Raw genomic sequence first — 121,966 nt, forward strand, 5'->3', positions numbered from 1 at the left:
CACGTAGCACATGTTCTAGGTTATAAAGAATAAGTATACAATGTCAAGTTCAATTCCCGATGCTGTTATATTTTAGGGCTCCATGATGAGGCTGCAAAACAAGATAGGATAGGTTTGCATACTTATCCCAGGGGAGAGGAAAGCCGATAAGACGGCTTAATCCTATGGCGAACCACAGACTCTCGTCCGGTTACCAATCCATGTCGGGTATGGTATTAGTTAGCCAGCTATCTGTTTTCGTAAGCATGGACTTGATCATACCATCTACGAAGACGGGTCAGGCTTTTTGATGGTGTTGGAGCATAATTTAGGAGTTTATGTTTTTTTGAAATGAGGGGTGAATTGTGGTCATTTCGCAGAGATGAATTTTCCTTTTCAGCTGTTAATCGTTGCAATTGTTTTTGAAGCTAGTCAATGAATTTTATAATCTTGAAGTAGGAATGGAATCGGGGTCGTTTTTGTTAACAGTTTCGTCGCGGCTCTATTTTAAGCTAACAATCGTTGTGGTATTTTGTTGTGTATTGTAAAACAAGGATGTCAGACAATGTTAATTACATAGCAGACCTCCGCATTTTTTAGTTGTTCAAAATATCACAGAACCGGGGCCGACGGCGTCGATTTGTAAAGAGTGCCACGGCTGATCAGCAATGACCATCTCGTTTAAGTGATAACTTAGGTTTAATCGTGCTTCGGTCACGGTGAGCCTATAAACTTCTCGGAAGGTCAGTGCGCTGGACCAACGCCACCTATCTCCACCTAGAGCATAATAAACTTCGCCAGACTATAAAATCATCAAGATTCCATTTTTGCTTATACATATCAGCGCTTCAAGCCCAAATGACGGAATTTTCAAAGACTTTGTTAGAGAGACACTTGCAAAAAGGGAGTAAAAATTCTCGTTTCTTCGCTTTTGAATAAACTTCAGGTATATTTTTAGAAAACACCAAATTTAGTTACGCTTATAGACAAAGTTTAATTATGAGGCCAATAAATAATGTAAAACACGGGTCGCCTGTCTCTCGATGATTATGAAAGTGTAATTCAAACGAAACGTGATAAGATGAATGTTTGCGAAGGTATTCCTGACTCTTTAAACTGCTGAACATATTTACATAAATAAATCTTTGTAATGACCTGTCCTATAGAATGTGAACCAAGATGGCGGACACCGGAACGTAGTATGTGTACCAGGTTAATGTTTGACCATAATTTTATGCAAATTTTCCTTATTTCAGTTCTATTACGAGTTCGGGGACTAGCCAAGGGACTCCCGTAATATTAGTACCTAAAATTATGGCCTAACCCTAACCTGGTACACTTACTACGTTCCGTTGTCCGCCATCTTGGTTCACACACGCCAGGAATACCCCTGTGACTTTAAAGTTTAACTACTGAACATATTCGCAATGCGTAACTCTTTGCAATGACCTATGGTACTTTAACAAACGAGAATAAATTTAACCATAAACGTCAAACGATTATTTATTGCTTCATCCCTACTTCAAGTTGTGGCAGAACATTGTAACTGGAGCCAAGTGACATCATCGCAAATAATAAGCGCTTGTTCTGCTCATCTACTGTCGTTATTCTAAATATTCCCCGTTCTTCCGTTTTATTGACCTTTACCAAACGAAAATAAATTCAATCATAGGCCAAAGTTTTATTTATTGCTTCAGCCCTACTTCAAGTTGTGCCAGAGCATTGTAATTGGCGCCCGGTGACATCATCGCAAATAATAAGCGCTTCTTATTTACTTTCTTCATTCTAATTATTTCCCGTTCTTCCGTTCTATTGACCTATAGCCTATAGTACTTTACTAAGCAGGTTTGAAATTAATCATGAACGCAAAATTATTACTTATTACCCCAGGTACAAGAAGTTGTATCAGAACATTGTAATTGGTGCCAGGAGATATCATCGCCAATGACAAGCACTTGTTCTTTTCGTTCCGTTCATGTACTTTCGTTGTTATAATTATTGTTCTGTTTAGGGTACCTGTAATATCAAAGGCTTATTGAGTGCTATGTGGAATCGTTTTCGAATATATCCCGTAAAATTAACATGTTGCTATTATGTAGCAATATAGTTAAAACATTGAGGAAAGGGAAGAGTATTATAGCAAATGAATGGCATCCTCCGAAGGGGGGCTGTTGGTCTGACAGCACGTTTAGTTTTGAGAGCAGCTACAAGAACTGCCAATCAGTGTAAATGCGAAGTGAACTGAGTAAATTTTGTTAATTTAGAGAAAAAATCTGAAAAATAAAATTTAGTTATTGCGTTAGTGGCAAAATAAATCGATGGACACTAGACATAAGAATAAGTAAAGTAAAAATAACAATCAGCGTAATGACAGTTTGTGGCCACCTCGGGGCTCTTTGAAATGAGGAACCCTCGGCAGCCTTCCCCAAACCAATCTTCCTAATTAATTACCACGAGACTGAAAAATGTACCATTTTAATCACTCGCAGAATCAAGCGCAAGCATGCGGGCGTATATTATTCACGCAGAGATCAATGGAGCGATAAAACATAATAAAAGTAGCCGACATATAGGCTACGTCTACTACGATAGTCATCAGACCAGAAAATAATGCGCAATTTAAAGTCTATGCGAAAGTTTCAAAACAAAAATGCGAATTTGTATATATTATAAAGGTATAAGTTCTTGTTAAGCTCGTAACTAACCATCGGATTCTTGAACCAAAAGTACAAAAGCATGCAGGCAGGTTTATTTAAATACCATGGGTACAAATACTTAAAGATATTTTGAGCGTCCACCACTTGATTTTGTAAAGGCTGTAAGGAGATGTTATAGGCATAATAAATGTTGACTTTAATTGTTTGTAAAAAAGACTTTAATTGGTAAAAAAGCCGATACGCCCGAAGTATGTGAACCAAGATGGCGGACACCGGAACGTAGTATGTGTACCAGGATAGGCCATAATTCCAGGTACAAAACCTACAGGAGTCACATGGCTTGCCCCCGAACTCGTAATATAAATAAAATAAGAAAAATTGAAATAAAATTATGGCCTAACCCTAACCTGGTACACGTACTACGTTCCGGTGTCCGCCACATTGGCTCACATACTTCGGGAGTACCAAAGAGCCATATACTTTTATACTAAACACACACACACACACACACACATATACACGAGTAGCGATAGGGTCGGTATGAAAGCAAAGTTTGCGTAAACATTTTTACGTGTGCATAAACTGCTATGACGCTCTACTCTAATATATTTGATTTATGAGGAAGCAGTCAAATGTTTGCAAACGCTGTGTCTATATATATTTTGCGGTCGAGTATAGCCATTGCGTAACGTGGGCTAAAACCAACGAGCTCGACTGGTTTAGTCAGAGAGAGATCAGGACTGCAATGACTTTTAAATTGAAAGGAATAATATTCGGAATCCGTGGTTTTTAAACCTTTTCGATGAAGTGGAATCCCAATGAAAATGTCAGTACAGTATATTTAAACAATATGGTTTCGGGGAGCTTTATGGCTTTATTCTGTGAACAGAAACATTAGACGATAGGGGTTAGATGTAAGTTTCAATTTGACGCTGTTCAGTTGATCCATATACTTAACTAGAAGTTGAAAGGGTGGCAGTTGCAGGGCACACTAAGCCCTGTATCCAGCTATATTTTTGCAACAGAAATAGCAGTAAATAGCATATGTAGTAGGTAGCTCTAGGCTTCAATATAATCCCATTTGACACCGTTCAATTGGTATAAGTTTATGTAAATGGTAGATTTTACTGATTAGCTACATCTCAGATTTCTGAGTTATTGAAAGGAACAATAACTTCATATTATGTAATATGTATTTCATTCGAAAGTTTATTGAGATATTTTCAGTAGTAGCAGTATGAATATTTTTATCATCGAACAACAAACCACGGTAAACATTACTCACCGAGCGCTGCAAATGTGTCATTATTTTGGATCATTAATACCCGGTAAATATATTTTTGTCTGCGCTTTGAAAATACTATTCAAAACATGGTAAGTTTAACTGGCATTTCTCGGTAACATCCACGATGGCCTAGTGCCCAAATGCTGGACAAATTACAGCACGTGAGCCGGAGTGTTTCATCCGGCCCACTTATCTCTGCTGAAATTACGAGTATAGTTTTTATGGATATATAATTCCGTTGCAAATATCGATGAAAATAACGTCATAATGACCCCGATTGTTACATTGTGGTTCATATTATTTTATAAATGTTAGCTTAGTTGTTGGACTAACTTTTGTAAATAAACTGTTTTTTATTCATAGTTTTTCATAATAAATTTTAAGCCTCTGGTCAGTAACCAAGTCTATTATTTGTAACTGGCCTAGTACAACTTTTCCTAGTCGGGGATAAATTATTCATCAGAGAGAACTTTCGTTAAATATTTCAATTTAGTTTTGATAACATTGTTTAGTTATTTAGCATTAATATTAAGCTTTGGCAAATAACGAAAACTTGGTTAATATGTGAGGTGTGTAATAGATTGGTTGGACAATGCATAATCGAAAAGATCACGATAGTTAGAATCAAAAATTTAGGGGTGTCAAACTCGTGGGTTTTCGAGGGCCGCATTGCATTTTGGGAATTGTGCAAAGGGCCGCAAACAGTTTCTGATATATTTTGATAATGTATACTTGAAGCATATTTTCAGATAGGTGTAGTTTGTGACATATATTGTGATGCAATTAAACAGCCGAATAACGATTTTTTATTTTCTTAAATTACCAAATGCCAATTACATATTAATTTTAGCTTTTCACTATTATTGCAATTTACTGTATTTATTACAAAAAATCATAAATTTTCATGTAGAGCCTTCCCAAAATTTTTTTCGAGAGTTTGAGGGCCATTCGAGGGCCGCATTGGAAGTTCTCTGGGGCCGCAAGTTTGACACCCCTGAATTAAATAACAATAAATGGTATAATAATATATCATTGTTTGAACTAACTTGGCGGTCGCTGCGAACGGATTTTAAATCGTCTTGAATTTTATTTTTCGGTTCTTTCTGTTTTATGAAATATAGCAGAATATACTTTTATAAAGTGTTTGTAACTAAGAACAAATCTCTACACAACCAGCTGCTTTATGGATAACCAACTGTGTTTTGTTGATGTTGATTTGAAAGGCTTGAACTCTCGTGTCAACTGTCTTGTGCCGTTCTATCGATCATTCGAACGTAATCAGTTGCTACTGGCGGATTTTAAATTCTCTTGAATTTTATATTTTGTTTTTTTCTGTTGTACTAAATGTAACGTTACAAGAAAATACTTTTTTATTGGTTGTTCACATAAGCAGTCGCTTTAATAATAACCAACTGTGTTTTCGCTATGCTGAGTTAAAAGTCTTGCAGTTCGGTGTTAACTGTTATGTCAACTTTTGTACCGTAGGCAAACCAGGGAAAGTACCTGTTCCCTTCGCCGTCAAAATGAGTCATAGCAAATAAATCGTTGTTTCATAATTTATTTTTATCAGATGAATACTCAGCTCGATATTTTGTTGACTAGAACAACTTTCGTTATTATCCAAGTATCAATCTCAAGAATAAGCACTTGTGATAAATTAGCAAATGATTTTTACTATGAAGGTGTTTTCCTATAACCACGAGTAAATGAGTTTGATGAGTGATATGTCCAGGCACGCTCAGTCAAGTATAGCTATCTTTACAGTGGTTAGATTCAGGTGGTTTGCGTGGACCCGTTCTTCGAATGTCGTATTATTACATTTATGAGTCTGAAATGAAGGCACCTGTTGTTAGAGAGTTTGAAAGGCTGTTTATAGAATTTCTGAATACTTTTACTGTAAATATCCTTGTACCAATAAGCAGCGGAGGGGCTTATACTGCAATAGCCCAACGACTGGTATAATGACTTCAAAACAAAAAATTAGAAATATGTCCTAGAAGCAAGGCGAATTCACCATTAGGCAGGGTAGGCTGGGACCTATAGGGGCCTCTAACTTTATGGCCTTGGCATTCAATTTCAAATCTTTCTCATTTTTATTCATTTTTAATTGAAAAGCTTGTTCCAGAATAAATGTGTTATTAATTTGGATCGTTCATATCCGATAAATTCATTTGATCTGCGCTATGAAAATGCTATTTGAAATATGGTTAGGTTTAACTAGCTTTTTCTCGATATCCATCACGGTGTCTTAGTGCAACGTTTCCCTGTCGTGGATAATTCTTATGTAACTTCCCCTGACCTGAATGAATTTTAGAATTTTACTTGATGTGTTTCGAGTAAATGAGCATTTCATGAGCTGTCCGTCCATTTCCTCGCTCGGCCTATTAGCAATCTATTTCCGTACTTGGTCCATCGCGTTAATTGGACAATAGGCTTTTTTATGCCCTACATGTTATACAGAGCGTCCATAAAGCAGGGGTGGGCAACTTCTCTAGTAAGGGGGCCAGATGTGGGTAAATGAAGTCCTCGGCGGGCTGGATTATTACAAAAAAATACTTCGGTATCCAATCTTTGTTAAATGCTCGACACTTTCTGTCAACTTTACGTTTCTTGGGATATTCAATGGGTAATGAAACTTAGTATATATAAAATCTAATTTCTAAAATCTATTTATGATCCAAATATAACTGATAACAGTAGTGGGGAATGCTTACAACGCTCTCTGCTTTGACCTTATATTGTTTGTTTAACAAGTGTTCTAACGCAATTGTTTGTTCACTAAGGCGATTGTTCATTGCACCAGCTCGCACTGACAGTGCGGTAAGAGTAGAGCGATCGGCAACTTACAAGAATGATGCGTCGGACCACATTACAGAGTGTGGTTTGATACACTCAGCGGCCCGGTCAAAATCTCTCGGGCTGTATGTTGCCCACCCCTGCCATAAGGTCTTATAATTTTTTTAATTGCGAAGGGAATTTATCGATACCCTATAAGTTTGGTTCCCACAGATGTATTAAATGAAATAAAAAAAAACTTGAACAATTACTGACTAAACAAGAGCCAACCTGGTTAAGATATATTGAGAACTGACTTCATAACAAAATTGAAATTGTAAATGGACTCTATGGACACCCTGTTTGATGAGTTGTCTCATCGGCATCGCTTGAACCTGTATTGTTACGAAAACTTCCAGCTTCGTCACCGCCGTATTTGTGACAGAGTGAACGCATGTGATTTCTGCGCTTTTTCGGTTGACTGATCGTTTCTGCTTTGGTCACGTCGTTATTATCGTTCGACAAACTTGTCAGTGTCTTGACTTTTATATTCTAATGGCTCTGTGAAATGTAGCATCATTCATTTGGGCAGAAGTGGCGTAGCATTGGAGCAGTTCTTTTCAATAATTTTTGTATGGCGACACAACGATGAGTTCCAGACGAGAGCGTATTTCCTATAAATTTGATTAACCGTCTCACAGGCGTTCCTAAAAACTGCAGGTTCGTTATGAAAATATCTTGCCCTGCTACCGTAACCAAGCGCGGTAACCAGACGCGAGCCGGGTCATTATCACCGGTACTTGACTTTGGCTTACAGCTGGGCCACATCAACATCTTCGGGTAGTCCACAAACCTATAAAATTGTTGAAGATATTGATAAATTTAGTTTCATATGTGCCCTTAGCCCCTTATGGTTCAATTTTGATTGCAGTATATATGAATGATGAGACTGTCTTTGGCTGCTGAGTGGTAATTTTCATTCTAATTATCAAAGCGAAAGTGTCTAATTTTAAGGACACAGTCTTGTACTTTTCTTGTAGTTTTTTTCTTGCATGTAACTCTTAGTGGTCACAGAATTTAATGCAACGAAAATGGGTCACGAAAAAAAAGGTGGTGAGCCGTCTTACAGATATTTCGTGAAACGGGATTCCTACCCCCATCCTCGAGACTTGAATTTCACTTTAAGCTGTCTTCCTTAAATTATGAGTATATGACTTCCACAGACGGTTAGTCAGATAGGTAAATTTTCCTCACATGCAGATCAAGCATGACCAGCGACTCTGAACGTAACCTTATGTAAAGCCCGTAGTTAACAAGGACATGGTTTGAACGAGTTAGTTCTCGTGATTATGAGTGCACCCGGAAACTACGCCGATTATAAAAAAAATTCTTTCGCAAAAATAGGCATTACCATTTAGTAGCAAAAAAAGCACTATCATTCATTTCGAATATAATCAAATGTAACTAATTTTAATTTATTAATATGCCTTGTGGCCCATCTGCAAATATTTTTGTGGTCCAGCAGCAGGCCATGGCTTACTCGTTGAGAACCGGTGGTCTATATATTATAAATTTGTTCTCAATGTTCCTTGGACCAGGACTTCCTTACTCATACTCATAATTTAAATTCCATCTTAAGGTGTTTTCCTTAAATTATGAGTATATGACTTCCACGGACAGTTAGTCAGATAGGTAAATTTTCCTCACATGCAGCTCAAGCATGACCAGCGTCTATGAACGTAAACTTATGTATGGCCATAGTTAAAAAGAACATCGTTTTGAAGGAGTCAGCTCTCGTGATTATGAGTGCGGCCGGAAACTACGTCAATTATAACTGCGATACGACACAATGTGGTAGTTCTACTGTTCATTATAATTAAGTCATAAGACTCCTGAACCTGTCTTATCGAAATTCCCGATTCCGTCGCCGCGATCAACCCGGTAACCAAACGAGAAGCCTGTTTTATAGTCCACATGTTATATGCGATTCGTCGTCTTAGGGCATTGCACCGGGTTTAGTATGAAAGTGTTTATCCGCCACCGTAACCTAGCCCGGGAACCAGGCAAGAGTCGTGTTAGTCTATATATTACAAACCTTGTTACCGATGTCCCTTGGACCAGGACTTCCTTACTCATACTCATAACTTTAATTTCGTTTTAAGGTTTTTCCTTCAATTATGAGTATATGACTTGTCAATTAGTACTTTCATACAACACAATGTGGTGATTCTATTGTTTTTAAATATTGAGTAATATCAAAAGCGTGTCTGGAACATTCGAAGCAGGAATGTTCGCCGCATAGGGTTAGGGTATGATCTTAAAACGGATCTTTTTTAAAATAAAAAGAGACCTCAAAAACCTAACTGATTTTATGATAAATACTTGTTTTACAGCAAAATGCTATCGCGGCAATTTTTCATGCCGCGATTTTTCCTATACGGCGAAATTTCTCGCGACAAGATTTCCTACGGCGAATTTTTCTAGAACCATATTAAAGACTTTCGATTTTATTATTGACAAACAGTCTATCATGGATCGGTACTATTATGGAAATTCCTGATTCCGTTGCCGCGACCAAACTCCGTAATGAGATGGGAGGCCTATTTTATAGTCCACCTACTATGGGATTAGTAGGTCTGGGCATTTCAAATCGAATAGTTAATCCCATCCCAAGTGATTATTTAGCATTGCATCGAGATATAGTTTGCACAAGGATATAGCTTCAATGAATTCGCCGATTTTATTGATTATTTAACATGCTTAACTCGCATACTTTTACACTGATTGTTTAAATATGCATAAAACTCTTTTTATAGTTGAACTACGTATGTCGGAAGAAGTCAGATTCGGTCAGACGAAACTTTATTGAAATATATTTGTGCTTAGTGTGCAGCAAGACTCTTGAATCGCGTAGAATTATAACTCTATCCCGTGATTATGCGTCAATACGGAACCAGGCCAATTATGACTCGACGCAACTTCATAAATCTATTGTTCATATATATTGAGTAATTTTAAAGACGTCAGAGGTGTGATAATTGACAAAAACGAAAAGCGTCTCTCTTGGATTATATTATCATGCTGATGATCTTCGGCGATGGTTTTATATGAGCGTTGCTGTTATGTCAGGTCAGGTATAGTTCCGATTTAAATTTAGGAATTTAGTCTAATTCTTGTGTTATTCGGTATCAACTCTGAAAGATATCAGTCGTTTAGTGTAGTTAGTATAGCCGGGCGAACGAAGAGCGTGACACCAAAAGCATAATAATAAGTACAATTTGCTAAAATGACGAGTGCGTCCGTCCTACCCAAAACATCACTCTTTATGAGGTGCTCAACAGGTGAACTGTAGCCATGTTTCGAACCTAAAAATGTAATATGAAAGTACGGTTTCCCATGTAATTTCAATTCAATATACGATCAATCAACTAAGTAAGACCATTGCAATTATGCATTTTATAGTGCTAAATCAAGCAACTACGATATAATACAATTATGTCACTTTCTCGAGAGGTGCGTAGCTGGTAATCTGTAGCTATGGTGAAGTGTGCTACCTGCTTAATATATGTAAAGAGTTTGTTTTTAATGCAATATGCGATCAATCAACTATCTGTCATTATTCTATTAGTTAGATCATCGCGAGTACGCTTTATCTCGCGCTAATACCAATTTATATAATCTTATTGCGACTCCAAACTGATCATTTTGCACGTTTAAACGGGTTATTGATAGCGCTATTAACGGCGTTAGTGAGATTTTGCACGTTTTTGTTACTTTACCAAATATATTTCTCGCTTAAAAAGAGATGCACGTCTGGGGAACTGTCGCCATGCGTGTAACATTCGATGTGGAATTAAGTTAGTAGTTTCCTAAATACTTTTAATTCAAAAAACGATCAATCAATTATGCATTTTATCGTGCTAATTCCAACATACGGTGAACTCTGACCCGATGAATCACGTGTAGACGTTACATCATTACCGCGTTGTTCATTTTATATAATCAAAATTATAAAACCTTAAAAATAAAAACGACTGAAAGCATTGCTGTCATAAAGATATTAGTAAGTAGAGGTTGGTTTAGTGCTTAGCACAGTTGATGCCAATTTATGTTAAAGATTATCCAGGGTGTCCATAAAGTCCCTTTATAATTTCAATTTGGTTGTGAAGTCAGTTCTCAATATATCTTAACCAGTTTTTATAAGGGAAGCGTTTATGTATTTTTTCCTCATTTAATACATCTGTGACGGCCAAAACAATATCTGTTATCGATAAATTCCCTTTGTAATTTTGAAAAAATTCAAAACTTCATGGACACCCTATAGATCTCAGGTCCAAATTTCATGCCTATCATGAGTACTTGTCTAGAGCCTTGAAAAGAGTGCAGGTTATAAATTATTTTTCAACTAAAAGTTAAACAAGTCGGTAGATGCCCGGGATGTCTACCGATAGTCGAGTAGGCCCGCACTATAGCAATCCGTTACCATCCAGGCAAAATTACACATATGTAACGAAAGCGCACTGAAGTGACCACGATACCAAAAACTGTGAAAAATGGAAATTTTTTCAAGGATCGTTGCGTTTTTTCGTTGTTGCCATAAAAACGAAACAACAATCTGAATTTTGTTGAAATCACAGTACTAGAGTGACGTGGGAAATTTTATTCAGATGGGTCAAACCGTTCAGAGCATTGGTTTTCAGAGTGGGGTCCGACAGACCGACAGACAGACAGAACGACCGAGAATAAGGGCCGCCGAGAGCGTACATCCAATATGTTTTGTTTTTTAAAAGTTGCCTTTTAAGTTCTACTTATCCGAAGCGTTGTTCTGAGTCATGAAAACCAAAATAAAAATATTTACTGTGAATAAGGAGTCAATAACCATATTTTCGTGCATTATTACATTGGTACTTTCATGGTAGTTACGCAATAACGCAACCAGATGCTGTAACAAATTGATATCAGCCAAGCTTGCCCCATATATGACTAGAGTATTTAAGATGCGATTTCCACATAGCCCGTACTTGGCCCAGTGCTAAAAAAGGAACTTTCCAAAGTCTAAGTTTATGACTCATGATTTATTACAAAACCGCAATGTGAATCAAGTTTCCCCCACACCATACATAAGTTTTGAGATAGCATTTTCGATGTTTCTTCAGCTGTTTCTCAAGTAATACAGGCAAGTGCATGTTTTCAAATCAAATCGAGTCGCCGATTTCTTGCTATCGTAAGATTGAATGATAAAGTTGAATATTAGTTGTCTGATCCGTGAAATACAGTTGACATGATAGTTCTGATTTTAATTTGAAAGCAACTCACTGGAACTTGGGTTTGGCCGTGTTGACTAAATAAGTTGACCTCTTAAGATCTTGCTTGTCAATTAGATATTTTGGACCCCCATTCCATTTGAAAATTCTTTGAATATGCTCCTGGAATTTGCTTTACAAGAGCAATAGCGTAATGTCATCCATGCAAATACAAACACAGTAAGGAATCGAATCGATTCACCTCTCTCCTGCTATCGTAAGATTGAATAATCAAGTTAAGTATACGATGCCAGATCTTGACAGAATGGTTGTGATTTTAATTTGAAAGTAACTTATCGTATTACTATCTGTTATTTGTAGCTTATTGTTAGCTAGTTATTTTTGAGGTGGGGTGCGAGACTTGACAAATTCTAAAAAGGGGGCGCGGCTAAAAAAGGTTGATGAACTACTGGATTTGACATTGACTTCGATTCTTATTCCATTGGGCTTTTAACAAAATAGTGTATAGTTATAGTGATGATGGGACCAGATTGTGAATATATTTTCAAATTTGTGCATGTTAGTCGTGTTTGCATTCATGGTAAGCATTGTCTTTCGGTTAGCAATTATTGCATAATAGAAAGTCAATATAAAGCGCTAGCGTAATGTCATTAATGCAAATATAAACGCTTGGATCAATTTCTAACTGTAAATATTAACCGCATAACTGTATCGTATAACACTACTAAAAATATCAGCAATTTTACTGCCATTTCTATGTAAGTATTGCATTTGGTTGAATTTTAAATTTGGTGATATGCTGGTCTTTTATCGAACCCGGGCGATAAATTAAATGAGGAAACGCAATAAACTTTTATTGCTTAATCGTATAATGAACGTCTCGCCTTGCGGCGCGTTCTCATATTCCACCAACGACGGGCGGAAGAGTCGGTTAGCATTTAAATTTATTTAAGGAAGGGTCAATCTGCCAAGTGCCAAGGCAATAGTTTTCAATTTTTTTGGCGAAGCGTAACTCAATGAGACAGTTCAGGGGATCGAGGAATTCCTGTGCAGTAGATGAGCTGTATTTATTGTGCGAATTTGGACTACGTTTTATTGTCCTTATAAACTAAAAAAAAATGTGAAAAAGCAAACCCAAAAAAAAAATTATCTTTAAAGTGTAACAAGTTCAATAATAGTGGCTAACTTGGTATTTGGTGAGATTCAAACAATATACTTATCTTAATATAGACGTTCGGATTTGAATGAAAACTTGCGTAACCCTGGAGTTCCGCGGACTTCGCTAAGGGGTAAACATAAAATGAACATTGAGAACCCATGTTATAAGTGGGCACTGGTAGCAAACCGGGTGCCATATAAACAATCGTTTTTTAGTCAAATTCGGACGTTATTTTTGCAAAGCGGACCAAGGTTATAACTGTAAAATTCTTGACATTTTCTGCAGTTTTTCAACAGGCGCTCCGGAAGTATGTGTACAAAGATGATGCACAACCTGAATCCTAACCTGGTGCACATACTATGTTCAGATTGTGCGCCATCTTGATACATATACTTCGGGAGCACCTTTCAACATACGCCACACATCCATCAGGTTTTAATAATCTTAAATTTTATGTGCGACCGGTAAAAATAAATCTTTATACGCGACGCCCCATTATCAAATAGACTGTCATATTATGACTTCACAAACTACTCAAAGAACTACTCAAATAAACTGTCATATTATGACTTCACAAACTACTCAAAGAACTACTCAAATAAACTGTCATATTATGACTACACAAATGTTAGAATCATTGTCTCATGTGATAGAGTGCAAATAAGAAGTTTATACTAACATTATGAGGCTTATCATGCTGACGTATTTTCAGTTTGTTATGTCTACTTTTCCCTGGCCATGGAGATATCCAGAATTGCGGAGTCTGGCGTTTTTATGAATATAAGTTTCGGAGTTAAGACTGTAGTTTTAACTCTTAATATTTAGAGTGGAAAACGTGAACCTAAGCAGACGGAAATCTTAGACTTATGAATTCGGGAGTCGTATTCTAAAATTTCAAATCATATGGGTGCGTCATCGATTCCAATTTTGTCGGCGTAATATCTCCCAAAATCAGCAAAATTTTGGTTGAAACAAATTGTCGCCAGCGTGTAGTAATGATTTAAAAATAACTCAAAATTGAACGCTTTTTAAGCGATAGATTCGAGACAGATAAAGAAAGCAAGACGGTCCTTTTTGCAAAATCTCAGAAATATCCCACTGAAAAATGAGCACAGGACCTGTGACCTCCCTGTTTAATCTTGAATTTCATATTTTTTTTTCAATTTTACTAAGACTGCGGAAATCATTTGTCCATCGTTCCCATTCTTTAATGCATTGCTCTCTTTTTTTCTATTTGAAAGATAGTAATCTTCATTTTAAGGTTTCATTCATAAAAATGTCAAATATACACTTATTATTCATCTGCTTGGTGTTGACAACTCAACATTTTGTGTTTGGAAAGGAACGAGTATACTACATAGCTATTAAAGAAGAAATCTGGGATTATGCACCAACTGGACTGAATCTGGTCAACGGAGAAAATTTAACAGAAAGCGAGTAAGTCGTTTTTTTTATTTCGTATTTTTAAAATAATTATTGTTCAAATAATGAATTTATAAAGATTTGTCATTTATTGAATTGTTTTCAGGATAGTAATTTATTCTTTAATATTGTTTATGCTGTGCATCGAAGATATGAATATATAGATTCACTTGAAGTATGTGAACCAAGATGGCGGACACCGGAACGTAGTATGTGTACCAGGTTAGGTTTAGGCAATAATTTTAGGTACAAATACTACGGAAGTAACCTGGCTTGTTCCCGAATTCGTAGTAGAACTAAAACAAGTAAAATTGAAATGAAATTATGGCCTAACCCTAACCTGGTACACATACTATGTTCTGGTGTCCGCCATCTTAGTTCACATACTTCGGGAGCACCGATTCTCCATGCCCAGAAGAAATAAAATGAAAATAAGCCTCTTTATCCTCAAACCCATATTATTTTTGTTTAACTCATCTCAGAGACGCAGCAGTTTTCATCGCTGGTGGACCAAATCGTATCGGAAGTAAATATTGGAAAGCAATCTACAGACAATACACTGATGACACATATACGAATGAGATACCAAAGGATCAGACACTAGGATTCCTAGGACCAACTATTATTGGAGAGGTGATTGAGACGACTGTATCAATTTCATTGTTGATAAAATGACAAAATGTTTCATTTAATTATCTCCGTTTGATGTCTTCCACATTGTATCTTGAAGGACTGGATGTCCGAAGTCCCGCGGCAACCGTTATGTACTGACATCTACGCAACAATACTAAACTAAGAACCCCTGTCTGTCGATTCCACAAAGGCCGTTGCAAAACATATTCCTTTTTTTGTCTTGTCATGCAATAACACCGACACTGCCATTGTGCAGGATGTCCGGTTTGCATTTCTCTATTTCATTCTTTTGTTTTATATTTATTTTATTAGTGTAAGTTTATTTCGACCTCAGTGTTCCCACGAATAAAAATAATACAGTGAAGTTTCGAATGAAATATCAGATATCACAGGATTCATTAACAACCTAGGAATGAATAAAAGCGCTGTTTCAGAAGTGAATGGGAATTTCCGATTTTGACCCCCTCCCCCCCCCCCCCCCCCCACCTTGTAGATCCTGGCTGCGTACCTGAAATCTCTCTTCCCTGGGGTCGGAGACCCAATGCGATTCTACACATAATAACATATATCCTCACTACAGCTCATTTTAACGGTTACCCGTAACTTCGCTCAGAGTTCAATCTCGTTATGACATTGCTATGGGCAAATTAACCAATCATAGGTAACTTTCGTGCCCACTAACTTAAATTTCTCCATCATAGGTTGGGGACCAAATAACAATCTATGCCAAAAATTATGCCTCAAGGAATTACAGTATGCATCCACATGGAGTTCAGTACACCAAACCAAACGAAGGTGCGGTCTACAAAGATAATGGTGATCCGAAAGATCAGTACATCACGCCTGGAAACTCAAAGAAAATCTCATGGGAAATGAAACTTTCGTAAGTTACCACTGCTGTAGTTAAGGGGAAGTACGCATTGGGGAATTCCCCATTCTCACCCACGAAATTTTTTTGGGAAATCAAATATTCATTAGTTATGAGATGTTCTACCACTACTGTATTTAAGGAAAAGTACACATAGGGGAATCCCCCTCCCTACCCTTTATTTTAGAGGAAGTACACATGGAGCATCCTTCATCCCTACCCCCAAAAATTAAAAGTTATGAGTTGTTCTACCACTGCTGTATTTAAGGGGGGGGGGGGGGGGGGGGTACGCGTAGGAGCATCCCCTCACCCGACCTCTCTTAAAATTTAAACATAAAGAAGCAATGTCCGGTTTATGATAGTAAATATAGTATATTTTGGGGCAGAGCCGAGTGTTGTCAGAATCTCCGCTATAAGAGACTCTCATTTTTGGCCTGTCTGTGTGCCGAAGCCTTAGCGCAGGGGTCGGCAAATTTTTGTCGTTCGCGGGCCGAAATTAAAGGTTGCAAGTCATTGACGGGCGCACATATTTTTAGAAAGTTAAAAACCGAAGGAATGGCCAATGAATCACATTTTTTTACACAGATTTCAAGCAGTGCGCGAAGACTGCTCATTTTAATATTTTCTGCGTCATTAAACCATTTGAACCAGCATCAACTTTTTTACGTTCTGCTGCCATTTGTCTAATTATATTCAATTTATAGGCTCATTAAACGAGTGATTGTGAATTATATACTTGCTAGGTTATAATATAATTCAGTGTCTCAAAACAAATTCTGTTACGTAAGGAATATAATCGTCAATACAGTTGTTTTGTTAATATAATTTAGTGAAGCTTTGCGGGCCGGATTATATTGTTCCACGGTCCGGATCTGGCCCGCGGATCGTAGTTAGCCGACCCCTGCCTTGGCGCCTCAATGGTTAGACTGATCTGAATGAAATTTCACACGTGAGTTATCCGTAACCCTAGCAATGTGTCGTTTTCTCATTAACCAAGTCGAAAATTGTGATTCCAAGAAATGTCAATTTGATTTTTTTTCCAGATACGGTCCCAGAGAACATGATCCAGGTTGTGTGACATGGATTTACCATTCACATGTTGATTCAGTTCGAGATTCTTACAGCGGTTTGGTTGGTGGATTGCTGGTTTGTAGACCAGGTGAGTCTTGTGTGTTTGGTGATTACGATTATTGCAGGTAAATGTGGGTAAGATAGTATATGATTTGCATATTTATCCCGTTGGGGAGGAAAGTCGATAAGTTGGCTCAATCATATGGCGAACCACAACTTTCTGTCAGGTTACCAGTCCATATCGGGTACGTGAATCACCCTTCGGCGACGAGGAGTCCTGCAATTCTCTCGCACATAACCATCCTCGCATGGAATTCGATCCTGCGAACCCACGCCTTGTAAACTTTGACTCAAATTTCAACAACCAGTAAAATTATAATCGAAATTGTTAATCAACAAATATAAACTTCTCGCACCGATATCGAACTTACTACTTTGGCAACTGCCAATGATAATTAGCTATTAAAGTAAATAAAGAGTTAACGTGAGTGTATCTCGGCATCCAAAGTATGCTCTCCGCCACCGTTTACCAAACTCTATTCCTAACTGACTGAAATACTGCATAACCGAGACATAAAGTTCACACGCGGGTATGGCGGGACAACTAATAATTGGACTGTCGCGGCTAAACCGGGACGTATAATAAAATAAGCCTACTTATAACAAACCCTATTCCGAACTGTTTCAGGGACACTCGATGGAAACGGCAAGAGAACTGATGTTGATCGAGACTATGTTTTATCCTTCTTTGTTATTGATGAAAATACGAGCTGGTATATCGAGAAGAATGTACAAGTGAGAAGATTAAAAAAATCTTTCGGAATTTTCCTTTTGTAAATCAGTAATAATTTATTAATCACCCACTTACTACACCCATGCGAAGCGCATATTCTACATAATAGTAATAAAATAAATATCTTTGGAAGATATAGCTGTCTGTCTGTACAATACTTGCAAAATACTCAAAATTGAGATGGCGCTGAATCATTTTACATTTCTGTATGGGTATGCGAACGTATATTGAAAAAAAAAACTGATGATGTCTGAAGTTGGTTATTTGGTCCACCGACAAAAAATGTTGCACATCTCTGTACAAGACCAATCCATTTCTAATTTAGTTTATACCGAATAAACTGAAGAAGTCGCTGAAAGACAATTACTTTTTCACATTTTCTATGAGAGCCCATCCATTCATATGACATTTCGTACAATTCTTTACCCATGTGCCTGAATTTTGGTAAAGCCATATTAATTAGTCACTTTGCTATCCTAGTTTTCAAAGCCGAGTAGATATTATTCAACATTTTACTTTCAAATTGATTAAAAACGAGCATTGGCCGGTATAAGATCTCAAAGAAAGTTGGCTTCTGCGTAAAAATATTCTAAATTTGACGTTTAAATTTTGATTGAGGATTAGGGGAGCGATGTCCCAATGTGTAATTTCCTTAAACATTCAATTTCATGTCCATATATTTAAACCTTGCTCTCTTGACAGGAATTTTGCACCGATCCATCAAGTGTGGACGTCGAGGACTCAGATTTTCAAGAGAGCAACACCATGCATGGCATCAACGGTCTTATGTATGGTAACCTGGTTGGACTTACTGCTTGTAAAGGAGAAAACGTCGCATGGAACATATTTGGACTAGGAAACGAAGTCGATATACATTCCGTGCATTTCGAAAAACAGACGGTACGAGTTTCACATTTGTATTGTTAGGATGGGATTGTCATATTTACTCCTGTTGAGAGGAAAGTTGATAAGAGGGCTCAATCATATGTCGAAATACGGTCTCTCGTCCGGTTACCAGTCCATGTCAGGAATGGGATTAGTTAGCCAATTAAAAGTTATGTAAGTATTCCACTGTGGGGGCTCCCGAAGTATGCGAACCAAGATGGCGGACATCGGAATGTAATATGTGTACTAGGTTAGGGTTAGGCCATAATTTTAGGTATAAATACTACGGGAGGCTCTTGGCTAGTCTTCGAAATGATAATAGGACTAAAATAAGGAAAATTGGAAAAAAATTATCGCCTAACCCTAACCTGTTACCCATGTTACGTTCCGATGTCCGCCATCTTGGTTCGCATACTTCGGGAGCACCCCACTGTGTTTAACCACATAGATGAGATCATGGAGAGCCTAGCTGATGTTGAAATTTCTCTCGAAATATCCAGAACCAAGCTTAAGAAAATCATGTTTACCGGCAGTTCTTAATCGGGGCCCGTGCCCCACTCTAAAGATGCCACAGAGCAGGTGTAGATAGGCTACAATGCTAGGTGCGAACTGATTTCACTTTTTATTTTGCAAGAAAAATCCTCATTTTTCCCAGTTTCATTGCTTGATAAGTTTATTTCACATTTTTTTTTTCACTTCGTTGAGCATGAATTGTTTGAACATAATGGGATTTGGAATCTACCAATCAAAACAATACCATAAATACCACTGGAATGACAAACAATGGGCCATGAGTGCTAAACTCCTCCGGAAGGGGGACATAAAAAATTAGGAAACACTAATGTAGACAGTACTGAACCGCTCTATTCCTTTTACAGGTAATATTGGAAGGCCATCGTCAAGATACAGTCAGTCTATTCGCCGCAATATTTGCTTCAGTTCAAATGAAACCTGGCAACCCTGGATCGTCTTTAATAGCATGTCGAGTCAACGATCATTACTTAGGTTAATATTTTTATCTTGTCTAAGCGGAAGGGAGGATAACTGGGCAATATAAAATACTGACGTCATAGAAAGGGTTAAAATCAAATACCGAAGTCATATTTGATGACCTCATTTAATTTTAATAAAATCCCTCATCAATCGTTCGATATTGCTTATCAGTAACATGTCATGTCATCATCTTCGAGTAATCATACAAGAGGAAGTTGGAATATGTAAATACACAGGGTACTCCCGGGACCTACATAAACAGACGCCCTAGTTTGAGTTAAATTTAAATTTCCCATCAACCTTCCAATTGCATTTTAACATTTCCCATTCACAGCTGGTATGCTGACGACTTTTTTTGTAAACGACACTTGTGCTGTTGATGACGTCACTCTTTCAACAACGGTAACGAAACGGTTTTACATTGGAATCCACGAGAGAGAGTGGAATTATGGACCAAGTGGAATGAACTTACTAACAGGAGAAAGTCTAACACTGGCTGGGTCGTAAGTCGATTATATTATATTTGTCAGTAAGAACATAATATGTGTGAAGTACAGAGCAACCCCCAACCCCCAATGTGGGAAATTCCTTGGGTCGCAGGACAAAGTCGATTTTTTCCAAATTTGGATTGTTTGAAAACAAGGTTGCAAACCAATGTATTAGAGTGAGATGCGCTGAACCACTTCATCATTCTCTCCGTATTTGTTTCGCGAATCTGACACCAAGGATACCGTTACAAAGAGTATAAACGAGTATACTTATGCATGGAAATATTAATTATTTCTCAGCGATTCAAATACGTTTTTCGAACAAAACGCTGATCGTATCGGAGGAACGTATAAAAAGGCTTTATTTTCCGAGTACGACGACGTCACATTTACGAACGAAAAGACAAAAGAATCAACATTCGGAATACTCGGGCCTTTGATTGCAGTGGAAATTGGTGACGTCATTGAAGTGGTATTGAAGAATTTTGCTACGAACATGGTGAGTCTAATACAGGGTTCTAATGCCGTAACCAGGTTGCTATTATTTTGCGATTTAGACTCAAGGAACGCGTCAATAAAATGAATTGAATGAATCGTTCACACGAAAATTTGTAAAATTCCTTTTTTTTCTGCGTTTTGTTCGTGAATTCATTTAAAAAAAATAATGTTTATAACGTCTGTGCTCTGAACAAATGTAATTCAAGTGTCTCGTTTCACACTGACACAAATCTAATTCTGTAACGTTTCGTCTGACCTCAGTGCATTCGTTTTAGTGCGTTTTAACTCTTGGATCACTTGGAAATCTTCTTCTTCATTATCGCTACAGCATCCTTGTATTATACGCATATGCATCTCTTGGCGTAAAAGCGTAAAGTAAAGATAGGGCTAAGTGCAAAACCCCGATTGGTAGCTCTTAATAAAGTATAAACAAATATTTCCTGATAAGTAGGGTACACAATTTTTACTTTTATATATTTTTAGACGTACAACATTGAGCCTCACGGACTTTATTACACCGACTCATCAGGAGTAGGACCAGGCCAAACACATACGTATACTTGGTAAGAAGTTCTTTGTATAATTACTTAAAATGGATAACTTATCTTTGTCGGTATGCACTTTTAGTATGGATGATGACACATTCAAAAGTACATCTGACCTCCCGCAAGCTGTGTTGAGGAGGTGAGGGGGGACAGTAAATATCACTCAAATAATAAATCCATAATTAGGTTTTAATCTAAATGAGGAGTGCACAACCTTTTTGCTATTGGTGGCCACATTGCATTTATTTGTGTTCAATACGGCCTTCAGGGGGTTGATGAGCGCGAATTTTTTTTTTTTTTTTGCTTTTATGACGTCATAACCGCGTATTTGACGCATGCGAGGTGCAGTCTGCCCAATTATGAGGTATGTAGGACTACTTAGAAGTATAATATTCGCATTTTAAACAAGTTTTTCTTTTCGGTCGACCTATTCTTGAGCCGATATATATTGCAGCAAGTTGCATAATGGTTGCACAATTTTGAAAAAAATTGAAAGTCAGGGAGGGCGGGAGGGGTGGTCGCCCAGATTGTAACGTATCGTGTCGTCTGACTTTTTGCAGTGCTTCTGTTTTGTTTCAATATACGCCAGCATAGCCGCCAAATCCTATAATTTAAAATTTTTTTAAAGGATTTTGTATGTGGCGCATAATTTTTTCACGACGGCCGAAGGTTGTGAACAGTTAATCTATAAAGATGTAGTGAAATTTCAATATGCCAATTAAAAACAAAATAATTCTGAAAGAAATAAAAGAAACAGAACAAAAGGATGTATTTGAGTTGCTCGTTGTTAACTCTATGAAAATCATGAGTACGAAAGTGATTTACAGTTGAAAAATAAAGTGCGAAAGTGCTTCTACCGATTTTAACAAGTGATGTGCTCTAGCTTCTGACAAATATGCCTTTCAAAAATAGCGGTAAATGAGGATCATCGTCGGATTTTTTGCTCTAGCGTCAATTCAATATGTTAACCTGGATTTTTAAAAATTTAACAAAAGAGACAAAGATATAGATACACAGGAAATGGCTTGTTCTGACTCTAACCTTTTTTGTATTCTAACTAAAATTTTGCGCCAGTTCAAATGGTGTATACGTGTATTTCCTAGTTTACCAAATTTTTGAAATAGGTGGAATATTTATATTTCTTTATGAGTATCATCGTCGGGTTTTTCGCCCTAGCGTCAATTCAAATTGTGAACCTGAATTTTTTCAAATGTATCAAGAAAGTTATATGGACAATCAAGAAATACTCTGTTCGATCTCTGAACTTTTTCTATTCTAACTAAAATATTTCAAATTTCACCAAATTTTTGAAAAAGACGGAAAATTTATATTTTTTCTTCTTTAAAATTATCCAGGACAGCGCCAGACAGCGTCTCCCCGACTGATTTGGATCCTGATTGCGTCACTTACTTATATACGTCATCATTTGACCCAGTTAAAGACTCAAACAGTGGATTAGTTGGGCCTTTGCTGGTCTGTAAGAAAGGTAACGAAACGTTTCGTTAATAGGCGACGTCATGTGTAATTTTCAAAGAAAAGTCGCGGAGCATCATTATGAATGCGAGAATTAGTGATAGATGAGTTGTATAGCCGATATCTATAATTAGGGCTTCCATACTGTCCATTTTAAATGTAATTAAAGGAACTCGTTTTTTAAACCACAATTTTTTAGTTTTAGACTAATGGCTTATAGACTTCAGCTTAAAATCGATAAGAAGTCAATAAACCTTTGGCTATGAATGAATTTTGTTGTATGGAGGTCGCACTGAATTATAAATGTTCAACTTAGAAACGGTATTTCTGCTCACTTCAATCATTTTTCTAAAGTTACATGTACGGGTACGAAACAATGATACACTCTGAAAAATCTAGTGCAAGCGTAAGCCGCGAGAACAATTTTTAAAACACTGCTTAGAAAATTAAATATACATCGTTTTAACAGGCACGTTAGCTAATGCTTTGAAACGACCAGCATATTATGTTTTGTTGACTGTGATGGACGAGAATCTAAGTCATTATCTACAAGAGAATATTGCCACCTACACTACCACACCGAATCTTGATGTCGAGAACGACGATTTTAAAGAATCTAATCTTATGCATGGTGAGTTATAAGCAACTCTCTGAAGTTTGTAAGCGCTCATTCATGGATTCCGTGTCTAACAAGTCTTATACAAGCAGCCATTATTTCCGGCCTTTGTAGCTTTGTACAAGTATTCAGATATATCAGTACGGAAATTCAAAGCATCAGCAAATTATACCATTTTGCTAACTCCTTGCTTACATAGGTGCATAACAAGTATAACAAAAGCTAGTCGTCAGCTTCGATGCACGTTACTGTTTTGCTTCGATTTTCGTATATCTCTAACTAAAAACAAAAGCGGGTTCGCTGGTATCACGACTTCACAAGAACTGAACAGCTGACTTGATATCACCCAGGGGTGGGCAAATTACGTCCCGCGAGCCGGATCTAGCCCGCCGAAGTGTTTCACCCGACCCACTTGTGTTTGCTGAAATTTCGGCTATAGTATAAATTTCGGTTGGAAATATCGATGAAAAAATGTCAGAACGAACGACCTTGATTGTTACATCATTATATAAACGTCAGCCTACCTGCTTGACTAGCTGATGTAAATAAACTGTTTTTAATGGTTTTTCATATTTAGTTTTGAGCCTCCGGCCCAGTAAACAAGTCTAATATCTGTAACTGGCCACATTTAGGAAAGTAATTGCCCACTTTTGACCAATTATAAATTACGGTATATGAACAGCTGTGAATACAATTTTACAATTTCGATTTGAAGAAAGATCTTCCATTATGCATTTTTCAGGAATCAACGGTCTTATGTACGGAAACCTACAAAACATAAGTTTATGCAAATACGAACCGACCGACTTCCATGTGATCGGACTCGGAACAGAAGTTGACTTACATTCGCTGTTTTTATCAGGAGTCAATATTAATATAAGGTGGGTTGTAACCTTTAAAAAATGAAGAGCAAGAGAAAAAAATAGGGGAAGTTAATAGGTTCCAGAACTTTATGGAATTTTTGGAACTCCCGAAGTATGTGAACCAAGATGGCGGACACCAGAACGTAGTATGTGTACCAAGTTAGGGTTAGGCCATAATTTTATTCCAATTTACCTCATTTTAGTTCTATTACGAGTTCGGGGACTAGCCAAGTGAATCCCGTATTATTTGTACCTGAAATTTTGGCTTAACCCTGACTTGGTACACACACTACATTCTGGTGTCCGTCATCTTGGTTCACATACTTCAAAAAATATTTTATCGCTTGTTTTAATCGCAAAATGAAAAGCCATTAATTTATGCATCATCTTTCCTCGAAAACTCAACTCACTTTAAAGTAACCCATCTCTTAGATGAGTCATGGGACCTCCAGAAGTATGTGCACCAAGATGGCGCACAACCTGAACATAGCAGTTATACCAGGTTAGGGTTCAGGTTGTGCACCATCTTGGTGCACACAATTCGGTAAATACATTAGACCACCGAAATCATACATACATGGTTGGATAAGAATATTTTGGTACTCTCTTAGTATATGCACCATGACAAACACTGATTAGGGTTAGGCCATAATTTTATTCCGGTTTCCCTAAGCTTTCCGGTTGAACTGAGGATATTTAGTTCTATTACGAGTTCGGGGACTGTCTGTGTTATAGCTTAGTAAATACTTGTCAATACGTTTTAGTCTCTTTATACAACTTGCTGTAACCGACGAACAAAATTAATTACCTACTTGAATCATTAGAACATCATATATAACAGTTTTTGTCAGTGGCGATCCCTTCCGAAGTTATTTTGCAAAATAATTGAAATAATTTCTTCTCGTTTCAGGAAAGAAAACACTGCTGTTTCTAACGTATTTCCTCATGTGACGTCATCAATGACTGTGACGCCATTATACGCAGGGACAGGAGAAATCAAATGTTTTGTGCTTGATCATTTGGTTGGGGGAATGATAACATCCTATAAGGTAAGATAGGGCGCTATTGGGAGAATTCTGTTCAGAAAACTTCGAAAAATTTCTGCTCTCGAAAATGCTTCTATATAATGTTCCGCCAGACAAAATTCAACTTTTCTAGAAGTATGTTAGATACGAAAATACATGAGATCGTCGGCGCCGATACCATTTCGGGCGATCGTACGTATATTTGGAAAGCTCTGTGACGTGATTGTGATGTCGTAGTGACGTAATTTTTGGATGGCGTAGTTAGATGGGAGTTAGGATTGACATATCAAAAAATTGTTATGCTACACTCAATAGAAGTACGTTAGATACAAAACTACAAGAGACCCATGATGTTTCCTATAAGTATCGGTGAAATTATCGTGGATTGGATTTTTCGGATTATTGGCAAAGATTCCAAATCTCATTAAGTTCAAATAATTCATGCTCAACAAAGTGAAAACACCATATGAAATAACCTTATCAAGCAATGAAACTTTGTTTTTCATCTAGCATTGTGCCCCCCCCTTCCCCCCTTCCTGCAACTGCCCTGTGGCCCCTTTGTAGGCTATGGGCCCCCGGTGTATTAGACCATCGTGCCTCGTGTAATGAATTTGGTAGGTCTTCGACGCCAGTATCTACTTATTTAGACCCTCGTTCATGAAGGAGTAAACCTCTCACATTCTTAAAAACAATACAGGTGAAGGCCTGCGGTTTAACTTCACCAGCAACACCGAAACCAGGACGAACGTTGACTTATTACATCGGAGCTGTTGAGGAAAACTGGAATTATTCTTATTGGAATACTGATCATGTGGGTGTTCCACTGAGTGATCCAAATTCTGTTGGCTACACTTTTACTCATCAACAAGACAATGTTACAATCGGTAAGTATATGAAATAAGGCTGCATTAGCTTAAGGCAGGGACGGGAAAACTAGGGGCAGCAGGTTACATGCATCCAATCACAGCATTTTGATAGTCGGTAAATTGTAAAAAAATGTCTTACAACTATATACAAAATTTAGATATAAACCTTATTTAAAATTATCAAACTCTGAAAGCAATGTAAATGATTTTTCACATCCTTGGTTCAACAATGTAAGCCACTAATTATTCGATAATGTAAAAAGTACGTTCTTTTTCTAATGCTACCCTTTGCAGAACGATTTTCAGAATACGGGTCTTGCAAAACCACTTTGTTCTCCCCTGGTAGAAAACAATGGTTCTATTCCAATACCATGAACCCTTTTGATAATTTTCTGGAAAAAAATTTAAAACATGTTATGATGTCCACGTTTAGAAATAATGCTTCAAAATTTTTAGTTTAAAGAATTGCTATGAAATGCGCCTTAGTAATAAAGAAAAATTGTTTACGAGATCGTACTTTTCCTAACATGCCTTTGGGGTTTGCCCAGCAAGAGTGACATTGCAAGGTAGACACTCATTTTTTCGTGGGACTTTCATAAGTAGGAATGATTAATTGGTTCGCAATAGCCAATTGAAAAGCCTCCCCTCAAAAGGCCTTCCTCCCAAAAGAAATATTGGTCTTACATATATACAGCACTTTGGTTTTCAGGGCAGCCCACTCGTTTTCTGTACTATATTCAAAGCCTTAAATCCTTATTAACAGGAAGCATGTATAAAAAAGCAATGTACTTTGAATATACGGATGAAACCTTTTCAACACGAAAAGAGAAAACTGAAGATATGGGACTGCTGGGCCCGGTCATAAGCGCCGAGGAAGGAGATATTATAAATGTGAGTTTGTTATTTATACACATCGAAATGGAATCATTTTTGGTATTTCAATATTTAAAAATGAATATTTTTTCACTTTGGCAAATTTTCAGTTAGATGTTAGAACCTCTAACGTCTGTGCTCAATAACAGACTTTGCTCACTCGAAGCTTCCATTCCCCAGTTATGTAATAATCTTTTTTCTCGAAAATTGTGTATGTTGAATTTGAATGGTTGATTGAACTTAAGTGACACTGATTTTTGTTTATATCGGTGAACTCTGAAAAAGATCTTCAGTAAGCCAGTAGTTCTCTAACTAAAATATTTTCAATTATATATTAGAACCTCGTGTTTTTCTTCTGGATAATCGGTTTTGTTTCCTCGTGGCATTCGTTCCCCAGCTGTGTGATTTAAAAAAAATCAATCAGATCTTAGAACAGTGCTCTTCAACCTTTTTGTTATTGTGGAACCCCAGATATAAATTTTCGTTTTTTCTTGAACCCCAATTAACAAAATTAAAAAAAAAAACGGAATATAACAGAAAGAAGGTAACAAGTGTGAAATTCAATGACTAGGTTGTTCTTGCATTTCCTTTGCAATCTTCTTGAATCGTGGCTTCACGGCGCTCAATGCAATACTCATGCGCATGTCTACACTCTTTGAGCAACTTTGCAACGACGCATCGACATGCTGAAGCAAGAAATGATTCCCCCTATAAATAAAAAAAAACGCGGAACCCCTAAGGAATCCTATAAACTGACGGAACCCCACTGCATGTATTACGTAAACCTAGGGTATCGCGGAAGCGGTTCCTGTTGAAGAGCACTGTATTAGAACTTAGGATGTCTCTGCTGGACAACCGAATTTGATTTCTCGCGGTCTCTTTTCCCAGCTGTGTGATTATCCCTTTTTCGTGAAAAATGTGTACGCTGATTTTTACTTGTTGGAAAAAAATAAACTTGACTTGCTATATACTGTTTGGCACAAGATTCATTTGTCTTAGAAGATCATATAAAAATTAATATTCAAATACTCAAAAATTTTTTAATTTACACAGATCGTGTTCAAGAATATGGCAACAAGAAGTTATTCCATAGCACCATGGGGAGCCAAGGACATTGCTGATGCCTTTAATGCGAAAACAACACAGGTTGCACCTGGAGACACACATACTTATAAATGGAGTGTGAGTTCTGCGATGTTTTTACATATTTGATCAGAACTAGAATTCACATATTTTTGCCGGGTGAGAGGAAAGCCGATAAGGCGATCACGGCTTCTAGTCCAATTACCAGTTCATGTCGGGTATGGGATCCGTTAGCCAGTTATACATGCATTCACTGATGTGCAGAGATATATCATAGTTTTGTACTTGAATGAACTTTTAAATTTCACTTTCAAGCATATACATAGGTTTGGCCAAACCAAAATCTTTCCACAGCGGTGCATAATCCTTAATCAGGGATGTGCAACAAGCAGCCCGCGGACCAAAACCCACCCGCCAAGTCTTTTAGTGTGGCTTTTGTCACGACTCAGAATTTTCCCCATTGAGCATAAAATTCTAATACGACAGTTTATGTTTGAAAAGGCTCTAACATGGATAATAATACATAATACTTTTTTTGCTATTGTCGCTGCGTTAAATCTTCTAGCCGTTGCCCGGTGCATTCATTACTGGAAGGCTAAGCGGGAGCCGCATTCTCTTCTTTTGCCTTTCCTTTGCCTTTCTAAACTACTACTGTTCTACTCCTGAAATAACTTAACAGTAAAGACGAGGAAGAGAAAGTCTTAGTCAGGGTTTTCTAAACTGGGGTCTGTGACGACGCAACGATATGAAGAGTGTGCTCGATTTTTAACGATTGATTTCAATCAAAAAAGTCATTACATTTTTTCGGTTGAGCGTTGCTGACGAATATTCAATGCTGTGAGTGTCACTGTGTCATAAATAAAATTTAATTACCCTTTGCAACGACATACATGTGTGAGGCAGCATTTTCAGCTCTTACCAATATGATGACAAAATACAGATCGAGACCTGCCGTAGAGTCAGACCTTCGAGTTTGCTTGTCAGAAATCGCTCCGTGAATTGAGAAATTGTGCGGTGAAAAGCAACCTGCTCCATCACATTAATGTCGTTTGTGTTGCAAATGGAAACATTATCCACCCTCGTTAGTTAGGCAAGGAAATTGATACGACATAGGATGGGGGCCGTTGAAACTAAGATTCACAAACAGGGGTCCGCGGCCCAAAGGTTCGGGAAACCCTGGTCTACGTAATGCATAAGACTATGATAGGTTGATACATGATCCTTAAAAACAATCTTGCATATAAAGTGTATTTTGTCAGTTTTTACAATTTTTTTCATCAGGTCCCTTCGTCTGCCGTACCGGAAGCAACACAACCAGGATGTAGTTCATGGTTCTATATGTCCAATGTTGATGACGTAAAAGACGTTTACTCGGGGTTAATCGGTCCTTTGTTACTTTGCAGAAGAGGTAAAAGTTGTGAATGCGATAGCATAGTAGGGGCTCCCGAAGTATACGAACCAAGATGGCGGACATCGGAATGTAATATGTGTACTAGGTTAGGGTTAGGCCATAGTTTTAGGTATAAATACTACGGGAGGCTCTTGGCTAGTCTTCGAACTCATAATAGGACTAAAATAAGGAAAATTGGAAAAAAATTATGGCCTAACCCTAACCTGTTACCCATGTTACGTTCCAATGTCCGCCATCTTGGTTCGCATACTTCGGGAGCACCGCATAGTACTATTTTTTTTTATGTGGGGGGAATCCCTCCTTATTCGGGGAAGGGGGGGCTTTTGTTTTCAATGAGGTGATACAAAAAAAATATTCCTTTGTATTTGTCATGATTCAACTAATATTATTTAGTATTATCACAATACATATGGGCGTTTTATGTCGCTCCAGAAGTGTGTGTGCCAATATCGAGGTATCTAATTTTTTCCCTGTCCACGTTGTTTAACCAATCGTACTACTTCAGCCATCAGGATGTAGTCAACTGTGTCAAAACGCGAACAAATGGTTATATTTATAGTCACAGTTAATTTTTTATTATGTTAGTTTACTGAAATGCGTACCAGGTATACAAAAAAAAGACAATAACGTGAAAAAGATTATAACGAAATATCTTTCTATTTAAATCCTCACAAACGGACCTATAGGCTAAATACTTTGCTAAGAAGTTTCAGAACTAGTTGGAAGCGTACGTTTAGTTGAGATACAATGAATAGCCTGAAAATTACGTATAGTACCAGCGCGTAAATTTTTTCAGAATAGGCTGATCACGAGTTGTTGAACGCTGGCGAAAAATAAAAAAAAAAAGCAACGGATGCAAATCATTCACAATTATTTATTATCAAAGGTTCGCTCGGTATCATTGGACATACTAAAGAAATCGACAAAGATTTCTTCTTGTTATTTTCCATTTTTGACGAGAATCAGAGTCATTATTTAGACGAAAATATCCAGACGTTCATGAAAACAACTCCCTCGGCCATCAACAAAGAAGATGAAAATTTTGTTGAAAGCAACCTGATGCATAGTAAGTATCCTTCAACCATGGCCGCATCATGTCTTCTAGACTCTAAAGGCTTTAAGTCAGGGGTTGGCAATTAAATTTCCGAGTGGGCCAGTCGCAGATAATGGACTTGGTTACTGGACCTGAGGTTACTCAATCAGAAAAATAAAATAAACAGAAATATAAACAGTTTATTTGCAACAGCTATGCTAACTTTCATATAATGATAAGAAGAACAATGTAACAATTGGGGTCATTATGACGTTATTTTCATCAATATTTTCATAAAAAATATATCAATAAAAACTATAGTCGTAATTTCACCACACACAAGTGGGCCGAATTAGGCCCGCAATTTGCCCACCTCTGCTCTGAGTCAACGTTTCTCCAACCTGGACAGAAGTCTTTCGCAAAGAGGAATTTTGTTTGCTTTTGGAAGAAATTTTGCGCTGGCTTTGTCTTTTCTGCAGTAGTGCTGATATTTTTTAAGTTATTTATTATTGCTATAATGCTAATTTATATATAATATAAACAATTTTTTTTATATTTTCAGCAATTAATGGACGCGTCTATCATTTACCTGGTCTTCAGATGAATCAGAACGAAAACATCTTGTGGCATTTAATGGGATATGGGAACGAGGTTGACATCCACACAGCACATTTCCACGCACATGCGTTCACCCATGTGTAAGCGAAGTTATTTATAACATAAATGTTCTGAAAATATAAAAATCTTCCATACAGAAATTTTACATAAAACGAACGAATAGTTCACGCATTGAGGAAAATTTGGCTTGAATATTCATTGCCTTTCTAAAATATTTAAAATAAAATAACATTTAATAAAGTGGACCGATCTGACAATCTGAAAAAAACGGCAATGTTGATATTAGCTGCTGGTGTTGCATCGTTTCTACATATATATAGTTTATTGCTTATCTGAATCCGTGTATCTTATTTGGAAACATGTTTCATCAATAAATCACTAGGAAAAGAATAGTGATCTGTCAGTTGGCATTAAATAAAACGACTTAAACAAAATAATGACGGATTCGCCTCGACCTTTGACGGACAAAAAAAAACAAGATGACACCTCAACTTATTCGAATAGTTCTATAATCGATTCAAAATGCTCAGCCCTAGTTTCTGATGTGTCGCCTCGTCTCAATATATATATTGCTCAGCTGGATTTCAGTTCAAAATGCTAAACACGTAATTGAAATATAACTATTCTTATTTACAGCAACGATATTACCATCAACGGAGACGTTTTCGAACTTTTCCCTGGAAGCATAGGAACAGTACAAATGCACACGACAGAACCTGGCAACTGGCTTTTGCATTGTCACGTTGACGATCACATCAATGCTGGTATGATTACAACGTACGATGTGATAGCGCCCAGCTCAACACTAGAAGGTTGGGAAATCGCTTTGATTTGTGTCGTCAGTGTTGTGTTCGTTGTCTTGTTGTCTGTGGGCCTGTGGTTCCTATGTTGTCGTAAATCGGGAACTTTAGCATAATTTATCATTCCCGAATTTGAGCATGTTTGTAACTTCAAAAATAATTTAGTAAAGAAAAACAGTATTCGTTATGTATTTTGTATCGCCCGAATGTGTGCGTTTTCTTTTTCAATATAGATAGAATCCACCTAGTCCATATTTACTCTTCATTTTTTAGACTTTTTCTCCAAATCACAATGTTAGCCATTCCTTGGCATATTTTTTGTTTGATTTCTACCTTTACAATTCATGTCCTTCAAAAAATATTGGGAAAGAAAACAGGGCTTGTTATTTATTTCATTGGCTTGGTCTATACTTAATCAATCTTCTTCGAGTTGACAATCAATAAAAAGTTAAAATACGATGATTCCATACTATTGCTCAGATGATAAAAATTCATTTAGGTGAATATTGACATTGAATATTTTAACTCCAGTCTAGAAAAACAGGGTTTGCTATGTATTTTTTATCGTAGCAAAATGTAGTAAATGCATTTAGGTAAATATAAATACAGAACGTTGTTGAGTTTCATCTCTGTTTCTCCAATATGCTTTGCATATCCATCCGACACCAAGATTTTTGTTTTATTGAAAAGTTTGATTTTTTCGTTTAATTCCAAGCAAAAAACAGCCAATAGAAAAAAGTTAAAAGCCAAAGATTTCTTTTAACACCGCATAAAATTATAATTTGTAGATCCAAATGCAAAGCCAAAGCCACCAATTAGTTTTAGGGAAATTTCCCATCTCTACGTGGTATTATTTCCGTTTATATTTTGCATTTTTTTTAGCTTGATATAAATTTGTTTAAAACGTTTTTAACGTCTTTGTATCACTGTATTCAACTTCTTCAAGTATTTTTTCTGTATCTTTATTCCTATTCAAGTTACGTTCCCGTTTCAGTGATTTTTATTTCTTGGTTTTTCTTGTAATTGGGGAACGGCCATTGAGGACCTTTGCGTTAATCTTTATTTCTTCATTTATTTCGTGTTTTGAGCCCAATTCGGCAACGACCATTCATTGAGCATCTGATAACCAAGCATAAATATAATGACTTCGGGATACCTGACGTCACATTAGATTACGTGGGCAAGGTGACGTCATAGCTTTGTTTAAGACATGAGTTGGCCGTGGCCCATCTTTTTGAAATATGCTCCAGTGTAGTTACTAATATTATTTTGGGTGAGCATATATCAATCTCTATGCCATGAACCCTGTTAAGCCAGCCATCTATGCTGATCACAAAGATAATCCTAAATAAATATATATAGCTTTCAGCACAGTAGCTCGCAAAGCTTATATCAACACTCTTTCCACTTGTAGATGACGGTTTAAGACTTTTCTTTGGGCAACTGGTATAATGTCTAGGCGTGGCGGTTTAAGCGTTGCGCTTAACTGTGTTGTCATCGTAGATTACACATCTTGGCATCAAATCCCATGGTCCTCACCTCACCCAAGGTGTAATAAATTAAGTAGACAATGCTGAACGGAAAAGATTCTGGTCTTTCCAAATAATATTAGTTCTTCACATATCGTTAGATATCAGTGGCTGCTTATATACAGCTTGTTCGAAGCGACGGCGTAAATATTACAACGTTCACCACAAATGAAAATTGTGAGCAGTGAATGAAACATGTTTTTCAACCAATGTAACTTCTTGAATAAATGTTCCGCTGGGGTAGTGCCTTGTTCATAGTGCGCAGTAGAGCATTTCATAATTCCTTCTAAACGCGACTGTAACTTTTTATTGCATAAAATGAATATTATTCGTTCAAGGTTGTTCTGTTGGACAATTACCTGAGACAAGATATAGTTTTTTTGCTTCGCACTTTCTGTGACTTTAATAATATTTGATTATATGTTGCAATTGCCCATATTTTACGTTATGTTGTGTTTGTGTACACCACAGCTAAAAATTGTGAGCTGAAAATAATCCTTGTTTCTCCAGCCAATATAGCTTATTTAATGAAAGCTTTGCTTTGGTAGAGTCTTGCTCAGATCCCCGCAACCTGACATATTGTTTTTAACGTTGCCTGCTGTAACTTTTTTTCTGCATGATAAGAGTTTTTTGGTATTTGTTCTCTTCACAGATTCTGTAACTTTTCTGTATTGATTTTATGTATGTTGCAATTGCTCGTATTGTACTATGGTGTATATGTATTCGTATGTTTGTACTAATTTTATTTTTATTTTAGTAAGGCATAATCTATTGTTCGTAACTTAACAAGTTACGGGAAAGATCAGTTTTTTTCACTCTTAAAAAAGTTCAAAAAAAAGCGCCAAATAAATACGTTGATGTCATACAATTATACAATTATTTATTCATCAAAAAATAAACTTCAACTATACGAGCGAATGTGGGCCATTGGACATATAAATAGATGACGGTAAATTTTCACCAGTTTGGGTTGTTGCCGCGTTGGCCAGAATTTTTTGTTTAACAAAAGTGGGCTACAAAAGAAAAAAAGGATGAGATCCACTGGTCTAAGCGGTACGTCGTGAAAGTACTTCAAAAAAGTTTATTCATGTTTGTGAGAGTAGTGCTTTCGGGACGAAACAATTAATTGGAGAATGATGGCATCCTGTCTGGATCAGGGGTGCACAACCTGCGGCCGTACGTCGAAAGTGAAATGTGCGTCGATGCTGATGTGCGTGTTTTACTGCAAAATAATTTATGTTGGCGCTGTACTGTTGTGGCAAATCATAGCAGTTGTTGTGTCTGTAACGAAAAATGAATTATCAGTTTCATTAAAAGTAACAGTTGTAAACCGTGCTCCATATCTCTAAAGCGAAAAAGAATATCGTCAGAAGAGAAACGGTTCCTTATATTCAGATTTTTATTTTAACGTTTACTTACGGCTTTTGCTCACTAATGATATATGTAAAGAAGTTACTACTGTTCGCAAGAACCGGAAAGTCTGCAAAATTTATCACATTTCCTCATGTTACAAATGCCAGAAGCGCAGCCAGCCAGAATCGGAATCAGAAGTTCCCAGTCAAAAGCTCCTGAAACCAGTTTGCATTACTCCGCATTTCGCAATGACACCATTCGTGGAAAGAGCCGGTTTTCAGTCGATAATGATCTTTTATTTTGCGCAAAATGTAAAATGTCCTGCTATAATGATTTAATTGTGTTCGACGTAACTCGCGATTACGTCGACCTATGACAAAATATAACAGCATCATTTCTACTGTAAAATATCTGCGGACATCAAATACCGGAAGAAATATGTGCACCAAGATGGCGCACATCCTGAACATAGTATGTGTATCAGGTGAGTGTCAGGTTGTGCGCCATCTTGGTACACATACTTCGGGAGCGCCAATATACCTGGTAAACCTGTCCGAGCATCACAATCCGATAGAAAAGCCCAGTGCTACCCCGACGGTTATTCAAGACTCGGCGGATATAAATAATTAATGAATTATAATTAACAGATAAAGATCAGAGACCGCTAACTTATAGGTGCCGCTGCTCGATAACCAGTATTGGTTTCTCGCGTCTCCTTCACCCTGAAATATGGCCAATTTATAATTTAATTTATTGCAATTTGTATGTTTGTGCCTATTTTAAGTATGGTGAGAAATAAACTACTGACTGACTGACTTATCGATCTAGCGGCGTGTATCCCTTGCTCTGACTAGTCGCTCTGACTCTGATTAGTGTCATGATTCATGACTCCATAGTGACACCTTGTGTCCCACCACTAATTAATTAATAACTCGCTAATTATACGACATAATTCATCCAAAACCAATAGGCTTCTGGTCCGAGATATGATGAATGCACGTGCAAGATTTGGAGCAGATTCAGCCTCGCTTTCGTGAGATATCGCGTAACATACAAAAGTGTCTAACAGACAAACGAACAGACAGACAAACAAACAAATACCTATCAACATACTTACCGATCAAGATCGATAAGTAATAACTTCGCTCATTGTGATCTAGTTTCCAATAAAGCGAGTTAGTGTTTAAATTTTGGCAATTCACGATGTTCAAACGTCGCGGAATCCTCAACAAAGGTTACGGTGATAATATTTTATAACACCGTTTTTCAGTTTTATTATTTACTCTCTTATTTTGAGTCGAAAATTTCAGTTCACTCTTTTTAATATATTAAAAGTCTCGTCATCGATGATCGCAAAATAACGAGTTTTTCACACTGGGCGACCACACTCGGTGTTCTGCTTCTCTTCCCACTGTAGATTGAACCCGAATATCTCGTATTCAATAAACTGATCTGGTTTGATAAAAATTCAATTCAGTAGATTTGTTTGCAGTCTACCATTTCAGAAACGTTTCAGACGCAAGTCAATACCACATATGAATAAATACCAATCTTATAATTAATATATATAACTCATTAACGATATCGGTCTCACCGGCGGCCGTAGACATTTTACAAAAACGTAATGTGGCCACCTAAAGAAAAAGGGTTGTGCACCATTGGTCTGGACCGAGCCTGGGTGAATCTAAGTATATATATATATATATACGAGTCCTGCTCTGGGAAAGATCGTGTTGGTAACATCTACAATAAATCTACACCAAAATGAAATACTCAAACTTCCCTGTGGCCCCTTGAAGGCCCACCCCCCTTCTGATTGGAAACCACTGAGCTGCGTATTACTTACTCATTATCATAACGCAGTCGAGTGTGGAACCGATGAAGAAACTGCGTGGTTGTCGAGTGTTGTCCTAGAGTGTTGTGTGTAATGGTGCCGAGCCAAGACAAGCTCAGTAGATAGGATAGAATTTACATATTTATCCCGGGTGAGAGGGAAGCCGATAAGACGGCTTAAGCATATGGCGAACCAGAGCTTCTCGTCCGGTTACCAGTCTATGTCGGGTATGGGATTAGTTAGCCGGGTATCTGTTTTCAGGTGCATGGACTTGACGGTGGAGGAAGCCATAAAGGACCAGCGGTTACGTAAACTACTCTTCGGTAGTTCTTTATTAAACACATTTATCTGTTCAGGTACCAGCAACCAAGGTCACCATCACAACACAACTATAAAAGAAAATTCAACACAATCAACAGCAAAGAAATATGGACTTTTACATAAAATTTTATCAAACCAAGTTCAAGCGGTGGGGAATTCATGGTTATTGGAATTTTGGACCGAATCCTGGAATCGTTTGCTTCCAATTCAATGGCAGTGACTTGATTAACTGCGATGTTTAACCAGCTGTACTTAACCCTTTTTCACTCACGGTTCTTCGTATGATACTTCGGTGGAGGGATCTCCAAATAATCCATATTTTTATAACGAAAGACACGGCACATGTTTCCATTACTTAGTTCATGACATATCATCGGAACGTCGTAACTGTGGGCTAAAAATGAATTCATGCGACACTTATTAGTATGAATCACAAATGATAGCACAAATGATAATTTTAGGTGATGAATTTTGCCGATATTTTATTTTTAAGAATTTGTCGAATTTTTGAAAGTGCACTGTAGCGATGAATTTCAAAATGCTATAAAGATTAAAAAAAACTTGTTATTTTGAGAAACAACAACTGCACGTGCCTGTGGAATGCAATTTGCTCATCTTTATTTTTAAATCGTATTGTAAAAGCTTCTAATGAGCTCGTTCATAATTACTAGTATGTGACTGTTCAACATCAAGAAAGACCTCAATGAAAATAAAATATTCTTGGTTACGTGTGTACTATTTCTCTTTAGTGATTTATGCAATTTTTTTTGTAAATATTATATATTATTTTTTCTCGTGTAGATATTGCTTTATTGACTTATGACGAAATAAATTTATTCACGAATTGAGATATTTTATTTTTATTTTGGGGGTAGAGAAAAGCTGTTAAAATGCAACGCCATGTGACGAATTACTTTGTATTGTACTTTTGCCTGTCCAACTTAGGCATGAGATAGTTTATCAGTAAATCGACCATAATCCTCTTATACGCATATACCTCCTTTGGATCAAAACCCATACAAGGTTACGGGTTGCAATACGAAAACAAGCGAGTTTATTAAATTTAGCATGTAGTGCCAACCGACACGCAAACTAGCGTATATAGTCGATCAACATAACAAAATTGGGAGAAGTAAAGTGAAATCTCAAAACAATTTTAAATGTTACAAGACCAAGAACATGTTATCGTCCAAATTGAAACGTTGAAATTACGTTGTTATAAACTGGTAGTCGTTTTAAAAGTTTTGTAGAGAAACAAAAGTATTTAGGTACCTCGTAGCCACTTCTCTCATTCCCAAATAATAAACGAGAATATCGGTCGGAGACCGAAGACTTATCGATCGAAACTGCGGTTTCAAATCATGACTCTATAGTGACACCGCGTGTCCCATCACTAATTAATTAATAACTCGCTATTTATACGACATAATTCATCCAATCAATAGGCTTTTGGTCTGAGATAGGATGAAGGCACATGCAAAATTTGGAGCTGATTCAAACACGCCTTCGTGAGATGTCGCGTGCATCTAACAGACAGACAAATACCTATCAACATACTTACCGCCCTTAAGATCGAGAAGTAATAACTGAAATCGGTTCACTGAGCAGTTTACGAGAGAAACGCCCAACAACAATTTAGCAAAATGATCGATATGTACCTGGCGCGGCGGTGTGGCTCATCGTTCTAAGCGAGAAAGAGAGAGAGAGAGAGAGAGAGATTTATTATTCGTTAACAAGAAAAACGAGAATATCGGTCAGAGACCGAGGACTTATCGATCAAAAGTTAGGGGATTCCCAAAACAGCGCTCTTACTCCATAGTGACACCTTGTGTCCCATCACTAATTAATTAATAACTCGCTAATTATACGACATAATTCGCCCAAAATCAATGGGCTTCTGGTCCGAGATATGATGAATGCACATGAAAAATCTTTCGTGAGATATCCCGCGCATCTAACAGACAGAGAGACAGACAGACAGACAAATACCTATCAACATACTTACCGATTAAAATCGATAAGTAACGATTAAAATCGATAAGTAACAAGCATTACAACAATAATAAAAATATACAACAATATACGCAAAGTTATTCGGTATAGACTGGGGGAAAACGATACCACCATACGGTCATCAGAGTCAGCCCAAAGGCGTTAGGAATACGCTCGCCACCCACAGAGATATATAGAAGTGTATTGTTCGCCTATTTTACATCAAGGTGTGTGAAGGGACTGAAGAATATTTCACTTGGCTGACACACACAGCATCCGATATCGTAATAGAACTAAAAAAAGAAAATTAGAATAAAGTTATGGCCTAACCCCAACCTGGTACGCAGACTACGGGAGTACCAACTAAACTGCGCGTCGCCCTCTACTGAAGACTTGGGTTGAAGTTTCCCCGTGGAGGTTATTGCATTTTTATGATATCAGGCAAAAACAATTGTTTCCACTTAAAAGGTATTGTGTAATCGCCAGAACAACCAAATTTTTTCAAGAACGAGATCCACATCGGGTTCTAAATTCCCAACTCGAATATGATTGTCTTTAAATACCCACACAGTGTTGCATATACAATCATTTTCGGTGCACTAGTTACTAAAATAGACGAAAACTGGCCAAAACCATATGCGACACGGAGGAACTTTGGAAGCATAAATGCCAAAATGGCGGCGATCAAATGATCCCGCGGCGAGACAACGCAAAACGAGAGAAAAGATCGTTCCATGTATTTCCAGTTCAATGTCGCCACCGCACCTCTGTTTACTCTGCGTGGGTACGCAGGTTCGAATCCCATGCATGAATGGTTATGTGCGAGAGGATTGTTGGACTCCTCGCCGCTATGGCGTGGTTCACGTAACCTCTGGTCGGTTAGGCTTTCTCCACCATCAAGTCCATGCTTCCGAAAACAAATAACTAACTAATCCCATACCCGACATGTAATGATAACCGGACAAGAGACCGTGGTTTGCAATATAGTTGAGCCGTCTTATTGGTTTCCCTCCCCCCCCCCCCCCCCCCCGGATAAATATACTTTTATTGTATAAAAATACATACGCGAGTTGGCGATAAAGAACATATGTCATGCATGAATGCATTTAGAATTATTCGTTGTAGCGAAAATTGAGTGACGTCAAGATTTTATAATACTTACCAGAAATACCCACACATTAGAATTTTATTTTGAGTATTCCAATTATAAATTGTTCAATGCTGGATATTCATACATTATAATTTTCAAATCTTTTTTATATGTTATTAAATGAATATTTCGCAGTTTAAATCACGTATAAATTGAATATTATATTTTTTTGAATATGTTTACATTCAAATTCTGGCATGCAATAATTTAGTTTTGGGAAATATTCCAGTACAGCTTACCTGTATATGCTTGACGTTAAACATCCGTTTACTGCTGATTAGGGCGACTTCAGTTGTTATCGGAAACTCCTAAAAGGGCTACGACTCCTATGAAACGGCCCGTGATGGGAAAACAGCCAGTAGTGCCCCAGTTACCTGAAATTTCGGTGCGGGATTCCATACGATTAAAAAGTTCCAGGCCGTCAAGTTCAATGAGAACTCATGCTTATTCTAGATTTATGCAACGGACTGCAGGGGTTTCGTTGTATGATAAAGCTTTTGGCTTTGCAAATTCACCAAGCAAACGTTTTAGCAGGATCATGAAACAAAGAACATCAAAGCGTCGCAGTCTCGAAGTATTTCGCTGTTCGTCTCTAGATCAACGAGAACAGTATCGAAGATTGATTGAACAATATAGGTCTACGACAACAAAACCAGCTCCTTCATTGTTTAGTAACGATGACAAAATTAGAACACCTATGAAGCAAGCGAAAAGAAACCTCAACGTTAGTATAATTGATTTGACAAATAAAAATGAGACAAAACGTGACGAAAATGTTGATAAAAAAGCTCCGATGTTGCGGGAAAAATTAAAGGAACTCGATAACATTATAATTCAGCATCCGAAGCCTTTAATTCTAACAAATGGTGCCGAAAGTCAAACTGAAACCACTCTCAATGATAGTATAAAGAGAAGCCAGATTTTGAAAGAGTTTTCTTCCCCATATTTGTCACAAAATTTCGTTCCTGACATGTTAAAGACATACAATCGTCGAGTTCGTCAGAGGCAAGCTCAAACACGTGCTGAAGAAACACGAGCCCGACTTTGGCACGAGAAACGTGAAGAGAAAGATGCACTTCTGGCTGAAATTTTACACAACAAATTAAAACTCCAAGAAAAAAAGATTATCGAACAACCCACACTTCCTGAGCTGACTTCCGACATGAGCGAACACATAAACAAAGCACTAGTTCCATATCCTCCAAATCAAGTCCTTTCTGAGTGTTTCAACATTTCAATAACCCGCGAGCACATGTCGACTTTGTTCGGTCTAAATTGGCTTAATGATGAAATTATAAATTTTTATATGGAATTGATTGTCCAGCGCTCTAAAGATGTAAAAGATTACCCCGCAGTACATTCCATGAATACATTCTTTTATCCCCGATTGAGTACGCAATCTTATACATCAGTACGTCGGTGGACAAAAAAAGTTGATATATTTTCCAAAGACATCGTTCTGTATCCAATACATCTTGGCGTGCATTGGTGTCTAGCTGTCGTTGATTTCATATCGAAACAAATAAGATATTATGATTCAATGGGTGGAGCCAATCGGGAATGCCTTGAAATCCTAAAAAATTATCTTCTTTGTGAGCACAAGAATAAAAAAGGATCAGAGATCAATCTTTCTGACTGGCAACTGTTGTCAATGTCTGATATACCGCAACAAATGAATGGATCAGATTGTGGAGTCTTTGCTTGCAAATTTGCAGAGTATATTACTTCTAAATCAGACTTAACATTTTCCCAACGAGATATGCCTTACTTTCGGCGAGCCATGGTATGGGAAATTATCAACAAAAAACTTCTACGGTGATATTGAAGCTTTATGACATTGTACTAATATATTTATATCATTTTTGGATCTTGTTTACTTTGGTAACCTTTGTTAAATATTATTATCTGCTTCCCATCCATTATGACATCATTATTCTGGCTACCATGCTCCATTGATTCCTGCAAGGAGTTTGAATCGAACTTGAATCCCCAATTTTGTGTTATGTAGGCTGCAAAATCAATAATCTATGTTGAGGATTTTAAATTAATATTACTTGGGCCCTAGAAATATAAGTCCAGACTCTAGATCAGGGTGGTACAAGATTGGCAGCTTCGCGGGCCACAAAATTACTTTTGCATTGTTCGCGGGCCACAATAGTGCCAAGAACTTTAACTTCGCTAGTTGCCTCAGCAAGCCATAACACTAGTCAATTCAGTGACATTAGTGATGCAACAATGTCAAAAGAATTTTTGGTTAATTTTATGACGAACAACACGAAATGCGATTTTTTGATTTTTCTCCGAATGCGACGCGGGCCACAGGTAATGAAGTGGCGGGCCACATGTGGCCCCCGGGCCTGGGTTTGAACCACCCTGCTCTAGACACATTTAAATGATTATTGGTTGAATAATACGTTGTTTATTGTTGAAGCTACTTTTATGAATTCCAGATAATCTTTGACGAAATTTGATTAGAATTTGAATAATTAAAAATATTTGCTTAAAGTGCATGTATGTGAAATGTATTCTAAGATTTCAAATAATCAAAATAATTCATTTTACTGTTAAATTTTTAGACTTTTGTTGTATTAAAATCATGGTGATGGTGTTTTCAGAAAAAAAGAATCTTATTCCCATTGTAATTCTGGACTTTGTACACATTTTTTACTGCTCTGCCCCAGTGATGACAAAGTGCATATTGAATTCCTTGAACATGTTTGCTGTATTGATTAATGATTACAACAATTTGCTTAGTAGTTCTCGAACCCTTTATATAAAATAATTTATATCATTTCAAATTACATTTGTTTGTTGACAATTTTTTAGTATTTATATTTGATTTTCTAGCTCTCGTAAGTTCTTATTTTGTATCTGCTTCATGGTTTCATTATTGTACGTCATCAACATTTACAGTAAGTCATCTTGAAAGTCATTACAGCGTATCATTTTTGGATCTCCTGGATGTCTAAAAATAAAATGAATGGGGTATTCTAACTGATGCAGAATTAATTTTATGTTCTATATTTTAAAATATTGAATTTAGGCATAATTTAGAATCATTCATTTGAAAATCATAAAAATAGATAATCAAAACACTTTTCGTAACTCTTCCACGTTTGACCATGTTCCAACTCCTGATTTAGGATGTATACAAGTCCATGTTTTAAAAAATAAGTACCTGGCCTAATAATCCCATACTCCACATGCACTGGTATCCGATGGGAGACTGTGGTTCGCTATATGATTCGCTATGTGTTTGGCCAAATGATTAAGTAGTTTTCCCGTCTTTCTTTCTGGGATGAATATGTAAATCCTATTCTATATTTGACAACAATAATAATGTATTAGAAATGTATGTTACGCAGTTTTAGTCATCCATGTCTTATTGTGAAATGCTCAGTTTGAAATAAGTTTACCGTATTCCTCAGTATTCTCTGCAAGCTTACTTGTGTCTACTGTTGACTCTGCAATCAGCCAATCATAATTATGAAGCTATTATTAACAATTTAGTCCTGCCTGTCTACAACCTTTGAATGAATTCCACACTGCCTAAGTTGACAGAGTCCGTAATTTTTTATGACGTTATACTATTATTACTTTGCAATTTTATTCCAACTTCGTTGATGTCATTTGGTGTGGTGTTGGGAGTCTTTTTTTTGTACTTTCTTTGTATTTATTTCTCATAATGTTCACGAATATTAAGTTATTTCTTAGGATTGGGATATGTGAATCGCTTTTTTTTCATAAAATATTCATTTTTTACTTAAAAGTTAACTCATGATAGAGGAGAAATTTTAATGTGATTTTGGCTACAAAATCGAAACTGTTTACAATATTTGAAAGTTAATTTCAAAGCAAAAATTTTAATTGTAAATCTTTCAAATTAGCATAAAAATATTAAACTTTTAATTGGTATTTAGGTCCCTTTTGTACGATTTGACAATAAAATGCACAGAAGCATAATAAAGCAGCATCCACTCTCCCCATTTAAATGAGATTATTCTGAGTGATCACGTTTCATTGATTTTCCATTGTGAATTCTGTTTAAACTTTAACCTCATGCTTTCTAAGGTGTCCACAAAATCTTGAATTTTTTTTAAAAATGCAAAGGGAATTTATCCATACCAGATATTGTTTTGGACCTCACAGATGTATTAAATGAATTGAAATACTTAAACAAACCTCGTTAAGATATCTTGAGAACCGACTTCATAACAAAAGTGAAATCGTAAAGGGACTTTATGGACACCCTATAAGGCCTATATACTCACACAGAAGCTGTGATCTGCAGCATTTTTTCGTTTTGGGCAGTTTCAATTTCTCAAAAATATAATAATCTTTTATTGACGAATGGATGAGTTGCACCTCTGATTTGATACATTTTTGGTTTAAAAGCGTGACCTATTCACGAGTATATGCGGTATATTTTTCAGAAATATCAAAATTCTACTGATTACGGTAATTCTACCCCGTTACTGAGGTGCTGTACATCAAGTTTTAGCTTCAAAAATTCAAACTCGCTATGCCCACATGAGTCTAGCATCTTAACCAATAAGCCGTTGCACCTACTTATTTTTTCTTTGTGTTTGTCTATTCAAATTTTTTGTAATTTTTTTCCACACTCATTGAAATACCACCTATTTTGTTCAGTATTCTATTCATTAAAGTATTAAATATTAGTTACGTATGAGTCAGCATGAATGAGAATGATGATCTCGGCAGAATTACTGCTGCAGCAAGGGAAAGGTGAGTTACAAAACTATTAATTCTTCTATACAATGCTCATTACCACGCCTTTCACTCTGAATGAGATCCTATATATCAGTGCTCCGCAACCGGTGTGCCGCGGCGCATCGGTGTGCCGCGAGACGATGCCAGGTGTGCCGCACAAGAATTGCAACTTTTCCATTCTATTTACAAATTTCTTTTTATCCTTTGTTAATTTTACGTTAGAGTCTACTACTCTACTAACGTAAAGTTAACCTGCTTTTACGTTAGCTTGAGCGACACCAATTCAAATTCCTGACTTCCCCACTGTGTATTTGTGACGTAACAAGGAATAGGCCTATATATCAAGCAGATATATTGCAAAGCCTACTGTCAAGGATAAAACATAGCATGTGTAGTAATAGAATATAAATAAAACTTGAGCTTAACGAAAGAATTACCCCTGCGTATTCGAGAAAATTTGTTTGAAGTAAGAAATGACAGAACGCTAAAACTGAAATTCGGCGAAATTCCACTTGATGTATTTAGGATTTCAATAAAAGAAAAATATAAGCACATTCAAATGCAGCTATTGAAATATTGCTCCGGTTTTGCACAACTCATGTGTGCGAACAAAGCTTTTCCTCTTTATTACTGATCAAAAATGATAAACGATCCTGTATAAAAGATGTTGACGGCGAACTTCGAGTTGCTCTTTCACGTATTGTGCTCATTGAAACAACCACAAATCTCTCATTGAAATATAAACATAAAACGAAGTTACACTTTGTTTTTCCGTTTGTTGTGGTGTGCCGTCGAATTTGGCAAGATTTATAAGTGTGCCGCAAGTTAAAAAAGGTTGCGGAGCACTGCTATATATAGCAGTATGTAAAGAGCTATTATTTGAAAAACTGTGCAAAAACCATGAGAAACCACCAAACACTGTCAAAAAACACCAAGATTCTTGCAAAACCCACCAAAAATCCACGCCCAATACTGCTAATATTTAGCTACCATTATTCAAAACTTAAAGGATGGGAATATTACGGGGATGGGAATATTGGCGTTTCAACATTACAACTATTACATCGTTGTTGCATTCAACAACCAGCTTTGGTTTCCAGATGCTTTCCATCCCCAGTAAAATCTTGTGTTCTTTTCTCATTGTTGGACACGTAGTGGACATAACGATCGTTTCAATATTCTGTTGTTGTTGTTGTTGTTGTTGTTCTTTGACACGTTTTCAAAAAGTCGCTTTTCTCTTCGAATACTGGACCAATTGCTTTGAAATTTTCAGTGGTTAAAGATTAATTTTTTCGCTAGAAGGCTATTACTTTTATTTTTTTCAAAATTTTGCGTGAATTCTATGAAATTTGATATTTGCTGTATTATTTTTTATCCATGGGAACACGGATTTTAGTCAGTGTCATGACTGGCTGTACGTTTTGATTCTGCAAAATTCTTGCTACTGGAAATTCAGAACTTTTTTGAGGGTACCGATAGCGTCAAAGGTACCGGTAAGAACTGATTCGCTCTGGTCTAACGTGTCCATATATTTGTGCGTAGCTCTCTTGTTTTATATGCCATTGTTTTTATTGTACTGGCTGGGGAAAATAAACTTGCTATGTCTGTAGTTTATGCTTCCTTTTTTACAGTCTTGGAAAGCAATAAAGACACAAAACAAACATATAATTGAATTAGAAAATCGCAAAGACTTCCAATTTTGCAATCTGTGCCATGAAGGTGCGAGAGTTACCTGGCCTATCACAGATATTAGTTTACAAGTAACTATTCCATTGGTGTTGCGCTTGATAACTAACTTTGCTTTCCAGAGGCTCCCCTTCTTCAAAACTGTGTGTCTAAAAATAAACTTGTTGTGCATTTTTTTTTACAGTCTTGGGAAGCATGGACTCCTTTTGATGGTTGTGAAGATGATTCGTTGCATCGGACTTTTTGAATGTTATGATTTATTGAAAGTCGTCCACCTTGTGTATTTTTTATTTTTTGTTAAAGCTTGGTGAGTAATGTTAATACCAACCACATTTTTATAAGGATAGGATTTACATATTTATCCTGTGCTAGTGGAAAGCCGATAAGATGGCTTTTAATCATATGGCGAACAACAACCTTTCATCCGGTTTCCAGGGTATCGCGTGCAAAGATTGTATCAACTGGTGCATAGCCAGTAGGAATGCGACAAGCTTCGGATTCGTGGCCAAATCTCTCTTAATTTGATACTCGATTCGGCCCGAGCCTTTGATGATTTTACCCAAGTCTGTGACATCATACATCACGCGATAGTCAATCGCAGACTGCCCAAATACTCGGGATTCGTAGCATCCCAGGCATTTTGAAGGGAGGGATTAGATTGAATCAGCTAGCAGGTACGACCGAAGGTCAGAAAACATGGGTTTTCAAAAGTCTCGAGGGTCTATTTTTTTCTTATTTGAAAAAGGAGGGGGGAAACCCAATCCCCCCCTGCTACTCCCCTGTGTATCAATATAATACAGAAGTAGGCAGAGGTATTGAGTTTGGTTCGAGTCACCATTTATCACAGACTCGAACTCTACTTGACAGTAAGACTTAGCTCAACGATTCAACAACTCTACCTTGCTCAGTGTTTAGAAATTTGTAACCAACACTGGCTGCTTTTACAATAAAAAGTTTAGTCTTTATACTTTTCTTCCCAATATACACATTCATGCAATGCTCAATGAAACATATTCTGATCTATTAGGCCAGGGGTCACCAAACTTTTTTGACCACGAGCCGGATATGACTCAAACTGTGTTAAAACGGGCCGGACAAATATTTTTGTCAATGCAACGCAATAAATTCACAAAAGTTGGGAAATCGATTCAATTTATTCAACAATATATATGCTATATTTCTGAAGACTCGAATATTAAATTCTATCTATACCTGTATCGCAGAATATGATTCGAGAACATACTAAGAAAACAAGTATACAAGATTTCTATATCTAGACAACTATCCTGAGTTTAGCTGTTATCAAAACGTTGCAGTCGTGAATTAGGGATGTTACAAAATCCGCTTTTTCGCTCCAAAAAATGTACGCATCGCAAAAAAGGAAGTATTGTTTACAACCACGACTGAAAATCTGTCAGGGTGACAAATAAAAGTATCTAAGCGGATGCGAAAAGGCCTATTATTAGTTATTACGTCACTTTTTTGCATCTTGCTGATTGGCCAATGTTACGAAATAAACAAGGAAAGCGATGCTCGGGGAAAATTTCCCTTGGAAAAAAAATTTGCCATTTTTGCGTGTTATTGCGGGTCGAATGAAAAGACGCCGCAGGCCGGATCCGGCCCGCGGGCCGTAGTTTGGTGACCCCTGTCTTAGGCCATAGTCCCTGATATGCAAGATGCTAGTTTTTAGAAGGGCATTTAGCTTGTCATTGTTTACCTAGTTTGTTGCACCTTAGGTTAGATGGGTGAAATACTTTTCCTAATATACACAATTATGCAATGCTCAATGAAAGAAACTATTCTATACTTCATTTCAGGTCTTCTGTTGTCCTAACTCTTCTACACAAACCAATATCTCATGGTAAAAGAGTTGTCAAGAGACAGGTGAGCATTTGTAGTTCAATTCCTTACAGAATAGGCTTATTGTGTTTCGAGTTTGCATGAATCGATATTTGCTGGCATTTGTATTTCGCCACAGTAAATTTATATGCTAATGATTAGTTTTCTTCGGGACAAACTACCCATACTCTGCCCGTGCTTTTGGGCCAGTGAATCCATGGTGGCTTAGGTCTATTTTTAGGTTTGGTTGTTACTTGCTAGATCCAAGCTAGCGATATTCTTGAAACTTTAAAATGTGAAATCATCTACTCCTGTTTTGCTGTGCTGGCATTAATGTTATTTTACTTTCAGTGGGCGAGCATTGCAAAATATTCTCTGCTTGGAGTTGTCAATGATATTCTATGGTTGTTTGGATTGACATTATGTGGACCTCTGAGGTGAGTGATACTATATTTTTTTATTTATCTGAACTAAAATTTTCCGAAAATGTCAAGTCAATATATTGGTATTGCTCCTGCATGGACGCGAATGGGAGTTGACTACATACCGTATGTTAAATTTTTGAAAGCTTTATAATGACTAAATTTTTCAATTTTAACTACACGAAAACCAAATGTTCCTGACAAAGACTTAGCATGTGCGAGCCTTTTATGATTATTTGTTTACTATGCTTGACCCAAATAAACCCTTTTTGAGCTTTGGTTGAAAATTATGACTCTTGATTATCACCATTTGAAGTCTGGAATTTCAATGGTCGAAATTTTCAACCAAAAAATCCGAAAAAGTTAAAAATACGAATCTGACTCTACAGACCTAATATGTAGCCCTACAATCTATGTTGCAAAGACTGACAATTATCATTCCTGATTCACAGTGCCTAGACCAGGGTGGTCTAAACCTACGCCCGCGGGCCACATGTGGCCCGCCGCTTCATTATCTATGGCCCGCGTCACATTCGAGAGTAATCAAAAAATCGCATTTTGTGTTATTTTGTAATAAAATGAATCAGAAAAATCTTTTGACATATTATTACATCACAAATGTCACTAAATTGACTAGTGTTATGGCTAGCTGAGGCAACTAGCGAAGTTGAATAAGGTGCTTGGCAGTCTAAATTATTATCTGGCTTTCTATCTTTTTGGTCGGAAATATATGCAAACAATATAAGCATCATGGAAAACTAAAAATATAATGCAGATTCTATTAGCCTGGAATAGCTAGGTCTGATAACTATGTGTTTGCACAATAAAAGTGTTTGTTTTGTATTGCACTGTTTACCTATTCTTGGCATTATTGTGGCCCGCGAACAATGCAAAAACAATTTTGTGGCCCGTGGAGCCGACAACCTTGGACCACCCTGGCCTAGAACAATAGGCACAAGATGGCGTCCACATCAAGTTATTTAAAGGGACGGTAGCCGTGGCCCTACAGGAGTACCTTATAAACTACTTAAACTGTATGAAAGCGAGAGTGCACATAACACCAGCTCCATTAAAAATGAATGAATCTCTCACTCCGAGGACTAATATGAAAATAATTGTGGCCCGCGAACAATGCAAAAATAATTTTGTGGCCCGCGGATCCGACAACCTCGGACCACCCTGGCCTAGACCATTGAACCAAATCCCAAAGTTCAATGATGTTATATTTCTCTTCCAGAACCATCTTAATATTTGAGCACAGTGAAGCAGTTATTCTTGCAATGTTGAGTGGAATCTTCTCACCATCTGGAAATCATTCCAAGGTAGGATTTTTTCTATCGACTCTTGAGCTGGTTATTCAACGGAATTGATCAAGAATTTATTACTTGAAGAGGCTGCGAGTATATAACGAGAATATCGGTCGGAGACCGAAAACTTATCGATCTTAGATCGGTAATTAGTTAATAACTCGCTAATTATACGACATAATTAACCCAAAATCGATAGGCGTCTGGTCCGAGGTAAGGTGCATGCACATGCAAAATTTGGAGCAGATTCAACCACGCGTTCGTGAGATATCGCGTTCATCTAACAGACACACACACACACACACAGACATACAAATACCTATCAATATACTTACCGATCTTAAGATCGATAAGTAATAAGCAATGACCTTTTGTCTCAATAATTTCAGGGACAAAAGGCTTTGTACTGGCTGGGGAAAATAAACTTGCTATGTCTTTATTTTATGCTTCCTTTTTTACAGTCTTGGAAAGCAATAAAGACACAAAACAAACATATAATTGAATTTGAAAATCGCAGAGACTTTAATTAATCTCTCTCAATAATTCCAGGGACAAAAGGCTTTTGTGTCAGAATATAAGTAAGCAAAATTACAGAGCGATAGCACACTGCAGACTCTAAACAGATTCATTGAATCTGGAACTGGGACCTTATTTTTCATATACACCACATATCCACGCTTTTCGCTCTTAACAAGGCCCTGTAAATCCTTCAAGGACCTTCATTAAGGATAGCTTGTTTATTGTATAAGTTCTTGGGGTCAGTTATTCAAGTCAGTCAGAGACAAAGTTTCATCAACCAGGAATCTAAACTGGAATTGTGTTTCAAATGTCTTAAGAGTTGGAGTCTGATTCTGGTGTAAATTTACTTAGATTGGTGTTCCCCACCTATGAGGCGCGACCCAAAATTGGGTCACCAGACAATGTTCCCAGGTGGCTTGTTTTGCAACAAAAGCTTGAAAGCTATTAGTTTTATTTTGTTTTAAAGAAAGTTTATTTTATTTCATATTCGGTATTTAGTGTTGCATTGTATTAATTGTATATGTGACAACTGACAAGTATCGCAGCGTGGAACTTGGGCAACAGATATTTTCCTCAAATAAACCCATACCATGATTTCAAAATTCCACTGATGACAATAAGAGCGGCTTCCTCACTAGTGAAACTTTGAATTGATTTGTATTGAAATGAATGCGCTGTAAGATAACTGTTTCATATTAATCATTTAATTTTGTGGCTAGAAAAGCACTACATGGCATTTAACATGTGAGTATATCCTTGGTCAGGAAATTTTACAGAATTTATTTTTTAGAACTTCAAAAGGGTTAGGAACCACTGTCTTAGAGCACACAAATTTGGTTGCAGGATTATCTATTGCGCTTATTCAGAAAGCTTGATAAAAGAAGCAGGATGCTTTTTTTGTTGCTGAAAGTCTTCCAGTTTGGAAATCACATAGATTGGTGTTTCCTAACCCATGAGTCACGACCCAAAATTGGGTCACCAGACAATATTCCCAGGTGGCTTGTTTTGCAGCAAAAGCTTAAAAGCTATTACTGTAGTTTTATTTTGTTTTAAAGAAAGTTTATTTTATTTCATATTTGGTATTTAGTGTTGCATTGTATTAATTGTATATGTGACAAGTATCGCAGCGTGGAACTTGGGCAGCAGATATGTTACTTAAATAAACCCACACCATGATTTCAAATCTTCACTGATGGCAAATAAGAGCAGCTGAAATAAATGCTATGCAAAAATGACTGTTTTATATTAATCATTTAATTTTGTGGCTAGAAAAGCACTACCTGTCGTTTAGTATGCGAGTATACCCTTGAGTAACAAAATTCTTTCTTTTAAAAATTTGAAAAAAAAGGGTTGGGAACCACTGTTTTAGACCAAACTACTTTAGTTGCAGGATTATGTATTACGCTTATCTGTAAAGCTTGATAAAAGTAGCAGGATATCATTCTGGTTTTTGCTTCTTGAAATATTCCAGTCGGAAAATCAGCTAATGTTCAACAGGGACTCATTTTTGCACATGATAAATATGTTATATGTCAGTAATGGTGTAAATAGAGTTTTGTCTGGAGTGGATGTTTGAAAATTCCTAATCCTAATTAATCTCCGTTTTATTTTAGACGAGAGGTGCCATCCTTTTTCTTATTTCTGCTTCTTGCCTTTTACTATTTGACAATGATGATTTGATGACAAAGATTTCGGACCATCGTAAGTATTCGGGAATGTTTAATTCATTGTTTGGCCATGTTTTGTGCAAATTTGATCTGAGAAAACTATTATAAAGGGTGTCCAAAAATTTTGCCCGTTTTTATAGTAATAACAATTTAAGTTTAAATAAATTTTTATTGTCGAAAAAATGTCAACAACATGCACAATAAGAACTGTATAGAAACAAAGAAAAAAAGAAATTTTAATTATTATTACAATAAAATTTAGCGAAATTTTTTGGACACCCTGTATATGAAAGTATTAAGATAGAAGATTTACCGACAGACATGCGCTATAAATTATAGGCTTATTCTGAAGCAATATGCTAGTGCAGTAGTACCCAACTATTTTTGCTACATTTCTAATTTTCTAAACTTTGCCGTGGTCGCCATTTTACGTAGATACGCCATTGGAAAGCATTACAGATAGGAGAACCATCCGACATGCTAAAAGCTGCAAATTTTTGGCGTTTATCTGAAACAATATGCCCGGCCATTTTGACACAAGGGTTCAATCAAGGATCAATTCCTCTCAATGAAGTTATTGAATGGTTTTAGAGCAGTGGTTCTCAAACTTTTTAGAATTTGTCAAATCTCGCCCCACCTCAAAAATAACTAGCCTATGTAACAAACTAACAAAGAGCTACAAATAACCGATAGTAAGGTAGTAAGATATGTTTTTATCATCAAACATGTTGGAACTACGTGGTTGTAACGTAAATATCCAAAACGAGAATATCGGTCAGAGACCGAAAACTTATCGATCGAAAGTTAGGGGATTCCCCAAAACAGCGCTCTTACTCCATAGTGACACCTTGTGTCCCATCACTAATTAATTAATAACTCTCTAATTATACGACATAATTCGCCCAAAATCAATAGGCTTCTGGTACGAGATATGATGAATGTACATGCAAAAAAACCTTTTTATTTAGCTTCACGCCCCCTCAAAAAACTGTCTTGTGGGACACGCCCCTCAGTTTGAGAACCACCATCTTAGAGAAAGAATTTTTACAAATAATGATTCAATATGTATCTGATATAAACCTAAAAATCCTGTTCTTATTCTCATTAAATGCATTTCTCTGTTTAATTTCTCAGCTGAAGGTCAGCACGCAGGCACAGTCTCGCATACAATATATTGGTTGATATCTAAACTTGGAGTAGCTGACCATAAAGGGGGAATAATTTTGCTGATAATTGCTTCATTATTAAAGGTAATGGGTTCCTAATTCGTTATAAGATAATATAATGATCTCTACTAATTTTAATCATGCTCGTTAGGCGTCATAGTCATACTAAAACAAATTAAAAACTTCAATGTATGAATATAAATTAGGTAATGGGATGGTTATATTTTCCCAATTAAAACCGATGTGAGGGCATCATGGGCTACCATATTTGACAGAAGGTGTGGTTATTAGCATAGCTACACAAGATATATACTGTCAGCCAATGCCAATGTTTATTTGGAGACTTGTTAGGAAAATATCGTTAGTATGTAACCTCTGATCTGCTTTGAATCCCATGTGGAATAGTTATGTGCGAGAGGATTGCTGGACTACTCTCCACCTACGGTGGTTAATGTATTGCCGCTGGTCGCTTACGGCTTCCTCCACCATCAATTACATACCAAACAAATAAGTGGCTAACTAATCCCATACCCGACATCTAATGGTAACAGGGCGGGAGGCCGTGGTTCGCCATATGGTTTAACCGTCTTGTTGACTTTTCTCTCCTCCGGGATAAAAATGGAAATCCTAATTTACAATGCATTATCTTTCTAAACTTTTGTTTTATTTATTCTTCAGGTTGCACATAGTGTGATGGGTAAGAGGTTATCCAACGATGTCGGTGGACCCAAAAGATTGCACGCTCTTTCAACTTTAGTTTCAACAATTCTGCTGACACCTTGGGCAATGATTTTGTATTTATCTGGGTAAGTTTATGCAAAGATGGAATGAATAAAAAATTTGCTATTTGAAATACATTTTAAATAAACAGATTTTTATGTATATTATTGGACTATTGTTTGAGAGTTTAAACAAATTATATTGAAAAATTGTAAAAAAAGGGGTGATATTTAATTCTAGTTTGATGAAGTTCACCAAAGTATTTCAATCAAACATCACATGATTTAAAAACCAAAAATATACTTTTTCATCATTTTTATGAAGCAGTTTTTCCATGTCCATCCTTTTTGGATTAAAAGCCCTTGATTTTTTTTTGTTGACTTGAATTTGAATTAGTTAAGTTCGGTGATTCATTCATTTTGGTTTTTAAATCCATAATGTTGCTTTTGTTTTCTACAGGTCAAGTGGTGGAAGTCTGATGTCTTATACTTTACCTTTTTTGCTTGTTGTCCTCTTTGTATTTTTATTCAATTTCTATGTGGAGTCGTACGTTACAGGTTGGTAGTGGAAACTTTCATTTGATGATATTTTGTTAAATTTACTTTCTTTAATTTTATTAGAACCCATGAAATAGTGTATAAGTTCCAACTAAGTATACTTGTTAAGACCAATAATGAAAGTTTAGGGATAAATTCGTTATTTCAGGTAAAATCATTAAAAAAACTGGAAATTGCTAATTTCGAATTTCTCCAAATTCATGAATTGGATCGATATAGGGCCCGTTGTAATTAGACAAACAGATGACAATCAAAAATATAATTGGATCGATGACATATGGTAATTAGTATTCCAAACCCGAATCGATAACCCCAATAGAATCGATATCACCATACGCACATACGTATAAACAAGGTTTCAATTGGATATTTGGGGGGATGTATTAAAAGGGTTGTATTTGGGAGTCAAGTCGTATCAGTGTTGTTTCGTCATGTCTTCATCGTTTGTTCTTCTTGTATATTTACAACATTAAACTACATCAACAACGTTCAACAACATGTTCTTATATGCTACATGTTCTTACTCATGAAATGAAACTCGGCTGAAATGTTTTTTTGGGGCTAAAAAAGCATATGTCTTACACGTCTGTGCTTTTTTTAAACTGAACTCCTATCCCGTTTGGGCTGGGTTTCTATTTGTGTAGTCATTTTCAAATCTATATTAACATGGCACTCTTCGCGTAAATTTAATACTTAACTTTCAAAACACCAAATATACCACAAGGTGTCATCGGTGATGCACTTTACCTATTTGTTGTGGTAGTGTAACTTGCGACTCAATGGCCAATAGGGGTCTGCAAGGATAAATTGTGTGACCCACGGAGAAGTGCCAATTTTGAATGAAATGTGGCTCAGAATACGAATTTTAAATTATGTTCAATCTGGTACGTGCAAGTAATTTCAATCCTTTTGCGTTGCGAAGCCAATAGCTGAGTCCAATTTATTATCTATGCCTATGACATTACAATGCCCTAACAGCTAGCTTGTGCGAAGCGATCAACGCATGTCATCAAGATCAATAACCAAAATTTTTGTGCCTGCAACTACTAGAAAGCCTATGTTGAAAGTATATGCAACCCGCGGTTTCACCTGAGTATTGTATCTGGCCTTCCTATATTAAAGGTTGCACACCCCTGGTGCGAAGTATAAAACAGTAATTAAACGTGCTAGGACATTTGTGTGTACCTCCTGAAACCCAACACTGCCTCTGACCTATTTTGCTTCGTTGATATTTACCCTTCATATATTTATACCTAACTTTTCAATTTTCTCAAGCTGCTAAACAAGACAGTTGGAAATCCTATCGTATTGGATACATGACGATCACTTTATCAGCTCTACTTCTTGCGTATCACTGGCACCACCCAGCGGCTAGAGCTATTTCTCAACTAGGATCCGAAACACGAACAAGCGAGCATGTCATGTCATCTGGGGTCGTGATCAGCGCATTATTATTTATATGGGGTGAGTGAGGAATTCAAATAATAATGTTTATAAGATTTCCATGTGTGCCTAACCTATGCTCTGCACAAAGCTTTGAATGAGCAGCCATTGATATGCAGATGCCAGCTTGATTTTAAAATGATCTAATTTTTTCCAGTTAAGCAATGCCTGTGCAATTCATTACATCCCCTAACCAAGTGGTGGATATCGTTGTAGAATGGCCAATTAAAAATTTACAAAATTGATCATAAATGCATTTCTCTATTCTATTTATTACAGAATCCCCATATGCAAGGATTGCCAAATTGAATAATTCACCATGCCTAATATATTCTGAAATCTTTTATAAATGTAATTTATTCCATGTAGGCCTAATGTGCTACCAGTGAATTGACAAGTTGAATAGGATTCTCTTGTATTACTTTACATTAAGCAATACTGTTAAATCTTTCATTTACTTTCTCAGCAACTATAATCCTAACAAGACCCGCATCAAAAAGCCAAAAGGGGAGTTTTGTTGGATATTCAGCACAAGGACAACCTTTGTATAACTTTGCAGGTTGGTGAACAAAATAATAGAAATACTATTAATCCTTGGTGAGGTGGCGGGCATGGGGTTTGTGACTGAACGATGCAAACACCGCCAGGCCGTGATTATGGCTATTCTTATCCTAACTGTTTCCCACTGACTTCCATTTTGACATAATTCCCTTTCAAATAAATGCACTGTGCTTTTAGTTTATAAACAATAATTAAAGGAATATTGCTCGACTATCGGAGACACAATATTTAATATACAATAATTAACTCGAAAATCTTGTGAATTTATCTTGCTTGCCTTAATCCGGCTATTTAAACACAGTAGCTATCGTTTATTGGAAAGACAGTGATTGCTCTCTCGTCAGGAAATTCGAAACTTCCTCAGTCTCATGCATATTTATCACTCACTGGATTTGAATATCCATGTATGATAAGTATGTACATATGTTCGAATCTTAAGGGAGAGACTAGCTGGACTCCACACTGCCACTCAGTGGTTCACATAACATCGGTTCAGTTATGGCTACCTCCACCATCAAGTCCATGCATCTGAAAACAAATACCTTGCTAACTATTCCAATACCTTGCATGGACTGATGAATTTGACGAGATGTCTTGGTTTGCTCTATGTCAAGCCATCTTATCGTTTTTTTCTCGCTCTTCCTGGATAAACACGTAAATTCTTTCCTTAATCACCGCCTTTATTTTAGGTGATGCTCTGCAACGTGCAACACAACTTTCTTTCGCTGTTACTGCTCGTAAATTTTTATCCAAGGTTTTACAGAAGAGGAATTCAAGACATATCTTCTACTTTCTCTGCATGAATTTGGTAAATTCTTATAAATTTACGACTTCTAAGCATAAAATGAGAATGTCAGTCGGAGACCGAAGACTTATCGATCGAAACTGCGGTTTACGATTCATGACTCTATGGTGACACCGTGTGTCCCATCACTAATTAATTAACAACTCGCTAAATATACGACATAATCAACCCAAAATCAATAGGCTTCTGGTCCGAGATATGATGTATGCACATGCAAAATTTGGAGCAGATTCAACCTCGCATTCGCGAGATATCGCGTTCATCTAACAGACACACACACAGACAGACAGACATACATACATACAGACAAATACCTATCAATATACTTACCGATCTTAAGATCGATAAGTAATGAGGGAGTATAAATTTACATCTTACAATCACATTAAAAAATTCAATGTCATTATACTGTGTTTAACATCTTAGGGGACCTCCTCCACTTTATATACACTTATTATACGAGTGAGTGCTTCATGTAACATAGTGGTTCCCAACCGGTGTGAAAATACCTCACTAGTGGGAAATTTAGGGGTTGCTATTGGGAAATGAACACTCTTCTAGAAATGTAGGGAATGAAGACTCTGATTAAATCGGAAGTGGGTAATGAGGAAAACAGGTTGGAAACCACTGATTTATCACAACTGTGTCTATTTAGTATTAGATTATGCCATTTTGCCTATCCTGTTTTAAATATGCTTCGTGTTATTGATAGGGCTGGAATGGTTAACCGGTTAATCAGTTGTGACGTAAGAAGCTTAAATTACGAATTATTGCGTGAAAGGCCACACTGCGGTTAACCGGTTAATTTTACCCGGTTAACGGTTAAAGTGTTTTCCCTGAAATTCCCATCCCTAGTTATTGACTGTTTGGATGGAATATTTGGTCGTATTTTCTAACAGTTAGGCTTTAGGTAATTAAATGTTTATGCTCCAACTTGTGGACATTGGATTTATACCAGTGCTTTCCAACAGGTGAATTGCGACCCACGAAGCTATTCAAGTTGGGTCGTGATATATTTTAAAATGTTACATACAATTTTCAATTGGATCGGGAAATTGTGGCATTATCATTATGTAACAATTATGAAGTTAATTTCTTAGCGATGATACATTGTTTGTTTTCTCATATATAAACATCTCACTGTGTGTCGCACAGAAAGAATGGCAATAAAAGTGGGTCGCGAACTGAAAAATGCTAGGAAGCATTGATTTATACGAAGACACTCAAGTTGGTGTTCTGTACAGAATCTGCTCATCAGACCTCCCAGTATTCAGATTCAAATTTATGGCAAATTAGGAATATACTTATGAAAGACAAACCTATAAAAACAACATATTTACTATTTCCAGGGTTTTGCATTTGTTGAATTGTTTTACGGAGTCTGGAGTAACAGCCTTGGTCTTATATCAGACAGTTTTCATATGTTGTTTGATTGCACGGCTCTAGTACTGGGTCTAGTTGCTTCGGTAATGGTACAATGGCAGCCTACAAGGGTTTTCTCATATGGGTAAGTCCTGGAGAAATAAATGAAGTTTTTGAGTCATGAGTTGGTGTATCTCGAGCTTGGGAAAGGTTTCATCTGGTCAAGATTATTATGGACTCTGTTCTATGATCCATTTCGATGATAGAATCTCTCCCATCCCTCCCTACTCTCTCGATTCCATCTACGTTTTTCAAATTTTTCCCTGAACATATTTAGATCTACCTCAATCATTTGACCTTTTTTTGACGTCTTTCAGCATTCACGTGTCGCTGACACGATGACTTGATTGTCTTTCGTGGCTCCTCGTTAATTGCAGTTTAAACATTGTGTGCCTTTTGTTGTTTTTCTTTTGCCTTGATTTACCATGTTTGTGTTCACAATGTTTCTTGCACGACGAAAATAAATTATCTGAATCTTCATGCGTGAGCGAGACCCCTACCATCAGGCTTCCAACACCATTAACTAACCCCATGGCACATACCCAATAGGACTGGTATCCGGGCAAGAAACCGTGGTACGCCAAATGATTATGCCATATTTTCACCTTTCCTTTTCCTGAGGAAAAAGGATGAAACCTAAAAGCTAGATCTTTCACTGATATAGTAGAATAAAAATAAAATTGTTTTTTGTTCTTCTAGATATGGCAGAGTTGAAGTATTAGCGGGTTTCGTGAATGGATTATTCTTATTGGTCATTGCATTGTTTCTTCTTGCTGAAGCGTTCCAAAGATTATTCAATCCTCCAAAAATCAACACTGACAGATTATTGGTGAGTTCTTTGTATTTATGAACATTACTCATTTCATGTAGATTCACGGTTCCCCAAAAGGTGCTCCCGTAGTAGTCGTACCAAGATGGCGCACAACCTGCTATCCCTAACCTGGTACACATAATATGTTTAGGTTGTACGCCATCTTGGTACGGATACTACGGTAGCACCCTCTTAAAGGTGTCTCAAAGTCCCGCTTTTGTTAGTATTTTACTTTGACTTCTTTCTCAGTGTGACTAACTCCCTTTTAGGTGAAGCTGTTGATAACCATCACTGGTTTATTGTGTCCCCTTTCACACTAAAATGCATTTTCTTATTTTTCTTTATTATATTTGTGACTTAGTCCATTGTGTACTTTCGGTTTGTGATAAAATAAACTACCTAGCCTCACTGATATGCAAAGAGACTCCAATTATATAGGAGGATCTATTTTTTTTACAAAGGTCTGGAATTTTTCCAATTTGTCATCACTCACAATTTTTTCACACCATGGGTGAGTTGTTGGCCATTGGTTTTGAACCTGCAATGTCAACACAGTTAACTCTTAACGCTTTAAGCAATAGTCCAGCATTCTCAGTTTCTGAACTGGGGAAGAATTTTAGTGTTTTGCTCTGGGAGTAGGGAAAGAATAGTACTTTTTGTTTGGTCTATCATCCAGTAATATGCGACCTGTGCATAACGAATCATCCAGAGATTGCATGAATTTTTATGCAAAGTAAGGAAGGAATAAATAGTTTCAAAATAAGGAAAAAGGATGAATTTATTGAAAAAAGTTGGGCACCACTTCACTAGGCATCCGCATTTTGTATCCTAATTTTACAACAAACCTTTCTCTTTACACAGATTGTGTCGATTGGCGGGTTCCTTGTGAATCTTGTTGGCGTGACGATATTTTCACATAACCATTCACACGGACATTCACATTCTGAACACTGTAGTCATGGAGATAAGCATCACCATCATGATCATGGAAGTGGGAATTCTAACATAAAAGGTGAAGTAGTGGGAGGAGAGGAAGGTTGAAGAGACGTCCTAATCATATGGCAAACTATCGTCTCATGTCACCCCAACTGGTAGTCCACGGGGTTCAATTAACTTGACCCCACAAAAAGTATTGGTTTATGACAAACACATAACTGTATCTCTCACAATACAATAACAAAACTTGTAAACCTGATTCTCGTTATGCGTTGACGCACAGTCACATACATAACAATTCTCAGATGAAATGTGAGAAGAAAAAACTCTGATTTGGCACGAAAAAAATCGTTTGAGTGAAATTCATTTCTGATTTTAGCATTCCATATGGGTGTTTGGCGATTGGGGCAAATAAACTTTTGACACCCTGCATCGCCGAGTGGCTATCAATAATATTGGAACGTTTGATAGTTTAATTATGTTTGTCAAAAATCTTAACTTTGGTTTATTATTTGTTTGCACCAAGTGTGCAGAAAGACTCCCAAGTCCCAGAAAATATTTCAATGCTTTTGAAAGTTATTTAGCAGCAATCCGTTACAATCGTAGCACCAATCTTGAAAATAAACATGTTTTTTTTTTTAGGAATTTATCTCCATATTCTTGCTGATCTTTTGGGAAGTGTAGGCGTAATCATATCATCATTTCTGATTGGTCAATTTGGATTACTAATCTCTGACCCCATATGCACGCTTCTGATTGGTTGCTTAATACTTATGACTGTTTGGCCTTTACTTCGGGATTCAGCTAGAGTTCTAGCTCTGAGAATTCCTCAAGAATTAGAAAAAGATATCCAAAGAGCATTGATGAAGGTGAAATATAGAAAAATAATTGCTGATAGAATGTTTCTGTAAATATTGTCGTGTCTTGGTTTGGCCTCAATACTCTTTCGTCATATTCGTTGAGTATAGTAACACAGTTTGTATTTTAAGTTGGAATTTTAAAAAAATTGAAGGCTTTTGCAAGTCACTCTGTTAGACTTCTATTGCTCAAAACGTTAACTTTCACAAATAACTAATTCCCTAGCCGACATAAATTGGTAATCATACGAGTGGTCATGGTCCACATCCATATGATTAAGTTGTCTTATTGACTTTCCTCTCCCCTGGGATAAATATCTAAATTATCTATATTTCAATCTTCATTAAAACCTATTCCAGGTTATTTGTAAAATCAGGAATAATTTTTAATCAATTTGAATAATCTTCTGGTATATGAACACCTCTATCCCTATACCAATGACTGACGATTTATAGATTTGTTCGAAAATATTTCCCTCTTTATTCATCCTTTTTTCCTTTTATTATTCTTGTCTTGTAGGTCCAAAATATTGAAGGAGTAATTTCAATTCGTTCAAGACAAATCTGGCGACACTCAGAATCAGAAGTGATCGGTTGGATATCAGTCCAAGTTTCTCCGCATGTTATTGAACAAAGAATAATTTCACAGGTTAGTTAGGCTTAAAGTTTTCGTTTTCCCGGATATTAAAATCTATCCTATCCTTGATAGGTGGTTCTCAAACCAAAATTTCCTTTCGAGGTCAAAAAATGTGAAAGCAAATTTCGCAAACCTGTGTTTTACAAACAAAAATGTCCTAAATACATAGCAGAGTATGCAATTCAAAAGCGCAAGGGAATCAAAATTTCAGGGCGCTCCCGTAGTATTCGTGCCAAGATGGCGCACAACCTGCTAACCCTAACCTGGTACCCATACTATGTTCAGGCTGTCCGCCATCTTGGTATGAATACCACGGGAGCACCAAATTCAAAATAATCAAAAATTTGATATAATATTTCCGAATATATTGTCAGAACGGCCCAATCTGATGAACGCCAGTTGAGAAACCCTGAGTTAGATTGTCAACAAACATTGAAAAATGTTCAATTAAATTTGTTAAGTGTAAGGACTCACTATCACACCACCGCTCACCCTTGAAGTGTTGACTGTAGAGGATGATTATGCATGGCTTCAACTGTGATAAATATATATATATATATATATTAATGTATAAAATGATAGGAGCATCTGTGGCGATAGTTCAGGCTTATAAAGGCCATTTTAGTAGGGCATTTTCGGTTCCTTGTATACACATATGCATGTACTTGATTAACTAGGAACAATTTGGGGCGCTCCAGAAGTGTGTGTACCAATATGAAGGTAACTAATTTTGTTCGCCTACTTTACATCAAGTTGTGTAAAGGGATGGAAGCCTATGGGCAGAGGATAAATTCATTTGGCTAACACAGAAAGTCCCCTAACTCATAATAGAACTAAAATAAGGAAAGTCTGAATAAAATTATGACCAAACCCCAACCTGGTACACACACACTACGGGAGGCAATAGCATGAGGCAATATGAAAAGTTCACATCAGGAAGGGGGTTAAATCTGGCCATCATGTTCTTGCTCAACCTAGAGCCTTAAGTTCTCATTGAAGTAAAAATTTGCAGAGGTATCAAGTCATAGGGCTATTCGTTTAATAGCTGCTCATGTGTTCAATGTATCTTGTTTTATAACTTCTTGTTCCTTGTGTCAGGTAACACCAATATTAAAAGAAGCGGGAATAACATCTGCAACAGTTCAAGTAGAAAAAGAAGATTTCTACCAGCACATGTCTGGACTTTCAACAAATACTGATGAAATGTTGAGAATGACAAAAGAAAGTCAATCTATTTATCATTCTCCAACAAACAGACAGACTGATGATGATTTTGCCAAGTTGATTTGATTTCTTTTTCATTATGTGCAATTAAATACATTATATTAAATCTTGAATTCTGCTTGAGTGTTTTGGAATTTATGTGTTCGAAAGCCTGGGTAATCATGAATAATAGAGCATGGGTAGGTAATAGGGGTCCAATCTTCTATCCGTCTTTATTTGCATAGATAGAAAGGCATGGAGGCCTTATTATATCAATTGGACTTTGATGGCTTGTATTAAAATATATATTCTGAGTGGGCAAGTTTTCACTGAAGTCGTTTTCAAAGTTCCTCAATTGAAATTCTACAGTCTAAACTATTTAAAAATCGGGAGTCTCTATTCTAAATTATTACAAATATGCAATCTTCAATGAATGTCTACTTACCATTTCCAACAGTCTGTCAAAGAAGGCTTGTATACGTCAGAAGTATTTGTTATCAAAACAAGATAGCTGTGCTCAAATATATGGACACGTTAACCAGAGCAAAGCAGTATTTACCTTTGACGCCACCAGTACCCACAAAAAATTCCCGAGTTTCGCGTAGAAATAATTTACAGAATCAAACCGGACAGCCAGTGTTCCCATGAATAAAATAATACAGCGAAATTTTAGACGAAATATCAGATTGCATGCGAAATTTAGAAATAAATAAAAGTAATAGCCTTCTGGCAAAAAAATCAATCTTTACTCACTGAAAATTTCAAAGCAATTGGTCCAGTATTCGAAGAGAAAGTTGATTTTTTTTTTAAATGATGGAGACAAATAATAATAACAATGAAAACAAAATATTGAAACGATCGTTATGTCCACTACGTGTCCAATTAGGTTTTGTCTGAGTTAGGAATAAGGAATAATAAAATATATATTTACACCGTTTTACTGGTGAAGGAAAGTCGCGAAGAACCGAAGCTAGTTATCAGCAGTCACACTCTTTTATCTAATTCTAAACTACTGTTATTGTTGGTGAGCACCAGATGTACACATAACAGCGCTAGCTTTTGTAATTAGAATTGACAATATACGGCGCTTTTCAGCCAAGATATGACAGTTCAAAATTGTTGTCCGAAGTTAGGCACTTTTACGGAATGTTTTTTCGACTGTGTAACCTATAAGTAATGTGTTTCGTTAGTATAAATTGAGTTATAAAATAAAACGATCCATAGGTGTATTTCGTGTCCAACAAAACGATTCAAATGCACGCTTCGAGTTCAAAAAATAATGAAATTCCCGGTACATGGCGCTAGGTTTAAAGATGCTTCACATAAAGAGCTGATTATTACATCCTCAGCGGGGCATTCTATAAAAGCAAGCGACGCCTCTATAGTTGTTAATATCCTCAACTCTCATTTCACACCTCTCGCTTTCACCACTGCCTTGCAAGAGAAGAAATCAATGTCTCCCGCCTGGTGTCGTAATCATTGATGACGTCAAACAAAAGAACGGACTCTCTGTGAACTGCGATTACCTCCGGCGCTTTGGATTCGTTTTATTTTGCCGATTTCGGTGTTGCCGAGCGGAGCATGTTGTTTATGTATTACTAAGCTCTAAAGCTGAGATTTCTGCATATTTATTCCCGTAGAGGGACAATGACAGCAAGTTACCAAATTGAATGGATAGGCTTGCTTATCTGGTCTACAGGCAGACAGCTGGCTCAATTTATCCACAACTGTAAGAATTTCTCAGAGTCTGTATTCTGGAACCTTTTAGATTTAACCGCTACCGTACCGGTATAATATACTTTGTTTGTCTGTCTTTTTTTTTTGTATTTTAGGAGATTTGCTTAGAGCCAATTTCTGTGTTGTCACAGTGGTATAATTCTATGCAGCTGGGTTTACTGTATTCTGGTTTTACAGTATTCTGGTATTACCGTAGAAAACTGAATAAATATATAATCATATGATTGATGAAAGCGATAGACCCATGGCAAGCATAACATCAGAACATGGTATTACACTTGAACAATATGAATTAGTCTATATTATTACAACTGCGGAACTGCAATATCAGAATATCCTGAATATTAAAAAAACCTATATAGTCTACCATACACAGCCTATCGTAGAGCCTAAAAGGCTTGTAAGTTACTCAAACTGCATTACTGCCTAGCTTTAATTTCAGCTATAAAGTTTTAAACATTTGAGACAACAATTCATATGAGACAGCAGACATGTCATTTGCTGTCTTCAAAATATAGCGGTATCTGACATGAATAGGTCCATCTAGCTAAAACATTCATTCTTTTAATTTTCTTTATCTAGATACAAATCAGCTATATATTTATATAAAACCTCGTATTGTAAATTTAATATATTTGAACTGAAAACTATAAAAAAAATGTCAAAATCACGGAGCAAAAGCCCTGATTTGAATTCAGTAAAAAAAACGAAACACAGCAAGCATAGTAGTAAAAGCAGTAAACGATCGAGGTCGCGATCACGGGAACGCCATTCCAGTTCACGACATCGTGATCGATCAGCAGAACGAAAACGTCATCGTGGTTCCAGGTCAAGTTCTCGAAGGTCGCGATCAAGGTCACGATCGTATGAGCGTGTCGATATGTTTGGCCGAGCTATCAGCAAGCGAACTGCTCAAGAAGAAAAGAAACGAAGAGAGGAAGAAGAAGTCCGAGCAGAAATGGAACGACAAAGAGTAATGTAAGAAACAAGACTCGTTGAATTTTAATCTTTTTTTTATATTATAATATACGTCATGCACTTGTCATGTAAGATCAAGACTTGTCGATTTTTTAAATTTTTAATGACATATTGAAGCCTTTCACTTGATTTTGTAGGACATCATTTAAATATTTCATAATGTGTGCATAAATAATATCAAAATAATACCAGAGTAAAGAATATTAGCAAATGCAAAGTAAATGTTCTTGGCGCTCCACAGAGTGTGTGTACCAATAATGTGGAGGTAACCAATTTTGTTTGCCAAATTTACATCAAGTTGTGTAAAGGGACTAAAACTTATTCACAGGGGGTGTATTCACTTGGCTAACACAGACAGTTCCTGAACCCGTAATAGAACTAAAATAAGGAAAATCGGAATAAAATTATGGCCTAACCCTAACCTGGTACACACACTTCAAGAGCATCAATTCCCCCTATAAAACAGTAAGATCCTTCCTGGTTGGGGAAACGCCGATGTAGTCTATAAAGCTCCAGTTATTAATAACCAACCCATGTCAACTTCTACAAAATAAATAATGCATTACACCCAACTTTCCAGACGTCAGAAGGAACTTGAAGAGAAAAAGATTGAAGAAGAAACAGCAAAACGAGTGGAAGCTCTTGTCGAGAAACGAGTCCAGGAAGAATTGGAAAAACGGAAGGCTGACATAGAGGCCGAGGTGAATATTGGATTGGATTATTGGATTGAACAGGGCATGGTTCTCAACCTTTTTCAACAAATTCCTTTTCTTTGGCCATTTTGAAACTCTTTATTCCTTCCTCATTATGCAAAAAATTGTATTCTTTTATTTAATAAGGTTCTCTGTTTAGCTAGCTTTGAGTGTAATTCGCACTCCAGCTTTTGTGTCGTTTGAATGTTTGCATAAATATGCATTACAAAAATACTAACTATTATTAGTAAAAGAACACTGAATACAGGGTAATATTTTTGTATTTCCGCATCAAAAACGGGGAAATTCAACTTGTGGAAGAAATTTTAGTCGTAAGTTTCAAATGTCAGGTTCAAAGTGCACTCCCCTTCTCACGAAGTGTGTAATAGTGCACTACGTAGGTAGATCATATGTTAAATCAGTATTACTGTAACCACTAGGGCATGATGGCCTGATTGTGCGTTTGGTTTAACTGTTGGCATCGCAGTTTGAAAAATCAATTTTAACCTTACTCGGAGTGTAATAAATTGGACCAAATTCAAAATCGGTAATTGCAGCCATTTGATAAATATTGTGTTTCTTTCCGTATCAGGGATTCTTGCTTGGGGTAAATTGTATGGTATCATAAATTTTGTTATCATAGAATATAAATATTACCTATATTGGGGTATAGCCGCCCCCATAGGGTAGAGAAATTTTATTGCACTAAGCATCTGATCAATATGTATTATCAATATCATGTTAATCAATAAGTAGCCTATATTAAATATTTCATATAATATAAAAATAAAATGAAATTATTTACTGGAATGTATAGTAATATCATTGCACAATCATATGGAATACCCTTGGTTACATAACAGTTGACAATTAATTGTGTTACCTTATCAGACCAGATTCAAAGAAAGTCTCTCAGTCTCTCAGAAAGCCAGAATAAATAAAATCAATACAAATATCACTGATACTATCAAAGACCACTATGGATTTATGTTAAGGATAGGCATACACTTCCCAAATATGATTTTCGTATACTATAACATAGGTTCATTGTATAAGCCATATTGATTAGAGGAGAGCTTAGAATATCAATATAAGAATATTTGTCAAAAGAAAGGGATTTCCCTCCAGTGGAAATCATTTAAAAGCCTGATTTTTCTCTGTATTTAATAGAGTAAATGCTGATCTATTCCATTGAAATATGTTTGTGTGTAGCAAGACTCTTTGAGTCAAATAGAATAGTTATCTTTAATCTTGCTACAGCATCCTTGCGTTACGCACACATCCACTTGATAAAATACGTCTATGCCACAATAATGACAAACACGCAGCATTGTGTGTCACTAGTTTGAGAATAAAAAATTAAAAAAATCGACTGGTGATTTTTCTACCCAGGTTCCAAGCGTTGCATATTTATCTATGATATGCAAGAGGAGCAAAGCTTGAATATTTTCAATTATGTTAATCAAATCAGTGACATTTTAATTAAGCTAGGGTGGCATATAATATTCTAGCGCCTCATAAAAATTTTAGCACCTGATAATTTGTCAAGTATATCTTGTGTTGAAACTTGCAATGCGCTGAAATAATGATGAATATTCAAAATCAGATATTTAAGGTTTTTCGTAATTAAAATTGTTTTTTTTTTTCTGAAAAATTTTCAACTTTTACATCAAAATGTCTGATTTTATTACGATTGTAGTGTGCAGCAAGACTCTTGAATCATGTAGAATTTTTCTTCCTTTTTATTACAACTTATCTACAGTTGTTGAGAGGATCTAAGTGCGATAGTTCCATGGACAACAAAAGGATTCAACTCTAAATTATTCTACTTTTATTCTTTACAGTTACAGCAGTATGTCATTCAAGTACTAAATCAACCAAGAAAATTGGAATCACGCACTATATAAATATATGCAGATAGGAGTTTTTTTTCTTAATAATTTGAGGGAAAATGCTTCATCGTGTTACACTATTAAGAGTTTTAAAATAAGTATTTTATAGACCGTGCAAAAATATCTACTTTCTAGTATTTAGTACAGTTTTACGAAATTTATAGGTTTAAATTAGATAAATTTATATCCTATATTTAGGTACACTAAAGTTCTTTTCTAAGCAATTTATTTTGGTTGAATTTTTAAAATGTCCCATTTTGCTATGAAGTTATGATATATGGCTGAGTTGACATAAATCATAATCTTACTGCAATAGTAGGCCATACTGAAAATGCTTTTTAAATTTTTCTAAAAATAAAATTGGAAATTTGAATTCTGAAATTAAGATTTCCTTTATCATATCTGAACAGGTTGCAAGACGTGTCGAAGTGATGAAGACTGAAATGGAAAAGAAAATGATAGAGGAACTAGAACGCCAGCGTCTCGCAGAGATTAAAGCAAAACAAGATATGGAGGTAGAGTTTATTACTTTATTCTATGTAAAAATAAAAGTCTATTACCAGAGGTGGCCAAGATTGAACAAATTATTTTATTATAAATACATTTTGAAATAAATTTTGATTATAGAATATTCAATAAGCTTCAAATGGAGTTATTTTTAAAGTAGGTATTTGCACAAATCATTATGTGCTATTAAAAATATTGAATTTGTTGAAATATAATGGATGATTGTGGCACTGTTTTTACTGATATTAGAATTTGCACATTTGATTCAAAATTTCCTGGTTTAAGAATTATACTGTATTGAATATACAATGAACCTAACTGTGTTCGATTCGTTTTGGGCACCTCTGGCTACTATTGAAAAACTTACCTTATTTAGACCTTGCTTCACCAAAATCAAACTAGACTTACAACCTAGGAATATCAATAATAGGGTTTTCATTCTTCTGTTGGATGAAGACTGTCAGATATAAAATTGACTGTTTCTCTGGAAACAGCCAAAATACCTTGCGATACTTGAAGGTGTAATAACTAAATAATGTTGGACTGTATGTGTTGTTGATATGACTTGGCCTTTTTTATGCCGGTTTGCTTAATAAATGCAAGCCCTAAGGTGCTCAACTAGAAATGCGTTCTGCGTAGGTAATAAAAGTGTTGCAAGTTTCCACTGAGTAGTCAACACATTCCCACTCTTCGAAATGTAAAAAAAAAAAAATTTTGGTAGCCTATCATACATATCAGATTTTTACATCGTCAAGACCGCTGGAAGCCTGCATTTTTCCGCTAGCTCTTGCGGTCTAACTTGTCAAAATTACCTATTTCAAACCTACCTCTTCCTTTGAAAATTTCACTGCCCAGCAACTGTAACCCATTCTGTCAACACTCATACAGCCCTGCACTATTTTTAACATATTATTCTTGTTAATATTTTTGGTTCAAGTAGAATAGTACTAAGTAAAATCATCAGCCAGCTAAACATATCTACCCTTCAATTTATTAGAATTCTTGAAGTTTGCAAGTCTCTGTGGCTGAAAATATTTAAGTCACCCGCGGAGGGTGTAGCGCTTATATGACTGATTTGGTAGGTAAGTAATGCATATGCATCGATGAACAACTGACAGCAAAGTCTTGTGTGTATAGAAAGCTTTGTTCTGTTGTTTGGAGAAGATTACCCAGGTCGAACATTGTTTTCTCGACTTTCGTTGCAGCAGCTAGTTCCAGCGGGTTCTAGGAAAATTTGCCGCATAGGAAAAATCGCAGTGAGAAAAATTGCCGGATTTAAAAAAGATTCATTATGTAATAAGAGCATACCCTAACCTAACCTAACTGTTTTAATCACAAATACTTGTTTTACAGCAAAATGCTCTTGCGGTTTTTCCTATGTGGCGAATTTTCCGGACACGGTTCTGGCGTATAGTTGCCACTGAGCTCCTAGTAAAGTATACACAACTGTTAACAGGAACAATATCACGCTTGCCAGCTTTCCAATTGTTCTGGCCTCATAGATAGTGTTTTTATTGACATTTGACTCATTGGCAAAACCTATATTATTTGTCTTTGTGTGTTGTGCTTCATAACAACAAGTGTTTATCGTGTTGTTGGCTACACCATACCTCAGAAAACATTGACAGACACAAAATTTCATTTGTTTACTGTATACCTCACATGTTAAGGATCTAATGTATGTCTTTTTTGCGGATTTTTGCTCTTCTGAAGATATAGGAGTTATCATATACTAAAGTTCCCTATTTTTTATATAATAATTATGATTTCAATGAAAAATACCACAAATTTTTACCAAAAAGCTGATTTTAGGTATTTTTACAATCAAAACAAATTTTTCAATATCGGAATTCCAGCTTACTTTCAGACTAGCTTTTATGAGCACTGTTAGGTGGATTTTTAGTGTTTGTTCCAACGCGCCATTACTGAGATAAAATGTTTACGTTTTTTAATCTAAAATCTTGTTTCGCATTTACCCAGAATCAAGAGGAAAAGAAAAGGGAAGAATTGGAGAGAATTATGGAAGAAAATAACAAAAAAATAGCTGAAGCACAGAAAAAACTGGTAAGTACTTTTTTCATAGAAATTTGCTCAAAACAACTTCTATAAAGACTGTAAATAGAAGTTAAAGTTAGATAGATGAGTCAGCGGGTGTGGCGCATCGTGCCTGGCATTAGGAATACGCTCGCCGCTGCACTTCGGATTACCCGGCGTGAGATGGCAGGTTTGAATCCCATGCGGAGTTAATTATGTGCGATAAGATTGCTGGACACCTTGTCATTGTAGGGTGGTTCATGTTACCGCTGGTCGGTTACGGCTTCCTCCACCTTAAGTCCATTCATATGAAAACAAATAACTGGCTAACTAATCCCATATAGTTTTATATCTGTGACAGAGATGTTTTTATATTGAAAACTTGAAACCATGGATGTTTTCCTGGCCTCTGACGCTGGAAAATTCTTCCTATACATTACGATTGCAAAATTTTTGGTGCTTAATTTATGGGTGATTTCTCGAGTTGGCGCCTACTGGTTTATATGTTTGAAAAATATCTGGGTGTCTGTTATAACATCTATAGTTGCGTTACATTTTGCGTATTGCTGACGATCCAATATAAAGTGAGACGCTTATATTGCGAATATCTCTGACTGGTTTATGAGTAAAAAGCATGATGAATAAGATGTCTAAAAAAATCAAGTAGAACTCAGACTGAGTGCTTGGAGTGACCTCGGAGCGGTGCTCAAATACTTAGGCACCAAGGTAGTTCAAATCTAGGGATTGTGGTCACATTCTAGGCTGAAAATATTCTTATTTGAAACGTTGTGTTTATGAATCAATAAATTTAACAGGCCTACATGTCGACAAACAAAATGGCATAAAGGCTACACATTAATAATCACAAAATTGAGTTTTATTCATAACACCAGCAATTTTTTTTTTGTGTAAGTGCGCCACGAGTTTTTTTTTTTCGATAATTAGGCTCTGCACGAACAAAAGAGATCATTGTAAATTCATAGAAATGGTAATTTTCCATTACAATGAATGACAAGGTTTTGAAAGAAAAGGAAACAGGAAACAATAATTCCTGATCAATAATGTGAAAGTTTACTCTCTCAATGTAGCAACCAAGCGGCCGGGCGCTCTCTGAATGATGTCTGTAAAAATGTCTTGATCCAATTATGTCACTCTTGTCCCAGTTGTATGAATCTCACTTCATATTAATACTCTATTCAATTTGTTTCAATTAATTTATTACGCCAGAACATCGTGTTCTATATCAAATACCGCAAACAAATCAATTAACACAGGCAAATACAATAATAGCACAGTAAAATACCACAATATAAGCAAAAATAACAGTTGATATGAATCAAATTCACAGTAAAATACCGGCTTTTTTTTTATTCACCAGTTATTTTATTCGCCAAATGAAGCAAAAGAATAAATACATTGTAAAAAAAAAAAATTACAGTCAATTGACTTTTCATCAATGTAGTCATGGTGAATGGTACCTAGAACTTGTGGCCCTCAGAAAGTGATTCTGTGGCCCTCTTAGGGGGCTGAGGGTCTCACCAAAGAAACCCAATCTTAGACTTATTGCTCATTTTATTGCTCATTTCTTGAGCCTGAGGAACAACCAAATATAAATACTCTACCTTCTGCCTAAGTATCATATCTAACCTAGAACATACCGTGAATCCCTGACGCCAACTTTAACCAATTGTCCCACAATAATTATTTACTCTAACATGGGGTGGGACCAATAGGACAAGTGTACTAAAATGTGGAAAAGAGGGGCATTCTTGTGACACAAATCTCTATTTACCACAAAAAAAGCGGCCAACCAGGCCTCGAATTCCCTATATACTATATAGGTTTTCTTCGTGCTCCAGACTGAGCCCCAGGGCTCTGCGGGCTCTTTGTTTACCTATTATAATACTAAATCTTTTTTGAATACAAAGCATTACAAAAAGTAATTTAGTTTATTCATGAACATTAATGTCCTGACTTTAGGGATAAATTTTGCGTCTGGGAAGAATTTAAAAAATGCTCAAATGTCCGGAATCCGGAATTTTACTGCATCTGCAATCGTATTGTGCACACTTCTAATACAGAACTTGGTTATCGTATAGGTTACTGACCCTAATCTAGGACATATGGCTAATTTCATTGTTTATTTGTTCAGGCTGAGGAACGTCTGGCAATGGTCGAAGAACAGAGACTCATGCATGAAGAAAGAATGAAAATGAACGAGGAAAGGAAGAAACAGATCAAACAAGATCAGACAATAATATTGGGAAAGAAAAACTCAAGACCGAAGCTTTCGTTCAGTCTAAAATGAATTTACCTCGTTTTTACAGACTTTACTATTTTTCAAACCAGCATTGCCCAAAGAGAATGTGCCATTTTGTTCTTGAGACATAGCTGGATATGTTTTATCCTTGTAGGGGAGAGTATCACTGAAAGGGTTTTTTTCACATTCATTTTGGAAGGAAGGTTGATGATAGGGTTTCTCACCTTCACTTTGGAGCAAAGATCCGATCGGCTGATTCTTAAAGGAACCACCATTCTTTATGCTTCCCTCCGTGATGTATACCAGTCTAATTCTAGTAGTCATTATGTTAACCACATGAGCAAGCTATACTCTGTGCTTTACTCTCCTTGAGATAGTGGCCTCCCCTCATTTTTGGAAGGTCACAAATTCTTTCGAATCATCAACCTTGTTTTTCCCCTTTTTTTTACACCTTGGGGTGAATATGGGGTTAAAACGAAAGATTTTTGTTCTGTGATGGAAACAAAGTTCGGCTCCATCATTACCCAGTAGGGCATCTCGACCATACCATGTCTTTGGCATATAGCAGATCTCTTTGGTCCCTTCACCATTTCGACTAGATCTAGATCAGAGGTGTGCAACGTGTGACCTGTGTGCCACAACCCGGCCTGCCAAGCCATTTTGTGTGGCCCTTGTCAACACTCAGAATTTTCCCCATCAAGCATAATATGATAATCCGACAATTCATGTTTAAAAATATGCTCACATCGGTAAAATTACTTTTTCGCTTTATTAAATTTTTCCCCGTATTTCCTTTATTACCGTAATTCGTTGCGTACATGGAAAAACTAATTTTTTTTGTGTGGCCCAGTTAGATGGCTGAAGCTGGCACATCGACAAAAAATGTTGCACACCCCTGATCTGGATGCATGAACTTGCATCATGAAGAAGGATGCAACTGGTATTTACCAAGTCACTCTTCTGTGATAGAGACTCACTCACTTTGTCTTTATTCAGTCTTTATTACTGTTATCGGATAGACTCAACAGGCTTGAGTAGACTCTACCATAATTAGCAAGACAACTGTGCTTTTACTAAAGCGTACTGAAATGAAAAAACCTAAAATATTTGCTAAAGGGCAGGTTTTCTCTCTCTGACCTAGAAGTAAAGGAGACTTGTCTCTAAGCGAAATTATGTGCACCACTGAAATGCTAAGACCTACTACCTATATAGAATTAGGATGGTGCGTTTCTAAACAGGTAAGTTGATTATATTATTTATGTGTTCTTTATTTGTATGTGAAAATACTCCTCCCCCCCCCCTCTCTTCCATCTATGCCGTGGTGGATCTGTAGATAATTGAGTGAGTGTACATTAACGAAGATCAAAGAGGTTTAAAGTATTGTGTTGAAAACTTGAAATACATCTTGCAGTAGATAAAATGGAGCTGGAATTCTATCTTACCAACATACACTTAAAAGTCTGCACAGAGCTTTATCTTTACCTAGTATAATCTCTGCACTTTCTAGAATCTATGGTGTTTTACTTGTTATATGTTAATTACCAGAGTTCACTAGAGACGGTATTGCGTACATACTTGGTATGTTTAAACTGTGATGTGAACAAGTTAAGAGGTGAGCTTTTGTGAGTTATATAGAGGAACTTGGTTTCTCGATTTTGGATCGGTCGCGAATATTAGAAAATTTTCGGCGCATTTGCTCTTGTTTTGCACAATTTATAGATGTTCAGAAACTTTGTTGGTCTAGCTGTCAAAGTAGACAAGCATTCTGACTGTAAAATTATCCAATCCCATGTGAATATCCTACAGCATAACAGTAGGGTGAGTATTGTATGTTATCGATGCTCGTATTGGACAAGATCTTTTTTTTGTAGTGAAATAATATCGGTGATTTCTCGCCCCTTATACTTTAATGTCGTTTTTTTGGAAATATTGATAATTAAATTATTTCTGGTTCTACTATTCACTATTAAATTCTTTTTGCCCGGTTGAGCGGTCAGAATGGCCATCTTTTAAGCTACATGGGACAAGGGGTATGTAGTTTACACAAATCGAATAGGCCTGGGATACAAACTTATTAAAATGTCAAAATATAAGGCTGGACGTTAGCTCCGTTGCACGTAATACATTTGCTGCCGTAGTCTAAATATAAAGCCTAAAACAATGGTAGGATAGGATTTGCATATTTGTCCCGGGGAGAGAAAAATCGGCAAGAAGTCTTGCTCATGTGACGAACCACGGTCTCTCGTCCGTTACCAATCCATGTCTGGTATGGGATTAGTTAGCCACTTCAGATACGTGGACTTTATAGAGGAAGCCGTAACCGACCAGTGGTTCGCGAACCAGTCTACAGCGACGTGGAGTCCGGCAACCCTCTCGCACGTAATTAACTATTAAAGACATTTTGTGCAAATGACTAAAGTTGACAAGACAAGGTCAACTATGTCGAACGACCCCTAAAGAAAAATTCCTATTAGAACAAGACGCGGGGTCGTGTTACATCCTAGAAAAAAAAAATGACCAAATCATATAACGTTCCATGATCTGTGGTGCGGTTTCGACTGTACGGTCCGGGAATAGTTGGCCAGTTGCATGATCACAGTGTCAAAGAAAGGTGTATCGACAAGCGCCATCCGTTGAACAAATGTTGAACGGAGCTGTTAGATCTACATGCAGATCGTATAATTATATTGAGCGAAAAAATATCTGATTTTTCAGGAAGGTAGGTTTTATGGGAACTTACATAATCAACGCAGATGTGAGGAAAATCTTCAATTTTGTAGAACAGCAAAACAATATTTCTGTGCCCTGGAACAGGTTTATTCAGGAGAATCCCTCGCCGCCATTGCAAGCAAATAGGTAGATTCCTTGCGGAGTTTCATAATTTTTTTTTTGCTCAGATACAGTTCGATGAAAGTTAGGCTTCTCATAACCTCCTAAATGTTGACTGCAACTTAGAAAATGTCATCATTTTAGAACGAAAGAGCAAGTTTCTTACATTGCGACACAACTGTTGATGTTTGCTTTGGCTTATATTATGGCGTATCTAGGTTATGGCAGCCATGGGCACCGTTTTGACAGCGCGTAAAGACCTAATCTTAAAATGTTTCGATAAAATAATTTCAAATCGGGAATAATTGAAACGGTTTTATCTAAATAATAACGTACAAGTATCTAATTTTATCCACAGTCGGTAAAAATTGGGCTCTCCAGAAGTATGTATCAAATATGGAGGTAACTAATTTTGTTCGCCTACTTTATATCGAGGTGTGTAAAGGGACTGAAACCTATGAGCAGGGGGTATATTTACTTGGCTAACACAGACAGTCCCCGAACTCGTAATAAAACTAAAATAAGGAAAATCGGAATATAAAGATACCCTAACCTGGTGCACATATTACGGAAGTACCAAAAACTGTCGGTAAACTGCGAGTGGGGGGTGGAGCATTTCTGAAATCTGCCAATTGCCATTGGCGCAATTTCATATTCGATATTTGCCCTATTTAAAATAAAGCCTGACACCAGCGAACACTGTCATTGGTATGAATATATTTTGAAGAAAAATGAGCAATAGAGATATCTGTAAACTAAACGTAATTGAGATTGAAAATATAGGTATCGCCTACAAACTGAGACAAGTATATATTATAAAAACTCCAATAAGTGACGAACATTACTAAAAACCGGATAAAAAATCTTCAACTTGAACAAAACGCGAAAATCAATTTGATTCCTCAAAGCATTTTTTTCTCTCTTTTTTCTTCTCTTTTTTTTCCTCTTTTTTTTCTCATCTTTTTTTCTCTTCTTTCTTCCTCAAAGCAGGGCGTATCGACTCCAATTATCTTTTGAGGAAATCACCGGGGGTGTAATTAATTCAATTCAGCAATGCCAAATGGAAAAATCACGGCATTTCCAAAACCAGGCTCTTACCGGTGATTTCTGCTCGGAGCGAAAGGCTTGAATATTAATGCCCGAGAAGCACAGTATAATATATACCCATGTCTTACAAATTGTTTTGGGTATATCTACCATTTGACAAATTCCCGTTATGGCAAAATTATTGGCGCTCAAGAAGTGTGTGTACCATATGGAGGTAACTAATTTTGTTCGCCTACTTTACATCAAGTTTTGTAAAGGGACGGAAGCGCATGGGCAGGGGGTATATCCATTAGTGAGATTCTGCCGGTTCGCACCGGTTCTATAGAACCGTCTCACGAAATGTTATGAGATCAGCGAACCGGTTAGCATTACATGACTTTTTGTAACAGAACCGCCTAAAAATATTACATTTGTGTGATGGAACCTGCTGACAAAAAATTTGAATCCCACCATTGGGGATACCCACTTAGCTAACACAGACAATCTCCGAACTCGTAATAGAACTAAAATGAGGAAAATCGGAATAAAATTACGGACTAAACCTAACCTGGTACACATACTACGGGAGTACCAACTTAATATCTGTGATATTAAAGTTTAGTTTACGAGTATGTAAAACATTTTGTGGATAATAAGAGTCGTTGATGTTTATGAAACTATGGTGTTAAAAATTGAGAGTTCAGTCGAACACGGAAGTAATTACATCCGGGATTGCTCTGGGTCACCCTGGAAGCCGGTATTTGAAGAAGCGGCTTCTTCCCTGCGTTTCATTGCTGACCCGTCTAATGGTCCTTCTCCATCGTTGAAAAATAAACGTTTCTCTCGGTTTCCCAGTAAAAGTCTGAAAATATGAATAAAAAATAAGTAAAAATTGACAGGGTGGTCATTAGATATTGCGGAACTCCTATGCAAGTGATTTTTTCACAAAAACAAAAAAAAGAAGAATGCTAACAACAACAACATAATAACAAAACGATCTATAGTTGTCCAATAGAATGCATGTAACTCATTACAGAAATGGATATCCTCCTTGCAGTTAACGATGGGGCGAAAAAAAAAATTCAACGAGTCATTTTGATGATAAAAATTAATAAATGCGCTTTCAAGCATTCCCCAATGAAGCGTTCAATTCATCATGTAAGAATTTAATTTAACCGCGTCTCGGGGTTGGCATAATGATAATCGTTAAGACCGGTAAACACGACAGTGTGCGAACTCACTGCAGTGTATTTTTTGGTTTGTTTTATTTTATTCGTTTGCGGTGGCCTACGTTTCGTTGCGCTGCGTTTGTCTGCGCTGGCGAACGCCCGATAGCGTTTTCTGGCGCATAAACGTATAACATGCCTGTCGGTATGACCAGCAATATCAGTACGGTACCATGATGGTACGGTTATCACTTATCGATCTCGATCGGTAAGTATGTTGATATGTATTTGTCTGTTTGTTTGTTAGCTCTCAGAAAGGCGCTTCATCAAACCGTATTATCCCCTTTCCCCCCTCGGAATAAAAAAGGAAATTACCTGTACAATGCCACAGCAATCAAAGATCCCAATATCGGTCCGACCCAGTAAACCCAATAATTCTGCCATTTGCCAGATACAACCGCTGGACCGAAACTAAGAGACGGATTCATGCATGCTCCAGTGATTTTGTTTCTGCAAGAAAAATGTAATAATTAAGTCAACGTACTGCTATTAAATAGAAATGAGACAAATTAAATGTATGTTGAATGTAGCAAGCTGGATATGTCGGTCTATAATATCTACTTCAAATCACCGATTTTCGAAATGACGTTCCTTAATTCGGAAAGAATTTAATAAATAAACCAAAGAACTTACCCTGCAAATATGTCAATCATAATAGTAAAACCGATTCCGAAAGCCGCAAGAATCGAACCTTGATCCACTGCTCCCATCAATACAGCAAACACGAGCAATATAGTCAGCATGGCCTCGCACAGAACTCCTTGGCCTACCGTCACACCAGCGCCAAGTCCAAACGCCCCTTGAGCGCTTCCGAACGAGACCTGATATAAAAATGAAGAAATTAGAGCAGTGGTTCCCAACTTTTTTCGTTGATTTCTTCTCTACTTTTGTCTATTTTGGAACTCTTTATTCCATCCTTTTTATGGATTTTCTTCTTCTTAGGATTCTTATATACCAGAGAAAGGAAAGTCTATATAACAAGGTTGACAGGCTGTGTTTTGTCATATGATTGCCGATTGGGACGTTTTTCCGACTTTTTCCGGATGAATATTAAAAATAGATACAAACACCATCAGGAGTGTATCAAAATTAAGAATTTAAATGTTGACCCAGAAACGCCCAAAGAATGTTGACCCAGTTTTTGACGGTAGTTATATGGCTTTATCTTAGGACAAGTATGAAGGATAATGAGTCGAGTCAAATGACTGAAGCAAGCTTAGAAGTCAGAGTACTCGGCTTTATTCAATATAGTATAAATATATATTTGAAATTGTTGTGTAAAAGGTGTATCCAATGGCGGGATTGGAGAGATCCGGTTTATTAAATTGCCAGCGAACCCGTTCTTGTCATTTTTAAGAGCACCTGAAGTATGTGTACCGGGCTAGGGTTCAGATTGTGCGCCATCTTGGTACACATACTTCCGGAGCGCATTTTTTATGTTTCATTTTATCATTGTTTTCTGAAATCAGGGAATCAGCCGTTAGCGAGTTCGTTGCAAATGTTTTGAATCCCGTCATTGTCGTGTATCTATATATACTTTACGTTACAATACTCACGTAAGCCAAGCCAGCTCCAGCCATTGACCCAAGTAGTTGAACAACAATATAAGGAACAAACAATATCAAACTCATTCCGCCAGATAGCGCAACTCCGACAGTCACTGCTGAGTTCACGTGAGCGCCACTGTAAAAAAAGTTGAATATTTTTGTGAAAATTGCAATTTCGTGTTAGTACTAATATATTGGGACCTTTTGTACAAAGCCCCTGCTAAGAAAACACACCCGGCACCGTTTCGAATAAATGAAATATATATTTAGTAATCCTCCTGTTAGATTAAAATTTATGGTTAAGAATGCAGATTCCGATGGAATTTCAAATCCTAACTCTAATTGGCTAATTACCAATTTGTTATTTAAACGTGGCGGGGTGGTTTCTCAAGTCTCACTTTTTTGCATCAGCGGCGTGGGCTCTGCACAAAAGATCCAGCTGTTTTCGCTGAATTGGACATTTTCACCTCAATAATTAGAATGAAAAGTAGTATCCATCATTTATTGCTATTACAATCAAAATCTAACTAAATAGTTACACAAATTAAACTAAATTTTCCAATAACCGTTCCAATTTTCAACAAATTGGTGGCCCAACTTTTTCTGTGGCCCGGAAGTGAGCCATGGCCCGTTGATTGAGAGCCGGTTCTATGAGGCTCCAGCCATCCTCAGGTACAAAAATCAATTTCTCCCTTGGTCGTTGAGGAAATTGCGTTTTTTCAACAACAACAACAACAACAAGAAAATAGTGAAACGACTGATATGTGTACTTCGCATTCAACAAGTATATACCTTATGTGGCCAATCGTAATGACCATGATTGTTACAAATATTCCATCAGTTATAGCAGACGCTGTTGCAAACCCATTTCCAGCCGACATGGAGTGAACAAAAGCAAACATGAGTTGTCCAAAGAACTCCGCAAACAATGGCATAATCCATTTTTCATATCTAAAATAAAAAAAAATTATAATTAGTAGGGCAGTAAATTTTGTGAAAATGACTTTAACCGCTAACCGGGTGAAATTAACCGGTAAACCAGCAAAAAAATCGTTCATGGTTTTAGTGGGTGAAGAAACCAAACCAAAACTGGTTATCGAGCCGCGACACCCAAAGTTCCAATGTCTAATTCAACAGATTGGGAATTATAGAAAAATTCCAATAAGATCTGCTATTGATAGTGAGTATCATGTCAATTATGCGAATAAAGTTTTTCATCTCACTTATTTTGCGTCATTTCTGTTTCTTTATGTTGACTTTTATTTTCTGAATTTTCGTTAATGCTTCCAAAATCTGATTGCGTGCTGAAAAACAAAGATAATGTTACAAATTAGTGAAATTACATAATATATTATATTGGGTTAAAACATCACGCCCTCCACCTCATCCAGGGTTTAATAAATAGAGCAATGGTTCTCAAACTTTTTAGGCCCCGCCCATTTTTAAAATGAGTCAAGTCTCGCGCCTCACCTCAAAAATAACTAGCTAACAATAAGCTACAAATAACAGATAGTAAGGCGAAAGTTTTTTTTTTTCAAAGAATACGTTGAAAATATGTGGATGGAATGTAAATATCCAAAATGAAGAAATGTAAAAATTTAAAATAAGGTTTTCTGAATCGAAAGAACATTAAAAAACTTTTTATAAGCAACTATGATTTCAAATTCCCACCAAAAAAAAATAGCTTTCGAAATAAATTTCCAAATTGTTTTCTGAGAAAACATCCTTTACAATCATAAGATTGGCTTTGTTTTATGTTGCAACACTATTCGCTACGCTTACAACGTAAAGTAACAAAATTGGGTTTAGAATTAGAATTTCAATAAGTTAGATTATGTGGTCAGAATAGACCTGAACCACGTGACCAGTCACGTGTCATTTAGCACCTACCGTCCTTTAGTCAAAGGTTCTTTATCTGAAGATTTTGTTGCCATTGTGATTTGATAATAACAATAAATATAATATATAACTTAAATAAAACAATATGTTCAAGAAAATGTAATTAAAAATGGGAAGGTTGCTGACAATTTTAAATTTCAGTAAAAATAAGAAACAATTGACAACTTTTTCCAGTGCTATGTATTGGTATAGACCGAATAAAATAGTATCATAATAAAATGCTAGTCGTTATTAACATGTGCTGTATATTTTTCACAGTGCTTATTGCAATGTTTAATTTCCAAACTGCTTTGCCGTCACAAATACTGTTCTGCTACGACATTCATATCTGTTTATACAATTCTGCTCAAATCATGCAATCAAGCTTTGACTGAAAGTACTTTTATTACTGAGAAAAAACAACTATTATTAACAACTCGACCATATCGAGACAATACAGAAATATTGTTTGCCGATGATTGGAATCGATGATTAAAAGCAATTACATTTACTCCTCATTCCCGTCTGTGCAATATACAAATCCGTTCGAAGCATGTCGCTCATCCTCCACTAAACGTGCTTTTAATACTGATAAAAGACCCAGGAATGACCACTATTATTTTTTTTCCAACTCGACCATATCGTGACAATGCAAAACTATTGTTTGCCGATGACCGTGTGCATTTATATCTCGTGATTTACTATATTTTGCTTTTAAAAAATTGATAAATTTAGTATAATTTTACAGTTGCACATTTTTACAAATATTTAATTTTCAAGCTATCAGGCTCAAGTGTATAAGCGTACATAATAAAAGAAGTTGCCAGTTTCAATCTGACGTGATACACGAAAAGCGTGAATACGTGAATACTAGCCAAGGTCTATCTCGATGCATTGATTCGACTTGAGCATTTTTTCTGCTACTAACACCACGTTTTCCGATCAAGAAAAAATTGCTTCCAGGGGAAGAATTTTGATCTGTATATGCTGTAGTTTTACTGATATTCTTTAGTGTTTTATTACGACTATAATACTTATTTATGCACATATTATAAACTACTTAAACTATACAAAAGTGGGAGTGCGACTTGCGCATAAGATTAGCGAATGACCCATTAAATTGATGAAAGTACTTCTTATGCAAAATAAGGGGCGCTCTAGACGTATGTGTACCAATATGAAGGTAACTAATTTTGTTGGCCTACTTTACATCAAGTTGTGTAAAGAGACTGAACCCTATGGGTAAGGGGTTCACCTGGCCAACACAGATAGTCTCCGAACTCGCAATAGAACTAAAAGGAGGAATATCGAAATGAAATTATCGCCTAACCCTAACCCTAACCTGGTACACACACTACTGTAGTACCAAATGAGGGGGTAAAAAAGAGTTCCGAAATAAGCGAAGTGAGTACTTAACGAAAAGAGTTGAAAACCACTGTACCAACTGTATGGAATAGGATTATGGCGAAATGCTAGTCATTGTTAACAAATACTGCATATTTTTCGTAGGGTTTATTGCTATATCGAATGTAAAGGGAATGTTCAAATATTGACAGACATGTGATTGGGACAAATATTATGAAAAATCATGCACATTATGATTGGTTGCAATTCCACGTATGTTTACGATAGCAGAAGCATTTCAATGCCAGCAATTTTCGCTAAAATAGACACTTCCACATTAATGATTACAGCTGGACACTGAAGATTGCCGCTCTGTAGCAAAAAACAGCATCATCATTCATCGCTACTACAATCAAATTTAACTGAATTTATCAACAACTCCTGCAATTTTGAATAAGTTAGTAGCCCACCTGAAGCCCACCCACTGGTTGAAAACCAGTGCCCATACGCTGTTTTCCTAACCGAGTTGACTTGAACTTTCTAAGTTCTTGCGCCCGTAATATCCGATCAAATATTTATATACAGCCGGTTAAATATGTGTTAAGGACGATAATGCACTTTTTTAAATATTATCAGTGAGTACTTGTGAATTTATTCAAAATTCGTTCACTTTATAACAACCTTACTGGCCTTGCTTTGAACATGCATTCATAAAATGATGCCACATGCGGTATACGACGTTTTTCCTATGAAATGTCTGGACAAGCGCATTAACAAACTATGATACTCCTGTAGTATGTGTACCATGTTAGGGTTAGGCCATAATTTTAATCCGATTTTCCTTATTTTAGTTAGCCCATATAGGTTTCATTCCATTTTTACGTCCATTGATTCCATTGAATTGTAAAATAAACATTCAAATGATAAAACTGTAAAAGGCAACTCCGAACGTTATACCACCATAACATGTTAAATAAATTTAGGAATAAATTTTATTTTTCAAATTTCCTGAAGGGATAAACGAGAGAATATTGGTCGAGGACCCTTGTATATTTCTCGTACCTTAATTTTGCTGCTAATTTGTAACATAACACAATCAAGGCGACATCAATAAGTCTGTCTGAAAATCGAATATCAACATACACAAAGACAAACAGGTATATTACCCCTCATTTGCTTCGCCGTTGACAATAAATGCTACCGCCTCCCAATGTTCAAAAACTTCCAATTTTTTGCTTCGATTTTTTGACCATCGCATTGCAACAGTTATAATTAAAATGTTATTTCATTTTTGAACCATCGACAATTAATTCGATATCATTTAAAAAAAAAACTAACCGTATTTAACTTATTTTCCCCTATCATTCAACATCCTATTTTTGACCGTCTTTATAGATTTAGAAAAACGAAAGGCACTGACAAAAAAGGGTTTAGCATATATGATGAAAACCTCTTCAATATTTTCTTATATGTGAACTCTATACTGCTCAAAAAATGTTAATAAATCACCATATAGCTAAAAAATACTTCTGATATTAAACCAACTTTACTATTATATCATGAGCGATGCACAAGCCTCACAATACGTCCGGATATACTGTATTATATCATCGCATATTATTCACAACGATACGCGATGCTGATTCCATAATGTTTCCGCCAACTGAACGATAGCAGGATGTCGCATCAATTTCCAACAAATGCTGGATCTGATAATATAGTACATTACAAGCGTTTTAGATTTGTTTTGCGTTAAGGCCTAGCCTGTGGTGGTATTGGGTACACATTGTAGGTCTTCTAGCCGGGGGCGTCACAAATAGGACAGACTGCCCTGACGTAAAAAGAAACCCACTGACCCGTATGATTGTCTGATTCTAAACCTCATTATATTCAAACAATCCATGATTAACAAAGTGAAAACACCCTGTGAAATAACCTTATCAAGCAATGAAACCAGGAAGAGTGAGAAGTTGTAAAGCCTTGTAAAGGAAAAGATAAAATCATGTTTACATCTAGCAATGAAACTATAGGAAGAACCGGGAGTTTTCTTGTGAAGAAAAAAAAAAAAGTAAAATCAGTTTTGCGCCTAGCATTGTGCCCCCCTCCCCTCCCAACTGCTTTGTGGCCCCCTGGGTGGGAACGGGCTCGCGGTTATGAACCGCTGGTCCAGCATTCATTATTTGTCAGCTTAACTCTAGACCTAAAGAAGTTTATTTCAATACCACCAGAAAAACTAACGATTCTGAATGAATTTCACAAAGCGTAAACCTCATGCAATTAAAATTTATTGTAATTTTATTTCGATTTTTTATTTTGATCTCCTGCGTGAAAAACAGCGTAGCTGTCATTTCTCTTGCGAAACAGCTTTAGTCTGACTAAACTTTAAAAATCTATTTATTAATTTGAACATTTGGAAGCCCCATTTTCAATACAAACGAAACTCAAAAACATTAACAATATTCAACTTTTACAAGGTCAGAGTGAGTCAGCAATGATTTATAAGATTTGCACCATGAGAGGCGTGGCTTTGTTTTACTCAACCAATCATAATGTAAGTAACTGCAAACTAAGAATCTTACAATCGGGTACCCCTAAATGAGAAAGCTTCAATATTGATAAAGTGAAAAGTTAAAATCGCGAGGTAGGAAGAGACTTCGAATAAACGTCGTTGTTTACTGGCTTCACACAGTCGCTCAAAACAAGTCTCTATGTGAGCTAGCTGTAAGGTTACGGCGGCATTTGATAACGGACCACATCAAGCCTGCTATGTATTCAACGCTGCTACATTTCTCTAGCTTTTCTACCTAGTGCTCAGTGGGTTTACTTTGGACTATTCTATTCAAACTTGTCTGCAATCTGTATATATGGTTAACCCACAACATAGAGCTATATTTGAGAGATGAATCTATACACCAGTAGTTTCGCGTCAACCTATAGGTTCCGCCAGTACAGTCCAGGGGTTACGCAAGTAATTCTAATTTCAATCCTTTTGCGTTACAAACCCTCTATCTGAGTCCAACTTATTTTCTACGTCAATTATGATACAATGCTTTTTGTGCCTCCAACTACTAAAAAGCCCATGTTAGCGAGCTCATAACTATCATCAACTCTAAAAAACTTGCGTTAATGGGAGCTCTTCCATGTAAAAACGAAACATTTTATTCATGCTCCGTCAACAGAGTATGGACAACCAGGATTACGAAATCGTTCGGCCAAGCGTGGTACGAGCATAATTGTTGTTTTGTTATGTAAGGGCCATGCAAAATTTAACTTCGCGTTGTTTCACTTCCACAAAAGCGTTGTGGGATGCATCAGTCGTTTCCGGTACATTTATTTATTCAACAAAAACGTATAACTTACTGGAAATGCCAAACTTATTATTTGGGTCAATCAGGTAGCTGTCCTTTTGTAGTTAGATGCAGTGATGGTTAAACACGATGGATGGTTTTGATAATAGGTGTTCCCTTGGAAAATCGGTACACCCGTAGTGTGTGAACCAAGATGGCGGACATCGGAACATAGTATGTGTACCAGGTTAGGGTTAGGCCATAATTTCAGGTACTAATACTACGGGAGTCACTTGGCTAGTCCCCGAACTTGTAATAGAACTAAAATAAGAAAAATTGGAATAAAATTATGGCGTAACCCTAACCTGGTACACACACTATATACCGGTGTCCGCCATCTTGGTTCACATATTAAGGAAGCGCCGAAAAATCACCCCGCAAACGCTCAAAAAAAGAAACTTCCAGTTTCAAGTGAGTCTGACTTTGCAATGAGCAAATATTCTTTTTAACAACGGGTTTGGTTGTTGGTACTCTGATTCTCGTGAATCGTTTCCGGTGCATTTTTTTACTTAACAAAAATGTAAAACTTACTGAAAAATCCGAACTTGTAAGTCAGGGCATTCACTATGAAAGTCTTTTTATTTGTTGTTAGAGACAGTATATCATTGTGATGGTATTTTGAGTGTTATTATGATTGGTATATGATGTAGCAATGAAACTATAGAACGAACGGGGATTAAAGTCTATTTTACCCACCTCGTGACACCTCCCTCCCCCAACCGCTCTGTGATCCCCCCTGGGGAGGGGGGGGGGGGTTCGCTGTTATAAAGTATCAGTAGCTCATGGTATTTCAGTATTTCACCTTTGGGACTTTTGCTCAGAAGGGTGAATCTATTTTATTTCCGAGTCAGTGCACGTAGATATTGGCCTTGGCCTAGTGGTTCCCCTAACTTTGCTCAGAGAATATCTTTTTTACCTCTGATTCTTCGATTTTTGTGATTCTTGCAGATAGTAGAAATAGTTCTAACTTATTATATCCTCTTATCACTGATTTTACCCATAATTCAATATATCGATCAAGATTTCGAAACATAGCCTTGATTCGAACGCTTGTACAGATCAATATTATGAGCTTATCCAGTGCCTCATTGAGGACAAAGAAATTAAGAAACTCGATATGTTTATGCAATAAACACTTATGGGAATCGGGTAATTATTGATATAAAAATGAAAACTGACTTTTGTCTGATTGATAGTTATAAAGAAATTCACTCAGATCACGGAAAGCATTCTCTACTTTTTATATAGGCTGGAGGAAACCAACATATAATATTATATTGTGATTAGATTCGCAGTAAACGCCCTTCTGTACTCTGAACGATAATATATTAAAGTAGATCGCAGATTTCGCTCATAAACTTGAAATACAATCACGCATACTGCATGAGAAAAAATGTGCCAAAGTATGGTCTGAGTCCGCGAAAGTTTGTAACCGTCATACCGTTATTTAAATTCTCGCAAACGACCTTTCTCGCAAAACCCCATTCTCGCAAACAGCCAGAAAGAAAGTCTGCATTCTACTTGAAAAAATCATTTCCACAATAAACATTTTGTATTATTAGGATTCTGTACAAATGGAATTATTTCTTCTGAGAAAGGAATACTTAAAAATCATAGCTTCGGAAATCACTTTTTCAGTTCTTATCTCATAATTCGCATTGGATTCTACGTACAATATCGACTATTATATGTTTAGTGATTTCATAATCAGTTTTTATTTATTTGTTTTTATCAATCATTTAATCGTCTTTTATGCTGATTATGTGGTCGAAATAAACTCATTCTATCTTATCCTAATGAGTTTGTACAGTGTTGAGCCATAATTTCTAGTCTTCGCAGAGCCGTTTGCAGTATTTTGCACTTTCCAAATTGACAAAACACTTTTAGTCTGAAAACTGCAAAGAGCAAAAAAACTTGACTCACCTTCTATTTTGTTCGAGTTTAGTTGACCTTTGACTCTTTGTCTTGTGCGATTCGGAAGTCGAGAAATAGCGGAAGTCTTTTGGAGTACAAAATTTAGTAACTTTAAATAAATCTACTAATTAAATCTGTAAAAAGATATACGAAAATATGTACTATAGAATTCATTTCCTTATATCCACGCTTATACGCTGAATAGCAGCAGTTTATATCAGGGGAGTACTACCTTCAATACAAGATTGCCAGATACAAATAACTGGGTGAAACCACGGGCCGCACCATTATTTGGAATAGGCTTCCTAGTAGTTGCATGCACAGAAATTTTGATTATTGATCTTATGACATGCGTTGATCGCTTCGCACAAGCTAGCTATTATGGCATTGTGACGTCATAGGCATAGATAATAAATTGGTATCAGGCAAAGGATTTGCAACGCGAAGGGATTGGTATTACTCGCAAGTACCAGAATAATCTAAATACTCGTTTTGTTGGCCTTACATTATTCATATTTGGCCCTTTTCCGCGGGCCGCACAATTTATCCTTAGGGTCCTCATTTGGCTCGCGGGCCGCAGGTTGCACACCCCTGGTTTTTATGATGCTAAACGCGCCAACAATTTCCTTTATCGAAATTTGCTACTATCGGAGTTTAGAGTTGTAGGAGGATTTCAAATTTTTTTCAGTCCGGCTGGAATGCAATTTTTCCCCGACTCTACAGCACTGCTCACGCGTTTGTCCCAATATATATATAAGCACGTTCCGCGAGATGGCGTTTGAGGTACATGTCGCAATGCGGTTGAAACATTCACATTCTGTTCACTCCAAACACTACGTTTTATAAGGCGTGTAAAACTCCTAATGAGGATCCAGACAAACATGTCAAAACTTTGAAAGTTTAAAAATTTATTTTAGGCCTTTTTTAGTAAAATATAAGAACAACATCTTTGGCGGGAAAATTCTCCATTTCTATATTTCAACAAAAATTCAAAAATAAACAAAATAGTATATGATATAATCGTTCTTACTGGTACAGTAAAGTTTAATACTAAAACATAGCCTGCTCTGGATTTAGTGCATATTTTATTGATGCTCGCACCATATATTTATATGTTATGATTTGAATCACATGCAATCCATGGCTTTAACATAAAAATTCTTAGTCTTTATTATGTTTGGAGTTCTTTAAGAATTTTTGGGTCGGACACCCCCCCCCCCCCCCTTCCGAAGTGTAAAAAAAGCCTTTTCATGTATCTGCTTTTTTCAACCCTAAAGACTCTTGGAAACCCGTGTTGTAGCTGATAGGATGAAAACGCACAAGTCAACTACTTCTGATATGGCCTTGCAATATATACTTTGCAATATTGTTGTTATACGTTTGTGTAAAGTTCTTTTCAGCTCACGGTATTCTACTATTATTACTTTCAAAAATTATGCGGCTCTTACATAATTCTGACTTGCTGCATGCGGCTGTTATACTAAAAAAATTTGCCCACTCCTGCTTCATGCTATACCAGTGTTCTTCAACCTTTTTACCGTGTTATACCATTCACAATTTTTCAAGGACTTTGTATACCTCACAAATACCATTTGTTAAGGCTTCAATACACGTTAAATTTCAAGCACAGATTGTAAAAAAACTAAAATTGACGATACTGCAATATCACAATGCAATCTAGTTGGCTACTGTGCCTGCATTATCTATATAATTTGTGATGTAACAATGTGCTAAAGTCGGTTCTTTGCGTAAATGAAATTCATATTTCATGTGCGCCGCGCTTACATTGTTGTCTCCAATTGATTATTTTATAATTTATTATATTAGAGTTTAGTCCTTGAATTAGGCTGTACACTCTTCATATAACTTTTCTCAGTTGTATACCCTACTTATGATCCGGTATACACTTGAATATACCGTCAACCCGGTTGAAGAACACTGTACTATACTATTAATAATTGCTCTAAACTGTCTGAGGCAAAGGACTTTAATTATTAAAGCCGCCATATACTTCCATGCGATACACACATACACGGTAAAGCGATCGCGTATAGCAGGAGAACGAGCGTTTTCTACAGTAAGCTTATATTCAATCTGGCACTCCAAAAGTATGTGAACCAAGAACGTAGTATGTGTAACAAGTTAGGTTATAATTTTATTCCAGTTTTCCCTATTTTAGTTATATTACGAGTTCGGGGACTAGTCAAGTCGTAATAATTGGAATAAAATTATGGTCCAACCCTAACCCGGTACACATACTACGTTGCGGCGTCCGCCATCTTGGTTCACATTCTTCGGGAATACCATCAATCGTGCTTCAATAATGGCGTGTAATAGCCGAATCTTCTGCGCTGGGCGTGTCCTCGTCAATTCAACAAGCCGCTATGACGTAACACTGGGCGAAATAAATGTATTCTTTTTTGTCCGCCGTAGCTTACGCCAAGAATGTCTGAAACAGCTTTTCCGGAACCGGAAGTTGAAGTTACAATATAGAACTCTGCGGAAGTCCTGCAAAAGCCTAAATTTCGTAATTATAAATTTCTCTTGCCGTGGTCTGAGACTGGTAATTCATAGGCCTAGCCTTATGGGGAATGTAATTGTGCAACATTTGCAGTGTGACACATTTTCCAACACCATTTTACTTCATTCTTAAACGAGTTACTGAAAACTTTTCTTGGCTTGCTGTCAATAATCCTTTCACCGAATGAAATAACCGAGATAGAAAAAAATGCGAACTTGTAAACTTCAGGTAATTTCGACAGCGAAGCAAGTCTGTAACGCAGGGGTGCGCAAAGTTTTTGAACCAGGGGCTAAAAATTTTGCCTACCCAGACTGGCCGGCCATGTAAGTGTGACGTAAAACGTTTCTTTTCATGAACAATATTTACAGGGTTACAAAAGCAACAGTGGAAAACAATAAGCTTCGTGCGAAAACTGAATTTGACCGCAATCTTAACAAATTATTTTCAACTAAAACATCAAAATTCGGTTTTAATTCGGTTATGGCAGCATCAGGCGGGCCAGATTGAATCACCCAACGGGCCGGATTTGGCACACGGGCCGTACTTTGCCCCTGTCTGCTGAAGAGAGTTTCTTCGGGATATTGTTAGATAACTGTGGCTATATTTACCTAGCCTAGTTCGGAGGAAATGGCAGGTGTAAGCGTAGTATTACGTCATCATACAACCCCCCTCCAAATAACCGGTTGAATATTTTTACCTAGCCTAGTTCGGAGGAAATGGCAGGAGTAAGCGATGTATTACGTCATCATACAACCCCCCTCCAAATAACCGGTTGAATATTTTTACCTAGCCTAGTTCGGAGGAAATGACAGGTGTAAGCGTAGTATTACGTCATCATACAACCCCCCTCCAAATAACCGATTGAATACTTTTACCTAGCCTAGTTCGGAGAAAATGGCAGGTGTAAGCGTAGTATTACGTCATCATACAACCCCCCTCCAAATAACCGATTGAATACTTTTACCTAGCCTAGTTCGGAGGAAATGGCAGGAGTAAGCGATGTATTACGTCATCAAACAACCCCCCCCCCCCCCCCCCCAATATCCGGTTGAATGCTTTTATCTAGCCTAGTTCGGAGAAAAGGGCAGGAGTAAGCGTCGTTATACGTCATCATACAAACCCCCCCAACCAATTTCCGGTTGACTATGCTATCAAATGAAATCCAAATTATCAGATTCCAATCGCTTTCCTATAACTTGGCCTGGTCTATGTTACATATTTCCATGTAAATAGTCTAGGATTCACGCGACCGTGCTAGAGAGGCGAGACAAACGATCTGACCGTTTTTTGCAGATATTTAAGTCTACAGTGTTGAAAAAAATAACAAGTTTGATAATTAGCCAAAAAAATTGCGAAGTCACTCGGGTCAAGAAATGGCGTGTTTTTATTCAAATTACATGATAAACAATGCCGCTGGTCACGCATCTAACATTCGCGCTAAAATTAAATTACCGCTTTAAGATAATCAATTATTAGCTGTATGATAATCGACCTTTTGATTGCATAGGTCGCTAAAAAAGGTCGTTCGAGTCTAGAAAGAACGTGTTTTAACATGGCTGCAAAATATGAATACCGCTAAAAAAGGCTCAGTCCCGTTGTCCACGATTGAACCTAATTTAGTTTTGAAAACCAATGAAGTTAATGAGATATTTTCACTTGATAGTGTTTAAAGGGACTGAAACCTATGGGCAGGGGGAATATTCACTTGGCTAACACAGACAGTCCCCAGACTAGTAATAGAACGAAAGTAAGGAAAATCGGTAAAAAATTATAGCCCAACCTTAACCTGGTACACACATTACGAGAGTCCCCAAAGAAATGTATGTAAATATAAGCGAATATTGGGAATTTTTACCAATAAAAAAGCAAAAAAACAAAAAGTATATAAATTGAGGAATATATTTTAGTTGTCCAATCTTGCTTTGTGCAAAACGTATATATAAAAATCAATCTAAATTAGGCAAATATTTCTGATTTTTATAGCAAAGAACAAGAACATAAAAAGTAATTAAACTTAGATTAACAATAATTTTATTCCAATTTTCCTTATTTTAGTTTTATTACGAGTTCTGGGACTAGCCAAGTGACACCCGTAGTATTTGTACCCGAAATTATGGCCTGACTCCAACCTGGTACACCCACGCATACTCCAGGAGTACCGATTTGACTGCAACTAATTTACATGCAAAGCCAGACATTTATAAGAAACGGCAAAAAAAATTGCGGAAAAAAGCCATGTTATTTATGGCTTTCTGCAATGCATCGTGACGAAGCATTGACATGTATAAGTTGCAAAATCCAGAGAATCCGCTCGGCTGTGGGTATAGTGTGGCCGCTTGACGCGAATAGGTTTGTTGGATAAACATTTTATTACATCCTTGCACGTTTTCAGATCGATGAAAGTCCTATTTGTGTCTGCTTTATACAAAACGACAGAAAAAAGAAGAATAGAAAAAAGTTATGTTTAGTAAGCTATCGGCTTCTGTAATGCATCATGACAAAGCACAGACCACGAACACAGTTTCAAAGTGAAATATCACGCTATTCGCTAACTGGAAAAAATTTACTTGGCTAAAAGCCGAGATTTCGCTACACCCTAAAATCGCAATCTAAAATCACCCCTAGCCCTCTGATTGCCAGACTAAGATATAGGATTGCGGGATAAACATTTTATTACTCCCTTGCACTTCTGTCCCTAAGAAGACTTTAACAGCCCTAACAAGTATGAAAGCTCCATATTTTTAGAACGACGGATATCCTATACGGGTGGCGTCTGACTCTGATGACCGTGAGGTCGTATAGTCAGTCACCACCCACTCTGTATTAGAAAATATTTGCTCATAGTGATGTTTTTTTGCATTTATTTCTTTTTTAACTGACAATAAAATACCCCCTCTCTCTCTCTCTTCTTTTTAGTTTAGGGCATATTTGTTTATTTATTACAATCTGAGTAATACAAAGAAAGCTATATAACATATAAGGAGAAATAATAACGGTGCGTCTATATTCATTCAAAATAGTTGAAAAATGAAAGCGGAATTGGCGCGAACGATCCTCGTGAAATACCGACGTGACACACATACCACACGTTCCAATTTTCCCGAGCAATCCTATTTTAAACGCGATGTTAATCAGTAACCAATGATAAATTAATTGTTTAGTGAAGCAAAACCTACATATTTGCAAGTCATTGATTTAGAGCAGTTTACAGCATTTTCTTCTTAAGAACTCGCACTCCTGTTTATGTCAACGATGTACAGTCGTTAAAATATCTAATCGGCTTTTCTGCTTCTGAGACTATCGCCTATGCCCAATAAATTATGTCGGCCTCGAAGATCTAACAAAAATAGATGCCGTTTATTTCATAAGTAATCATAAGTTTCTGCTATCGGCTTCTGCAATGCATCATGACAAAGCACAGACCACAGACACAGTTTCAAAGTGAAATATCACGCTATTCGCTAACTGGATAAAATCCGCTTGGCTAAAAGTCGAGATTTCTCTACACCCTAAAATCGCCAATACGAAAGCTCAATTTTTAGATCGATGGAAGTACTATTTGGGCGGCCGCTGACTCTGATGACCGTAGGGTTGTATAGTCAGTCACCACACAGTCTGCACTGAAATATATTTGCTGATAATTATTTTTTTTGCATTTATTTGTTTTCCAACCGGCAAAAAAATAAACCATCTCTTTCTCTCTCTCTCTTATTTTTAGTTTAGGACATATTTATTTATTAGTCTGCGTATTGCAAAAAAAAACATATAGCAGATGAAGAGTAAATAAAAACGGTGCGTCTATATTTATTCATAGTAGATAAAAAAAAAACGAATATGGCGCGATTTCACGATCCTCGTGAAATACCGACGTGACACACATAATACACGTTCCAATTTTCCGAGCAATCCAATTTTAGACGCGATCACTAACCATCAATAAATTAATTGTTTAATAAAGCAAAACTACAATTTTGCAAGTCATTCATTTAACGCAGTTTGCAGCATTTTATTTTTAAGGACTTGCACTCTTGCTTTTGTACAGTTTAAGTACCTTATATTGTGTGCATTGAAAAGGGCGCTACAGAAGTATGTGTACCTACATGGAGGTAACTAATTTTATTCGCCTTCCTTTACTTGTTGTGTTGCGACTGAAACCTATGGGCAAGGAGTATATTCATTTGGATAACACAGACAGTCCCCGAACTCGTAATATAACTGAAATAAGGGAAATCGGAATAAAATTATGGCCCAACCCTAACCTGGTACACACACTACAGGAGTACAAAGTATTGCTATTCATAGGTTTCAGTCCTTTTACACAACTTGATGTAAAGTAGGCGAACAAAATTAGTTACCTCCAAATTGGTACATATACTTCTGGTGCGCCTTTTTTCTGTCGTTTCGTATAAATCATAAACAGAAATCTTTAGCGTGATCACAATCGCATAAAGACATTCTCATAGAATCCAGTACCTAACCCTAACTAAAATCACTGGGATGGCATACCAAAGTAACAACAAGTTTTCTCTGTTTTTTTTTTCAAGCGCGAAGTCTTTGCCCAAATTCTTGAATCTAATTTTACAATAACATCGGCTACTGAGGTAACGTCGAAAATTCGTCTATAAAAATTACTGTGTCTGATTTATACGAAACGGCAGAAAAAAATGAAAACAGAAATAAAATATGTTTAGTCAGCTATCGGCTTCTGCAATGCATCATGACGAAGCACAGACCTTTATAAGTCTCAAAATGAAATATCACGCTAATTAGAAAAAAAATTCGCTTGGCTAAGAGCCGAGATTTCTCTGCACCAGGGGTGGGCAATATTTTTCGACCAGGGGCCAAAACTTCTGCCAACCTAGACCCGCAGGCCATGTAAGTGTGACGTAAGAAGTTACATTTTATGAACAATATTTACTGTGTTACAAAAGGAAAAGTTGAAAACAATAATCCCCATGCCAAAACTAAATTTAATCGCAATCTCAAGAAATTCCGTGAATTTTTTAGGTAAAACATCAAAATTTGGTTTTAGTTTGGTTGTGGCAGCATCGGGCAGGCAAGATTGAATTACCGAACAAGGCGAATTTGTCCCGCGGGCCGTAGCCGCTTCAAACCCTAAAATTGCAAAGACCACCCCTTCTACCCCTCTGATTTAGAGGTGTGACACCACTCTTAAATTTTAACTAGAATTTAATTGCATTTGGATATCAAGAAAGTGATGGATATTGCAGTGCAGCCAACTATCTAAAAGTATTTTTATAAGTTACAAATAGTTTTATCACTCATAGCAAAATATGTATACATCCTCTAAAATGAAAAGTTGGTGAGCATACTGACCAAGAGTTACTGTGATCGCCAGTCTAATTTATAGGATTGTGAGATGAACATTTTATCTGCCCCTTAGAAGGCTTTAACACCCTTAACATCTACAATGGGTGGCGTCCGACTCTGATGACCGAAGGTCGTATAGTCAGTCACCGCCCAGTCTGTACTGAAAAATATTTGCTTATATTTATGTTTTTTGCATTTATTTGTTTTCCAACTGACGATAAAAATAAACCTCCCTCACTCTCTTATTTTTAGTTTAGGACATATTTATTTATTTATTATTCTGCGTATTACAAAAAAAAAACATGTAACAGATAAAGAGAAATAAAACGGTGCTTCTATATTTATTCAAAATAGTTAAAAAATGGAGACAAATATGGCGCGAACGATTCTCGTGAAACACCGACGTGACACACATAATACACGTTCCAATTTTAGACGCGATCACTAACCAATAATAAATTAATTGTTTAATAAAGCGAAACCTGCAATTTTGCAAGTCATTCTCTTAACGCAGTTTGCAGCATTTTTAGAATATATACAATCACTCACTAATTCGGCAGAGGGATGGGTTTCCTAATTTTTTGTTTATTTTTATTTTTTTATATGTGTATTACGGGGGGAGGTAAGTCGATAAGACGACGAACCCTCTCGTCCGGTTGCCAATTCATGTCGGATATAGAAATAGTCAATTCACCAGTTAAGGAGCGGAATCAAATGTGGAAATAAAATTACCAGATCAGATCCAAAACCTACTCTACGATGACGAGAAATCCTCTCAGGGGATCAAATGAGATTCAGGTATTTAAAACCCACACAATGTCGTCAGCGATATAATTGCAGCGTTGTTTATGGTTCGGCACATCCACCCTCAACTTTTTAAACCATGAGTGAAATGTTACCGGATAAAAAACTAGCTACATATTTATGGCCGACATGTCCTTGTAGGTAAAAATCCAATGTTATTGACGTACAGTCGTTCAAATATCTAATCGTCTTTACTACCTCTAAGCTTATGCCCAAAAAATTACGCTGGTACCGAAAGTCTATTAAAAATAGTTGTCAAATCTATATTTCATATGCAAAGCTATGACATTGCAGATGAGACACCTCTGCCTCATTAGGTCTCTGATTTTGCTTCACCGTCAGTAGATGTCCATTTTAGGTTTATTAATTAATACGCTGCTAATTCACTATTTTAAAGTTAATCAAGCATGTTTGTCCTACAGATGTAGACTTGTAGTTGGTAGCCCAAAAAATTATTTAAATACCGTGTTTTCCCGAAAATTGGACCAACCCTGAAAATAAGTCCTAGCCTGAATTTTAAAAATAATTTTAATATAAGCCTTCCCCTTGAAATAAACCCTTGTGTTATTTCTCGAAAGAAAATTGAAAGAAGACCCAGTCTTATTTTCGGGGAAACACGGTATACGGTATTCGGCATTAGAATATACGATACGGTCGGTATTATACGTCATTTTTGTAGCATATTCGTCCGTTCGCATTGACATTTTATCTTTCGTCACTCAAGTATCAAATTAAAAAAAACTGGATTATTCATTTTGGAATAAATTTAACACATTGCAAGTCAGTGGCAATCATTTTAGACGAAGTAATTTAGGAATTCAGCCAGCTACATAGTCTACAGGCCGGCCATCTCGGTCGGAACGTATTTGTCGCCTTCAAAGATCATCAGGTTAAAGGGCGTCACTTACAATCCCATCTCAGTAAAACGAACAAAGGAAACACTGATTTTTAGCCGTGTTTTGCGACAGTCGCACACGCTGCTGAGTCTCGTCACGTTTTATTAACAAATTAAAATCATATAAATGCAAATTAATATATCAAAAAAAAGGGATATTCTAAGTAAAATCGCAGTTGGTGAAATTAAGTTGAATATCGCGGGTTTGAATTCAGACCAATTAAGAAATATCGACATCTATATATCGCTATTACGGCATCCTGGGTATGGATCTGGCATGTGCAAACTACGGCCCGCGGGCCAAATCCGGCCCGTTGGGTAATTCAATCTGGCCCGTCTGATGCTGCCACAACCAAACTAAAACCGAAGTTTGATGTTTTAGCTAAAAATAACTCAAGGAATTTGTTGAGATTGCGATTAAATTAGTTTTGACACAAGGCTTGTTGTTTTTCCTTTTGCTTCAGTAACACTGTATAAAATCTAATTTTTACGTCACACTTACATGGCCCGCCAGTCTAAATGGGCAAAATTTCAGGCCCCTGGTTCAAAAACCTTGCCCACCCCTGGTATAGAGCTCTTAGCGAGCGAATCGAATAATCTGACAACATATTGAATGATTAAACATATATTCTATCATAACATAAAGATCATCACGTTCTTGGCAGCGTCCAATTACGTTTGGAAATCTCGCGACACAAATGTCAAATCCATATAAATTAATCGAGCAATTGCACGCATTAGAACGGAGATGAACGATTACTTTCCAAGTCGGCCACTTACATATAATAGACTTGGTTACTGGGCCGGAGTTTCAAAACTCAATATGAAAATATGAATGAAAAACAGTTTATTTACAAATAACTAGCGTCGCTAACAAACGTTCGTTTTACTGATGTAATGCAATAGGTATTTGTTGCAGAGAAAATTATATCCATGAAAACTATTGTTGTAATTTCAGCAGCCCCAATTGGCCGTAAGAAACAATTTTTTTGAAGGGTAAAAAAAAGCATTTTTCTGTATCGTAAATAGCAATTTTTTGTAGCTGATTTCAGCTACTGAAACTGATTTCAGAGACCCGAGACTATTGAAAACCGGCCGGACCCGCTGATTGTTAACTTGGCAATGAAAAATTTCAGATCCCCACTCTTGAAAATTTTTGGCTACGATCCTGAAAAATATTGAGTGGTACTTCTTGGTCATAATCGCTGGTAGGTGTCTGAATAAAAATTTACTGAACATGCAAGAATTTAATTATCTAGTATTATTAATTTCACTTTCAATGATAAGTTGAATGAACTTTGCAAAATGAAATGATTTTGCAAGTCATGGTTGCAAGTTGCAAATTTAGTTATTTTAAATGATCAATATTATTCAAATTTTTGAGGTAAAAGATTGAAATCTTTAAAATAATTATGACGATGTAATGACTCAGCTATTCACGATTAAACGACATAATGCGTCGTGAATTTGCATTTTTTTTATTTTAATAACTATTGGGAATTTTAAGTCATTCATTTCTGTTCAATCATCAAATGAACTTCAAGCCAAAGGTTACTTCTGAATGCAACGTCTAAAGGTAGACCATTAGCCTAAATCAGCGTTTCGCAACTTTGAATTACTCCAAATTTCGGCTCCGGGGAGAAAATATTACTTTTTTTTTGGTGTAGTTTCATTAATCTTTTTTGGCATTCTATTTAATTCAAATGTATTTCTGTAACGTTTCGTCTGAACACCAAGGTCAAACTTCCTCAGACTAACGGCCGGCAACCAACTTGCCTAATGTTAACAAGTTCATGGACTCCATCTTGTGCCATATTTGGGAAACGCGAAACAATGAAATCTTATGGGGAATTTTCGTCGTGTTGTTGTACCGAATCCCATAAGTCAGCTGTTATAAGGGATAGAATGAAGCCAAAGGGTGGATTTTGAACTTTATGCTACATGCTATCTAAATATATAACGCAATTGGGAATAAAAAAAAACTATCTAATGCGTTAAATTTGACCACAAACACAACGTAGAACCATTTTTTCGAAAATTTTATAGTGATACGCCAATTTGACGCTGTAAAATCTCTCCGCAACAATCCTACAATGTCATTTGTTCTTCTAGCACAGCTTGGAGCTGAGCAGTAAGGAATTATGGAGCTTGACAGACGAAAAATGTTAAACCGAAAATAGAAACGTCCATTAAGTCGGCCATTAATTCCGGCGAATAAATACAACTTTTCATCTGTGACATCATAGGGAACACCATTGTTAAATGGTTAATTATGACGATTAGAATGCCAAACTCACTTCGGAAGCAACTCGGAACCGGTATACTTGTTTTCAAAAGCAATTTAATGCCCTATAAATGTAATTTGGCAAACATGAAAGGGTATCAGCATGTTCGGCTAAGATTCTCCTTCAAAACGCGATCTTCAGAATTTTTCTACTCAAAATATAAGTAAAAATAATAGGTATGTTTCAATAATTGTGTGCGAACTTCTCATAAGACGCCGTGTTAGATTACCGAGAACAATAGGCACAAGATGGCGTCCATTATCTGAGCATTGCCTCGCTTGTATTTATACGCTTTGACAAGCAGTTTACAAAATCCCGAATAAGTCTGTCGTCACCGAAATATTTACGTCACCGTAATATATTTTCAATTCGAGTCCCGGTAGAACCAAAAAAAATTTTGATTTACAAACATTACATCACACTCATTAGCTATTGTCAATATATCACATAGATAAAAGGTTCATATAGTTTTGAAATAGTCTATTTAGAGCTTGGGCTGCAAAATTTATGATGTCTGTCTAAAGTTCAAACCAATTTGAGCGCTGACTGTAAAATAATCGTAAATGTTTATGTATTTATTACTAAAGTGGATTTCACATTTAATGGCGGCCGTAAAACGTTATACTTCATTTGCTGAATACCCAAAATAAGGCACCGGGCAAGCAGTATTGTATGCTAATGGGATTTGTTGGATCATATCTGAACCCTGTACCGCGTTTTACGGATCATAAGTAGGGCTAGGCAATTCCGTGTCCAGAAAATTCGTCGCAGGAAATGTCGCCGTAGAAATTTCGCCACAGGAAATTTCGCCATATAGGAAAATTATCCACATAAAAAATCGCCACAAGAGCATTTTCCTGTAAAACAAGTATTTGTAGCATGAAAAATTTCCGTAAGAGCATTTTGCTGTAAAACAAGTGATAACTACGGTAGTTTTGTAGGGTTAGGTATGCTCTTAAATAAGGAATCTTTTTTAAATAAAAAGGCACTTCAAAAACCTAACTTTTTTATCACAAATACTTGTTTTACAGCTAAATGCTCTTGCGGCGATTTTTTTTGTTTTTTTTTTCTTAGAACCGGGCATTTTAAATCAAATAGTAAATTATTCGAATCTGTTCAGACGAGAATTTCGAATCGCCGCCATTAGGGTTAGTTCGGATACCTATAATTTATACTATCCGGATAACGTATATATCCGGGTATTTCGTATTTTAACTATCCGGTTAACCGGATAGTTACTGCTAATTTCAGAGAACCGATTTCACAAGATTTTTGCGGCGAATTGACTAAAAACCACACAGTTCTATTGTAAATACGTACATATGTATTATTTAGCTCGAATAAAAATGATTTTGCATTTTGATGTTGCATGTGTCAATAAATAAAAATTTAAGCTCTGTAATCGTACAGAAATACAGCTGAATAATATAATGAAATTTTGTTTTAAGTACTGTGTCCTAATTGTCTTTCCCTCGACTGCTAAGTTATTTTCTCATATTCAAATCCTATGTAAAGATTTATATTATTTCTACTTTATTGTTAATTTTCTTAAAAGTTTCTTTTTGTGTCTAGAGCAGTGATTCTCAAACTAGGGTTTGAGAGCCGCATGCGGCTCTCAACAACCTTTCCTGCGGCTCTCGTTAATGCTTTAAAAATTAATTATTTTCAGAGAAAATTTTCATTAAAAACTAATCATTGACTCGAAATTAAAATGCTGAAGTCTATTAGTTAGTCGAATGAATTTCCCGTGTTTATTTGCGTAGCGTTGACTAACCTACAAGATGCAATAGTGACGCAACAGTAAGCGTTTCTCAGACACTCGTACACTTTTCACTTGGCAAGATTTTAGACATGGCTGTAATCATTGGCTTGCTTCCGTGGATTTTCAGTGTTTGTCGCATTCCCGGATATTATTTATAAATCAAATAACTCAATGATTATTTTAATCCTAGAGCATTTTAATTTTGTTCCAGTAATCGAAAATAGTCCCGAAATATCTGGCGATCATCTCAAGCAGTTACTGCACTTTGCATCCTCCGCGATTACGACCCGCTTTGAAAAACTTATTAGAAATCGAAGCCAAATTAAATGGCTGTTAGTCTAGATTGGGCAAAATCTAATCTTTTTTGAAATCGAATAACTTGAATATTTTTTTAATACATAACAGGGATCCAGAACGTCGGAGTTCGATACACCATTTAGAAATTGATAGAAACATTGAAAAGTCGGCAAAAAAGCGTTTTTTTTTATTGGTTAATGGTTGATTTCATCATAATCGCTGATTGTCTTTGTCACCGCGATCGTTTTGGCGGCGATATCCTAAAGTTTGTATTCTATATTCCCGCCCTTTCTCGTTTTTTGCAAGAATAAGCGGTCGCCGAATATCGAAGTTTCATATTTCTAGTATACCCTTGCGTTCACATCAGCGACAGCTGTTGAATACATTAAGGGCTGATTTTCTAAACCAAATTAATTTTATTCTGAGTTTTATTCCCTGTCTTGGATTTGATCTTCCTTATCAACGCTTGTAAATTAACCGTGCCTGTTTAAAGTGAACGGTAACCGAGATGCAGATATTTATTAAAACGATACTTGAGTTTCTCGTGCTTTCCTCGTGTTATTTTAGTATTAGATAGATAAACCTAGCAAATTTACGATTGCGTGAATCCTGAATGTTGATTTTAAAAGAGCGATTAAATAAATTGGCAATAAAGGCATTCCTAGGCCATTGTGCCTAATCGGGGGTCAGACGCTAATTATACCTAATTCTCTAAAGTTTTAAGTTTTTCTTTTTTCAACAAAACAACACCCCGATGGTTATTATAGCTAAAATACTTACTGAGTAATGCTCAATTTTCTTTACGGAATTTGCAAATTCACCACTTCACTTAGTGATTTTGATTATGTCATGCTATAAGACTTAATTAGTACTGCCCAATTGCCCAACCCAATCGAAATTTACCAATTGTAATCATTTTCGATGATAATAGACGCAACAACTCGTGCACGAGTCAGTGTGCATTGTCACAACGAAATTCACGATTAATTTTACGTTTTACTCTTGGCTCAGCGGCCATGTATGGTCGAGTTCAATGTTACATATTCGAAACATAACTTGGCCAAGGATGGAAGGGATCACTAAAGAGCTAATACAAAGTGCTTTAAAGGGAGTAGGCTTATGGCATTTCTTATCTGGTTACAATTTAATGAGTGTTTTTCATACAAGTAACTCATACCAGCTTTTGGAAAAACTTCTGGTCATTTTTAAATCCATGCTATTTACATAACTAGAGTTTTCTAACGATCTAAAATTGCCTTTTTCACACCGATGAAACACCGAAAAGTCATTTTAACATTTAATTTCAATCATCTTTGAGTTCGGTAACGCACGAAATGGCTAATGATATGTCACTAAGCATGCGGTGTTTAAAATCTAGGAAATTTATTTTAAATACCTAATCTGATTTGACGTTTCTAAATTTACGGAACGGTCGATACGTTTTTTGCAAAATAATGTATTGAAACGATACGTTAAGTGCGAAGATAAGAAGATAACACCATAACGCAAAAACAACGACTTTTCAAATTTGTCTTTTTTTCTGATAGCGAGCGGCGTAGAGAAATCTCGCACAATTCACGATTGAGTTGGAGACCTCGAGTTCAGTGTCCAAGCAGAGCGGCGCAGGTCACGTGGTACCATTCGAATATTTTATTATTCGAATATTTTGCCCAGCTCTAGTTGTTAGGTGTGTTATTGTTACGAGGACTTGGTATTTTAAATACGCGCTTAAGGTTTGTTGTTATTTTACCTTGCGTTGCTTGTGTGCGGCTCTTCACAGCTTTGAGGTTTGAAATGCGGCTCTGAGACTAAAAAAGTTTGAGAACCACTGGTCTAGAGCATATTTTCTTCAAATTTTGACTCGTCATAAATTTTGGTGTCGCAGACTCACGATGACCATTTTTAAGCTTTCAAGTTCAATTAGTTTAGAATAGATTTATTTCGGCTAGTATATCTATTGATTCGATTGATACATGGAAATTTGAAAAAACATATATACCAAAGTTAAAAGCAAGCACATAACATTTGGTCGTGTACTCAAAATTTTGAAATGCTACACAGATTACATGGAATCGGAAGTGTTGTAAAATAAGTCCTCAAAATTCAAACTGGTTTACATCATGATGAAATGCGTTCCTTCAATACACGCCAACAACTAAAAGCCACACCCGACGAAAAAGCAACAAACTCACACCCACCCAACCAATGCTTTTCAACTGAATTCGTTTAAGTTAGTCTTGCTTAAACTGTACCTCCAGTTCAAATCTAACTTTATAAAGCAAATGAGCTCTTCTAATAAGCGCAATATTCACATTTGTTTTGCGTGTTTTGTGATGTAATAGTGAAGTTCACTCCAGCATTCTACGGATGGCTAAAATATAGGCAGATTAGAGTGGGGAAAAGTTGTTATTATATGCTCTGGGAGATGTCAGTCGCCACTCAACAAAAAATATGAAAATCGCTAATGCGCATATGCATTATTTATACTGCTCCATTATCCGGTTAACCATCACAATAATATCCGGATATCAGATAGCAAAATAACTCTTGGTTAACCGGTTATCCGGTTAACCGCTATCCGGATAATCCAACCCTAGCCGCCATAGTGTATCGCGGTAAATCCCTCAATCTTTTTGTGAAGCCATATTTTTGAAATGCAATTCTGACATGTGACGCTTATCTTCTTAGTGAGTTATTGAAGAAACATGGTTATTATTGGGCGCTTCCGTAGTATTTGCACCAAGATGGCGCACTACATCAACCTAACCTGGTACACATATTATGTTCAGGTTGTGCGTCATCTTGGTACACATACTACGGGAGCACCCATTATTGTGTGTGAACACTCATCGAATTGTCTGAGTGATATATTCGATGTTTCAGTAATTCATGTGTCTGGAACAACCATCATAATGAAAGAGTCACGTGCGATTAGACATCATCAGAGTATTCGATTCGATTCGAAAAAAATATCCGATTTAATTCTGAAATCATCAGGTATTCGAAAATGGCCAACTCTAATCATAAATAGGGCCGTGCATTTTCGAATAATGATAATTTCAGAATCGACTCGAATTTTTTTTAAAAGGAATCTAATCTCGAATACTTGAGACGTTGGGAGATATTTGATTGTATGCGACTTTTTTATTGTAATTGGTCTTGTCAACAAATGAATTACTGAAAACATAGAATACATCATTCAGACAGATTGCTGAGCGTTCACATACTATAAGAAACATGTTTTATCAATAACTCACTAAAATAGTAATATGTCTGAATTGCTTTGTAAAAATATGGCTTCAATAAAAATAAATTGAGAAATGCACCTCGACCATTGGCGGAAAGGGAAAAAAACAAGATGGCGGCGATTCAAAATTTTGCTCTGTACCGAGTCGAATAATTTACTATTTGATTCGAAATGCCCAACCCTAATCGTAAGACGCACATTAAATCTTTTTTTCTTAAAATTACAACCCGATACTCCTAATGTATGTATCAGATAATGTTCATGCTTTATTGCCTATAATCAAAATCAGTAGCGGTATTGCTTTAGGAACCGTCTTATAGCTAGGGCTGGGCATTTCGAATCGAATATTCGAATCGAATAGTAAATTATTCGACTCGGTTCAGAGCAAAATTTCGAATCGCCGCCATCTTGTTTTTTTCTTTCCGCCAATGGTCGAGGTGAATTCCTCAATTTATTTTATTGAAATCATATTTTTTCAACGCAATTCTGACACGTGACTATTTTCTGTAGTGAGTTATTGATAAAACGTCTTTCTTATTGTGTGTGAACGCTCAGCAATCTGTTTGAATACTGTATTTTATGTTTTTAGTAATTCATTTGTTGACATGACCAATTACAATAAAAAAGTCGCATACAATTAAATATATATATCCCAAGTATTCTAGATTCGATTCGATTCGAAAAAAATATTCGGTTCAATACTGAAATCATCAAGTATTCGAAAATGCCCAGCCCTACTTATAGTCCGATGCGCCAAATGTATGAATAAAAATCCAATCCAAGCAATTTAATGAGAGAATTATAATCCGATGCGCCTTAGGTTCTCTAAAATACGGTATATACAGTGAATTACTACTATTACAGTATAGGCACGATGCGTTAACAGCGTTTCCCGACCGGAAAGAATTCCCAACGAAACTCCCCAAATACAGAACGGAGGAATATATCAGAAAAATCCATGTGATTTCCCTACTTTCTCTTGGTGCCCCTTATTTTGGTAATTCCTAACTTTTTTTATTAGAAGAAAAAATGAAAGCACTTCACAAAATAGCATTTCAAATGTGGGGAGAAAAAAACTTCACATCATTTTATTGCAGAAAAATTGCACACACTAAACCAATTCCTAACTTAAATTATTGTCCTGAGTGATTAAAGAGTCTTGCTGCATCTAACACAAATGTACTTCTGTAACGTTTCGTCTGACCGAGGTTAGACTTCCTCGGTCATACGTAATTCAACAGTTGAATTTGAACTTCCTCAGACATACATAGTTCAGCAGTTGAAATATATTTGCGTTAGTGTGCAGCAAGACTAGGCTACTTATTGAATTACTCAGGATAGTTATCTTTACTCTTGCTACAGCATCCTTGCATTATATGCATACGAATTCACCGACGCAAAAGCATAGAAGACGGATAAGTAGTTAGTCTCGTAGAAACCAAATTGATATTAAATCATTGTATTTGAATGTCCACAAAGTGGCGTGTAGACCAGTGTAGATGGTCAGTCGAATATACAACACATTTTAAAATATGTTACAAATCGTTTTATCACTATTGGCCAGCTGTGCTAACAGCCAGGGAAACATACGTTTTAAAATGACAAAATAGTAATTATCCTGCATTCCTAGCCCTCATTCCAATTATTTCATTATTTTGACTGTGGCGTTTTTTTTGGCGTATATACCAGTGCTGATGGTCAGTCGAATATACAACACATTTTAAAATATGTTACACATCGTTTTATCACTATTGGCCAGCTGTGCTAACAGCCAGGGAAACATACGTTTTAAAATGACAAAATAGTAATTATCCTGCATTCCTAGCCCTCATTCCAATTTTTTTATTATTTTGACTGTGGCGTTTTTTTGGCGTATATATATACCAGTGCTGATGGTCAGTCGAATATACAACACATTTCAATAAGTTATAAATTAATCACTATTGGCCAGCTGTGCTAACAGCCAGGGAAACATGCGTTTTAAAATAACAAAATAGTAATTATCCTGCATTCCTAGCCCTCATTCTAATTTTTTATTTTGACTGTGGCGTTTTTTTTGGCGTATATACCAGTGCTGATGGTCAGTCGAATATACAACACATTTTAAAATATGTTACACATCGTTTTATCACTATTGGCCAGCTGTGCTAACAGCCAGGGAAACATACGTTTTAAAATAGTAATTATCCTGCATTCCTAGCCCTCATTCTAATTTTTTATTTTGACTGTGGCGTTTTTTTTGGCGTATATACCAGTGCTGATGGTCAGTCGAATATACAACACATTTTAAAATATGTTACACATCGTTTTATCACTATTGGCCAGCTGGGCTAACAGCCAGGGAAACATACGTTTTGAAATGACAAAATAGTAATTATCCTGCATTTCTAGCCCTCATTCTAATTTTTTTTTATTTTGAGTGTGGCGCTTTTTTTTGGGTATATACCAGTGCTGATGGTCAGTGGGACACAGATCACATTTTAATAAGTTACAAATTAATCACTATTGACCAGCTGTGCTAACAGCCAGTGAAACACACTGGTGGGAAACATTGCGTTAATACATCAAAATACGGTTAAAAATTTAGAAAACACCTCAGTCGTGTTTTAAAATAAGATTTTAAGGGAAGATTTGAAAATTTGTCTTTCCAGCGCAATCTGCATTCCTAGCCCTCACTCTAACCCCAACTGGATAAATACTAATTTGCGGTGGCGGTGGCGATGGTGTTGTTTTTTCAAAATACCCAATATATAAATAAAGTTTCAACTATGACAATGCAGTAATAATACATTCGTTGCATAATTCGACATAACCTTTACAAAGTGGGCGGACCGCGCTCGTAATTATTAACAATCACATCCGCACCCCTTGTATGGTGTTAGCAAGTGTTTATTTCCCCATTATGTCCCGTAATATCGGTAAGTCAATACCGTTTTACTAGTATCATAAAACAATCTGTAAAACGAATTTTATTTTTCAAAGCCAGCTATTGTTTCTGATATTAATGTATCGCAATGTCCCTTTTCTGAACCCGAATCACAACGACTATGGCGGTGGTTGTAACAGCCTGTGAGCTGGCCTATCAGAATTAGAGATAAGATCTGAATCCCGAGCCCGACCAGACCCGAATTTCGGGTCGGGTCGGGTCTGAAATGTCAATCATTAAGTTCGGGTCGTGTCGGGCTTCTCTATTGCTGACTTTATTTTTAAATGGGGCGTTTCGGTCGTGTTTTGGTCACGAGAGACCGTGATCTGCAAAAACGGAAGTCATTAACACGTCGTGAAATGTTCAAGTGACATTTCACCGTAATTCAAAACTCTTAAAAGATGTCAGCCGTTAATTGTTTTAAGTAGAATTTCATCTTAACTTTTGTTAATTTTACGTTACTTTTTTAACAGACTGTAAATAGCATTTAATTTTTAATTTCATTTTTCTAGCTTGACTATGACTATATATCACTCTATATGTCCATACATGCAATTAAAATTCGAAATTTTAAGAACGGGTTCATTTTGTTATCTTACTCACTAAAAATAGACTTACTCACAACAACTCTCATTTTAGAGAATCTGACGGGTCAAAACTAGGCTTGCACGTAATTGACAAAAATCAATTCCGTAATTACGGCCAAATCGATTACGTAATGACCCCGTAATTGCGATATTTTTTCACACATTTAAACCTATCATAACAACCAATTGAATCCACTTCATTTTCGATTGGGACATCGAGTTTGGGTTTTCATATTCCTGGCAGTACTACACGCCGGCGACAGATGTTAAGACAAGAGTGAATTCAAATTAATTTTATTCTGATTTTTATCTTTTGTGCTAGCTTTGATTTCCTTTATCACCTTCGCAAATTAACCGTCCCAATTTTATGCGATCAATTTTATCATTACCGACACTGGTATACGGATATTTATGAAACGATAGTTGACTTTTTTAAAATCGTATTAAAAAAAATGTCGGGTTTCCAATTTATCAATGCCACGACGAGCGTATTCTCTCGTTTGATTATACTTGAGCTTGCCTCGCGACGAAGACTTGTTATTGCACCGTTTTTAACATTATTCGACTTTACTACCTAGTCAGCATTTTATAATAATTATTGATGCCGACTTATTGACGTTATTCCGATAACCATGCTTCATTTTACATAAAATCATTTCGCGGCCCAAATGTTGTAACATTATTTGCAACAAATTCAGATCAAATTTTAATTATTTGCGCATAATTTAAATACCGTACTTATATGATATATATGGCTTTTCCGAAAATACAAAGTTATATCGTAAAAAAATGCATATTGTGACATTTGTTTTGCACTCACGAAAAAATTAACCTATTTTTCTAACTCAAGTCGACGATCCTATCGGCCAAGATTGACACAAATTTGGTCGAGTGTCGGTGATTTTCAAGAATCAAAATAAGTTGCCGCATTTGGTAAAAACAGTTAATCATATTTGGCCGAAATATTGCGAGGCATTGTGGAAAATATATTGAGCAAGGACAAGTCCGCGACTGATATAAAATGATTAAACCGGTAACAGAACATCAAGGTTTTGTAATTGAAAATGGTTCTCGGCTCTCGCACAGAATAAACACACTGGCTCATACTTGATATTTGATAGTAGTTAAATTGAGAATATTGATCTGTTAAAAACAAAAAAAAACGATCGTCGAAATTCTTAAATCTCGTTGCCTTGGTTAAATATATTCCAATGATCGGGACATTTTCAATTAAATACTGCACAAAGATAGTTATACATTAAACATTTAGGCTACAATTTAGCTTTTTTTTTAATTTCAATCATACACTGTGGTGGAGAAATCCCACTATTTAAATAAGGGTAACTATAAAAATAGAATAGGATTCTGGATTCGATTTAAGTATTCTAAAACGGTGGTTCCCAACCGCCGGTCCGCGGACCGTCAACGGTCCGCAAAGGATTTTTACCGGATCGCGGGAAATCCCGTCATATTGTTGTTTCTCTACCGTCTCAATCGCTTTACCGATGCCGAGAAAGACGAAGTTGCGTTGGTTCATTACGCAATTTCTCTTCCGTCGTCATATTGCTAATTTTTACCGGATCGCGGGAAATCCCGTCATATTGTTGTTTCTCTGCCGTCTCAATCGCTTTCCCGATGCCGAGAAAGACGAAGTTGCGTTGGTTCATTACGCAATTTCTCTTCCGTCGTCATATTGCTGTTTGATAAGCGCGACATTAATTATCACGGTGACGTATTGGCAAGAGAGAGAAAAGTGAGAAAAACGGCTGCAAATACCGAAGCTCTAACTTCTTCTACTTTTTGAACTTTCACTTTTTGCAATCGACGGAATTGACTGCTTTGAAGAGAGCTCGTTTCAATCGCGAAAGCGCTCGACCAATAATTACGACTTTACGTAATTCGTAACTTCCCTTCCGTAACTCGAAATAAGTCCGTAATTCCGTAAATCTGTAAATTACGTGCAAGCCTAGTCAAAACGGGTTACTCCTGTTGTATGCGAACCAAGATGGCGGACACCGGAACGTAGTATCTTTACCAGGTCAGGGTTAGGCCATAATTTCAGGTACAAATACTACGGGAGTCACTTGGCTAGTCCCCGAACTCGTAATAGAACTAAAATAAGGAAAATTGGAATGAAATTATGGCCTAACCCTAACCTGGTAAACATACTATGTTCCGTTGACGGCCCTATTGGTTCGCATACTACAGGAGTACCCTTATTTCTAACTCACTAACAATAGACTCAACTCACTCATTTTAGAAAATCTAACGGGTCAAGAGTCATTTATCTTTTTTTTATCCAATTACCAACTATAACCTCACTCACAACAACTCAATCTTTTTAAACAAAATTTGTACCTGGTGGCCAAGAACAGGTTCCCTGACTTTCGCGGTATTCCAAGAATGGATTTGCGGCAACTTCCTGATATAAGCGAGATAGAAAAACTAACCATGGATAAGCAAAATAAATCATCAAATGGGATCTTTGTACAAACACCCGACAAAAAACACCGTAGGCTATTTTATTTTATGAGCGATTTCGTATAATTTATCTCAGATCGACAACGGATTTTGACTAACAAAATGTGTACTACTCCGAATACTCTTGGCATCTGTGAGTTTTTTGAATCCTTTTTATGGCGCACAACATTCCTAATTTTTAGAACTTTAACTTTTGACTCGACTCTAAAAATTTTCTAATCTAATCGATTCTAAAATACGAGCCCGCTACAAATCGTGTAAAAATGCTAACTTTCGACTTTGATTTCTCGCCAGGATCACGTAACCGCTCGTTGGTCACAGTTTCAATCTTTTTCAGAAAGTCCCCTCCACCGCTCAAAATAAAAAAATAGTAATTATCTAGTTTGAGTTATAGGAATGCAGATTGTGTTGGAAATTCAAATTTTTAAATAACTCCTAACCCTGACCAGTTAATTACTAATTTTTCTCCAATATAATAACCCTGGCCCAATTATTACTAATTTGTTCTCAATTTTGCGTTATAGTGACGGAGGCTATGCACACTCGATCCAGCAAATGTTCGTGCAGACGCTCAACTAGTAATCATAATTTTACTCTCAATCAAATATATACCACCTAATTCAAAACAGTAGCAAATACCAGTGGCGTTTACAAGTCATTTTGATTGTAGGTTATCTTTGGTCATGGATAGGCAATGGAGAATATAATTACAAAAGTGCTCGCACGTGCCTATAAGCTTCGAGACTTCACTTGACATGCAGACTTAGAACTACAGTCGAATAATTATGTTGCTGTTCATAAAATAGTGAATTTGCACCAGTGTTTGAGTAGGTATGGCCATGCTTTGTAAACCAGTATAAAGTCAAGTTTAGAATCTCGTGATGTTGTCCAACGATGGATTCTTACCTGCCAAAGCCACCAACAAGAGAAAATTGATCTCGAATTTTCTTCAAGCTCACAAAATTCTAGTGAATGTTACTTTTTTTATTTATATGAGTGTGTCGTCAAATAACAAGAAATGTTACGAGTACTGGAGTTGTGATTTCTGGTGGCATATGACGCGGCTGAGAGCGTGACGGCACTCACACATAACAATATTTTTCTAACGCGTTCGAGATCCAAATTCTATTTTTAGAAAGATAGAAACCATATTAAAGCAAAGCAGGATAAGTTGGTACCACATTATGACACCAAAACACAGTTTTAACGTTCGATAATGTAATTAGTCCACAGCAGGGAACAAACTTTGGTACTCCCGAAGTATGTGAACCAAGATGGCGGAGACCGGAACGTAGTAGGTGTACCACGTTGGGGTTAGACCATGATTCCAGGTACAAATATTACGGGAGTCACTAGGCTAGTCCCCGAACTCGTAACAGAACTAATATAAGAAAAATTGGAATAAAACCATGTCCTATCCCTAACCTGGCACACATACTACGTTCCGGTGTCCGTCATCCTGGTTCACATATTTCGGGAGTACACAAAATTTAACCTGTTGCAACTAATGTTTGAATTGCACAGTCCTGTGTAGTGTACAATCATTATGCCCAAAATATAGTTCATCAGTTATCTATATGTGAAACACAAAACATATTTGAGAAAGTAGCGTAACTTGACTGATTCATTCTGGCTCTATTACAACTTCTTCGTTTGAAAAATTTAAGAGGCGCTCCCGTAGAATGTGCACCAAGATGGCGGACACCTGAACATAGTATGTGTGCCAGGTTAGGATTGAGCCATAATTTTATTCCAATTTTCCGTATTTCCAGTTCTATTACGAGTTTGGGGACTAGCAAAGTGACTCCCGTAGTATTTGAACCTGAAATTATGGCCTAACCCTAACCTGATACACATACTGCTATAGGGAACAGTAGTTAATTAGACAACAGTTTTTTACAAGTCCGGGAACCTTGAAATTAGCCCAAAACATCTTCTAATTTGAAAAAGTATTTCGGCATAATATATTAATTACCCTGATCGTAACAAGGGCGACAGTGATAAACAACTTGTAATTCCCTCAACCAATATTAGTTTGAAATTCTAGTTTTTAATTGTTCCCGGACAATGATTTTAATAATATAATTCGGTCTATGACTTCCATATAAATTACATAACAAATATTAATATTAAAAATCTTTTATAAACGGATCCATGTCAAGTTATCCCGTAGGGCAGAAATTACCGTTCACCAAGTGTATATAAGCCTATGAAAAATCTACTTTGAGAACCAGCGGTGTTCATCCACTGTTTCGTCCAACACCTGTCTAGAACTAGAATAAAGGTATACAAACATTTGCGTGAGCAATTGTATTGAATCCTACACTACGTTCCGGTGGCCACCATCTTGGTGCACATCCTACGGAAGCGCCTTTTATATTTTTCGAACGAATGAGTTGTAATAGAGCCAGAATGAGTCAGTCAGGTTGATAATAAATGAAGCACAACCGGTGTTAGCAAAACGATGTAATTTGCCGTTTTGCTAACACCGGTTGTGCTTCATTTATTATCAACATGAGTTTACCTGGTGGCAATCATGCACCATGGGTCAGTCAGGTTACGCTACTTTCTCAAATATGTTTTGTGTTTTACATACCTTAACCTGGGACGCATCTTACGTTCCGGTGTCAGCCGCCTTGATTCAAATACTTCGGGAATGCCGATTTAACTTGCATTTTACATGGTAGTTTAGTTTAGAGTAGACCAGATCGTAATGTTCTTTGCACTACTATGACGAGCTTACTGGTATATGGTTTGCTAATAAAATGCAGAATATTTTAAAATTAAAACGGTTATGCAATCACTAGTCACTACCGGCACAACAGCAGTGTTCACGACTAACGCGATCGCGGAACCGCCAAAAGGAGTATAATTTTCAATTTTAATGACGTCACGCACAAAAAAAACGAATTTCTTATAGCCCACAGAAATTTTTGAAATACAATATACTATCAGTACAATATATTATCAGTGAAAATTTTGAAGCAATTGGTCCAGTAATCGAAGAGAAAAGCGATTTTGCCATAACAATAAGAAAAAAATACTAACAACAAGACCAACGTAATAAACGAGATAGCGATCAGAGACCGCCGACTTATCGATCTAGCGGCGTGTATTCTTCGCTCTGACTCAAAAGCGACACCGCGCGTCCCATCACTAATCAATTGATAACTCGCTAATTAATTATACGACATAATTCACCCAAACCGATAGGCTTCTGGTCCGAGATATGATGAATGCACAAGCAAAATTTGGAGCAGATTCAACATCGCTTTCGTATGATATCGCGTGTGTCTAACTAACAGCAAACAACGACATAATATCAAAACGAACTGTAGAACATTTTTGTGTCCAAAAGTGGTCAGACTTGAATAATTTATCGCATGATGCAGTGGTTCCCAAACTTTTTCATACTGTTACCTATAAATCGTATCACCAAAAGCTCAATTACCACTTTCATAAAAAATACAGTAGCCATATCGTTATCACCCTTTTTCGATCAAAAATGGCAATAATACACTTACTGCATCTTCCGATCAGACTTTAAGATGCTGAACTTGCGATAGCTTAGCATATTAGCCTACAATCTATCTGTATAGTGGAGTATTGTTAATGTCATTATGTCTCTAACTGTCTAGATGCGAGCATTGCGTGCCTAGCTTTTCAAAACTAGTCAAAAATACGAAGAAAAATTGTTAAAACAGTGAACATCCGGATTACCCCCAAAGAATTGCCAAATTACCCGGGGGTAATTACCCCAGTTCGGGAACCACTGTCATAATGCTTCGAATCACTGTAAACCTAACTTTATCTTACACAGTACGCACAAAATTGCCAGAACCATTCATAGTCCTACGCAGAGATGACCATCTGTGATTGTGAGTGCAAAAGAACTACACAAAAAGTATCATTGATTATTCAATGTTGTCTTTATGTACTTTCATTTTCAAAAAATAGGACAGTCGAGAACGAAGGGCAGATAAACTAGTTATAAAGGACAAAACAGTAGGCTACATTTGCAGCCAGATGCGGCATAGCTTGCAGTAGTATTCAGATATTCACAGACGCTGTAATTAGTTAATTACTTCTTGCACTGATCCCCCACTGTCTTGTATTCCAGTCTATGTTTATGTCTGTTTCGTGAAGGCGAAGCTAGTCAGCCGTCCCAACCATTTTCAAGGTCCGTATTATTGGGATTTGCTGATCTCACAAAGAATAATTCAAATGTAAGTAAACTTCTTTTGGGTTGTGTGTCGTGTTTACAATATTCGTTTTGATATGTTTTTCTATTATTTATCTAGCTGCGCTGTGTGTGACTGCTGATATCTGGATAGTATTAAATTTGTGACAGTTTTTTTAAATTCATTAGTTATCGATCTTGATCGGTAAGTATGTTGATATGTATTCGTTTGTTCGTTTGTTTGTCTGTCTGTTAGACACTTTCGTATGTTAAGCGATATCCCACGAAAACGAGGTTGAAACTGCTCCAAATTTTGCATGTGCATTCATCATATCTCGTACCAGAAGCTTATTTTAGCGAGTTCTTAATTAATTAGTGATGGGGCACGCGGTGTCGCTATTGAGTCAGAGCGAAGAATACATGCCGCTAGATCGATAAGTCGGCGGTCTCTGATCGCTATCTCGTTCTTAATTTAGTGAAAAACGTTTCTTGAACAAGTTAATTTTTTCAAATTATCAATAGAACTACTGTGGTGGTTTCATTAAGATGGGATAAATACCGTTGAGTTCAAGGATTGTACGGGCATGGCAGTTGAAAACGAGAGCTGTGCTCAAATATATGGACACGTCACAAGGTGTCGCTATTTTTTATTCTGACACATAATAAACGAATCTCTTGAAGTCAACAGAAGTTTTTGAAATAAGTATAGAAGTAATAGCCTACTGGCTCAATCTTTAACCACTGAAAATTTCAAAACAATTGGTCCAGTATTCGAAGAGAACAGCGATTTCATCATGGCGAAAGAGAAGAATACTAACAAGAACAACAACATAATATTGAAACGATCGTTATGTACACTGACGTGTCCAATACCCAATTTGCTTTTGGTTCAATCGCGTTCAATCAGAGAAATACCTAAGGTACTATACCAGGGGTGGGCAACCTTTTTCGGCTCGCGTGCCATAATCGACGATATTTAACGACAAAATTCTTCCGCGTGCCGACCAAAATTAAAAACAATGCTTTGCTACTTCCAAAGCAAAAATACATAATAATAAACCTTTTAAACATGTACAGACAGGTTAACTATTCAGGTAAATATGTGTCTGATTAATAGATTTGATTACTTTTATATCATTTTCTATCAGTGAGACTTCTGCTGCTGCATTACCGCTGATAGAGATTTCACGCTGAGTTTATATTTTGTATCTTTCAAAGAAATACGCGAACTACTGGTTTCATCTTTCGGCTACTCCTGTTACGAGAATTAATAAATTACATAACTGAGAACAGAGATTCACAAATATATGTATATGAAAGCATGGAGAGTAATGCCATTGCAAAGTTTTTGAGACACGAAAAATTTTCGGGAATTGCATCCTCACGCAATAGTTAGTTTTCTGCACTTGTATTCCCTTCCCTATTCGCTTGTATTTCTTCCGAAATCAATTTATAACAGTAAGTTAGCAAGCATTTCTAACCAACATGATGCACAACCTCATAAATCAAGCAAAACGAATAAAAAAGGATGGCACAGACGAACTATACGTAAGAATATAGCCAAATGGATGCTGCGCACTTCTCGACGAGAGCACACTCAGTTGTTACGTCATAATATATTTCTTTGTAGCCATATGTCATGAAAGGACAAAACGTTTAAATAAATAACGGATTGTTGACAAACGATATTGAATAAACGAACACCTAGTTTCATCAGATAATTCAGTCTTGAAACTTTTTATCTGTAGAAGACTGATATCGTTTCCGAGGCCTCGCTCGCGTGCCGAATAAATGGGCTCGCGTGCCAAATGTGGCACGCGTGCCAGGGGTTGCCCACCCCTGTACTATACTGTTGGTATTATAGTCAAACCCTTCAGAGTCGTATTTACCGGTGACCGTACATTTGAACCCATATATTTGCACCCGTATATCCTCCTTCAATCTATATGAGGGTGCTAAAATCCATGGGTTAGAAATAGTATGGGTTCAAATATCCGTAAAAATAAATTTCCATAGGTGTATTAGTATACGGGTGCAATTGTCGTGGGTTCACATTACGGGTTCAAATGTAATGAAACCGTATTTACCAATAGGCATGGTGGGCTCAAGTCTCGGCGTTGATTCGAATTGTTATTACTTATCGATCTTTATATCGGTAAGTATGTTGATAGGTATTTGTCTGTCTGTCTGTTTGTCTGTCTGTTAGATGCACGCGATTTCTCACGAAAGCGTGTTTGAATCTGCTCCAATTTTGCATGTGCATTCATCATATCCCGGACCAGAAGCCTATTGATTTTGGATGAATTATGTCGTATAATTAGCGAGTTAATAATTGATTAGTGATGGTACACGCGGTGTCACTATAGAGTCATGAATCGAAACCGCAGTCTCGATCGATAAGTCTTCGGTCTCCGACCGATATTCTCGTTCATTACTTATCGATCTCGATCGGTAAGTATGTTGGTAGGTATTCGTCTGTCTGTCTGTCTGTTAGACACCTCCGTATGTTACGCGATATCTCACGAAAGCGAGGTTGAATCTGCTCCAAATTTTGCATGTGCATTCATCATATATCGGACCAATAGCGCATTGATTTTGGATAACTTATGTCGTATGATTAGCGACTTATTATTAAATTAGTGATGGGACACGCGGTGAGTAATAGCGAAGGCGGACGAGCGTTAAGTCGGCGGTCTCCGATCGCTATCTAGTTTTTGAATCGTTTATTCGTTTTTGAATTTTGAAGGCTTGTTCTAGAAATTTTATGGTTAAAATAATTTCAAACTGGCATATAAACTAATTGAACATTTTTCGCCATAAATAAGGCTTCTATTTCTTGAATAAAAGATGATAAAATACCGGTACATGGCTATATATACCGGTACTAACTTATATATATATACAACAACTATATCCTAGGACTTTATTACTATTTTCGGATCTTTTTTCCATCGTAGACCTGTTTGTTACGAAACGTGGAATGATAATTAGTAATGTTTTATCCATCAGCATGTTGTAAATGGTTGTTATGACGTCGGTTATCTTATGTCATGACGATTTATTACATCCTTGGATTTCTTGAAGTGTTTTTAAATTCAACTTACTATAAAATATATTTGTTATTAGCGGATATTGCCTGTAACTGAAATTTCATATTTTACACAATTTAAATATAGTCAATGTATGTAACATGACAACATAAGGCATATTATGATGTCATAATTAATTTATCTCTGATCCGTTCCAATTAGATTTTTATACTTTACGGAATTTTGTGTGAGGGTGAGAAAACATGAAGTCCCACCTCTCGGCTCTCCTATGGAAAAATTGTCTGTATTAATTCTGCCAACTTAATCGTTGTGTTTGCACACTTTTTAACGTCCATTCAGGTTTTGTCATAAAGTAAAAATACAAAATATCATCTGTTTTTTTGCTCATTCTCCTAAATTTGGTTATTAAATTAAAGTTCAAATCTAAAAATGTGTTCCCAGACCGGGAATCGAACCCGGGCCGCCTGGGTGAAAGCCAGGAATCCTGACCCCTAGACCATCTGGGAAGCCGTCGACGAATGTTCGCGATATGTATTTATCGAGGAAGCGCATATGTGAGAGATTTAATTATCGGCTTAACTGTAATCGTTCCATAGCGACGGGAGACCTCTTAAATAGATACAGTAAATACTTATTTTGAAACTACATAATACACACAAATTAAAAATGGAAAGCGATCAAAACATGTCAAATATCAAGCGCCCCTTCTCAAAAAGATCGCAAAACGAGGCTTGGCCAATCAATAAACACACAAAAATACGCGAATGTATTGAAGTTTCGGGCTATTGCACTTTCAAAATACCAAAACCCATAATAACCATTTGGTGACAGCACATTTGAACCTACGTACATTTGAACCCGTACATCTGAACCCGTAATTTGAACCCAGGACAATTGCACCTGTATACTATTGCACCTATGGACATTTGCACCTACGGACATTTGAACCCATACATTTCCACCCATGGATTTTACCACCCGCATATAGATTGAACCCGCGGACATTTGAACCCGTGTACGTTTGCACCCGCGTACATTTGAACCCATGTATATTTGCACCCGCGGACATTTGAACCCGTGGACGTTTGCACCCGCGTACATTTGAACCCATGTACATTTGCACCCGCGGACATTTGAACCCATGTACATTTGAACCCACGAACATTTGCACCCGCGGACATTTGAACCCATGTACAATTGCACCCACGGACATTTGAACCCACGTACATTTGAACCCGCGTACATTTGAACCTACATACATTTACACCCGCGTACAATTGTACCCACAGACATTTGCACCCATGAACATCTACACCCATGGGCATTTGCATTTACGGATATATGCGTCTTTACATATACACCCTTATCCTTCCATGCTATATACTATAGTATATAGGATTGGAAGGTACACTTAGGATTTTTTGTCCAAATGCATACGTTGCGAAAACACCATGGAATTCTCGATTATATACTCGAAGGCTTTATTACAACTATTTTCTATATATTTAAATTATATTATATATTTATATTATACTCCGTCTGCCATTGTCATTGCAATTGTCGATATCATAAGACTCAATGGACAAAATGTTCCGCTGTAGAATGCGAGCCAAAATTGGGGAGTATGATTTGTGCTTTGAACGGTCGACGACTCTTGAAGAGCGCGAGCAAGGATTTTAATTGATGTGTTAGTTCGATCCCGCGCAAAGTTTTTCCTCGCATCAATGCCCTTTTCCCCTCGCAGACAATTCCAAACTGTTTCTTTAGGACGTTGCAGCTGCGAAGATGACAAGTCCCTTTGCGAAAATAAGTTGGAAACATGGCGGCTACATTTTCCATGACCACAAGAGGAAACGACTTACTGATTTACAAAGGCCACGAATATTGTAAGCGAAATGATCGGGTTTCAGATGCTACTCATTGGCGCTGCCGTCAGTTTAGGAAATTTCGATGTAAATCGACTGTTGTTACAATCGGTGAAAATGTAATAAAAGAACTAGGATATCACAGTCATTCTGGCGACAGCATTAAGACTGAAGTTGGGATCATCCGTGCAACATTAAAAGAAGCAGCATCAACACCATCAAATACATCGACAAGATATATTTTAGGTGAAGTATTGAATAATAGATCAACAGATGTAGTAATGCGCTTGCCAGGCAAGTCGACTCTGGAGGCTAATATACGCAGAGTAAGGCGACAGAAAAATTGTTCACGTACGAATCCTACAAGTGCAAGCTTTGATATTCCGAGCGAATATTTAGATATCATTTTGCATGACACTGGCTCGGAGGATCGTCATCGGATAATGGCCATTGGAGATCGAGCACTACTTGCACATCTAGATAGTGACCCATATCTTGGCGACGGTACATTTGATGTGGTGCCCGATATTTTCTTCCAGTTGTATACAATTCACTGTAAAGTGGGCGCATCCTATCCACCATGCGTATATTTCCTATTACGAGACAAGCGACAAGAAACATACGTTCAGATGTTGGAAGCGTTGAAAATCATTTTCCCAAATGCTAACCCCACCAAAATCATTGTTGATATTGAAATAGCAGCTATCAATGCATTCCATGCACATTTTCCTCTGGCCGATTTTAAAGAATGTTATTTTCACCTGTCACAAGCTATTTCGAAAAGTTGGTTCTATCGGATTAAAAGAGAAGTTTGAATGTTTACCTTCTTTCAATCTGAAAATTAGAAGTTCGGCAGCTCTGGCTTTTGTTCCCATTAACGAGGTTGCCGAAGTCTTCCCCTTGCTTTGCGACACCTTTGAAGATTTGCCCGAATGCAATCAACTTTTGCAATATTTTGAATCTACCTACATTCGTGGACCTCAAGTGGGTTCACGTCCAAGAGAAACAAGATTTCCCCCTCGATTGTGGAACTATGTCAAAGAGATTGAAATGGTGCCTTCGGCCCCAAGAACAACAAAC

General features: G+C 36.7%; 5 protein-coding genes and 1 non-coding gene across 8 annotated transcripts; 4 read left to right on the plus strand and 2 right to left on the minus strand.

The window, feature by feature from the left end:
* The first annotated feature begins 14,351 nt into the window (after nt 1-14,351).
* LOC120328559 (ferroxidase HEPHL1-like) lies at nt 14,352-34,423 on the plus strand. The gene is made up of 21 exons (XM_039395081.2): nt 14,352-14,556; nt 15,024-15,174; nt 15,876-16,057; nt 17,086-17,201; nt 17,802-17,908; nt 18,609-18,806; nt 19,670-19,796; nt 20,119-20,287; nt 20,573-20,771; nt 21,254-21,333; nt 22,671-22,801; nt 23,258-23,419; nt 24,147-24,285; nt 25,178-25,316; nt 25,990-26,176; nt 26,922-27,049; nt 28,085-28,213; nt 29,396-29,522; nt 30,412-30,591; nt 31,121-31,256; nt 31,813-34,423. The coding sequence occupies exons 1-21, from the start codon at nt 14,396-14,398 to the stop codon at nt 32,090-32,092; spliced, it is 3,228 nt and encodes a 1,075-aa protein (XP_039251015.2). The 5' UTR covers nt 14,352-14,395; the 3' UTR covers nt 32,093-34,423.
* A 5,855-nt stretch (nt 34,424-40,278) lies between these two features.
* Nucleotides 40,279-44,805, plus strand: LOC120327825 (sentrin-specific protease 1-like). The gene has a single exon (XM_039394185.2). It carries the CDS (start codon nt 40,484-40,486, stop codon nt 41,972-41,974), a length of 1,491 nt encoding a protein of 496 aa, XP_039250119.2. The 5' UTR covers nt 40,279-40,483; the 3' UTR covers nt 41,975-44,805.
* Nucleotides 44,796-63,588, plus strand: LOC120328175 (proton-coupled zinc antiporter SLC30A5-like). Its single transcript, XM_039394597.2, has 18 exons — nt 44,796-44,901; nt 46,757-46,879; nt 48,390-48,456; nt 48,763-48,848; nt 50,071-50,155; nt 52,273-52,360; nt 53,461-53,576; nt 54,171-54,298; nt 54,672-54,769; nt 56,045-56,233; nt 56,679-56,771; nt 57,463-57,581; nt 58,928-59,085; nt 59,700-59,829; nt 60,673-60,823; nt 61,390-61,616; nt 62,125-62,253; nt 63,340-63,588. The coding sequence occupies exons 1-18, from the start codon at nt 44,852-44,854 to the stop codon at nt 63,529-63,531; spliced, it is 2,229 nt and encodes a 742-aa protein (XP_039250531.2). The 5' UTR covers nt 44,796-44,851; the 3' UTR covers nt 63,532-63,588.
* Nucleotides 63,589-65,744: 2,156 nt separating this feature from the next.
* On the plus strand, nt 65,745-75,529 carry LOC120327810 (arginine and glutamate-rich protein 1-like). Its single transcript, XM_039394171.2, has 5 exons — nt 65,745-66,159; nt 66,740-66,860; nt 69,154-69,258; nt 71,231-71,314; nt 73,437-75,529. The coding sequence occupies exons 1-5, from the start codon at nt 65,840-65,842 to the stop codon at nt 73,590-73,592; spliced, it is 786 nt and encodes a 261-aa protein (XP_039250105.1). The 5' UTR covers nt 65,745-65,839; the 3' UTR covers nt 73,593-75,529.
* A 1,541-nt stretch (nt 75,530-77,070) lies between these two features.
* LOC120328822 (aquaporin-8-like) lies at nt 77,071-88,792 on the minus strand. 3 transcript variants are annotated; one of them, XM_039395367.2, is made up of 7 exons: nt 88,665-88,792; nt 81,396-81,476; nt 80,965-81,123; nt 80,182-80,308; nt 79,259-79,446; nt 78,941-79,075; nt 77,071-78,261 (listed from the first exon to the last, which is right to left on the minus strand). In XM_039395367.2, exons 2-7 carry the CDS (start codon nt 81,407-81,409, stop codon nt 78,120-78,122), a joined length of 765 nt encoding a protein of 254 aa, XP_039251301.2. In that variant the 5' UTR covers nt 81,410-81,476; nt 88,665-88,792; the 3' UTR covers nt 77,071-78,119. The 3 variants fall into 3 exon arrangements, with proteins under 3 accessions (XP_039251301.2, XP_039251298.2, XP_039251299.2); XM_039395364.2 differs by lacking the exon at nt 88,665-88,792 and adding an exon at nt 84,561-84,712; XM_039395365.2 differs by lacking the exon at nt 88,665-88,792 and adding an exon at nt 82,063-82,182.
* A 30,663-nt stretch (nt 88,793-119,455) lies between these two features.
* Nucleotides 119,456-119,527, minus strand: Trnae-uuc (transfer RNA glutamic acid (anticodon UUC)). The gene has a single exon. It is a non-coding gene; the product is annotated as a tRNA-Glu (tRNA).
* Between the last annotated feature and the right edge of the window lie 2,439 nt (nt 119,528-121,966).

This window comes from Styela clava, chromosome 7, assembly GCF_964204865.1.
Source record: "Styela clava chromosome 7, kaStyClav1.hap1.2, whole genome shotgun sequence".
Lineage (NCBI taxonomy): Eukaryota > Metazoa > Chordata > Ascidiacea > Stolidobranchia > Styelidae > Styela > Styela clava.

What these genes read in the sequence shown, in the direction of transcription:
- LOC120328822 (XM_039395364.2), bottom strand. Translation starts at nt 84,652, where the DNA reads ATGCGATGGTCAAAAAATCGAAGCAAAAAATTGGAAGTTTTTGAACAT. An exon ending in ATTACGATTGGCCACATAAG is followed by an intron (nt 80,309 to 80,964) that starts GTATATACTTGT and finishes CTTTTTTTACAG; the next exon opens with TGGCGCTCACGTGAACTCAG. An exon ending in ATTGCTGTGGCATTGTACAG is followed by an intron (nt 78,262 to 78,940) that starts GTAATTTCCTTT and finishes TCATATTTTCAG; the next exon opens with ACTTTTACTGGGAAACCGAG.
- LOC120328175 (XM_039394597.2), top strand. Translation starts at nt 44,852, where the DNA reads ATGAATGAGAATGATGATCTCGGCAGAATTACTGCTGCAGCAAGGGAA. An exon ending in TGTGGAGTCGTACGTTACAG is followed by an intron (nt 54,770 to 56,044) that starts GTTGGTAGTGGA and finishes AATTTTCTCAAG; the next exon opens with CTGCTAAACAAGACAGTTGG. An exon ending in TCCAAAGAGCATTGATGAAG is followed by an intron (nt 61,617 to 62,124) that starts GTGAAATATAGA and finishes CTTGTCTTGTAG; the next exon opens with GTCCAAAATATTGAAGGAGT.
- LOC120327810 (XM_039394171.2), top strand. Translation starts at nt 65,840, where the DNA reads ATGTCAAAATCACGGAGCAAAAGCCCTGATTTGAATTCAGTAAAAAAA. An exon ending in ATGGAACGACAAAGAGTAAT is followed by an intron (nt 66,160 to 66,739) that starts GTAAGAAACAAG and finishes CCAACTTTCCAG; the next exon opens with ACGTCAGAAGGAACTTGAAG. An exon ending in AGGCTGACATAGAGGCCGAG is followed by an intron (nt 66,861 to 69,153) that starts GTGAATATTGGA and finishes ATATCTGAACAG; the next exon opens with GTTGCAAGACGTGTCGAAGT.
- LOC120328559 (XM_039395081.2), top strand. Translation starts at nt 14,396, where the DNA reads ATGTCAAATATACACTTATTATTCATCTGCTTGGTGTTGACAACTCAA. An exon ending in AGAATCTAATCTTATGCATG is followed by an intron (nt 23,420 to 24,146) that starts GTGAGTTATAAG and finishes TGCATTTTTCAG; the next exon opens with GAATCAACGGTCTTATGTAC. An exon ending in TTTGTTACTTTGCAGAAGAG is followed by an intron (nt 29,523 to 30,411) that starts GTAAAAGTTGTG and finishes TTATTATCAAAG; the next exon opens with GTTCGCTCGGTATCATTGGA.
- LOC120327825 (XM_039394185.2), top strand. Translation starts at nt 40,484, where the DNA reads ATGAAACGGCCCGTGATGGGAAAACAGCCAGTAGTGCCCCAGTTACCT.